At 47.4% G+C, this 142,457-nt stretch overlaps 1 protein-coding gene across 2 annotated transcripts; it reads left to right on the plus strand.

The window, feature by feature from the left end:
- Positions 1 to 5,909: 5,909 nt before the first annotated feature.
- Positions 5,910 to 96,492, plus strand: Gipc2 (GIPC PDZ domain containing family member 2). Of its 2 annotated transcripts, XM_045138450.1 has the most exons (7): positions 6,077 to 6,176; positions 12,194 to 12,295; positions 52,244 to 52,429; positions 63,989 to 64,169; positions 82,845 to 82,951; positions 85,767 to 85,848; positions 95,749 to 96,492. In XM_045138450.1, the coding sequence occupies exons 2-7, from the start codon at positions 12,266 to 12,268 to the stop codon at positions 95,892 to 95,894; spliced, it is 732 nt and encodes a 243-aa protein (XP_044994385.1). In that variant the 5' UTR covers positions 6,077 to 6,176; positions 12,194 to 12,265; the 3' UTR covers positions 95,895 to 96,492. The 2 variants fall into 2 exon arrangements, with proteins under 2 accessions (XP_044994384.1, XP_044994385.1); XM_045138449.1 differs by lacking the exon at positions 12,194 to 12,295 and having other exon boundaries at positions 5,910 to 6,176.
- Positions 96,493 to 142,457: the final 45,965 nt, after the last annotated feature.

Consider the following 142,457-nt stretch of genomic DNA (forward strand, 5'->3'; position numbering starts at 1 on the left):
CTGGCCTTACATGGGGCAGGCTTTGCAAGCAAGCAGCTTTAAGTGCTGAGCCATCTCCTCAGCCTCTATATAGAACTTTCTAGTTTATCTTTGGAGTTTGGAACAGAAACAGCTCTGGTGTATGATTATGACATGGTTATACTCCTGACCACCACCTGCCCAACCCCTTTACTAAGCCATTACCAAATGCCCAATTCTGACTGGACCTTCTGCTTCTGGCTCTGACCACAGTCAATACAGTTGGTTACTTGAGATAATTGCAGCAAATGGGAATTTGATGCAGGCCTTGAAAAAAAAAAAATCTCGCTTTCTAGGCAAGGAAAAAAATAAGAGTTTAGAAATTAAAGGGTTTGAAAGAATGCAGAGCCAATCTCTCTACTCTATATATGTCAATACTTTTTTTTTTTTGCTGTTGTTGTTTACTTGTTTTGAGAAAGGGCAGTGCCATGTAACCCAGGCTCACATAGCCTAGGCTGACCGTGGTATGCAGCCCAGGGAGACCTCAAACTGCTCTTCTTCCTGCCTCCGCCTCCCCAGTGCCAGAACTGCAGATGCATGCCTCTATGTCTGGCTGTTTTGTTTGTTTGTTTGTTTATTTTGAGGTAGGGTCTTGTTCTAGCCCAGGCTGACTTGGAATTCACCTCTGCCTACCAAGTGCTGGGATTAAAGGCGTTCACTACTACCTGGCCTATGACTGGCTTTTTTGTTTTGACAAAGGCTTCACCCCGTAACCCAGGCTGGCCTTATGTGCTACGCCACCCTGCCCAACTATAGGGTTTTGTGTGTGTGTGTGTGTGTGTGTGTGTGTGCGCGCGCGCGTGTTTGGCACTGAGTCTTGAACCCAGGACTTTTCTCATGCTAGACAAGCACTTTCCTACCAGAAAGTAAGGTTCCTTAGCCCTTCCTATGCAAAACTTTTATCCTCTTCCTTTGGTATTTTATTTTATTATTTATTTGAGAGAGACAGAGAAATAGGCAGGGGGAAAAAGAGAGAGAGAGAAAGAGAGAGAGGGAGAGGGAGAGAGAGAGAGAGAGAGGGAGGGAGAAAGGATGAGTGCGTTAGGGCCTTTGGCTGCTGAAAATTCCAGATGCATGTAACCCCTTGTGCATCTGGCTTATGTGGGTCCTGAAGAATCAAACCTGGGTCCTTTGGTCTTGTAGGGAAGCGCCTTCACCGCTAAGCATCTCTAGCCCTCCTTTGGTATTTTATTGGCCATAACTCAAAACCGTTCTTAGCTGGATGTGGTAGCAAATGCCTGTAATTCCAGCATGTCAAAGGCTGAGGAAGAAGACCATAAACTGTAGCCAGCCTGGGCTATTTGGCAAGAATTTTATTTCAAAAAAGAAAAAAAAATCAAAACAAGCAAAGAAAAAGCTATTTTCTCCTTTAAAGTTTTTCTTAATTTTACTTCTGTGTTCCCACACAGATATTCACAATGTACCTGTCATCAGCTGTTCAGTGACTCACTCCTCCCACTTTTAATCAAAATTCTATGAGCTCTTTATTTAGTGCATTGTGAAGTTACCGGGCTTTAACTTGAAGGGGATACATCATTTATTTATATTTTCCTCTCTCTCTATCTTTTTCTTTCTTTTTGAAACACCATTTAACCCAGGCTGGGTTTGAACTCGAGATCATCCTGCCTCAGCCTTACAGTGTGCACCACCATGACTCGCTCTGTTCTTTTCTCATCAGTCCAAGACCAAACCATAACATATAAATCGTAGCCCCAAAGACAAATTCTAGCCGTGTGATCTGGTGGAGAATCTCAGATTTAAGAAAGTCATTCCAGATGAACCAGAATCTATTTACATTCCCTTTGTAAGTTACAGAAACACAAAACAAAAAATTTAAAGTTATCTTGAAGATTTCAGACTCCTCTCTCCTCCCCCAGTACATCTGTTAACCTTAAGTGGAAAAACATGGAATTTCAGGACTGAACTTATGTGAGCCATGGGACTGCAAAGCATGGGGGCTTGAGAGACGGCTCCGTGGTTAGGGCACTTGCCTGCAAAGCCTAACACCCTGACTTTGATTCCCTAGTACCCATGTCAAGCCAGATGCACAAAGGGGCACATGCATCTAGTTTGTTTGCAGTGGCTAGAGGCTCTTGCATGCCCATTCTCTCTCTGTCTCTCTACCTCTGTCTGTCTCTCTCTGCTGGAAAATAAATAAAATAAAAATATATTAAAAAAAACACTAAAAAATGCAAAGCTTGATACGATAGTAAAGGATGTCTGACCTGGCCACTGTGTAGGTGGTCGATCTGCCTTTCGCCAAGAGTAAAAGGAGAAAATGTATTCAGGAGGAAGGACGAGGTCAGCTCTGTGCAATCTCAATGTGGGTTTTCTTAGAACACTCCCTTCCTGCCCGACTGAGCTGGAGAGAGTGGTTTAGTCACCGGCAATATCTGTGGAAGTGCTGGAGTGGATGTAGGTATTCTACACTGAGAAGATGGCCAAGGAAAGTCTGGTGAACTCACACCCCCCCGGGAGGCAGCCGGTCAGCAAAGGCGGGGTGGCCTGAGAAGACAGGAGACACAAATCACGCAGATGAAAAGATCCAGGGGGCTGGGGGATGGCTCAGTGGTTGAAAGCGTTAGCTCGTGCCCGGCGTGGTGGTGCACGCCTTTACTCCCAGCCCTCGGGAGGCAGTGGTAGGAGGATCACTGCAAGTTCAAGGTCACTCTGAGACCACATAGTGAATTCCAGGTCAGCCTGGGCTAGAGTGAGACCCTACCTCGAAACCCCCCCCCCCAAGAAAAAGAAAAATGAAAAGAAATACTATGCTGACCATCTGTGGCCCCAAGTGCAGAACAAGAAGTCACTTGAAAGCTTAAAAATAAAGATCCTTGAGGAGTGGAAAGGTCAGATCAAGGGTCAAAGAAGGAGTTCTGCAGCGCTTGGAGAAGGGAGGGGCAAGAGCAAGAGGGAGGCCCACACCTCCCAGCAGGGGCTTCAGCCTTCTCTGAAGAATGAGGAAGTTTCTGGCAGGTGGTGGGAGAAGACTTGGGAGTGCTCAGATATCTGGGAAAGCAAGTTGACCAGGAAAAAGTGAAAAGGAATTCTTCGAAGGCTGCTGGCCTGGCTGACGTGCTTGAAGGTGGCACCACCCCACGATCACGTGACTTCCTTGCAGGTCTGCCCTGTCCCTGGCAAGACACTGGGAGAGCAGAGGAAGGTACACTTCTGCTTACCCACCTGTCCAAAGGCGCAGGCCATCGGGTCGCCAGCGCTGTAGTCGGACGGTGTGAGTGCCTGCTACGATGTTCTTTCAAAACATGATTTATTGAATTGTGTGTGTGTCAGGGGTCCAGGGTGGGGGAGCGTGTCTGCCATGGCACACGCGTGGAGGCCACCTTCTCTGAGACAGGGTCCAACTCCCAGACTGCCAACAAATGTCACACTCAGCTTCAGATCCCCTGGCTCTGCCTGCCTTATCGTAGGCGTCACCCATACCAGGGGCTACTTTGCAACTAGCTTTACATGGATGCTGGGGAACTGAAATCTGGCCACAGGCTTTGCAAACAAGCACATTTAACCACTGAGCCATCTCCCTAGCACCTGCAATAAATAAACAGACAAACAAACAAACACAAACAAAAATGAAACAAGACAACAGCACTAACTTGCAGCTTTTTGGTTTGTTTGTTTTTGGTTTTGTTTTTTTGAGGTAGGTTCTCACTCTATCTCAGGCTGACCTGGAATTCACTATATAGTCTCAGGGTGGCCTCGAATTTATGGCGATCTTCCTACCTTTGCTTCTGGAGTGCTAGGATTAAAGGCATGCGCCACCACGCCCAGCTTCCTACAATATTAAAAAAATATTTAATCAATTTATTTATTTGACAGATAAGCAGAGAGGAGGTGTGGGGGGAGTGAGAGAATGGCCCCCCAGGGCCTCTAGCTGCTGCAAATGGGCTCCAGATGCATGAGCCACCCTTTGCACCTGGCTTATTTGGGGCCTGGGAAATTGAACCTGAGTCCTTTTTTTTTCTCTTTGTTTATTTTACTTATTTGAGAGTGACAGGGAAAGATGCGGGGGGGGGGGGAGCGGGCATGCGGGGGCCTCTAGCCACTGCAAATGAAATCCAGACAGATGTGACACCTTGGGCATCTGGTTTATGTGGGTCCTGGGGAATCGAGCCTCGAACTGGGGTCCTTAGGCTTCACAGGCAAGTACTTAACTGCTAAGCCATCTCTCCAGCCCCGAACCTGAATCCTCTTGACTTTGCAGGCAAGTTCTTTAACAGGTATACCATCTCTCCAGGCCCTACAAAACTTTTTTTTACAAATTAAATTAAAAATATTTTATTTATAAGAGAGAGAGAGAGGGAGAGAGAGGGGGAGAATGTGGGCATGCCGGGGCCTTTAGCCATTGCAAAAGAGCTCCTGATACATGTACCACCATGTACATCTGACTTATGTGGGATCTGGGGAATGGAACCTGGGTCCTTTGACTTTGCAGGCAAGTGCCTTAACCACTAAGCCATCTCTTCAGCCCTAAATTAACTTTTTCAAGTGAGCATACAAGGCGATAGGTTTCATTAGAGCATTTTTGTACACATCATTGTACTTTGGTCTTATTTGTCTCCCTTCCTCACAGCTCTGCCTGTCCCTTTCCTCCCCCAACAAGACCCCTTCTGACATCATGTTACATGTATGTCATTAGTGTGTCTTCTTTCCCTCCTCCCTCAAGAAGTCGTCTTCCCTCTCACAGTCCCTATTCTATTTTATGTTGTTACACACACACACACACACATTTAAATGTAGGGCTGGAGAGACCGCTCAGCAGTTAAAAGTGTGTAGCTCATACATGAGAGAAAACATGCCATATTCCCCTTTCTGAGATGGCTTTTTAAAAAAATTTATTTATTTATTTTTAATTTTTTTTGTTCTTTATTTATTGGAGAGTGACAGAGAGAGAAAGAGAGAGAGAGAGAGTGAGAGAATGGGTGCGCCAGGGCTTCCAGCCACTGCAAATGAACTCTAGACGCCTACGCCCCCTTGTGCATCTGGCTAATGTGGGTCCTGAGGAATCGAGCCTCGAACCAGTGTCCTTTAAGCTTTACAGGCAAATGCTTAACCGCTAAGCCATCTTTCCAGCCCTCTGAGATGGCTTTTTTTTTTCTAGTTAAAAAAATTTTTTTTATTAACAACTTTCATGATTATAAAAAAGACCCCATGGTAATACCATCCCTTCCCCCACTTACCCCTTTGAATCTCCACTCTCCATCATACCCCTCCCCATCTCAGTCTCTCTTTTACTTTTGATGTCTTGATCTTTTCCTCCTCTTATGATGGTCTTATGCAGGTAGTGTCCGGCACTGTGAGGCCATGGATATCCAGGCCTTTTTGTGTCTGAGACGGCTTTTTAAAAAACTTAATATGTTGATCTCCAGTTGCACCCACTTTCCCACAAATGTCATTCTCTCTCTTAGACACGACCTCACTCTGTAGCCCAGGCTGGCCTCGACTTCGCAGCAATGCCCCTGCCTCAGCCTGCGTTCGAGCTGGGGTTCCCGGAGAGAGCTGGATGCTGGGGAGGGGTGATGGTCTGGAGGGCGGCGGGCCCCGCGAGCCCGTCGTGCCGCGCCTGCAGCATCCCGAGGCCTCGGTGCCACCACGTCCGCCGAGCGGGAGGAGGCGCCGGCCGCTGCGCCCCGCTTCCCTCGCGTCCCCGTGCACCGGAGGAAGGCGGGCGGCGGGCGGCGTCTGCGGGGCGCAGGTGCCCGGTCCTCCGCCCGGAGGCGGGGGAAGCGCCCGTCCATTGGGCCAGCGGCGGGCGACGGTCACCTGCGGGGCCCGGGGCGCGGCGCGGCGCGGGCGGGGCGGGGCGGGCCGGCGGCGCAAAGTCCGGGGCGCGGCGGGGCCGGGCGGCAGCAGGCGCCGGCGCTGCCCGCGGCAGGATGCCCCTGGGGCTGCGCGCGCGGAGGAAGGCCCGGGGCGCGGAGGCCGCGCGGCTGGTGCCCGGCGAGGCGGGCGAGGGCGGCGGCGCGCTCCCCGCGGGCCCGGCGCCCGCCCCGGCCCCGGCCCCGGCCGCGGCGCCCGCGCGCAGGCTGGTGTTCCACGCGCAGCTGGCGCACGGCAGCGCCACGGGCCGCGTGCAGGAGTTCGCGAGCATCCGCGAGCTGTACGCCCAGATCGCGCGCGTGTTCGAGATCCCGCCGACCGAGGTAAGGGCCCGAGCACCCCGGGGTCGGGGGCGGCCGAGGGCACCGTGCGCGGGCCCCGCCCGTGGGGCACCTTCCCGGGCGGACTCGCCGCCGCGCCCCGCCGGCACTTCGCGCCCCGCTTCCCCGCTTCCCGCAGGCGTGGGAGACTCGCGCTGGCCATGTGACCGGAGGTAGGTTGCCTTCCAAGAGATCCCAAACCGAGGCCCACCCTGACCCCACAACAGCCTCTGAAACCCTTGGGTCATGTCTTTAACTTTCTGTCTTTTAACTTTCTTCCTCCCTTTCTATTATTATTATTATTATTTTGAGGTAGGGTCTCACTCTGGTCCAGGCTGACCTGGAATTCACTATGTAGCCTCACGGTGGCCTCGAACTCACGGCGATCCTCCTACCTCTGCCTCCCAGTGCTGGGATTAAAGGCGTATTCCACCATGCCCGGCTCCCCTCTCTCTATTCTTATAGTTTTATTTGTTTATTTATTTGTAAAGAAAGAGAGAGCGCGGGGGAGAGGGGGAGAGAGAGAAAGAATAAAAATAGGCCCTCGGGTCTATTGCTGCTGCTTTGTGCATCTAGCTTTAAGCAGATGCTGGGGAATTGAACCGGTCATCAGGCTTTGCAGGCAAGTGCCTGTAGCCGCTGAGCCATCTCTCTTTCTTTGTTTTTTTGAGATAGGGTCTTGCTCTACCCCAGGCTGACCTGGAATTCACTGTGTAGTCTCAGGGTGGCCTGGAACTCACACAGATCCTCCTACCTCCACTTCCCGAGTGCACCACCGTGCCTGGATCTCTCTCTGTCTCTCTTGAGGCAGGGTCTCACTCTATACCAGGCTGACCTGGTCTTTTCCCTTCCTTCCTACCTACCTTCCTTCCCTCCCTCCCTCCCTCCCTCCCTCCCTCCCTCCCTCCTTTCTTCCCTCTCCCCTTTTTTATAGGAACACCAGAAATTCTCCACTGCTTGGAATTAAGAAAATATTTTTATTTATTTATTTATTTGACAGAGGGACAGAGAGAGAAAGAGAGAGAGAGAATGAGTGTGCTAGGGCCTCCAGCCACTGCAAACAAACTCCGGATATATTTGTCCCCTTGGGCATCTGGCTAATATGGGTCCTGAGGAATCAAACCTAGGTCCTTTGGCTTTGCAGGCAAATGCCTTAACTGCTAAGCCAGCTCTCCAGCCCCTTCCCTCCCTTTTTTTGTGGCCGGGTTTCACTCTAGCCCAGGCTAATCTGAACTCACTCAGGATGGCCTCAAACTCACTGTGATTCTCCTACCTTCCTCTCCAGAGTGTTGGGACTAAAAAGACATGTGATGCCTTGCCAACCAACTTGGTGTGGTATTTCCACGAAGTTTAAAAGCGTCTACAAAGTTTGTTGGGTTGTTCTTGCAAAGAGAGAACCATCACTAACTCCGTGTGGCTGCTTAGCGCAGAGTTCATGGTGGTCCCAGGGTTGCTCTGCGCACATCGCCTTGAAAAGGGCTGGAGGTGTTCCGTGAGATCCTGTGGGGCCTGGCACTCGGCTTAGATCAGGCCCGATCTTGGAAATTGTCGTTTATGGGGACTTTTGTGGCCGTTTGATGCTAACCCAAGAGAGCAAACTGCACAGGCAGGTGTGACAGGTCACTAAGGAAACACTGTCCGCACTTCTAGGAAAAACCCAGGGTTTTGTTGCCTAGGGCTTTCGGGAGTGCAGAATGGCCTTTGGTGGACAAGAGTGGTCTGCAGACATCTGGTTTTTAATTAGTTTTTTTTTTTTTTTTAAAGTAGTTATTTATCAGGTGTGTTAAAGTGAGGTTGAGGTCAAGGCAAAATGCCAAGAAGAAAGGAGAGTTTGAAGCTCCTCTTGTGACTCTTTTGTAGTTGACATAGGATGGTCATCGCAGCGCTTTAGGGTTGAGAAGGACTTGTCACCTGTAAAAGACCCACCTTCCCTGGGTGAGGTAGACGTGCTTAGTAGATGAAGCTGCGTGTGGAGGCCGAGCGCCATTTATCCCGCCTCTGTGCGGTCTGGAACAAGTTTGACTTCTTGTTGTACCGCCTGGACGGAGCCTGTGCATAAACCCAGCAGATTATACGCGATAGGCTCACTGCTTAAACTGTAATCAGAACGATTAATAGCTATCACTTAATCAAATGGCTGAGGTTGGAAGGGATCTGGCCTTGACGAAGGTCAGGAAGCTTACCAGAAAAAAGCAAGGTTGTGATTTAAAGTTGGATCTTCTGTGTTCTAAGCTAGCTAGCTCATTAGCATATTTATCTGACAACTTTCAATGTATGTTTTCCAAGGTAGGGTTTCATGCTAGTTCAGGCTGACCTGGAATTCGCTATGTAGTTTCAGGGTGGCCTTGAACTCGTGGCGATCCTCCTACCTCTGCCTCCCCAGTGCTGGGATTAAAGGTGTGCACCACCACACCTGGCTCAAGGACTCGTTTTTAGTGTCTTTTTATTAATAGCTTTCACCATTGTTTAGTGTATGACATCATTCTCAGCTAAAGACACATGATTTCATTCAATCTACCTAATCCCCAAGAAGTATGATCATGTCCTGTCTGTGTTTCCTAGAATCAGGAAATCAAGACTCTTGAGATTCAGAATTAATCAGGGTAGATGGCAGAACCTGCCTTTAAACCCAGTTTTTTTTCTGACTCCAAATTCCATGAAGCTATATTACTTTCCATTTTTTCCAGTAATAGCTCGATAACCACATTCCATGTTTTAAGTTTCCACTGCAATAATTTTCAAGGTAAAATTCCAAGGTAATGAAAATAAAGTGTTTTTTTTTTTTTTGGCATGTGTATGTGTCTGTGTACGTGTGTGTGTGTGTGTGTGTCTGTGTGTCTGTGTGTCTGTGTGTATGGAGGCCAGGGGACAAATTCACATGTCACCCTCAGGTGTGCTGTTCACTGCTGTCCTTTTAAATTTCTTTCCTTTGTTTTCTCTTCTTTTTTTTAAGGTAGGGTCTTGCTGTAGCCCAGGCTGACCTGGCATTCACTCTGTAGTTCCGGGCTGGCCTCAAACTCATATTGATCCTCCTAGCTCTGCCCTCCACCCCCCGCCGCCCAGTTCTGGGTTTAAAGGCATGTGCCACCATGCCTGGCTATAAAATTTATTTTTGTAGCCAGGCGTGGTGGCGCATGCCTTTGATCCCAGCACTTGGGAGACAGAGGTAGGAGGATCTCTGTGAGTTCAAGGTCACCCTGAGATGACATGGTGAAGACCAGGTCAGCCTGGGCTAGAGTGAGACCTTACCTGGAAAAACCAAAATAAATAAATAAATAAGTTTTCTAGATCCTATATCTATAAATCTGTATACATACGCATGTATATGCAGATAGCCAACATTAATGCGTGTTTTCTGTCTGGATGGAAAAGGTTAAGCATGCGCAGGAGGAAGTACTGGTCATGGTTGTTTAGTGTCAATTCTCTCAGTGGTCAGCTTTGAAACGGAAGCCACCTGATGAACTCAGGTGCGTAGCACGTGCTGCTTCTGTCTGTGCCTGCGGCGCCCTGCAGCGTGAGGAATAAGCTTGAAAAGAACCAGACCCGCGCTAGAAAGCCAGGCATGATGGCAGACACCTGAAACCCAGCCCTGGACAGCCTGAGGCAAGAGGATCATGAATTTGAGGCCAGTCTGGATGAAAGAAAAATTCCTTCCCAAGAGGACTGAGTAAATCATTAACTCCTTTTCTCTAGACAAGTGGCTGTAAGGACAGAACACTGTATCAAGATCTATACATGCTTCTATTTTATTTTTATTGACTTGAGAGAAAGGGGAGAGCAGAGAGAGAAAGAATGGGCACGCTGGGACCTCTGGCCACTGCAGAGGAACTCCAGATGCATGCACCACCTTGTGCATCTGGCTTACTTGGGTACTGGGGAATCGAACCTGGGTCCTTAGATTTTATAGACGAACACCTTACCTGCTAAGTCATCTCTCCATCCTGAGATCTATACACTCTTTAGTGTGGAAAAAGAAAAAAAAAAAAAGACTTTGATGTTAGATGAGGCAGATTCAGGCCAGCTTCACAAGGCTCAGGACGTGCCCTCATACTTGTGCTAGGCACAAGGTAGGTGCACCAGTCCAGCCTCACTGGGTTTCTTTCCTTTTATAGTTGTACTAAGCACGGCGCTCAGAAGTTGAGCAACTTGATCACAATCAGTAGACTCATAGGCGTAGAGGCAGGATTGGATTTTGGGTTTTCTGGTTGAAGCTGGGAGAATCTTAGCAGTTGAATTCAGATACTAAATACAAATCCGGAAAAAAATTAATATATTTAAAAAAATATTTTATTTTTATTTATTTATTTATATTTGACAGAGAAAAGGGGTGGGGGGGGGAGAGAGAGAGAGAGAATGAGAATGGGTGCACCAGGGCTTCCAGTCACTGAAAATGAACTCCAGATGCATGTGTCCCCTTGTGTATCTGGCTAACATTGGTCCTGGGGAATAGAACCTGGGTCCTTTTGGCTTTGCAGGCAAACGCCTTAACTGCTAAGCCATCCCTCCAGTCCTAGAAAACATTTTAAAATACATTTATATTTATATTTATTTATTTGAGAGAAAGGTGGAGGGAGAATGGGCATACCAGGACCTCTAGCCACTGCAAATAAACTCCATATGCATGCACCACCTGCGCATCTGGCTTACGTGGGTACCGGGGAATCAAACCTGGGTTTTTAGGCTTCATAGGCAAGCGCCTTAACTGCTAAGCTATCTCTATAGCCCCAAATCTGGAAAAACCTTGTAACCAAATAGTTCTTTCAACTCAGACACACACACACAAAAATGATCGCTTCTAAACGGTGCTGCTGTTATCCTTAGCCATCAGGGAACTGCCGATCTAACCATTTACTGAGTGTCCATCTCACCTGTGCTGGTTTGAATGGGAATGTATGCCCCCCCCCCCATATGTCCTCCCCCAGCCTGAGGTATTTTTAAAAAATATTTTATTTTTACTTATTTATTTGAGAGAGGAAGAGAGAGAGAGAGAGAGGGAGAGAATGGGTGTGCCAGAGCTTCCAGCCACTGCAAATGAATGCCAGATGCATGTGCTACCTTGTGTAGCTGGCTTACGTGGGTCCTGGGGAATCGAACCAAGGTCCTTTGGCTTGGCAGGCAGGCACCTTAACCTCTAAGCCCCGCCTGAGGCATTTTTGATTAAGCTTGTGGCTTAAGTCTGCAGGCAGCCTGCTGGAGGAGATGTCACTGGGGCGGATCTTCTAGTCTAGTCCTCGGCTGTGTGAAGAGCTGGCTGGGCTCAGGATGTTCCTGTTTGCTGGCCGTGTGGTGGTGGCTGTCTGCTGTGGATCTGTGGAACTGAGCCAGCTCCTTCCACCACTGATGGTTCCCCCGACTTCTGTAAGCCTGAAATAAACCCTTTCCTCCCATAAGCTACTTCCGGTGGGTTGTCCCAGCAATGAGAAAGTAACTGAGTATCACTCTATCCAGAAAAGCTGCCATTAAGAAAACAAACACCCATGTGGTAGAGGTGGCTCTGCATCTAGATGCACTGGCTTGCAGAGCTTGCCCGCTTGGGCTGGCCCAAGTTCAGTTCTGCAGTACCCACGGAAAGCCAGGTGCTCAAAGTAGCACATGTGTCTTCAGTTTGTTTGCAGCAGCAAGAGGCCCTGGTGTTCATTCATAATTCCCTCTCTTTGCAAGTAATAAATAAAATAAAATAAAAATAAAAATAAAATAAATAAAAAAATAAAAACAGGCATGGAGGCTCACACTGTTAATCCCAGCACTCGGAAGGCAGAGGTAGGAGGATCGCCATGAGTTTGAGGCCACCCTCAGACTACATAGTGAATTCCTGGTCAGCCTGAGCTAGAGACCCTACCTTGAACCTCCCCCCCCCCAAAAAAAAATAAGGAAAAGAAAAGAAAAAGGAAACAAATGCTAACTGATGGCCTGTGTGTGGGGGGGGTAGGGGTTGGGGAGCCTTGTGCACTGCTGCTGAGAAGTAAATTCATGTAGGTGCTATGGAAATTAGTATGAAGGGTTCTTGTTTTTTTATTCAGCTATACTATCTACCTCAGGAACCACAGAGCTGCCTGCATTACACACGTTCCTTGTTGCACAATGGCCAAGCTATGGAGTCAGTTCTAGATGTCCATCAGCAGGTGAGTGGATAGAGAAAGTGTGGTATATGTGTACAATGGAAGGCTAGGGAGACAGCTCTGCAGGTCACGTGGTTGTCTTGCAACCACAGAGACCTCAGTTTGACTACCAGAACCCACATAAGAAAGCTGGACCCCAGAGCTGAGGAGATGGAGACAGGAGGATCCCTGGACTTTGCTGGCCAGCTAGTCCAGTTTACTTGATGAGTTCCACACCAATGAGAGACTGTACCTCAAAAAGAGGTAGGGCTGGGGAGATGGCTCAGTGGTTAAAGGCACTTGCTTGCAAAGCCTGATGGCCCAGGTTTGATTCCCTAGTACACACGTAAAGCCAGGTGCACAGAGTGGCTTATGCATCTGGAGTTCGTTTACAGTGGCAAGAGGACCTGGTGTGCCCATTCTTTGTCTCTGCCTCTCCTCATAAATAAATAAAAATTAAGAAAAGAGGCAGACGGTATTCCCGTGATAACATCTAAGGCTGTCCTCTGGCCTCCACACGTACGCGCACACATGTGCACCTGCACAATACTTGTGTATACGCACCACATGCAACAAATAAAATAACATCATGATGGGGTTGGAGAGGTGGCTTAGCGGTAATGGCGCTTGCCTGCAAAGCTAAAGGACCAAGGTTTGATTCCCCAGGACCCACATAGATGGTGCATGTGACTGGAGTTCATTTGCAGTGGTTAGAGGCCCTGGTGTTCCCATTCTGTCTCTCTGCCTCTGTCTCTGTCTCTCAAATAAGTAAATAAATAAAATTTAAAAATTAAAAAAATATCATGATGAAGTTTTATTCATGAAAATGAATAAAGGATGAAGTAGGACTGGCGAGATGGCTCAGAAGTTAAAAGCATTTGCTTACAAAGCCTGATGGCTCAGGTTTTTTAAAAAAGATTTTATTTATTTGACAGAAAAAGAGAGCAAGCGAGTGAGCAAGCTAGCGAGCAAGAGACAGAATGGGCACGTCAGGGCCTCTAGCCACTGCAAATGAACTCCAGATGCATGTGCCACCTTGTGCATTTGGCTAATGTGGGTCCTGGGGAATTGAAGCTGGGTCCTTAGGCTTTGCAGGTAAATGCCTTAACTACTAAACCATCCCTCCAGCCCTGACTCATGTTTAATTCCCCAGCATCCATGTACAGCCAGATGCACGAAGTGGCACATGCATCTGGAATTCATTTGCAATAGTAAGAGGTCATAATAATCTGAAGTTTATTTGCAGTGGCTAGAGGCCCTGGTGTTCCCATTCTAACCCTCTCTCTCTCTTTCCCTCCTTCCCCCTGTCTCAAATAAATAAAAATAAATCAGAAAAAAAGAGTAATGCTAAAAAATGAAATAAAAAATGAAATTACAGCTGGGTGTGGTGGTGCACGCCCTTAATCCTAGCACTGGGGAGGCAGAGGTAGGAGGATCGCTGTGAGTTCAAGGCCACCCTGAGACTACATAGTGAACTCCAGGTCAGCCTGCACTAGAGTGAGACCCTACCTTAAAAACAAAACAAAACCAAAAAACAAATGTTATATGATGGAAAATTGATGGAATTTGAGAATATCATATTAAGTGAAGCAGATTCAGAAAGACAAATTGCACATTTTTTCTCCTATGTGCATTCTAGGTTATATATGTATGTGTATTATCTGCATCGATATCGTCTATATCTATATATGTTATGAAAGTAAAGACATGAGTATCTGGGAACAGAAAGGGGACTTGCGGGAGGGGACGCCGAGGACAGAGGGAGATACTGGGGTGAAGATGATCCCAGCACGTGATACGAGTGAAGATGTCTTCACGACCCCATCCCCTGCACAGCGAACACAGCCCAGCAAGAAAAGAAGCCATAGATGGCTGTGGGTTTCCGCGTCGCCTAGTCCCTGAAGGAAGAGGCCAACGCAGCCCGTGAATCACTGCTGATTTGTTTGTTACTAATATTGGTGGCTGCAGACTGTTGTGATTCGCAAGCACTGAAACAGATGGGCAGTTACGCAGAAATCCCTTACAGCCATTGACGCCTTCTCCCCAAACAGCTAAACGAGCAATTCAGGAACAAGAAAAAGAAAAGTAAATTTTCTCATCTAAAACAAAAACAACAGCAAAAAAGCCCAGTTAGGGCTGGAGGGATGGCTTAGCGGTTAAGGCGCTTGCCTGCAAAGCCAAAGGAGCCAGGTTCCATTCTCCAGGACCCACGTTAGCCAGATAGATGCACAAGGTGGCACATGCATCTGGAGTTCGTTTGCAGTGGCCGGAGGCCCGGGCTCGCCTATTCTCTTTTTCTCTCTCTTCTTTTTACTGTCAAATAAATAAAATAAAAAATATTTTTTAAAAAGCCCACTTAACTTGTAACAGAAATGGAGGGACACTTTTTCAGAAAGTTTCATACATTTTTTTGTTTGTTTTTTCAAGGCAGTTTCTGTCTCTAGCCCAGGCTAATCTGGAATTTACTATGTAGTCTCAGGCTGGCCTTGAACTCTTGGAGATCTTCCTACCTCTGCGTCTGGAGTGGTGGGATTAAAGGCATGCGCCACTATGCTCAGCCAATTTTTATGAAATATTCAGGTTACATAAAAGTTGAGTCATGATTTATGACTAGTTCTTGAGCTCTTTGAATCTTTGATTGCAGTAACTCTTGAGCGTGTGTCATGATGTGCTTTCTTTTTCCTTTTGCTTGTGTGTATGTGTAAATGTAAATGTGTGTGTGTGTGTGTGTGTGTGTGTGTGTGTGTACTATCGTATGTGCCCTTGGGAGAATTTGCTTATATACTATGAAATGTTTGGGGGATGGAACCCAAGTCTAAATAGGGAATAAAATTCAGTTATATGTACTTTATACACATAGTCTAAAGATAATTTTGCATTTGTGTGTGTGTAGGGGGGGGGCGGAGGGATTGCAAATGCATGTGTGTTTGTGTGCATATGGAGGCCAGAGGTCAACATTAGGTGTTTTCCTCCATTGCTCTCTACCTTATTTTTTTAAATTTTTATATTTTGGTTTTTCGAGGTAGGGTCTCACTTTGGCTCAGGCTGACCTGGAATTCACTATGTAGTCTCAGGGTGGCCTCGAACTCTCGGTGATCCTACTACCTCTGCCTCCCGAGTGCTGGGATTAAAGGTGTGCACCACCACACCTGGCTCTATCTTATTTATTTATTTATTTTTTTTGAGATTAAGGTTTTACCAGGCGTGGTGGTGCATGCCTTTAATGCCAGTACTTGGAAGTGGAGAGAGGTAGGAGGGTGGCCATGAGTTCAAGGCCACCCTGAGACTACATAGTGATTTCTAGATCAGCCTGGGCTAGAGTGAAAGCTCAAAAACCCAAAGGAGAGAGGGAGAGACATTAAGGTCTTTCACTGAACCCCTGAACCTGAAGCTCATAGATTCTCCTAGACCAGCTATCCAGTAAGCCCTAGGGATCCGCTGTCTCTGCCTCGTCGGGGCGGGGTAACGAGTGCGCGCTGCGATGCCTGGGTTTTGTAAGTCTGGGGATCTGGCCTTGGGTCTTTGTGCTTGAAGGACAAGCATGCCCAGGTTTTCATTGCAGCCCATCACATGAAGTCAGACGATAATCAAAACGTTTCAGATTTTACAACATTTTGGATTAGGGCTGCTCAGCTCCCATCAGTTTGTGTTAGAGACTGCATAGATCTTTGAATGAACAAATGAACCACTAAATGGTTCATTCTATCTGTTGACACATTGAGTGGATGTGTAAAACAATGTAAATGGGAAGCAGAAATAACAAGAACTGTGATTTTCCCCCCCTTTTTAGTGTCTTATTATTGTTTATTTATTTGAGAGGGAGAGAGAGAAAGAGGCAGTCAGAGAGAGAATTGAGAATGTCAGGGCCTCCAGCTGCTGCAAACTCCAGACTCATGTGCCACCTTGTGTACCTGGTTTACGTGGGTTCTGGGGAGTTGAACCTGGGTCCTTTGGCTTTGTAAGCAAGTGCCTTATCTGCTAAACCGTCTCTCCAGCCTGATTTTTTCTTTTGAGATGGGATTTCACTGTGTTGCCCAGGATGGCTTTAAACTCCTGGGCTTAAGCATTTTTGCTCTCAAATAGCTGGAACTGTGCATATGCTAGTGTGCATGGCAAAAATTAGATTTTTTTTGGTTTTTTGAGGTAGGGTCTCACTGTGGCCTAGGCTGACCTGGAATTTGCTAAGTAGTTTCGGGGTGGCTTTGAACTCACGATGATCCTCCTACCTCTGTCTCCTGAGTGCTGGGATTAAAGGCGTGTGCCACCACACTGGGCAAAAATTAGATTTTTAAAAGTTATTCTCTACTCCCAAGTGTTTTTTTTTTTTCCCTAACAGACAAATCAACCAGAGTTCTTTCTCATCTCTTGTGCTGCCCACTCTCTCTTCTTTATAGCCAAACTCCTCCAAAGCTTCTGTCTCCAGTAAAATGCAGTTACTATCTCATTCTTTTTTTTAAATTTATTTTTGTTTATTTTTATTTATTTGAGAGTGACTGACAGAAAAAGAGGCAGATACAGAGAGAGAGAGAGAATGGGCATGCCAGGGCCTCCAGCCACTGCAAACGAACTCCAGACGCGTGTGCCCCCTTGTGCATCTGGCTAACGTGGGTCCTGGGGAATCGAGCCTTGAACGGGGGTCCTTAGGCTTCACAGGCAAACGCTTAACCACTAAGCCATCTCTCCAGCCCATTATCTCATTCTTAACCTGAAACCCTCCAAGGCTTCCCATCTCACTTGGAACAAAACCCAAAATCCTACAATGGGGTGTGGGGTCTGGTTACCTATCCAGCGTCACTGTTCCTTCTGCCCCAGCCAGTTTGGTTATTCCTGGAGTGCCAGAGCCCTCAGGGCTTTTTTTTTTTTTTTTGGAGGCAGGTTCTCACTCTGGCCCAGGCTGACCTGGGATTCACTATGTAGTCTCAGGGTGTCCTCGAACTCATGGCGATCCTCCTCCCTCTGCCTCCCAAGTGCTGGGATTAAAGGTGTGCACCACCACGCCCAGTTTTTGATGTTTTCAGACATGGTCTTATGTAGTCCAGGCTGCCCTTGAACTCATGACAATTCTTTTATCAATTTTTAATTTTTGATTATTGATAACTTTCATATTATAGACAATAAACCATGATAATTCTTCCCCCTCACTTTCCTGACAACTCTTCAGCTTTCTGAGGGTGGACCATCACACCTGGCTTGAGGTTTTTGTTTTCCTTTTGGACAGTGTTTTATGTATTTCATCTGGGTTTGAACTTGCTGAGGATAATGTTGAACTTCTGTTCCTCCTGCCTCTACTTCAGTATTGGAATTATGGGCATGTTCTAATACTAGAATATACTAGTTATATGCCTGGTTTGTGCAGTGCTGAGGGCTAAATCCGGGTCTTTGTGTATGCTAGGTTTGCATTCTAACTACTGAGCTAATGCTCAGCCCCTAGATTGAGTTTTTTATTTTTAAAAATATATGGCTCAGCAGTTAAAAAGTCTTCTGGTTTGGGTTCAATTCCCCAGTACCCACATTAAAGCAGATGCACAAAGTGGTGCATGCATCTGGAGTTCGTTGTTAGAGTCCTAATATGCCCATGTTCTCTCTCTGTTTGTAAATAAATACATAAACATAAATAAATAAATAACATTGAGTAAAAGAATCCTCACAAGTTTAGTACTTACAAGACTGTATCCTCAGCATAAAGCTTTAGTATTGATTACCAATACTGGTGTTTTATGTAAACAAGAACATTTTTATATTGTATGGGAGGAGTAGACTTCCCTTGAAGGGACAGAGTGAGGGAGGAACATTATATCTTTAATCTCAGTGCTAGGGAGGAAGAGGTGGGAGGATCGCCATGAGTTTGAGGCCTGCCTGAGACTACAGAGTGAGTTCCAGGTCAGCCTGGGCTACAGTGAGACCCTACTTCACAAAAACCAAAAACTATAAAATAAGACAAAAAACATAAAAAAATGTATGTTTAAGGTATATGACACAATGTTTAATGTGCTTATATGGTGAGATCATTATGACAGTCACGCTAATTAACATACCCGCTTCAAAAATTATGAAGTGTGAGCCAGGTGTGATGGCGCACACCTTTATTCCCAGCACTCGGGAGGTAGAGGTAGGAGGATCGCCATGAGTTCGAGGCCAGCCTGAGACTCCGTAGTGAATTCCAGGTCAGCCTGGGTTAGAGTGAGACCCTACCTCAAAACAACAACAACAAAGAACTATGGAGTCTGAAGCCCAGTTTGCGAGCATAGTTGTGGCCTCCCTGACAGGAAGCAGGCTGGGAGTGGCCACGTAAGGCTTCCGAAAGCCATTTTCCCTTCTCATCCTGCTGGGCCAGCGCTGAGCTCCTGTGGAAATCAGGACTGTGAATTTCTGTGGCATTTCTGGAGAACGTAAGATGTTCACCATCTCCCGGTAATGCTGATATCTGGCCAATGGAACTGATGTCTTTCTAGCTCACAGATGAGGACTCCAGGAAAAATGCAGGAAATTGGGGTTCACCTCTTCCATAGAGAACCCTCACCTGTAATAATGGAAACTAGAAACCCACACACACAAAAAAATGAGGGGATTGGGAATATGGTATGAATGTTACTACTGAATTCTGAGGACAATGAAGAAAGCCCAAGGAAATGGAGTGAAAAGATCTCGAAGAAAGCCAGGCGTGGTGGTGCGTGTCTTTCTTTATCCCAGCACTTAGGAGGCTGAGGTAGGGGCTCACCTACCTTAGTTCGAAGTCAGCCTGAGACTAATTCCAGGTCAGCCTGGGCTAGAGCGAGATCCTACCTTGGAAAACAAAAATAAATAAATAAAATTAAATTAAAAATAATTGTGGCTGGAGAGCATGCTTAGTGGTTAAGGTGCTTGTCTGCAAAGCCAAAGACCCAGGCTCAATATCCCAGGACCCACGCAAGCCAGATGCACAAGGTGGCACATGCATCTGGAGTTCATTCGTTTGCAGCAGCTGAAGGCCCTGGCACACCAATTCTCTCTCCTTTCTCTCCCTCTCCCCCTCTCTCGTCTGCTTCCCTCTCTCAAATAAATAAAATAAAATAAAAAGATTAAAAATGTTTTTTAAAAAAGAGTTCCTCCTGATATTTCAAGGCATATACTTAGAAAAATGATAACATGTTTTTCAAACGGTTGTTTTGTTCTGTGATTGAAAGGTTCTGCGTCTGGGATATTGACTGACTGTGTTGCTGGGGCCGGACCCAGGGCCTCATGCATGCAGAGCAAACACTCTAGCAACCCAGCTGTATTCCTGGCTCTATGATAATCATCATTATTATTTTATTTTTAGATTTTTTATTTTAGAGGGAGTGTGAGAGAGAAACAGAGGGGGAGAGAGAGAACTGGCATGCCAGGGCCTCAGTCACTGTAATCAAACTCCAGGCGCTTGTGCCACCTGCCGGGCATGTGCGACCTTGCACTTGCCTCACCTTCGTGCATCTGGCTTACGTGGGATCTGGAGAGTCAAACATGCCTCTTTGCAGGCAAGCGCCTTAGCTGCTAAGCTGTCTCTCTAGCCCTCTACGATCATCATTAATGTTCTAGTTAGTGAAGACGTATCTTTGGCTCAACCCAAAGAGCTCTGCTGGAAGTTTCCATTTCATTCCTGTCCCTCCTGCTCTTTTGGCTCTTCTGTAAACTTCACCCTCCAGCCTTTTTTCACTTTTCTCTGGTTTCTTCTGCTATAACGTGGGGCAGGCTGAGCAGACCAGTGGTTCCCAGGGCCACTTGCATCTCAGAATTGCCTGGCTGACTTTTGAAAAAGTCCAGGCTTCTGAGATCTTCCCCTACATATTGGACCACAGCCCGAGACTACCCTGCTTCCCTGAGGGTCTGAAGAAGCCGGCTTGCCATCCACTGGTAGATATGTTTGGGCTCCACTGGTCCGTTCTGACTTGAGTATTCCTCTGGCTCATGTACACTCAGTGACAACTTTTGCATTTCATCTTGAAATTCTGGAGGATTAACAATGGTTATGGTGACGGTGCTTTAAGTGGGTGGGTCATTAAAGTCCTTGGTATGGCTGGGGCCTCTGTGTCATATAATGTCATTTAGATGAGATGTGCTGGACCAAGGAACGGAAGTGCTGGTAGGACTTCCTGTCAGAGGCAAATAACAAAATAGTCCATGCATATAATTCATCAAGGTACAGTGATATAACTTATAAATGAAAAGGGCTTTAGGCTTGAGGTTATTTTTTCTGTTCCTCTGACGTCAGGCATTGTGCCTGGAACTGTGGCATGATGGTGTCACTCAAGGCCTTTCCAAGCCTATTGGCCTTGGTAGGAGAGCTGCGGTCACTTCCTGTGCCCGTCCCGAGCTTAGCCAGCCTCATCTCTGCGCTTCTCCAGCACTTGCAGCCTGCCTGCCTGCTCCTCCTGTGCACCCACCTCTTGGCCCTCAGTTAATAGGGCATCCACAAGGTGTGGCCAGTGAGGGAAAGTGATCTCTCGATTTTTATTTTTATTTATTTATTTATTTATTTTTGGTTTTTCAAGGTAGGGTCTCACTCTAGCTCAGGTTGACCAGCAATTCATTGCATAGTCTCAGAGTAGCATTAAACTTATAGTGGTCCTCCTACCTCTGCCTCCCAAGACCTGGGATTAAAGGCGTGTGCCACCACGCCTGGCTATCTCTCGAGTTTTTTTTTTTTTTTTTAAATAGTGGCATTGGAGAGGTGACTCAGTGGTTAAGGTACTTGTCTGAAAAGCTTAACCACCTGGGTTTGATTCCCCAGTACCCACATAAAGCCAGAGGTGCCAAGTGGTACACGCATCTGGAGTTCATTTGCAGCAGCTGGAGGCCTTGGCAATGCATCCTCTTTCTTTCTCTCCTTCCCTCCCTCCCTCTTTGCAAATAAGTAAACAAAATGTTAAAAAAATAAAAAAACTATGTATGTATGTATGTATGTATGTATGTATGTATGTGTGTGTGTGTGTCTTCATGCATGTACACATAGGCATGTATGCGCCATGGTGTACATACAGAGGTCAGAGTTGACCCTCTATTTCTGTTTTGCTTGAGACAGGGTCTCTCTTGTTTGCCACTAGGAAGGTCAGCAAGCTTCGGAACTCTCCTGCTCTGTCTCCCATTGCTGTAGACATGTTGGGATTACAGACATGTGTGCCACTTTTCTTTATTTTTTTAAATTTATTTATTTGAGAGAGAGAGAGACAGAGAAAGAGGCAGAGAGAAAGAGAGAATGGGCGCACCAGGGCCTCCAACTACTACAAATGAACTCCAGACTCATGAGCCCCCTTGTGCATCTGGCTTACGTGGGTCCTGGGGAATCGAACCAGGGTCCTTAGGCTTTACAGGCAAATGCCTTATCTGCTAAGCCATTTCCCCAGCCCACCACTTTTCTTTTTGTGAGTGTTGGGGATCTGAACTTGTTGGTAGGCTTGTGGAACGGGTACCTTTAACGACCTAGCCATCTCCCCGGCCCCCAGATCTCTCTCTTTCCGTGCCTCACGTGCTCACTGCCAGCAGAAATCCCTCACTACAAAACGGAAGTTTAGGGTGGAGCTGCATAGTGAATGGCGTTATTTCAATTGAAAAAGTCATGTATGTAGGGATATGGCCCGGAGGTAGAGCCCATGTCTAGCTAGCATGAGCCAGGCCCTAGGTTCCAGGCTCGGCACCATCAAGACAAAGAGAGCAGCAAACAGAGCAGGCTGTGTGTGACGTGGTACACGAAGTGTCACACGGAGCCACTGCTCTGCAGCCCCTCCCCAATATCGCTATGGCCACTTTGTTGATGGCTCTTCCTCAAAATCCACTATGATTTTATGTGTATCATATAAGTGTGAGGATCTCTCTCTCCCCATACTTTATTTTTATTTATTTTAATATTTTATTTATTTATGAGAAAGAGAGAATGGGCGTGCCAGGGCTTCCAGCCACTGCAAACAAACTCCAGATGCATGTGCCACCCTGTGCATCTGGCTAACGTGGATCCTGGGGAGTCGAACCGAGGTCCTTTGGCTTTGCAGGCGAGCACCTTAATTGCTAAGCCATCTCTCAGCCCCCATACTTTATTTTATTTTATTTTTTTTTTGGTTTTTCGAGGTAGGGTCTCACTCTGGTCCAGGCTGACCTGGAATTAACTCTAGTCTCAGGGTGGCCTTGAACTCACGGCGATCCTACTACCTCTGCCTCCCGAGTGCTGGGATTAAAGGCATGCGCCACCATGCCCGGCCCCCCATACTTTATTTTAAAAATATTTTTTACTTATTTGAGAGAGAGTGAGAGAGAGAGAGAGAGAGGCACATAGAGAAAGAGAACTCCAGACACTTGTGCCGCCTTGTGCATCTGGCTTTATGGAGGTACTGGGGAACTGAACATAGGTCCTTAGGCTTTTCAGGCAAGCATAATTGTTCAGCCATCTCTCTAGCCCCCACCTCATACTTTTTAAAAAATGTCTGGTGGGGGCTAGTGAGATAGATGGCTTAGCGGTTAAGGCGTTTGCCTGCAAAGCCAAAGGACCCAGGTTCAATTCCCTAGGACCTCAGTAAGCCAGATGCACAAAGTTGCACATGCATCTGGAGTTCGTTTGCAGTGGCTGGAGGCCTTGGCACATCCATTCTCTCTGTCTATCTGTCTGTCTGTCTGTCTCTCTCAAAATAAATAAAAGATAAAAGTCTGCTAGGAGTGCCGTACGTCGTTCTGTATGGTTGGTAGAAGGCATGAGGATGTAAGAGACACCGCGCCCTGGCAGTGACAAGTTGCCGGCAGCCTTCCACTGTCCAAGGGCTAACAGTGTCCTCTGTGCGAGGCGAGCTGCTGGCATGCCTTCCATGGCGAGGAGCCGGATCCCAATCACTCCTAAGAGCGCTGTGTCTCCCCAGAGGCGTTCCTGCGCTCTCCCCAAGAGAGCAGGACAAACCAGTGTCGCGGGCAGTGACCGCAGGTACTGCTTGGAATTAGTCAGATCGGGGTCTGGCTAGCGGGTTCTTTGTAGACGGGAAGGAAGTGAAGGTGGGTGGCTTCTGCGGCCCTGGGTACGAGAAACGGCCGTGGGCGGTGTCCCGCAGCTCCCGCCTGCGGCCTGGGTGCTGTGCCGGGCAGGGCCAGGGCGGACACCAGGGGAGTCTCGTGGTTTCTCTGGATACCCGAAAGGGACTTGGAGCTTGTCAGTGACAGGAAGTTTGCTTTTCAGAAATACACCTGACCCTCCATTAGTGGCTAAGCGGGTTAAGAACTCCAGCATTAGAAAGCGTGTCTGTGGCCGCGGTGGCACAGTGGCGTGCGTTGCTGCCTTCCTCTTCGTCATGAGTCTCAAGATCCTCCTGGACATAACGCACAGTGCGTGTAGGGTGAATGGTCCAGCTTTAAAAAATTTTTATTTGATGAATAATACCCAGGATTCACGTCTCAGTGTGTAAAAGTCACAGGTTCCTAACTTACAGTTAGAATGGCCTTGGAGGGAGACACGTGGTGATGTGGTCAAGATGGTCATTCTGTGTCCACTCTTTTATTATTATTATTTTTTGTTTATTATTTATTTGAGAGTAACAGACACAGAGAGAAAGGGATATATGTGTGTGTGTGTGTATATATATATATATATATATATATATATGGAGAGAGAGAGAGAGAGAGGGAGGGAGGGAGGGAGGGAGGGAGAGAGGGGGAGAGAGAGAAAGAATGGGCGCACCAGGGCCTCCAGCCACTGCAAACGAACTCCAGACGCGTGCGCACCCTTGTGCATCTGGCTAACGTGGGTCCTGGGGAATGGAGCCTCGAACCTGGGTCCTTAGGCTTCACAGGCAAGCGCTCGACTGCCAGGCCATCTCTCCAGCCCGTGTCCACTCGTAAAGTGATTTCCACATCCGCACATGGCCTTCCCGTGGTGTCGGTGTTAACAGTGTGTCTTCTCCGTCCAGGGCCAGACCGGGGCTGAAGCTTCTCTCACTGAACACTAGCAGTGCGTCCTGGGTGTTAGGATAACAAAGGGTGGTTCTAATCCTTGTTCCTTCCTTTGTCCTTCTTGATTCTTCCTTTTAGACTAGAAGTCGCTCTTTGTCATTCATTCGGTGTGTGTGTGCGCATGGTCACGTGTGTGAGTGCGGGGTGTGCGAGGGGTCAGAGGTCAGCTTTCCATCGGTCCTCTCCTCTGCCTTCCTTGAGGCCCAGTCTCTCACTCACCACTCCTTCTGTTTGGAGCTTCTGGGAGACTCTCTTATTTCTGCCTCGCTTCCCCACTGGGGGTGCACGGGGATTACAAAAGCCCGCCACCGCTGTGGCTTTTACCCGGGGTCTGGGGATCCGAACTCAGGCACTCACATTTGCACACAAGCGCTTTGTCACCTGAGCCATCTCCCCGGCCCCCTTCTGAATTCTTTGTATACCCATCCCCCTTCCTTGCTTGATTCTTTGTTATTGCTGTTTTTGAGGTAGGGTCTCAATCTAGCCCAGGCTGGCCTGGAACTCACTCTATAGCCCCAGGATGGCCCTAGATTCACAGGGGTCCTCTTACCTCAGCTTCCTGAGTGTTGGGACAAAAGGCATGAGCCACCATACCCAATGTCTGTAGCTTGATGTTTGAATTTTCTGTTTGTATAAGTATGGTGGTGGTGGTGGGGGGAATAGATATTGAGAATTAGAGAGAAGATAATTACCATTGAATACCCAACTGTACCTCTTAGCCTATGCTGTGATAATTCTTATCACAATCCCCAGAAATGGCCGTGACCTATAGTTAAGACAACTGAAAGTCAAAGTACAAGGAAATTATGTAAGTCACATGGTCCAGGGCAATGTCTCCAACCCTAGGTGTCTCTAAATCGAAAGCCCATTCCCTCCCTTCCCCCTTTTCTTCCTTCCTTCCTCCCTCCTTCCCTCGCTTTTCTTCCCACCCCTTCCTTTCAAAGGATAAAGGGAGAATTTAAGCACTACCTTTCCTCAACATCTGAATTATAGGGTTTTCCTCTATCACAATATTTCTGAAGTGGGAATGTTTTCATGTGTATAAATTTGTCTCTGGAGGGCTGGAGAGATCACTCAGTCGTTGAGGCACTTTCCTGCAAAGCCCAAGGACCTGAGTTGAATTCCCCAGTAACCTTGTGGAGCCATGTACACAGGGTGGTACACGTGTCTGGAGTGCGTTTGCAGTAGCCACAAGCCCTGGCACAGCCATTCACTCTCTCTGTATCTGCCTCTTTCTCTCATTCTCTCTCAAATAAATAAATAAAATACTTAACTTTTTTTTTAAGTGTCCCTGGAGACTAGTTGGAAAGGAATGGTGGTCACTGAAAGGGGCGTGGGCGAGAGGGGACAAAGGAAGGTATCAAAGTGCATTGGTCAGTTTAACAGGAAATGTAGCATAAGTGGGAGACTTATCGTCAATTTATAATCCAGACCCAGACACTTCAGAGAATGACGGGGCAGCGTTTGTAATTCCTCTGGGACAAGAGTTAAAGTGGGATGGGGAGTTGTCCTGACCGTAGCCAAGTGCCCTGCCAGCCCAGGAGAGGGATGACGGGCAGGAAGCGTGTAGAGAGAAGCAGCAGCCTCGAGGCTGCCCTCTGGCCAGGGGGGAAAGGGCACAGTGTTAGTGCCCAGCTGGGAGCCCGGGGCCTGTACTCCTCCTGCTCTGGCCTGGTGGCACATTCCTGGGGGTTGATCACGGAGCCCCACGGTAGACTGCCAGCTTCTTCTGGAGGCCTCCTGACCCTTCTCCATCTTCTGTCAGGTGACCCACCCGCGCCAGTACCAGGAGCCTCCAAGGCCGAGCGGCGGTCACGTTGGCACCCGGAGGGTGGAAAAAGCTGAGGGGGGGGGGGCTGGGGAGCAGGGTGGGAGGTAGGGGACCAGTCCTTCACCCCGTCTGTCACAGTTCAACGTCTGCTAGCTCCTTTTCACCGTTTGCCATTCCTTGTTGCTAGGCCCTCAGTGCCTGGGGCAAAAGAAAAGGGTCAAAACTGAACCCCAGAGGCATCCTCACAGCGCGCAGGAAGGAGACTGCCTCTGTGTGTAGTTCCGCCACCTCTATTCATTGGTGCTTTTTCTTTAACTTATTTAAAAAAAATTTATTTTTATTTTTATTTTTTAAGGTGGGGTCTCACTCTAGCCCAGGATGACCTGGAATTCACTATGGAGTCTCAGGGCGGCCTCGAACTCACAGCGATTCTCCTACCTCTGCCGCTTGAGTGCTGGGATTAAAGGTGTGTGCCACCACGCCCGGCTAAAATATTTTATTTATTTATTTATTAGAGAGAGAGAGAGGGGAAGAGGCAGAGAGAAAGACAGAATGGGCATGCCAGGGCCTCTAGCCACTGCAAAGTCCAGACGCATGTGCCCCCTTGTGCTTCTGGCTTACATGGGTCCTGGGGAATTGAACCTGGGTCCTTAGGCTTTGCAGGTAAACACCTTAGCCACTAAGCCTTTTCCCCAGCCCTAACTTATTTTTTAAATGCATTTATTTATTTGTAAGGAAAGAGAGAAAGAGGAGAGTGAAGGAGAGAGAGACAGAGAGGAAAAAAGAAGTATAGGTATGCCAGGGTCTCCTGCTGCAGCAAATGAACTCCTGATGCATGTACCATTCTGGGCATCTGGCTTTAACATGGGTACTGGGAAATTGACCCCAGGGCAACCCAAGCCAGCAGGCTTTGCAAACAACTGTCTTTAACTGCTGACCACCTCCCCAGCCCTTCTTTTAGTTCTTTCTTTTCTTTTTTTTTTTTTTCTCGAGGTAGGGTCTCACTTTAGCTCAGGCTGACCTGGAATTCATTATGTACTGTCAGGGTGGCTTCTAACTCATGGTGATCCTCCTACCTCTGCCTCCTGAGTGCTGGGATTAAAGGTGTGCACCACTGGGCCCAGCTAGCTCTTTATTTTTTATTCATTTAAGATTATTTATTTATTTATGAGACAGAGAGAGAGAGAGAGAGAAAGAGAGAGAGAGAGAGAGAGAGAGAGAGAGAGAGAGAGAGAGAGAAAGAAAATGGGCACATCAGGGCCTCCAGCCACTGCAAACAAACTCCAGACATGCCACCATGTGTATCTGGCTTACATGGGACCTGGAGAATCAAACCTGGGTCTTTAGGCTTTGCAGGCATGCACCTTAACTGCTAAGCCATCTCTCCAGCCCAGTATTTTTTTATTTTTATTTAGTTATTTGAAAGAGAGAGAAGGAGAGAAAAAGAGGCAGATAAAGAATGGGCACATCAGGCCCTCCAGCCACTGCAAATGAACCCCAGACACATGTGCCCCCTTGTGCATCTGGCTTACGTGGGTCTTGGGGTGTTGAACCTGGGTCCTTTGGCTTTGCAGGCAAGCGCCTTAGCTGCTTAGCCATCTCTCCAGCCCCCTTCTTTTACTTCTTAATAAAAAAATTTAAGTTCCTGAAGTGGTTTCCACCCTCTTCCCCCTTTTGTCACCCTCATCAAAGAAACCCAATAGTGCTTTTTTTTTAAGGTTGGGTCTTCCTCTAGCCCAGGCTGACCTGGAATTCACTATGTAGTCTCAGGCTGGCCTTGAACTCACACTGATCCTCCTACCTCTGTCTCCTGAGTCCTGGGATTAAAGGCGCGCTCCACCACGTCTGGCCAGTAGCACATTCTTGTAATGTCTTCCAGGTGTCTTGGCCTAGAACGAGTGTCATCCTCTTGTCCCTCTCTGTCTCATGATTGCTCTGATGCTCCCCTACCCAGGTCTCAGCTTTCTGTCAGGATTTCTGTTCTCGAGAACAAAAAGGGATAGACCGTCTTTTTTCTCATCACTCATCTTGACATCTGAGTGGTGGCCATGCCTGCTTTCCAGTTTCCCCTGATTCATTTGGATATTTTTCAAATGACATTTCACTCTCAGGGGTGTAGGTTAGCCTCCTGGGCTAATAGGAGCACTGTGTTAGAGGAGCCTTTGGCCCGGCAGATTTGACCACGTTAAGGATGCACGTGGAGTTGAATGACCAGCTTTTACAGAGTGCATTTGTATTTTTCTCGATACAACTGGGGAGCTTGGCTCACAGATGTCTCCATGAATAGTCATAAATATAACTTACAGTGTTTCACAGGCCATCCCCCGGTTTCAGAACGTAAGCTGTGTGCCGATCCAGCCTCCTTGCTTGACTGTTTATTTTTATTTTTTTATTTTAACCTTTTTAATTGGTAACTTCCATAATCATAGACAATAAACCATGATAATACCCTCCCCTCCCCCACTTTCTCCTTCCAAATTGACTGTTTTTTTTATTCCCTTCCCGACCTTGTGCCAAGTTGGAGGCTTGAATGAAGATAATTGGTTCAGAAAGCTGGAAACTTTGAGACAAGGGGAGTAGCAGTGATTTATGATGTGTTTAAAACTGGCCTGTGGGCTGTAGAGATGGCTTAGCTGTTAAACGCTTGCCCGTGAAGCCTAAGGACCCCGGTTCGAGGCTTGCTTCCCCAGGACCCACGTTAGCCAGATACGCAAAGGGGCCCACACATCTGGAGTTCATTTGCAGTGAGTAGAGGCCCTGGCATGCCCATTCTCTCTCTTTCTCTCTCTATCTGCCTCTTTCTCTCTCTGTCACTCTCAAATAAATAAATAAAACTGAATAAAAATAAAAAAAAAACTGGCCTGTAACCTTGCAGCATTATTAGACAAGAATAAGCTCAGCAGTCTCCTCCAACTGTTGTGGGAAAGGGTGATTATATATATATCTTCATACACAAATGGTTTATCTTTCTTCTTGGTTTAGTGTCTGGGTCGTGTCCACACAGGCAACACTAAATCCTGTGTCCTTTAACCTGTGATCAAGAGTTGCTTTGTGATTTTGATTCTCTTGGATAGATAGTTGCCTTGAACAGATTTCATAGCAAGATAAATGAAAAAATAAAAATAGGTTCCTTTGGTTATTCTGGGAAGTCATTTGGCAGATTAAAAATATGAATTTGACTTTAATTTTTTTTTTAATTTTTGTTTGGATTTTCCAGGTAGGTTCTCGCTCTAGCCCTGGCTGACCTGGTTGGTATTCACTATGCAGTCTCAGGGTGGCCTTGAACTCATGGAGATCCTCCTACCTCTGTCTTCCGAGTGCTGGGATTAAAGGCGTGTGCCACCACGCCCGGCTTTGACTTTCATTTTTTTAAATAGAATTCTTTTGTCATACTATTTTAGTGTTGGCAACACTGGGGGAAAGTAGTTGTACTGGAGAAGAGATTACAAAGGGTGATTCACTTGTTATTTAAGGGTTACTGCTGCTGACCTGGGGCAGCTGATTTAGACGTGAATCATTTATAGAAAGTTCTACCCAGTTCGAGGCAGGGCTTTGTACAACATCCTCATGAAGTTCCAAATAAAGCTCACACTATCATATTTCCAAGTATCTGTCTTGTTGCCAATTTCATATCTTTCCCAAGCTGTGAACTGTTTTCCTGTGACCATAGCTATGAGAGCATTGGACATACAATGATGTATTGCTTAAAACCAATCTTAGAAGTTTAATGCATGTTTTATATTGGAAAAATAATAAGCATGAGATTTTTAAATGAGTTTGTGATAGAAAGAAAAGAGTTTAGTCAGTTATTTTTAGTGAAAATATCTTTTCAATAAAATAATCATGACTTGTTATTTTATTTTATTTATTTATTTTTTTTTTTTTTTGAGGTATGGTCTCACTCTGGCCCAGGCTGACCTGGAATTCACTATGTAGTCTCAGGGTGGCCTCGAACTCATGGTGATCCTCCTACCTCTGCTTCCCAAGTGCTGGGATTAAAGGCATGAGCCACCACGACAGCGGGCGACTGTTGTTATTTTGATATTTGCTAAAATATGTAATGTGTGAGACTTTTAGAGTCCATTTAGAAATAGCTCCTTTTTACAAGGTGTTGTGTTATACTTCTTTTAGCTTATGGGTAGCTTATTAAATAAGCAAACAAACTATATTTGGCTTTATATACAGTATAAAAACACATAGTCTCTGCCTCCTAGAAGTTTGTAATTTAGTATTGAGTTCATGTTAGCATCGAGCCGTAGTATCCTGGGCGGGAATGTGAGTACTTCTTGTGATTTATTTATTTATTTTGATTTTTTGAGGTAGGGTCTCACTCTAGCTCAGGCTGACCTGGAATTCACTATGTAGTCTCATGGTGGCCTTGAACTCACAGCAGTCCTCCTACCTCTGCCTCCCCAGTGCTGGGATTAAAGGCATGTGTCACCACGCCTGGCCCTTCTTGTGATTGTCGTTAAGATCAGTGGGGAAACTGAGACAGGTGGGTGGGTCATATGTTCAAACACAACCTCAGCTACATAGTGGGATCCTGTCAAAAAACAAAAGAGGGGGATGAAGACTTAGTGGTTAAAGTGCTTATAAGGATCCAGGTTTAATTCCCTAGTGCCCATGTAAGACAGATGTACATGGTGGTGCATGTGTCTGAACTTTGTCTGCAGTGGCTAGAGGCCCTGATGCACCCATATTCTCTCTTTCTCACTTTCTCTCTTTCTGTGTAATAAATGAATAAAAGTTCAAAAAAAATATTAAAAGAATAAAAATCAAAACAGAGGGCTGGAGCCGGGTGTGGTGGCACATGCCTTTAATCCCAGCACTTGGGAGGCCGAGGTAGGTGGATCACCATGGGTTCGAGGCCACCCTAAGATTACATAGTGAATTTCAGGTCAGCCCAGGCTAGAAGAGACCCTATCTCAAAACAAACAAACAAACAAACAAACAAACAAACAAACAAACAAACAAACAAACAATCAGACAGACAGACAAACAAATGGGCTGGAGAGATGGCTTAGCTTTTAAGGCGTTTGCCTGCAAAGCCTAATGACCCAGGTTCAGTTCCCCAGAACCCATGTAAGTCAGATGCACATGGTGGTACATGTGTCTGGAATTTGCTTATAAAAAAGAAAAATACCAGAGTCCGGGAAGGTGACTCAATGGTTAAAGACACTTGCTTACAAAGCCTGCTGGCCTGGGCTCAATTCCTAGTACCCATGTAAAGTAAGACCTCAAAAGCAGTGCATGTATCTAGCATTCATTTGCAGGGGCAAGCAACCCTCGTGTGACCCCAATGCATGTGCAAGTTATTTACACACACACACACACACACACACACACGTATACATAATATAAAACATTCTTCTATGTGACCTTGCTATGTGACCTCAGACAAAACACTTGGGGCCTGAGCTGTTCATTCATCCATCCATCCATCCATTCATTCATTCATTCATTCATTCATTCATTCATCCATCCATCCGTTTCACATGTGTGTTTGTATGGGCGCACCAGCATCTCTTGCCACTGCATGTGAGCCAGTTTTGCATCTGGCTTTACATGGATGTTGGGGTCTTGAACTCCTGGCCTTGAACCACTAAGCCATCTCCCCAGCCCCTGAACTGACTTTCTTATTCACGAAGGTGATATTACTTTCTGTCTCTTTTTGACTTTATTTTTATTTATTTGAGAGAGAGAAAGAGAGAGAGAGAGGCAGAGCAAGGGAGAGAGAGAATGGATACACCAGGGCCTCCAGCTATTGCAAATGAACTCCGGACGCATGTACCCCTTGTGCATCTGGCTTACGTGGGTCATGGGGAATTGAACTGAAGTCCTTTGGCTTTGCAGGCAAATGCCTTAACCCTAAGCCATCTCTCCAGCCCACGAAGGTGATATTTCTTATCTACCTTCACACCTTATTCGCCTTTACACCTGCCTCAGAGAGATTAGTTGAGCATCAGTCAGGAAGTGGCCATTTCCTTAGCAGTCCCTGTGTGGGTGTGAGATAGATACCAGAGGATGATTACAAGGAAGAGATCAGAGTTGGAGTCCCAGTGGAACCAAATCCTACTTATGTCACCCTAAACAAGCTAGATTTTTCTTTCCAAGACATTATTATTTAAGTCATAAGGAAATGGGCAACACTGGGGTTTTAAGTCAGTGGTGTTCTTATTTTCCCAGGACCCTGCACAAAACAAGCAAACAAACAAAACTCATAGGTGAGTATCTGAAATAATTGACATTAGGAATTTTTTGAGTTCCAGTTTTGTTTCTTTTTGGGTTTTGAAATATTTGCATGTTCATAATGAAATGAGTGGTGTCTGCACCCAAGTCTTACCATGAAGTTTATTTATGTTTCCCATATAGTTATACACATAGTCTGAAGGTAACTTTATATAATACTGTTAATAATTTTGGGCATAAAACAAAGTTTGAGGTATACAATATTGCAATTTTGACATCATGTTGAAGCAGAAAACATTTCAGACTTTGGGATATTTTGAATTTGGGTTTTCAAATTACAGTTGCCCCACCTATAACCTATCTTCACCTAGTGTGAAGTGAGGTGGTGTGTAAGTAGTTGGACCTGGTGTGAGATGAGGGGGTGTGTAAGTAGTTGGACCTGGTGTGAGGTGAGGGGGTGTGTAAGTAGTTGGACCTGGTGTGAGGTGAGGTGGTGTGTAAGTAGTTGGACCTGGTGTGAGGTGAGGTGGTGTGTAAGTAGTTGGACCTGGTGTGAGGTGAGGGGGTGTGTAAGTAGTTGGACCTGGTGTGAGGTGAGGGTGTGTGTAAGTAGTTGGACCTGGTGTGAGGCGAGGTGGTGTGTAAGTAGTTGGACCTGGTGTGAGGTGAGGTGGTGTGTAAGTAGTTGGACCTGGTGTGAGGTGAGGTGGTGTGTAAGTAGTTGGACCTGGTGTGAGGTGAGGTGGTGTGTAAGTAGTTGGACCTGGTGTGAGGTGAGGGGGTGTGTAAGTAGTTGGACCTGGTGTGAGGTGAGGTGGTGTGTAAGTAGTTGGACCTGGTGTGAGGTGAGGTGCTGTGTAAGTAGTTGGCCCTGGTGTGAGGTGAGGTGGTGTGTAAGCAGTTGGACCTGGTGTGAGGCGAGGTGGTGTGTAAGCAGTTGGACCTGGTGTGAGGCGAGGTGGTGTGTAAGCAGTTGGACCTGGTGTGAGGCGAGGTGGTGTGTAAGCAGTTGGACCTGGTGTGAGGCGAGGTGGTGTGTAAGCAGTTGGACCTGGTGTGAGGCGAGGTGGTGTGTAAGCAGTTGGACCTGGTGTGAGGTGAGGTGCTGTGTAAGTAGTTGGCCCTGGTGTGAGGTGAGGTGGTGTGTAAGCAGTTGGACCTGGTGTGAGGCGAGGTGGTGTGTAAGCAGTTGGACCTGGTGTGAGGCGAGGTGGTGTGTAAGCAGTTGGACCTGGTGTGAGGCGAAGTGGTGTGTAAGCAGTTGGACCTGGTGTGAGGTGAGGTAGTGTGTAAGTAGTTGGCCCTGGTGTGAGGCGAGGTGGTGTGTAAGCAGTTGGACCTGGTGTGAGGTGAGGGGGTGTGTAAGTAGTTGGACCTGGTGTGAGGTGAGGTGCTGTGTAAGTAGTTGGCCCTGGTGTGAGGTGAGGTGGTGTGTAAGTAGTTGGACCTGGTGTGAGGCGAGGGGGTGTGTAAGTAGTTGGACCTGGTGTGAGGCGAGGTGGTGTGTAAGTAGTTGGCCCTGGTGTGAGGTGAGGTGGTGTGTAAGCAGTTGGACCTGGTGTGAGGCGAGTTGGTGTGTAAGTAGTTGGACCTGGTGTGAGGTGAGGTGGTGTGTAAGTAGTTGGACCTGGTGTGAGGCGAGGTGGTGTGTAAGTAGTTGGACCTGGTGTGAGGCGAGGGGGTGTGTAAGTAGTTGGACCTGGTTTGAGGCGAGGTGGTGTGTAAGTAGTTGGACCTGGTGTGAGGCGAGGGGGTGTGTAAGTAGTTGGACCTGGTGTGAGGTGAGGTGGTGTGTAAGCAGTTGGACCTGGTGTGAGGTGAGGTGGTGTGTAAGTAGTTGGACCTGGTGTGAGGTGAGGTGGTGTGTAAGTAGTTGGCCCTGGTGTGAGGTGAGGTGGTGTGTAAGTAGTTGGACCTGGTGTGAAGTGAGGTGGTGTGTAAGTAGTTGGACCTGGTGTGAGGTGAGGTGCTGTGTAAGTAGTTGGCCCTGAGTGAGGCGAGGTGGTGTGTAAGCAGTTGGACCTGGTGTGAGGTGAGGGGGTGTGTAAGCAGTTGGACCTGGTGTGAGGTGAGGGGGTGTGTAAGTAGTTGGACCTGGTGTGAGGTGAGGTGGTGTGTAAGCAGTTGGACCTGGTGTGAGGTGAGGTGGTGTGTAAGCAGTTGGACCTGGTGTGAGGTGAGGTGGTGTGTAAGCAGTTGGACCTGGTGTGAGGTGAGGGGGTGTGTAAGCAGTTGGACCTGGTGTGAGGTGAGGGGGTGTGTAAGTAGTTGGACCTGGTGTGAGGTGAGGTGCTGTGTAAGTAGTTGGCCCTGGTGTGAGGTGAGGTGGTGTGTAAGTAGTTGGCCCAGGTGTGAGGTGAGGTGGTGTGTAAGCAGTTGGACCTGGTGTGAGGTGAGGTGGTGTGTAAGTAGTTGGCCCTGGTGTGAGGTGAGGTGGTGTGTAAGCAGTTGGACCTGGTGTGAGGCGAGGTGGTGTGTAAGTAGTTGGACCTGGTGTGAGGCGAGGTGGTGTGTAAGTAGTTGGACCTGGTGTGAGGCGAGGGGGTGTGTAAGTAGTTGGACCTGGTGTGAGGTGAGGTGGTGTGTAAGTAGTTGGACCTGGTGTGAGGTGAGGGGGTGTGTAAGTAGTTGGACCTGGTGTGAGGTGAGGTGGTGTGTAAGTAGTTGGACCTGGTGTGAGGCGAGGTGGTGTGTAAGTAGTTGGACCTGGTGTGAGGCGAGGGGGTGTGTAAGTAGTTGGACCTGGTGTGAGGTGAGGGGGTGTGTAAGTAGTTGGACCTGGTGTGAGGTGAGGTGGTGTGTAAGTAGTTGGCCCTGGTGTGAGGTGAGGTGGTGTGTAAGTAGTTGGACCTGGTGTGAGGCGAGGGGGTGTGTAAGTAGTTGGACCTGGTGTGAGGTGAGGTGGTGTGTAAGCAGTTGGACCTGGTGTGAGGTGAGGGGGTGTGTAAGTAGTTGGACCTGGTGTGAGGTGAGGGGGTGTGTAAGTAGTTGGACCTGGTGTGAGGTGAGGTGGTGTGTAAGTAGTTGGACCTGGTGTGAGGTGAGGTGCTGTGTAAGCAGTTGGCCCTGGTGTGAGGCGAGGTGGTGTGTAAGCAGTTGGACCTGGTGTGAGGCGAGGTGGTGTGTAAGCAGTTGGACCTGGTGTGAGGCGAGGTGGTGTGTAAGCAGTTGGACCTGGTGTGAGGCGAGGTGGTGTGTAAGCAGTTGGACCTGGTGTGAGGCGAGGTGGTGTGTAAGCAGTTGGACCTGGTGTGAGGCGAGGTGGTGTGTAAGCAGTTGGACCTGGTGTGAGGTGAGGTGCTGTGTAAGTAGTTGGCCCTGGTGTGAGGTGAGGTGGTGTGTAAGCAGTTGGACCTGGTGTGAGGCGAGGTGGTGTGTAAGCAGTTGGACCTGGTGTGAGGCGAGGTGGTGTGTAAGCAGTTGGACCTGGTGTGAGGCGAAGTGGTGTGTAAGCAGTTGGACCTGGTGTGAGGTGAGGTAGTGTGTAAGTAGTTGGCCCTGGTGTGAGGCGAGGTGGTGTGTAAGCAGTTGGACCTGGTGTGAGGTGAGGGGGTGTGTAAGTAGTTGGACCTGGTGTGAGGTGAGGTGGTGTGTAAGTAGTTGGCCCTGGTGTGAGGTGAGGTGGTGTGTAAGTAGTTGGACCTGGTGTGAGGCGAGGGGGTGTGTAAGTAGTTGGACCTGGTGTGAGGCGAGGTGGTGTGTAAGTAGTTGGCCCTGGTGTGAGGTGAGGTGGTGTGTAAGCAGTTGGACCTGGTGTGAGGCGAGGTGGTGTGTAAGTAGTTGGACCTGGTGTGAGGTGAGGTGGTGTGTAAGTAGTTGGACCTGGTGTGAGGCGAGGTGGTGTGTAAGTAGTTGGACCTGGTGTGAGGCGAGGGGGTGTGTAAGTAGTTGGACCTGGTTTGAGGCGAGGTGGTGTGTAAGTAGTTGGACCTGGTGTGAGGCGAGGGGGTGTGTAAGTAGTTGGACCTGGTGTGAGGTGAGGTGCTGTGTAAGTAGTTGGACCTGGTGTGAGGTGAGGTGGTGTGTAAGTAGTTGGACCTGGTGTGAGGTGAGGGGGTGTGTAAGCAGTTGGACCTGGTGTGAGGTGAGGTGGTGTGTAAGCAGTTGGACCTGGTGTGAGGTGAGGGGGTGTGTAAGTAGTTGGCCCTGGTGTGAGGTGAGGTGGTGTGTAAGCAGTTGGACCTGGTGTGAGGCGAGGTGGTGTGTAAGCAGTTGGACCTGGTGTGAGGTGAGGTGCTGTGTAAGTAGTTGGCCCTGGTGTGAGGTGAGGGGGTGTGTAAGTAGTTGGACCTGGTGTGAGGTGAGGTGGTGTGTAAGTAGTTGGCCCTGGTGTGAGGTGAGGTGGTGTGTAAGTAGTTGGACCTGGTGTGAGGCGAGGGGGTGTGTAAGTAGTTGGACCTGGTGTGAGGTGAGGTGGTGTGTAAGCAGTTGGACCTGGTGTGAGGTGAGGGGGTGTGTAAGTAGTTGGACCTGGTGTGAGGTGAGGGGGTGTGTAAGTAGTTGGACCTGGTGTGAGGTGAGGTGGTGTGTAAGTAGTTGGACCTGGTGTGAGGTGAGGTGGTGTGTAAGCAGTTGGCCCTGGTGTGAGGTGAGGTGGTGTGTAAGCAGTTGGACCTGGTGTGAGGCGAGGTGGTGTGTAAGCAGTTGGACCTGGTGTGAGGCGAGGTGGTGTGTAAGCAGTTGGACCTGGTGTGAGGCGAGGTGGTGTGTAAGCAGTTGGACCTGGTGTGAGGCGAGGTGGTGTGTAAGCAGTTGGACCTGGTGTGAGGCGAGGTGGTGTGTAAGCAGTTGGACCTGGTGTGAGGTGAGGTGCTGTGTAAGTAGTTGGCCCTGGTGTGAGGTGAGGTGGTGTGTAAGCAGTTGGACCTGGTGTGAGGCGAGGTGGTGTGTAAGCAGTTGGACCTGGTGTGAGGCGAGGTGGTGTGTAAGCAGTTGGACCTGGTGTGAGGCGAAGTGGTGTGTAAGCAGTTGGACCTGGTGTGAGGTGAGGTGGTGTGTAAGTAGTTGGCCCTGGTGTGAGGCGAGGTGGTGTGTAAGCAGTTGGACCTGGTGTGAGGTGAGGGGGTGTGTAAGTAGTTGGACCTGGTGTGAGGTGAGGTGGTGTGTAAGTAGTTGGCCCTGGTGTGAGGTGAGGTGGTGTGTAAGTAGTTGGACCTGGTGTGAGGCGAGGGGTGTGTAAGTAGTTGGACCTGGTGTGAGGCGAGGTGGTGTGTAAGTAGTTGGCCCTGGTGTGAGGTGAGGTGGTGTGTAAGCAGTTGGACCTGGTGTGAGGCGAGGTGGTGTGTAAGTAGTTGGACCTGGTGTGAGGCGAGGGGGTGTGTAAGTAGTTGGACCTGGTTTGAGGCGAGGTGGTGTGTAAGTAGTTGGACCTGGTGTGAGGCGAGGGGGTGTGTAAGTAGTTGGACCTGGTGTGAGGTGAGGTGCTGTGTAAGTAGTTGGACCTGGTGTGAGGTGAGGTGGTGTGTAAGTAGTTGGACCTGGTGTGAGGTGAGGGGGTGTGTAAGTAGTTGGACCTGGTGTGAGGTGAGGGGGTGTGTAAGTAGTTGGACCTGGTGTGAGGTGAGGTGGTGTGTAAGCACTTGGACCTGGTGTGAGGCGAGGGGGTGTGTAAGTAGTTGGACCTGGTGTGAGGCGAGGGGGTGTGTAAGTAGTTGGACCTGGTTTGAGGCGAGGTGGTGTGTAAGTAGTTGGACCTGGTGTGAGGCGAGGGGGTGTGTAAGTAGTTGGACCTGGTGTGAGGCGAGGTGGTGTGTAAGCAGTTGGACCTGGTGTGAGGTGAGGTGGTGTGTAAGTAGTTGGACCTGGTTTGAGGCGAGGTGGTGTGTAAGTAGTTGGACCTGGTGTGAGGCGAGGGGGTGTGTAAGTAGTTGGACCTGGTGTGAGGTGAGGTGGTGTGTAAGCAGTTGGACCTGGTGTGAGGTGAGGTGGTGTGTAAGTAGTTGGACCTGGTGTGAGGTGAGGTGGTGTGTAAGTAGTTGGCCCTGGTGTGAGGTGAGGTGGTGTGTAAGTAGTTGGACCTGGTGTGAGGTGAGGTGGTGTGTAAGTAGTTGGACCTGGTGTGAGGTGAGGTGCTGTGTAAGTAGTTGGCCCTGAGTGAGGCGAGGTGGTGTGTAAGCAGTTGGACCTGGTGTGAGGTGAGGGGGTGTGTAAGCAGTTGGACCTGGTGTGAGGTGAGGGGGTGTGTAAGTAGTTGGACCTGGTGTGAGGTGAGGTGGTGTGTAAGCAGTTGGACCTGGTGTGAGGTGAGGTGGTGTGTAAGCAGTTGGACCTGGTGTGAGGTGAGGTGGTGTGTAAGCAGTTGGACCTGGTGTGAGGTGAGGGGGTGTGTAAGCAGTTGGACCTGGTGTGAGGTGAGGGGGTGTGTAAGTAGTTGGACCTGGTGTGAGGTGAGGTGCTGTGTAAGTAGTTGGCCCTGGTGTGAGGTGAGGTGGTGTGTAAGTAGTTGGCCCAGGTGTGAGGTGAGGTGGTGTGTAAGCAGTTGGACCTGGTGTGAGGTGAGGTGGTGTGTAAGTAGTTGGCCCTGGTGTGAGGTGAGGTGGTGTGTAAGCAGTTGGACCTGGTGTGAGGCGAGGTGGTGTGTAAGTAGTTGGACCTGGTGTGAGGCGAGGTGGTGTGTAAGTAGTTGGACCTGGTGTGAGGCGAGGGGGTGTGTAAGTAGTTGGACCTGGTGTGAGGTGAGGTGGTGTGTAAGTAGTTGGACCTGGTGTGAGGTGAGGGGGTGTGTAAGTAGTTGGACCTGGTGTGAGGTGAGGTGGTGTGTAAGTAGTTGGACCTGGTGTGAGGCGAGGTGGTGTGTAAGTAGTTGGACCTGGTGTGAGGCGAGGGGGTGTGTAAGTAGTTGGACCTGGTGTGAGGTGAGGGGGTGTGTAAGTAGTTGGACCTGGTGTGAGGTGAGGTGGTGTGTAAGTAGTTGGCCCTGGTGTGAGGTGAGGTGGTGTGTAAGTAGTTGGACCTGGTGTGAGGCGAGGGGGTGTGTAAGTAGTTGGACCTGGTGTGAGGTGAGGTGGTGTGTAAGCAGTTGGACCTGGTGTGAGGTGAGGGGGTGTGTAAGTAGTTGGACCTGGTGTGAGGTGAGGGGGTGTGTAAGTAGTTGGACCTGGTGTGAGGTGAGGTGGTGTGTAAGTAGTTGGACCTGGTGTGAGGTGAGGTGCTGTGTAAGCAGTTGGCCCTGGTGTGAGGCGAGGTGGTGTGTAAGCAGTTGGACCTGGTGTGAGGCGAGGTGGTGTGTAAGCAGTTGGACCTGGTGTGAGGCGAGGTGGTGTGTAAGCAGTTGGACCTGGTGTGAGGCGAGGTGGTGTGTAAGCAGTTGGACCTGGTGTGAGGCGAGGTGGTGTGTAAGCAGTTGGACCTGGTGTGAGGCGAGGTGGTGTGTAAGCAGTTGGACCTGGTGTGAGGTGAGGTGCTGTGTAAGTAGTTGGCCCTGGTGTGAGGTGAGGTGGTGTGTAAGCAGTTGGACCTGGTGTGAGGCGAGGTGGTGTGTAAGCAGTTGGACCTGGTGTGAGGCGAGGTGGTGTGTAAGCAGTTGGACCTGGTGTGAGGCGAAGTGGTGTGTAAGCAGTTGGACCTGGTGTGAGGTGAGGTAGTGTGTAAGTACTTGGCCCTGGTGTGAGGCGAGGTGGTGTGTAAGCAGTTGGACCTGGTGTGAGGTGAGGGGGTGTGTAAGTAGTTGGACCTGGTGTGAGGTGAGGTGGTGTGTAAGTAGTTGGCCCTGGTGTGAGGTGAGGTGGTGTGTAAGTAGTTGGACCTGGTGTGAGGCGAGGGGGTGTGTAAGTAGTTGGACCTGGTGTGAGGCGAGGTGGTGTGTAAGTAGTTGGCCCTGGTGTGAGGTGAGGTGGTGTGTAAGCAGTTGGACCTGGTGTGAGGCGAGGTGGTGTGTAAGTAGTTGGACCTGGTGTGAGGTGAGGTGGTGTGTAAGTAGTTGGACCTGGTGTGAGGCGAGGTGGTGTGTAAGTAGTTGGACCTGGTGTGAGGCGAGGGGGTGTGTAAGTAGTTGGACCTGGTTTGAGGCGAGGTGGTGTGTAAGTAGTTGGACCTGGTGTGAGGCGAGGGGGTGTGTAAGTAGTTGGACCTGGTGTGAGGTGAGGTGCTGTGTAAGTAGTTGGACCTGGTGTGAGGTGAGGTGGTGTGTAAGTAGTTGGACCTGGTGTGAGGTGAGGGGGTGTGTAAGTAGTTGGACCTGGTGTGAGGTGAGGTGGTGTGTAAGCAGTTGGACCTGGTGTGAGGTGAGGGGGTGTGTAAGTAGTTGGCCCTGGTGTGAGGTGAGGTGGTGTGTAAGCAGTTGGACCTGGTGTGAGGCGAGGTGGTGTGTAAGCAGTTGGACCTGGTGTGAGGTGAGGTGCTGTGTAAGTAGTTGGCCCTGGTGTGAGGTGAGGGGGTGTGTAAGTAGTTGGACCTGGTGTGAGGTGAGGTGGTGTGTAAGTAGTTGGCCCTGGTGTGAGGTGAGGTGGTGTGTAAGTAGTTGGACCTGGTGTGAGGCGAGGGGGTGTGTAAGTAGTTGGACCTGGTGTGAGGTGAGGTGGTGTGTAAGCAGTTGGACCTGGTGTGAGGTGAGGGGGTGTGTAAGTAGTTGGACCTGGTGTGAGGTGAGGGGGTGTGTAAGTAGTTGGACCTGGTGTGAGGTGAGGTGGTGTGTAAGTAGTTGGACCTGGTGTGAGGTGAGGTGCTGTGTAAGCAGTTGGCCCTGGTGTGAGGTGAGGTGGTGTGTAAGCAGTTGGACCTGGTGTGAGGCGAGGTGGTGTGTAAGCAGTTGGACCTGGTGTGAGGCGAGGTGGTGTGTAAGCAGTTGGACCTGGTGTGAGGCGAGGTGGTGTGTAAGCAGTTGGACCTGGTGTGAGGCGAGGTGGTGTGTAAGCAGTTGGACCTGGTGTGAGGCGAGGTGGTGTGTAAGCAGTTGGACCTGGTGTGAGGTGAGGTGCTGTGTAAGTAGTTGGCCCTGGTGTGAGGTGAGGTGGTGTGTAAGCAGTTGGACCTGGTGTGAGGCGAGGTGGTGTGTAAGCAGTTGGACCTGGTGTGAGGCGAGGTGGTGTGTAAGCAGTTGGACCTGGTGTGAGGCGAAGTGGTGTGTAAGCAGTTGGACCTGGTGTGAGGTGAGGTAGTGTGTAAGTAGTTGGCCCTGGTGTGAGGCGAGGTGGTGTGTAAGCAGTTGGACCTGGTGTGAGGTGAGGGGGTGTGTAAGTAGTTGGACCTGGTGTGAGGTGAGGTGGTGTGTAAGTAGTTGGCCCTGGTGTGAGGTGAGGTGGTGTGTAAGTAGTTGGACCTGGTGTGAGGCGAGGGGTGTGTAAGTAGTTGGACCTGGTGTGAGGCGAGGTGGTGTGTAAGTAGTTGGCCCTGGTGTGAGGTGAGGTGGTGTGTAAGCAGTTGGACCTGGTGTGAGGCGAGGTGGTGTGTAAGTAGTTGGACCTGGTGTGAGGCGAGGGGGTGTGTAAGTAGTTGGACCTGGTTTGAGGCGAGGTGGTGTGTAAGTAGTTGGACCTGGTGTGAGGCGAGGGGGTGTGTAAGTAGTTGGACCTGGTGTGAGGTGAGGTGCTGTGTAAGTAGTTGGACCTGGTGTGAGGTGAGGTGGTGTGTAAGCACTTGGACCTGGTGTGAGGCGAGGGGGTGTGTAAGTAGTTGGACCTGGTGTGAGGCGAGGGGGTGTGTAAGTAGTTGGACCTGGTTTGAGGCGAGGTGGTGTGTAAGTAGTTGGACCTGGTGTGAGGCGAGGGGGTGTGTAAGTAGTTGGACCTGGTGTGAGGCGAGGTGGTGTGTAAGCAGTTGGACCTGGTGTGAGGTGAGGTGGTGTGTAAGTAGTTGGACCTGGTGTGAGGTGAGGTGGTGTGTAAGTAGTTGGACCTGGTGTGAGGTGAGGGGGTGTGTAAGTAGTTGGACCTGGTGTGAGGTGAGGTGGTGTGTAAGCAGTTGGACCTGGTGTGAGGTGAGGTGGTGTGTAAGTAGTTGGACCTGGTGTGAGGTGAGGTGGTGTGTAAGTAGTTGGCCCTGGTGTGTGGTGAGGTGGTGTGTAAGTAGTTGGACCTGGTGTGAAGTGAGGTGGTGTGTAAGTAGTTGGACCTGGTGTGAGGTGAGGTGCTGTGTAAGTAGTTGGCCCTGAGTGAGGCGAGGTGGTGTGTAAGCAGTTGGACCTGGTGTGAGGTGAGGGGGTGTGTAAGCAGTTGGACCTGGTGTGAGGTGAGGGGGTGTGTAAGTAGTTGGCCCTGGTGTGAGGTGAGGTGGTGTGTAAGCAGTTGGACCTGGTGTGAGGTGAGGTGGTGTGTAAGTAGTTGGACCTGGTGTGAGGTGAGGTGCTGTGTAAGTAGTTGGCCCTGGTGTGAGGTGAGGTGGTGTGTAAGTAGTTGGCCCAGGTGTGAGGTGAGGTGGTGTGTAAGCAGTTGGACCTGGTGTGAGGTGAGGTGGTGTGTAAGTAGTTGGCCCTGGTGTGAGGTGAGGTGGTGTGTAAGCAGTTGGACCTGGTGTGAGGCGAGGTGGTGTGTAAGTAGTTGGACCTGGTGTGAGGTGAGGTGGTGTGTAAGTAGTTGGACCTGGTGTGAAGTGAGGTGGTGTGTAAGTAGTTGGACCTGGTGTGAGGTGAGGTGCTGTGTAAGTAGTTGGCCCTGGTGTGAGGCGAGGTGGTGTGTAAGCAGTTGGACCTGGTGTGAGGTGAGGGGGTGTGTAAGTAGTTGGCCCTGGTGTGAGGTGAGGTGGTGTGTAAGTAGTTGGACCTGGTGTGAGGTGAGGGGGTGTGTAAGCAGTTGGACCTGGTGTGAGGTGAGGTGGTGTGTAAGTAGTTGGCCCTGGTGTGAGGTGAGGTGGTGTGTAAGCAGTTGGACCTGGTGTGACGCGAGGTGGTGTGTAAGCAGTTGGACCTGGTGTGAGGTGAGGTGGTGTGTAAGTAGTTGGACCTGGTGTGAGGCGAGGTGGTGTGTAAGCAGTTGGACCTGGTGTGAGGCGAGGTGGTGTGTAAGCAGTTGGACCTGGTGTGAGGTGAGGTGGTGTGTAAGTGGTTGGTCCTGGTGTGAGGTGAGGTGGTGTGTAAGTACTTGGACCTGGTGTGAGGTGAGGTGGTGTGTAAGTAGTTGGACCTGGTGTGAGGTGAGGGGGTGTGTAAGCAGTTGGACCTGGTGTGAGGCGAGGTGGTGTGTAAGTAGTTGGCCCTGGTGTGAGGTGAGGTGGTGTGTAAGCAGTTGGACCTGGTGTGACGCGAGGTGGTGTGTAAGCAGTTGGACCTGGTGTGAGGTGAGGTGGTGTGTAAGCAGTTGGACCTGGTGTGAGGTGAGGTGGTGTGTAAGCAGTTGGACCTGGTGTGAGGTGAGGTGGTGTGTAAGCAGTTGGACCTGGTGTGAGGTGAGGTGGTGTGTAAGCAGTTGGACCTGGTGTGAGGTGAGGTGGTGTGTAAGCAGTTGGACCTGGTGTGAGGCGAGGTGGTGTGTAAGCAGTTGGACCTGGTGTGAGGTGAGGGGGTGTGTAAGTAGTTGGACCTGGTGTGAGGTGAGGTGGTGTGTAAGTGGTTGGTCCTGGTGTGAGGTGAGGGGGTGTGTAAGTACTTGGACCTGGTGTGAGGTGAGGGGGTGTGGAAGTAGTTGGACCTGGTGTGAAGTGAGGTGGTGTGTAAGTACTTGGACCTGGTGTGAAGTGAGGTGGTGTGTAAGTAGTTGGTACCCTTCAGTCATCATTGTTCCTATGACCTTTGCCCTGATTTTCTTTTACTCTTGAAGATCCCCGTGTCCAGGCATTTTGCTTTCTCGGTGTTTTTCCTAATGTTTGCCATTTAAGCCAACATTTCGCAGTCTAGGTACTTGAAATCGCACATTCTCATTAACTTCCCTGTAAGTTCAACAGGCCCCTCCTTCCTGTTGATTGTTGATTTGTCTTCCCACCCCATCACTTTATCTCTTTTCCTGTCTCTGTATTTTCCAGCTCTACACTTTCAGTTATCCCTAAACATTTTTTTTGTTTGTTTGTTTTGGTTTTCTGAGGTAGGGTCTTACCCTAGTTCAGGCTGACCTGGCATTCACTATGTAGTCTCAGGGTGGCTTTGAACTCCCGAGTGCTGGTATTAAAGGCGTGCGCTACCACACCTGGCTAACACACACTTCTTTTTAGGGTTTCACTTTAGGTCAGGCTGACCTGGAATTCTCTACGTAGTCTCAGGGTGGCCTTGAACTCATGGTAATCCTCCTACCTCTGCCTCCCAAGTGCTGGGATTAAAGGCGTGCGCCATCACGCCTGGCTCTACACATACTTCAGGAGGACCCAGGAGAATCCTAAAGCTTGTTGGGCCAGCTGGTCTGTCGTAACCAGTGGCAAAACAGTCCTATCTCAGATTAAAGTGGCAAGAGAAGACCAGCCACCTGAGGTTGCCATCTGACCTCCACACATTTGCTGTGGCATGTGGGGACACACACACACACACACACACACACACACACACACACACACACACGGTTACCCTGTCTTTATTTGAGAGAGAGAGAGAGGGAGACAGATTATATAAATAGATAAATATAAATATATATATACATACAGAGAGAGAGGGAGAGCGAGCAAGAGAGCGAGTGCGCGAGAGTGAGCACTCCAGGGCCTTTGCTACTGTAAACAAACTCCAGACTTGTGCGTCCCCTTGTGCCCTTGTGCGTCTCGTTTATGGGTCCTAGAGAATCAAACCTGGGGCCTTTGGCTTCATGGGCAAATGCCTTAACCACTAAGCCATCTCTGCAGTCCTTGAAGAGAAGAGTTTTTTTTTAAGAAAGGTTCACACCATGTAGCAAAGGCTGGTTTTGAACTTGTGATCCACTGTCCCAGCCTCTGCTGTGCTGGGATCGCAGGCATGTGCCACCATGCTGGACTGTGTTCAGTGATAAAGTTCTGTCCCACTACCTTGGTTAGGGTGCTCCCCTCTGTTTAAGTGGGCAGTCTTTTTCTCCCCAGTAATTATTTTGGCTTGAGTTTCAATTTTTAGATTTTCCACCTCTTTGACTTTGTTAATCCCTGCTGTTTTAAGGGATGTTACCTAAATGGAGGTAAAAACAAACAAACAAACAAACAAAAAAACTTGTGAGGCATCAACAAGAACCACCTGGGTAAAACCTACCACCAAGGAAACAGAACCCAGGTGACTTTCTACTGTGTATTGAAGGGTAAAGTCTCCCACAAAGGTCTATTAGTATGAAGTTTTCCTTCTTTATTTTCTGTAATGATTGTCTGATATTTCTGTGATGCTGCTTGAGATAAATTGTTCGAAAACAAAGTAAAAGTAAGGCTGTTGGGAAGCACGGGATGCAGGGAGTAGTCATATAAACACTTGGTAGTATGACTACTTTAGGTGGCTTTAAGAGTTAACCATTTTAGTGCCTAATCCTGACAGTCATATCCACGGATAATGCAATAGCAGTTGCAGATGCCATCATTTTCTTTTTAGCTGTCTTTGGACAGTGTGGAATCTTTAGCTAGTCCAGTTCCTGTTTAAGGAAAACATCAAACAAAAGAGAGTTGGACACGGACTTCCTGGAGGTTTTCTTTTTTTTTTTTCTTTTGGTTTTCCAAGGTGGAGTTTCACTCTAGCCCCTGCTGGACTGGAACTCACTTTGTCGTCTCAGGGTGGCCTCGAACTCATGGATGATCCTCCTACCTCTGCCTCCCAAGTGCTGGGCTTAAAGGCATGTGCTACCATGCCCAACAAGGAATTTTAAAAATAATTTTGATGGGCTGGAGAGATAGCTTAGCGGTTAAGGCACTTGCCTGCAAAGCCAAAGGACCCAGGTTTGATTCCCCAGGACCCATGTAAGCCAGATGCACAAGGGGGCATACATATCTGGAGTTTGTTTGCAGTGGCTGAAAGCCCTGGCACACCCATTATCTCTCTCTCTGCCTATTTCTATCTCTCTCTCAAATAAATAATATAAATAAATAAAATAATTTTGATGTGTTTTTGGAGAGATAAGTCCATCTGTTTATGGGCTACAATACCTTTTGAGGCATTAGTGACAAATCATTTATTTGGTGCTATTCACAAAGTACTTTGTAGATTCTATAATGGTGCCTCCAGAGAAAATGTAGTATTAATTTATGTTGATAGCTCGATGCAGTGGTTCAGACTTTTATTGCCCTAGCCATATGAGTTTCACTGATGAATGATATAACTTTGTGATAAGAATTTGAAACCACCCAGGAGAGCAACAATTAAAACAGAAATGCACAGTAAGAAAGCTGTTCACGAATCATCTTTCAGCTCAAAGAACAGAAAAAAATAAGTTTAAAAGGGAAAATGAAAACTACCCTGGTTAGCATCCTAAGAAAGGAGCAAAAGCTAAGATCATCTCCAAAAGTTAGGCCATGTAAGAAACTCAAAGCGGGGCATGGTGGCGCCTGCTGTAACCCCAACACTCAGGAGGCAGAGGTGGGAGATTGCGGTTGAGTTTCAGGCCATCCTGAGACTATGTAGTGAATTCCAGGTCAGCTTGGGCTAGAGTGAAACACACACACACATAAATTAAAAAGAAAAAGAAATAAAAAAAATAACTAACATGCCAGGCGCAGGGGCACACGCCTTTAATCCTAGCACTCGGGAGGCAGAGGTAGGAGGATTGCTGTGAGTTGGAGGCCACCCTGAGACTACATAGTGAATTCCAGGTCAGCCTGGAGTAGATAAAACCCTACATTGAAAAAGCAAAAAATAAAGAAGGGCTGGAGAGGGATGGAGAGATTGCTTAGTGGTTAAGTGCTTGCCTGTGAAGCCTAAGGACCCTGGTTCGAGGCTCGGTTCCCCAGGTCCCACGTTAGCCAGATGCACAAGGGGGCGCACGCGTCTGGAGTTCATTTGCAGAGGCTGGAAGCCCTGGCATGCCCATTCTCTCTCTCTTCCCCTATCTGTCTTTCTCTCTGTGTCTGTCGCTCTCAAATAAAAAAAATTAAAAAAAAAAAAAAAGGGCTGGAGAGATGGCTTAGTGGTTAAGGCATTTGCCTTCACCCAGGTTTGACTCTCCAGGAACCACGGTAGCCAGATGCACAAGGTGGCACTTGCGTCTGGAGTTCATTTGCAGTGGCTGGAGGCCCTGGCGCGCCCATTCTGCATCCTCCTACCTCTGCCTCTGGTGTGCTGGGATTAAAGGCATGTGCCAATACGCCCAGCTATAAAGTTCTTTTGTATGTTGTCTCTCATTGAATTTGGTAACAATTTTTTTCGTGTAGAGTATATGTGTGTGTGCTTTGGCATGGGTGTAGTGTGTGCATGTATTTGTGCATGTATGTGAGTGTGCGCAGATGCCTGTGCACATGTGTGCGGAGAACGCAGGGTCTTCCTCGTTTTGTTCAACTGCCTGTTCCTTGATGTGGAGTCTCTCATTCAACGCAGAGCTGCTGCTTGTTGCTGTTACGTTGAGGACAGCGAGCCCAGCATTCCTCTGGTCTCTCCGACCTGCCCCTTCAGAGCTGCCGTAAGAGATGATATGGCCGTGCCCAGCTGTGTCCGCGGGTGCTGGGGAATTGAACTCAGACAGTTGAGGTCCTCATGCTTGCGCAGCAAGTGGCCTTAGCTGCTGAGCCACCTCCCTCGCCCAAATTTGGGAGCATTTCTATGAGGTAGTCAATGTTGTACGGATGCTGTGATTTATATGAGTGTCCAGGAGGCCAAATGACCTGACTACAACCGCTGAGCCTAGAGGATACTGACTTGATTCAACCCATGCTCTAACCTCTGAGACTGTTCCCTTCCCTTCCCTTTTCTTTTTCCTTTTCCTCTCTCCTCCCCTTTCCTTCCTTTATTTCAGACAAGGTCTTGCTGTGTAGTCCAGGCTGGACATGAACTCGTGAACCTCTTGCCTCAGTCTCTTGGGTGTATGCCTGGCTTGTCTTTTCTTTTAATCTTCCTTCTACATAGTGACCATTACAAGGACAAGATACCCCTTATCTAGAGATCCACTTGTTTTGCTGACATAAGGGGGAGGGACTGACTATCATTTTTTCTTAGCCGAGTGTGTTAATCAGTATTTGTTGCTGTGACAAAATATCCTGAGCAAATCAATTTTAACGAGGAAGGATTTCACAGTTTTCAGTCCAGTCATCAGGGTACAGGGGCATGGAAGCGCAGAGTGGCTTTTGCCCCATGGCCGCCGAGGCGGGGAGGTGGGAGAGAGGGGAGAGAGAGAAGACAAAGGATGTGGAGAAGGGGCTGGGGCCGAGCTGGGGCCTCCTGGTCATTCTCAGGGGAGCCCAGGCGTGCAGGCCCCAGTGCCTACTTCCTACCTCTGCCAGTAATGCTTTCAAAGTGGGAGCTCCTCAGTGGGTTACCCCCTGTGGAGGTTAGAGGCCTCATGACCTAGTCACTTCCCAATTGGTAACCAAACCTTTAACATGAGAGCCTTTGGAAGACATTCCAGACTCAAACCATACGAGAAGGGGTTGAATGAAGCCAAGATAAGGACGTCATGACACCCGAGTATATTAAAGAGAACACGATTCACCACACACTTCATAATTATTTTCAAAAAAGGAATTGTTCTTAAGAACACAATCCTGGGCTGGAGAGATGGCTTAGCAGTTAAAGCCCATGCCTGCAAAACCTAAGGACCCAGGTTCGATTCTGTAGGTTCCACGTAAGCCAGATGAACATGGCACATGCGTCCGGAGTTCCTTTCTAGTGGCTAGAAGCCCTGGCATGCCCATTCTCACTCTCTCTGTCTCTAATAACTAAGTAAAAATAATATTAAAAAAGAACATAATCCTTTTAAATTTATTTATTTATTTATTTGCAGAGAGAGAGAGAGGGGGGGGGGAGAGAGAGAGAGAGAAAGAAGAGAGACAGACAAAGAGAATGGACACACTAGGGCCTCCAGCCACAGCAAACGAATTCCAGATGCATGTGTCATCTTGTATATCTGTCTTTACATGGGCACTGGGGAATTGAATTCAGATCATTAGGCTTTGCAGGTGAGTGCCTAAACTGCTAAGCCATCTCTCCAACCCCATATTTTTTTTAAAAAAGGATAAAAAAGACATAGAAAAAAAAAGACTTGTAAATCTAAAGATCTCTGGGGCTTGCTGACTAGCTAGTCCATCTGAATTGGTGAGTTCCAGATTCAGTGAGAGACCCTGGAGAGCAGTTGAGAAAGAGACCCAATGTCACTCACTGGTCTTCACATGAATGTTCACCCACATACATAGAAACCTGCACCACACACACACACACACACACACACACACACACACACACCTGAAATAAAATGAAAAAAATGAATACTCATGTAATTCATGGATTCTTCTCCCCCTGAGGTAGGGTCTCGTAGTCCAGGCTGACCTGGACTCTGTAGTCCTAGACTGGCCTCAAACTCACAGCAATCCTTCTACCTCTGTCTCCCAAGTGCTGGGACTGAAGGCGTACCACCACCACGCCTGGTTTCACAGTTCACTTTGAAACACAGCTGATAGATTTTTTTTTTTTTAATTGGAGAGAAGTTTTCAAAAATGAAGCGATTGTGGCCTCATGAGTTTTAATGTGTCACTGTCGGCTCAGTGTTGTCTGCCTGTGCCTCAGTGGACGCCTGCCACTGTGAGAGTCACTTCTACTGTTGGGACTATGCTATCCACCTGTGTATGCCAGCGCCCAGCACCGAGCTTGGCAAATAGCAAGTATACGGTGGGGATTTTATGAGAAGGTGGATGGGCAAGGACTTTGCAGGCTCCAAGACAGCATCACTTTCTTATTTTTTATTATTAATTTATTTTGGTTTTTCAAGGTAGGGTCTCACTCTAGCCCAGGCTCACCTGTAATTCACTATGTAGTCTCAGGGTGGCCTTGAACTCATGGTGATCCTCCTACCTCTGCCTCCCGAGTGCTGGGATTAAAGGAGTGTGCCACCACGCCTGGCTTTTTAAAAAAATTTCTTTATTCTTTTAGTTCAAAATACAATATCTGTATTGGAGAGATTGTTCAGTGGTTAAAGAGCTTGCCTGCAAAGTCTGACTAAGGATCCAAGTTTGATTTCTTCAGTATCCACGTAAAGCCATATGTACAAGGTGGCATATACATCTGGAGTTCATTTGCAGTGGCTGGAGCCCCTGGTGTGCCCATTCTTTCTATTTGCCCCTATCTCTTAAATAAATAAAGTAATTTAAAAAAAAAGAGCTGGGTGTGGTGGCACTTGCCTTTAAAAAAAATACAGTATCTGGTGTGCAGAGATGGCTCAGCAGTTAAGGCACTTGCCTACAAAGCCTAACAACCTGGGTTCGATTCCCCAGTACTCATGTAAAGCCTGGTCCACAAAATGACACATGCGTCTGGAGTTCCTTTGCAGTGGCTGGAGGCCTGGGCACACCCATTCTCTCTCATTCTGTCTGTCTCTTTCTGCTTGAAGATAAATAAATAAAAACTAAAAAAAAAATTTAAGAAAATAGAGTACCTATGCGGCTGTTTGGATTCCTAGAACTTTCTCACACTTAGAGATAAATGTGTGGCTGTCATGCATTGATACTGCGGCACAAGTGACAGGCTCTTGTTCTCTGAGAAGATGTCTCTGTATCCCTGGAGCCTTAGTTACTGCAGCTACGACTCGACTCTCCATCTCCTGGTGGTCATCCCATTCCTGCAGGATTTCAGCCCAGCCTCCCATGGGCTGTGTTCTGGGGAGGATACAGCTGGCCCCATTCCTTCTAGAAAAAGAACAAAAAAAGATGCCTCGCCTGCCAACTTCTGGCTGCTTGGAAGGGAGGGTTGTTCTGCCGGGGAGGAAGCACGATGCAAGGGTTATCGAGCGGAAATCTAATCTTTGCTCTGCACTGAGGCCTGGGGTCAGAATGAAGGGAAGGATGCGGCCTCAGTCGCTGTGAGATTTTCTTCTCTGGGCTTTCTTTCTATCGGGGGTACTATCATGGTATTTTAGTTCCTGCGTCCTGGTTAGCTGTTGTTTTAATGTTGGTATAGTAGGTATGCTATATGATTGGCAGATTAACTGCAAACAAAACAACAATAGGGCTGGAGAGATAGCTTAGTGGTTAAGGCACTTGCCTGCAAAGCCAAAGGACCCAGGTTCAATTCCTCAGGACCCACGCAAGCCAGATATACAAGGTAGCACATGCATCTGGTGTTCATTTGCAGTGGCTGGATGCCCTGGCGTGCCCTCTTCCTCTCTCTATCTGTTTCTCCCTCTCTCAAATAAATAAATAAAAATAAAATATTAAAAAAATAGATAAATAAAATAACCCAAAAGAAAGCTATGGTTATTCTGTTTGCTTCCCATGATTTTGAGAAAGGAAGTCAGGAGATTTGTTTCCTGTGAATATTCTCTTTCCCCTTGGCCTGCTCATAGTGATTTTTGTCATTGAACTGATTATGCCATTGATTTTACAATTAGCCATAGAGTCATTCTTGGCTGAACTGACTTTGCACCTCCAGGGAATAATGTGTTTTTTACATTAGAGGATATTTGCAACCTAATGACCACAAAGCTGACTGTGGCAGGAACAGTCAAATTAAAGGCTCCAAAGACCAGAGTGAGAACAGGCCAGGGGAGACATTCATTTCTCTGCACAGGCATTCATTACTTGGTACCCGATGGCCCATTCCTGCCTTCCTCACCAGCTCGGGGATTTTGCCTGAACTTGCTGACCACTTTGAACCTTTAATTGTATAGCAAGGAGATCTTTAATTTATCAAGTTCTTCTAATTTAGGCACATTTTGACATCACCCAAAAGGCTCTCTGTGAAGTAATAATTGTACCCTGTGTCTCAGCTCTGTGGGGATTTAGGGCTCCAGGATCTGGCGGGAATTAGTGACAGTGGGATGCAGGGAGAGGGACGAGAAAGGACTGAGCTGAGGCCTGAACTCAAGGCCGTGGCTTTGACAAGTACTGGCTTTGTGACTTTAAGCCGATTACTAACTTGTTCAGCTCAGTTTCCTGTTTATGACCTGAGGCTAATGACACCCTTTGTCCGCTAACATGAGGCTTGAGACAGAGGCCTATAGGAGGGACTCAGTACACGCTATCTACTATGACTCTGAAAATGTGCCTCAGATTTCACCCAGCCAACAAACTCCAAACGTAATTTATGATGTGACTTCTACATCAGGATTCCTTCCTAATGGACACTGACCTAAAAATCTTTCTCTTTGCAGATCTTATTTTGTACTCTAAACACACCCAAAATCGACATGGGAAAACTCCTAGGTGGGCAGCTGGGCCTTGAGGATTTCATATTTGCCCACGTGAAAGGAATCAGAAAGGAAGTGAACGTCTACAAGTCCGAGGATGCGCTTGGGCTCACCATCACAGACAACGGGGTTGGCTATGCTTTCATCAAGGTAGCCTACAAGACGGGCGCCATGGGCCGCGGGTGGAAAGGGCTGGGTGGGGGTGGTGGGTTAAGGAGATGGGAGAGGGTTAGCCAGAACTAAAGACACCTGGAAAAAGCAGGAGGGAAAACGAAATAAAAGAGGTGACCTGAATGAAGGTAGTCTGCCAGGTCAGAGAGTTAGAAATGGTCTTCAGAGTGAGTGCCAGCTCCGCTGGAGTGCATGAATTAGTAATGTTCCACTTTCATTAAAAAGGGGACGGGGCTGGAGAGATGGCTTAGCAGTTAAGCACCTGCCTGTGAAGCCTGAGGATCCCAGTTCAAGGCTCGATTCCCCAGAACCCACATTAGCCAGATGCACAAGGGGGCACATGCATCTGGAGTTCCTTTGCAGTGGCTGGAGGCCCTGGTGTGCCCATTCTGTCTGTCTCTCTCTGCCTCTTTCTCTGTCACTCTCAAATAAATAAATAAAAATAAACAAAAATTAAAAAAAAAAAGTAGTTGTAGAGCCTGGAGGGATGGCTTAAGCAGTTTAAGATATTTGTCTACAAAACCAAATGACCCAGGTGCGATTCCCTAGGACCCATGTTAGACAGATGCACAAGGGGGTGCACTCGTCTGGAGTTTGTTTGCAGTGGCTGGCGTGCTCATTCTCTCTCTCTCCCCCTCTTTTTCTGTAAAAAAAAAAGTTGTACAGGGCTGGTGAGATGGCTCAGTGGCTTTGCTTGCAAGGGGCTTGCTTGCAAAGCCTTATGACCTGGGATCAACTCCCCGTACACAGAAAGCCAGATGCACAGTGGTGCCTGCCTCTGGAGTTTGCAGGGACAAGAGGCCCTGGTGCACCCGTGTGCGCGCACATACACACTCACACTCTGCATCTGTCTCTTTCTCTCAAGTAAATAAAAAAAAAAGCTACAAAATGTTGTAGGACACCATTTGTGTGTGTGTAGTGTGCACACACCTGTGTATGTGAGCTCCTGGTGAACCGTGCGGTGTAGTGTGCACACACCTGTGTATGTGAGCTCCTGGTGAACCGTGCGGTGTAGTGTGCACACACCTGTGTATGTGAGCTCCTGGTGAACCGTGGGGTGTAGTGTGCACACACCTGTGTATGTGAGCTCCTGGTGAACCGTGGGGTGTAGTGTGCACACACCTGTGTATGTGAGCTCCTGGTGAACAGTGGGGTGTAGTGTGCTCACACCTGTGTATGTGAGCTCCTGGTGAACCGTGCGGTATAGTGTGCACACACCTGTGTATGTGAGCTCCTGGTGAACAGTGCGGTATAGTGTGCACACACCTGTGTATGTGAGCTCCTGGTGAACAGTGCGGTGTAGTGTGCACACACCTGTGTATGTGAGCTCCTGGTGAACCGTGCGGAGGCCACAGACTACCACGCTTTCCTTCTTCACTTGTTCTCCGCCTTATTTTGTGTTTATTCATTTATTTATTTTTTGTTATTTTGGTTTTCCTAGGTAGGGTCTCACTCTAGCCCAGGCTGACCTGGATTTCACTATGGATCTCTGGGTGGCCTTGAACTCATGGTGATCCTCCTACCTCTGCCTCCCGAGTGCTGGCTTTAAAGGCGTGCGCCACCAGACCTGGCCCTTGTTCTCCACTTTATTTGTAAGGAGACAAGGTCTCTCGCTTGCCTGGAGCCTGCTCATGGGCTTGTTTAGTTGGCAGCTTGCCCCAGGAACCCTCTGCCTCCCATCTCCTGAGCGCTGGGATTACAAGCAGGCATTTACGTACACCTGGCATTTATGTGGGAGCTGGGGATCCAAACTCCGGTTCCTGTGCTTGGCCCCTTTCCCACGGAGCCGTCTTCCTAGTACTGAAAACACCATCTTTTTGTCTGCCATTTCCTTGAATTTGTTTTGCTTTGCTTTAAACTTCCTGTAGAATTTAGAACTTTCCGGAAAGGAAAGCCTGGCCCCGGGGCCTCTTCCTTACCCATGTGGCTCTGGCCACCAAGGCACTCGGGCAGATTTCCCGTTAGGTTACCCTTCACTGCATCAACTCTGGTATTTCTTTAAAAATGCCTTCAGAATTATCTGAACAGTATATCGCCCCCTTTACTTAAATTCAAGGAGAGAAACAGAGCTGCCAGGACGAGAGGAAAAGTTTGAAATGGTGTTGAGGCAGGGAGATAGGGCCAGCCATGCAGAGTCACGTTAAGTCAAGGTCCCGGCCACCGGGAAGCTGCTCCGGCCGCCCAGAGGCACAGGTGCCTTCAGCCAACAAAGACGGTGAACCACCTGCCCAGCCGTGAGGGAGGCACCCCTCCCGAGACGCTCCCCTCCTGTGGGGTGAAGAAAGCCCTTAGAGCTTTGAAAAATAACTCTAAAGTAACTAGCACAGCTGCCTCTTGCTGTCTAGGAGTTGGGCTGGCTCTAGAAGCCCCTGTGTGTGCTAACATCTGTACAAATTCAAGTCTTTTTTTAAAAAAAATTGTTTTTATTATTTATTTGAGACCGACACATACAGAGAGAAAGAGGTAGAGAAAGAGAGAGAGAGAATGGGCACACCAGGGTCTCTGGCCATTGTAAATGAACTCCAGATGCATGCGCCCCCTTGTGCATCTGGCTAATGAGGGTCCTTAGGGTTCACAGGCAAGCGCTTAACCGCTGTCTCTCCAGCCTAAATTCAAGTCTTTTATAACATAGTTTAGTATTTGCATGTCACATACACACATCCTCCTGTATACTCAAATCGTCTCTAGATTACTTATTCTACCTATATAACCAAGGGCCTTTCCCCACTGAGCCATCTCCCCCAGACCTGTAATACTTACATAAATAGCTACTGCACTGCATTGCTTAAGGCCATAGAAAAATGTCCACACATATTCAGTACAGATACAACTTGCAATTTTTTTTGTTTTGTTTTGTTCTTTTGAGGTAGGTTCTCACTCTAGCCCAGGCTGACCTGGAATTCACTACATAGTCTCAGGGTGGCCTTGAACTCATTGCGATCCTCCTACCTCTGCCTCCCAAGTGCTGAGATTAAAGGCGTGCACCACCATGCTTGGTTTTTTGCTGGTCAGTTTTTTTTCTGAGGACAGTGTCTTGTTGTATTGACCAGGCTCTCTATGAACTACTGGACTGAATCATCATCCTGCCTCAGGGTTGACTATAGTTGTAATAATAATAGCCAACTTGGGCTGGAGGGATGGCTTAGTGGTTAAGACATTTGCCTGCAAAGCCAAAGGACCCAGGTTCGATTTCCCAGGACCCAAGTTAGCCAGATGCACAAGGTGGCACATGTGTATGGATTTTGTTTGCAGTGGCTGGAGGCCCTGGCACGCTCATCTCGCTGCCTGTCTGTTTCTCTCTCTCTGAGTCTCTTAAATAAATTAATAAAACTAAAAAACAAAACAAAAACAAAACGACTAACTTATATTGAATGCTTACCAAATACCAGGCATTTTGCATGCATTTTTGTGTGTGTATGTTTCTGAGGTGGGGTCTCACCGTAGCCCAGGCTGACCTGGAACTCACTGTGGAGTCCTGTGCCAGTCTTGAACTCACAGCGGTCCTCCACCTCTGCCTCCCAACTGCTTGGTATAAAGGTGTGCGCCACCATGCCTGGCTTGCATGCAGTTTCCACTTAATCTTCACAACAGTTCCACTTTATTGGTATTATGTCCTTTAAAAAATATGCATTTGGGGGGCTGGAGAGATGGCTTAGTGGTTAAGCGCTTGCCTGTGAAGCCTAAGGACCCCGGTTCGAGGCTCGATTCTCCAGGACCCATGTTAGCAGATGCACAAGGGGGTGCACGTGTCTGGAGTTCGTCTGCAGTGGCTGGAAGCCCTGGTGCACCCATTCTGTCTCTCTATCTGCCTCTTTCTGTCTCTGTCACTCTCAAATAAATAAAAATGAACAAAAAATATATGCATTTGGGGATGGAGTGATGGCTCAGTGGCTAAGGCACTTGCCTACAAAGTCTAACGACATGAGTTTGATTCCCCAGTAGCCGGGTAAAGCCAGATGTACAGTGGCACAAGCACTGGGAGTTCATTTTCAGCGGCCAGAGGCCCTGGTGCGCCCGCTCCCTATCTCTCTGCCTCTTCTCTCTCTACCTGTCTCTGCTTGCAAATAAATAAAAGTATTTAAAAAATCTGTATTTGTAGCTGGGTGTGGTGGTGCACGCCTTTAATCCCAGCATTTGGGAGGTAGAGGTAGGGGAATCACTGTGGGTTTGAGGTCACCCTGAGACTACTTAGTGAATTCTAGGTCAGCCTGGGCTAGGGCAAGACCCTACCTCAAAAAGCAAAAAACAAAAAACAAAAAAGAAACAATAAAAAGTGTGTGTGTGTGTGTGTGTGTGCGTGTGTGTGTGTGTGTGTGTGTGTGTGTGTGAGAGAGAGAGAGAGAGAGAGAGAGAGAGAGAGAGAGCGCAAGGCTGCACAAGTGGAGGCCAGAGGATGATTTTGGCTGAGCCCCTGCCTCTCACCTCGTCTTGAGGTGGGGTTTCTCATTGTCACTGCTTCATTTGTGAGGGCGTGGGAATGGCTCCTGTCTTCACCTCCCTTCTCAGGTTTTGGTGTGCTGGCATTAGAGACGCTTGCCACAGTCTCTGGCTTTTTTTTGTGTTGGGTCTGGGGATCTGAGCTCAGGTACTCAGAGTTAGTTGGATGGTAAGCACTTTACTCAGCAAGCCATTTCTCCAGCCCCTATGTCCTTCAGAAAAAAAAAAAAAATTAAATGTATTTACTTGCAAGCAGAGAGAGGTAGAGAGAAGAGAGACAGACACAGAGAGAGAATGGGCACACCAGGTCCTCCAGCCTCTGTAAGTGAACTCCAGATGCACGTGCCATCCTGTGCATCTGGCTCTGTGTAGGCACTGGAGAATGGACTTGGGTCATTGGGCTTTGCAGGCAAGCACCTAGCCCTAACCCATTTATATACATTTAAAGATGCCCTGCTGGGCGTGGTGGCACATGCCTTTAGTCCCAACTCTGGAGGCTGAGGTAGGAGGATCTCTGTGAGTTTGAGGCCTGAGCTACAGAGTGGGTTTCAGTTCAGCCAGGGCTAGAGTGGGACTCTGCTTCCCCCCAGAAAAATAACATGCCCCCCAAATCAATAAAGTAAAATGTAGCTTTCGGCCGGAGCTGCCATCTTCCCGTAATTTGCCAAAATGAGAAACACAAAGGGGACAAGGGAGGCAGCGGCGCGTGTTCTCCAGGCTCTTAGAAAACACGGACTGTTCCATGGCCGCGTGTGGAATCTACAGGACGGGTGGTATTGTCGACACCAAGGGACTGGGTACTGTCCCAAAGGGAATGCCTCCTAAAGGTCACCACGGGAAGACCGGAAGAGGTTATAGGGTCGCTCAGCATGCTGTCGGCCTTGTGGACAAGCAAGTCAAGGGCAAGACTCTTCCAGGAGAATGAATGTGAGTCCCGAGCATGACAAGCACTCTAAGAGCCGGGACGGCTTCCCGAGACGGGCGGCGGAGGAGAACGACCAGAAGAAGGAGGTCGGAGAAGGAACCTGGGCGCCGAAGCCACTGGAGCCTGTTCCTTGTGGGTTCATGGCTTAATAGATGTCGTAAATAAATCAGACCTAGATTGTAAAAATGCTTGTCTTCATTAAAGTATGGTGTCCTCACTCACTCAAAACAAACAAACAAACAAACAAACAAAAAAAGTAGAGCTTTTTTTTTGTTTTTGTTTTTGTTTTTCGAGGTAGGGTCTCATTCTGGTCCAGGCTGACCTGGAATTCGCTATGCAGTCTCAGGTTGGCCTCAAACTCATGGTGATCCTCCTACCTCTGCCTCCTGAGTGCTGGGATTAAAGATGTGTGCCACCACCCCCGGCTTGTAGAGCCTTTTGAATGAATGTCCCCTTACTTACAACTGTGTACCTACCACCCACATCAGTGGAGGTTACATTTCTACCTTTGCAAAGGCTTTTTTAAAAAAAATTGTTTGCGTATTTATTTGAGAGGTGGTGGGGAGGGAAAGATTGTGCACGACAGGGCCTCCAGCCACTGCAGACAAACTCCAGACACATGCGCCACCATGTGTACCTGGCTTACATGGGTCTTGAGTCCTTGCCCTCTTCGGGGCCAATGTTACGCAGGTGGTCGAGGAGGGCTGCAACCTGAAAGAACGGGCGGGAAAGAAGAAGGAGACCAAGCGGAGGTTTTGTCAAGGTCTCGTTTAATGTTGGATTTTTTAGCTCTTTTATAATCAACCAGCACGTAGAGGGGTCAAGCAGGGGGCACAAGGAGATAGGGCCACCTGGCCGTAATCTTTCTGGAACATCTTGGAATGGAACGTCTTGTGACATTTTTCCGGAGCTGTTGTTTGCCCTCGGGGAGGGGCCATATGAGGGCTGTTAGTTCTTCTTTTGTCCTAGGGCGGTCAGGTCATGGTCTCTGACAGGTCCTTAGGTTTTGCAGGCAAGTGCCTTAACCACTAAGCCATCTCTCCAGCCCCTCAAAGGCTTTTTTGTGTCCCTCCCAGTTGATGCCCGTCCCCCAAAGAGACCGCTGTTCTCCACTGACAGCACCTCTCCTTGACGCTTATCTGCTCATGCTTCCTGTACTTGGCCGCGCTGCTTCTCCAGCAGACGGTCCGTGCCACCCGTCCCCGGCATGCAGCCCTGGCACCCCTCCTCTGCTGTGTGGAAGTGGGCTTCACACTAACCAGCGTGTCTTGTGCCAACGCTGACTTCCCCATGCCCTGTGATCATTAAATAGGCCTCGACAAGTTACCTTCAGTGGGGAGGGTGCTCCAACCCACTTGATAGAGTGGCTGTTTTTAGCTCTGCAAAAGACAGGACTGCCGTGAAGGTTGAGTGGGTGACCAGACGGAAAGCCGCGAGCTGGGGACGTCACGTGGGCTGACCCCGGGACACCCAGGACACGGGTTCCACGCTACAGCACAGCACCCTCCGATGCCCCGTAGAAGGAGTGGGGAGTTTCGCAAACACACGTGCATGCCTTAGATGCCAGCCTCGGACGTTTCTACGTTTGTTAATGCCGTGCCCAGCATGTGCCTGCCATTGGCCCCATGGAGAGAGAGGGGCTGGCAGAAGTGAGAGCACAGAGCCAAGACTCAGTTCATTTTATAATTTTGATTTTAATTTATTTATCTATTTTTAGCTTTTGATTTTCTTTTTTTTTTTTTGAGGCAGGGTCTTACTCTAGCCCAGAATGACCTGGAACTCCTTTAGTAGTCTCAGGTTGTCTCCCAGCTCACAGCGGTTCTTCTACCTCAGTCTCCCGAGTGCTGGGATTAAAGGTGTGCACCTCCATACCTGGCTTCACAGTTCATTTTAAAACACTGTCAATAAAATCTTTTTTTTTTTTTTTTTTTGTGGTAGTGTCTCCCTCTAGCCCAGGCTAACCTGGAACTCACTCTCTAGTATCAGGGTGGCCGCGAACTCACAGCAATCCTCCTCTGCCTCCCAAGTGCTGGGATTAAAGGAGTGTGCCACCATGCCCAGCATTTTTTTACTTTATTTTTATTTTTTAAAAATCATTTTTTGGGGGCTGCAGAGATGGCTTAGCGGTTAAGCGCTTGCCTGTGAAGCCTAAGGACCCAGTTCGAGGCTCGGTTCCCCAGGTCCCACGTTAGCCAGATGCACAAGGGGGCGCACGTGTCTGGAGTTCGTTTGCAGAGGCTGGAAGCCCTGGTGCGCCCATTCTCTCTCTCCCTCTATCTGTCTTTCTCTCTGTGTCTGTCGTTCTCAAATAAATAAAGAAATAAATAATTAAAAAAATTTTTTTGGTTTATTTTTATTTATTTGAGAGCGACAGAGAGAGAGAGAGAGAGAGAGAGAGAGAGAGAGAGAGAGAGCGCGAGTGCGCGCACGCCAGGGTCTCCAGCCACTGCAAATGAACTCCAGACGTGTGCGCTCCCTTGTGCATCTGGCTAACGTGGGTTCTGGGGAATCGAGCCTTGAACCGGGGTCCTTAGGGTTTACAGGCGAGTGCTTAACCACTAAGCCATCTCTCCAGCCCATTTTTTTACTTTTATTTTTGAGTGAGAGACAGGCGGGGAGAGAGAGAGAGAGAGAGAGAGAGAGAGGGGGAATATGGGTGTGCCAGGGCGTTTCAGCCTGGGCATGAGCTCCAGCCGTGTGCTTCCTTGTAGCACGTGTGCCGCGTGGCGTGCTCGCGTTATTGTTTCTGGCTACGTGGGCACCTGGAGATTTGAACATGCGTTCTTAGACTTCACAGGCAAGCGCCTTAACTGCTAAGCCATCTCTCTTCCTGTCCCCCTTTTTTGAGGTAGGTTCTCATTCTAACTCAAGTTGACTTGGAAGTCACTCTGTGCTACCAGGCTGGCCTCAAACTCTTTGGTGATTATCCTACCTCAAGCAAGTGGTTTCTCTACTGACCATCTCCTCAGATTCTGGGAAATATTATTCATTTTTATTCAATTATTGTATAATTATCAAAGAATTAGATTTCAGAAGCTGGTCTCCACTGCCCCCTTATTTTTATTACTCATGAACTAAAGAATCAGGGTCCTCATGTGTTCCCTTCTTGTTGCTGGGATAAAACACCCGACCAAAACCAGTTTGATTGGATGAAGGGATTTATTTTGGTTTACAGTCTTGAGAGGAAACTTCATGATGGTAGGGGACAGCGTGGTGTGAGCTGAGGCTGGATGTCACCTCTGCCACAGCAGGTGGGAATCAGCACCAGGAGAGTGAGCCAAGCTCTGGCGAGAGGTATTAAGAGTTGGGCTCTTAATACCCCTAAGCCTGCCCCCAACAGCACACCTCCTTCAGCAAGGTTGTACCCTCAAATTGCCATCAGTTGGGAACCAAGCATTTAAAATACATGAGTCTGGGCTGGAGAGATGGTTTAGTGGTTAAGGCGTTTGCCTGCAAAGCCAAAGGATTCCGGTTTGATTCTCCAGGACTCACGTAAGCTGGATGCACAAGGGGGGCGCATATGTCTGGAGTTCGTTTGCGATGACTGGAGGCCCTGGCATGCCCATTCTCTTTCTCCTTCACTCTCTGGCTCTCTCTCTCTCAAATAAATAAATAAAAAATATTTTTTAAAAAATACATGAATCTGAGCTGGGTGTGGTGGTGCACGCTTTTAATCCCAGCAGTTGGGAGGCAGAGGTAGGAGGATTGTCGTGAGTTCGAGGCCACCCTGAGACTACATAGTGAATTCCAGGTCAGCCTGGGCTAGAGCGAGACCCTACCTCGTACAACAAAGCAAAAATAAATAAATAAAAATAAAAACAAACAAACAACAGACGTGAGTCTATGGCAGACACCTGGTTCAGAAGCCACCAGCTTCTCTGCTCTGTCTCAGGCTGCTTCTGCCGAGTTTCACCCTGATGTTTTCCTCTTCATCCCCGCCCCTTCTCTGCTGCCTAGATGTGCTTTCACTATTCTCCTGGCTGCCTGGAGTTTCTTCCTGCGGTGAACCCTCACTTCTGGTCGCTGCCTTTCCTGCTTTGGTGAAACCCCACTTCTGGTAGCTGCCTTTCCTGCTTCGGTGTGACCCCACTTCTGGTAGCTGCCTTTCCTGCTTCGGTGTGACCCCACTTCTGGTAGCTGCCTTTCCTGCTTCGGTGTGACCCTTACAGCTTTGCCCAGGCAGGAGGGACAGTAGCTGCTTGTATCTCTGACCTGTAATTCACTGGTAAGTATCACACGTAGCTTTGAACTCTTTTACCTGATTAATTTTGTATACTTTTTATTTTACACAAATTCTAACAAATGTTAAAAGTGAAAAATAAGCAGTGGGACACTGGAATTCTTGTGGTATAACCGGCAAAGAAAGATACACATGATTGCAAGCAGGCACCCCCTCCCCCCACCAGGTCCATCTTTTACAGCTCTCTTCTGATGCGGGAATGTAGAGAAGCTGAGGACCTGGATCGGTTTCTGTAACGCTTGGACGTAATAATCAGTCGCCCGATGACTCAGATGACGTTACACTTTCTCCTGGCAAGGGTGGGGACCTTACGTGTGCCTAACCTGTCATTCGTATGAGGATCTCTGACTCCTGAGCTAGACTCCAAACTCCATTTTGCTTTCTTTCTCATGTCGGGGAAGAACTCATGTCTTTGCAGGGCTTGTGACCCTAGAAGTGTTTTCTGGAGTTCCCGTCTTTACAATCCTTTCAGAACTCTTGGTGCTCTCTCAGGGATTTCATTTATTTACTTATTTATTTATTTTTGTGTTTTGGTAGGTTCTTACTCTAGTCCAAGCTGACCTGGAATTCACTTAGTAGTCTCAGGCTGGCCTTGAACACACAGCAGTCCTCCTACCTCTGCCTCCTTAGTGCTGGGATTAAAGGTGTGTGCCACCATGCCCGGCTCTATCTTTAACTGAGCATTAAATGAGCACATCTAGCTCTTGGGAGGCAGAGGCAGGAGGATCACCATGAGTTCAAGGCCACCCTGAAACTACCGAGTGAATTCCAGGTCAGCCTGGGCTAGAGGGAGACCCTACCTTGAAACCCTCCTGCCCCCCAAGAGTAATAATATTATTGGGCTAGAGAGATGGCTTAGCAGTTAAGGGACTTGACTGTGAGGCCTAAGGACCCAGGTTCACCTTCTCAGAACCCATTAAGCCAAATGCACAAGGTGGCACATGTGTCTGGAGTTTGTTTTCAGTGGCTAAGGCCCTGATGTGCCAATTCTCTCTCTTATTAAAAAAATAAAAAAAAAAATACTGCTGGGTGTGGTGGCACACGCCTTTAATCCCAGTACTTGGGAGGCAGAGGTAGGAGGATTTCTGTGAGTTTGAGGCCACTCTGAGACTACCTAGTAAATTCCAGGTTATCCTAGGCTAAAATCAGACCTTACCTCAAAATATAACCAAAAAACAACCCCCCCCAAAAAAACCCAACCAACTATGAAGGATGGAGGGAGGAAGGGGGAGGGGGAGAGAGAGAGAGAGAGAGAGAGAGAGAGAGAGAGAGAGAAGAGCACACCTGGGCCTCCTGCCACTGCAAACAAACTCCAGACACATGTCACTTTGTGAGTGTGGTTTTATGGGGGTGTTGGGGAATTGAACTCAGGCCATCAAGCTTTGCAAGCAAGTACTTTTAATTGCCAAGCCACCTCTCCAACTTCACAATTCCCTTTTTAAAGAAATATTTCATTTATTTATTTATTTTGGGAGAGATAGAGACAGACAGAAAGGGAGAGAGAGAATGGGTGCACCAGGGCCTCCTAGCCTTTGCAAACAAACTCCAGATGTAGGTGCCATCTTATGCATCTGGATTACGTGGGTGCTGGGGAATTGAACCTGGGTCTGTAGGCTTTGCAGACAAGCACCTTAACCGCTAAGCTATCTCTCCAGCTCCACAATTCCCTTTAAAAATATTTTTATTTATTTATTGGAGGGGGAAGGAGGAAAGAAGAGTGTACGGGAGCATCACGCCACTTGCTGCTGCAGAGGCACTCCAGATCCATGGGCCATTTTGTGCACCCAGGCTTACATAAGCACTAGGCAGCTGAAGTCAGCTTGGCTGGCTTTGCAAACAAGCACCTCGAACAACTGAGCCATCTCCCCAGCCCACAATTCCCTTCCTCCCTATAATTCTCTCTTATATTCTCCTTATTTATTTATTTTTCTTTCAGCGAATTAAAGATGGTAGCACTATCGACTCAGTTAAAACCATCTGTGTGGGAGATCATATCGAGTCCATAAACGGAGAAAACATTGTTGGGTGGCGTCACTATGAAGTTGCTAAGAGGCTTAAGGAATTGAAAAAAGAAGAAGTCTTTACCTTGAAGTTAGTAGAACCAAAGAAGGCATTTGGTAAGTTGACTCTCTTTCTCTCTCCCTCTCTGTCTGTGTGTGTGTGAAAGAGAGAGAGAAGTTGGGAGAGGGAGGGAGAGAGAGAGAGAGAGAGAGAGAATATGGTGGGGACAGGAGAAATGTGTCCCTTCTTTGCTTTCTACGGGGGAGGAGTTCTGTCCCGTGGGGTGTGCCGATAGCACGCACCTTGCCTCGCGCGTGGGTTAACATATGGGTGACTCCCTCGGTGTGATGTCTGACTCGGCTGCTTTTAGCCACCGCAGCTGTGTTGCAACTGCTGTTCAAACCTCGGGGCAGCGCAGGGATGGGAGCCTGTGCCAGCTTCTCTCTCCACCCGCTCGCCACTGTTAAATACCCTGGCAGGAACCATCCCAGGCTTGGCGTTACCCATCCATGACCCCGCCCATCTAGCTCCTTGCTTATACCCAGAACCCAAACACCTCTCCTAGATTGTCTCTAGCCTGCTTTCTCAAGACAGTTCATTAAAATGGCAGGAGAGGGCTGGAGACATGGCTTGGCGGTTAGGCACTTGCCTGTGAAGCCTAAGGACCCCGGTTCGAGGCTCGATTCTCCAGGACCCACGTTAGCCAGATGCACAAGGGGGCGCACGTGTCTGGAGTTCATTTGCAGTGGCTGGAAGACTCTGTTGTTCTCAAATAAATAAATAAAAATAAACAAAAAAAATCTTTAAAACAGCAGGAGAATGTATTTTCTGGGGAGTTACATTCTTGCTCCCCACCAGGAAATGACAGAATCTGTGGAATTATGAACGTGCCCGGGCTCCCATGGGATTCTGTGCCATTTAATGGAAATACCGTGTAGGCTGCACTGCACGTGGGAGACAGAATTCCGTAGAAGGTGTTGAGAGAAGGATGTTTGTGTCAGCGTGGCTGTTGGAGGGAACATGCTGGGAGCCACCAGGCTTCTGCTTGGAGCCCTAGCGTCCCCCAGAAAGGTGAGCAGCACCCAGACTTCTCTTCAGCAGCTCCTTTCCATGGGGTTCCCCAGGTAGCATGGTGTTTAAACTGATAGGGGTGGATGTTTCTGATAAGTGTACTTACTTGATTTGGACTCTATCAAAGGTGTTCTCCTTTTTATCCCCTAAAATATTTTATTTATTTATTTGGGGGAAGAGAGAAAGAGAAAGAGAGAGAGAGAGTGAGTATGAATATGAATGGGCATACCAGGGTCTCTTGCCCCTGCAAACAGACTCCAGAGGCACGCATCACTTTGTGCATCTGGCTTTACGTGGATCCTAGGGAATTGACCCTGGACTGGCAGGCTTTGCAAGTGAGTCCCTTTAACCACTGAGCCATCTCCGCAGCCCTAGCAGGAGGGTTTTATTTTCATCTATGTGCATTTGCCTTTTGTGGGTGGACGCTTACTGTGGTTTCTAGCTGGGGGTTTCTCTCTTAGATGTAAGCCTGGTTGTTCTGCCCATCTTCTGGCCATGGATCTTTGAGCTTTTTTTTTTTTTTTTTTTTGCTTCTGGACTAAAGGCAGTTTATTCCTCATTCTCTGGCTCAATCCCAGCACTAAGCTCTTTGCCAGGGAGGGAGGCACTTGGGGGATCAGACTTCCCCCAATTCTCTTGGTCCCAATCTTATCGTCTGCTTTATTTCCTTTCTTCCCATGTTTCTTAGCGGTATCATTGGCTTAAGGCCAATAATTTGAACTTCTTTTCTTTTTTCTCTTCCTTTTCTCCTCTGCCTTTTTTCTTTTAATACTTAGTTCTTGGCATGTGTGTGAGCACAAGGGCGCCATGGCTTGTGTGGCGGCTGAGGAAACCTCGGGCGTCAGTTCTCACCTTCCACCTTGTTTTAAGGCAGGGCTTTTCTCTCTCTTTTTCTTTCTTTCTTTCTCTCTCTCTTTCTTTTTTGGTGTTTCGAGGTAGGGTCTTGCTCTAGCCCAGGCTGCCCTGGAATTCACTATGTATTCTTAGGGTGGCCTTGGACTCACAATGATCCTCCTACCTCTGCCTTGTGAGTGCTGGGACTAAGGGCGAGCGCCACCATGCCCGACTATGGTTTTTTATTTATGTTACATATGCCAGGCTGGTTAGCCCTCAGGCTTCCAGACAGTCTCCTGTCTCTGCCACCCATCTGACCATAGGAGTTCTGGTTTCAGACACAGGTGCCACTGGAACTGACTGTGTGTGGATTTTGGGGCTCTGAACTCTGGTCCTTACGCATAGCATGCACTTTTAGCACTGAGCCATCTTTCTAGCCTCACCTATTTTTTTTTTTTTAAAGCAAGATCTCCTTTAGCCCAGGATGACATCAGACTCTCTGTGTAGAATCCAAGAATGACCTCGAGTTTGTAATCCTCCTGTCCCCAGCCCTTGAGTGCTAGGGTTACCAGCATGTACGCCATGCCCAGTTTATGCAGGGCTGGGGACTGAACACATGACCTTGTAAATGCAAGGCCAATGTCCTAGTAACTGAGCCTCACCCAGCCCCAGAGAATGTAGTTGTTACAAATATATGTCCGTGTCTGATATGTGTGAGTGCCTGCGTGAGTGTGTGCGTGTGTATCTACAGCTTGCACTGAATACCACTGTGCCTACTTTTCACTCTGAGTCACAGCCCAAGCGCCGCACTTGAAGGCTTTGGGTTGAGGACTGCCCGTTGGAACTGCGCAGCGAGCGGGGAAGGTTCCCGTTCCTCGCGTGGTGTCGCCCGTCGGCTGCGGACTGATTCCGTTCTTCCTTCTCCAGCCCTGAGCGGGCCGCTGCCTCCCCGGCCACCTCCAGTCTGGGAGGACCGTCCCTAGGGGGCTGCTTGCAGGCTCCTCTCCTTCCCCTGCCGCCCGCCCGCGTGAAGGAAGCGCCTCGCGCCAATGAGGTCGAGCCTGCAGCTTGCCCTGCAGAGCCACATCGTGGCCGACTGTGCAAATCCGCTCACTGCGACTCTTAGGATCGGACCAGCTCAACTGGTTCCTCTCCCAGGAGGACTTTACGCTGTACAAAAGCAACTCTCGGGTCCGTGAAGCTTTGATTCTGTTTTGCGTAAATGAGTCTTGACTTCATTTATCTTGGGGAATCTGTCCTTTTGTGACTCTGGCCCTTGACGAAAGGAGGATTGTGGAAGGAGACCTGATACATGTGGTCTTTTCAGAATCAGAGAGAGGGCATGAAAAAGCTTGTCTCCTAAGACACTTGTTTGGAGGCGAGGCTCTCCTCCTGGAGGCTTCGTTGCTGCGCTGTGTGTCCGTCAGGGTAGGATGGGAGGTGAGCGCGGGCGGTGTGGGTCATCGGAGCCGGCGATGTGGGGCCTCAGCCGCCAGACGGGCTCAGCTCACGTGCTCACTTCAGAGCCGTGCCTTTGGACCTTAGAAACACGGTGGTTCTTAAGTGTCACCTGATTTCTTAGATATTTCAAATATGAAGAACAATCGCCACTGTAAGGTTGAAGCCAGCTTAATTTATATAGTGAGTACCAGGCCAGCCAGGGCTGCATGGCAAGACCCTGTCAGACTCTCTTTCCCTTCCTCTCTCCCTCTGTCCCTCCATCCCTCTTTTTCCTTTCCTTTCTTCCCTTCCCTTCCCTTCCCTTCCCTTCCCTTCCCTTCCCTTCCCTTCCCTTCCCTTCCCTTCCCTTCCCTTCCCTTCCCTTCCCTTCCCTTCCCTTCCCTCCCCTCCCCTCCCTCCCCTCCCCTCCCCTCCCCTCCCCTCCCCTCCCCTCCCCTCCCCTCCCCTCCCCTCCCCTCCCCTCCCCTCCCCTCCCCTCCCCTCCCCTCCCCTCCCCTCCCCTCCCCTCCCCTCCCCTCCCCTCCCCTCCCCTCCCCTCCCCTCCCCTCCCCTCCCCTCCCCTCCCCTATTTTCTTTCTTTCTTGACGGTGTCTTGCTATGTAGTCCTGGCTGGTCTGGCATTCACTGTTTAGACCATGGTAACTTTGAAGTAGCAGTGTAATCATTTATTTTTAAAATTGTATTTATTTGAGAGAGAGAAAGAATGGCCACGCCAGGGCCTCCTGGCATTGCAAATGAACTCCAGACGTGTGTGCTCCCTTGTGCATCTGGCTTATGTGGGTCCTGGAGAGTTGAACCAGGATCCTTTGGCTGTGCAGGCAAACGCGTTAATCGTTAAGCCATCTCTCCAGCCTCATTTTTTTCTTTTTTTCTTTTTTTGCTTTTTCGAGGTAGGGTCTCACTCTGGTCCAGGCTGACCTGGAACTAACTATGTAGTCTCAGGGTGGCCTCGAACTCATGGTGATCCTCCTACCTCTGCCTCCCGAGTGCTGGGATTAAAGGCATGTGCACCACCACGCCCGGCCAGCCTCATTTTTTAAAATTCATGTTATATCTATTAAAAAAAGTTTCCACCAACAAATGCTTTGAGTACCTTCTAGTGTATTCTGAATTCTACAGTGTATGCTGGAAGTATGGAGCAGATTGTAAGGGATGAAATGCAGTAGTCAAGTATGTCAGTTCTGGCAGAGTGCAAACAAAAATGATAATAGAGGTTACAGCGTTAGTCTGTTGTAATGATTAAATGCATAACGAAATTGTAGAACAACATTTGTAACAGAGCAAGTCTTCAGTAACAGTTATCTATTATCACAGGTTGAGTGTCCATGATCCAAAATTTGAAACTTTTGAGCTCTGGGCCTCACTATAAATGGAAACCTGACCTCTGGTGATGGGAAACAGTTAAAATGGAGGTTGTAAAAGTGTTGCATAAATGGGGCTGGGTGTGGTGGTGCACACTCATTTTTTTTTTAAATTTATTTGAGAGAGTGAGAAATAGGCAGGGGGAGGGAGGGAGGGAGGGACGGAGAGGGAGAGAGAGAGAGGGAGAGGGAGAGAATGAGTGTGCCAGGGCCTCCAGCCACTGTTAACGAACTTCAGATGCATGCACCCCCTTGTGCATCTGGCTTATGTGGGTACTGGGGACTCAAACCTGGGTGCTTTGGCTTTGCAGGCAAGCGCCTTAACCACTAAGCCATTTCTCCAGCCCCAGTGGTGCACTTCTTTAATCCCAGCACTTGGGGAGGCTGAGGTAGGAGAATCGCTGTTAGTTCAAGGCCACCCTGAGACTACATAGTAAAGTCCAGGTCAGCCTGGACTAGAGCAAGACCCTATCTTGAAAAACCAAACAAAACAACAAAGGAGAGAGAGTTGCATAAATGACCTTCAGGCTGCATAAATAGGATGTATGTGAAACATACATGGATTTCACCTGCTAACTTGGCTACCATCCCCAAGATACCTTATCACATATATGCAGATGTTCCCAAGTGGAAAAAATCCTGAAGTCTGAAATACATCTGGTCCCAAGCATTTCAGATGAGGAATATTCAAACTGTACTATGATGAAAATGTAGTCTTTTACTTATTTTTATATTTATTTATTTATTTTTCAAGGTAGGGTCTCCTTGTAGCCCAGGCTTACCTGAAACCCACTGTATGGCCCCAGGCTGGCCTCAGACTTAAAGCGAGCCTCCTATCTAGGCATCCTGAGTGCTGGGATTCATTCAAGGTGTGCACCACGTGCTAGGTTCAGTGTTTCCTTGAAGGAGTAACATCAGCCAGGGAGAAGGCTCTGTGAAGCAGGAGAAATGGCCGTGTGGTGATGAGTGGAGCTGTCAGGAGTGACTGCTGTTAGATCGTCTCCAACACGCAGTGGACAGTTGTCAGGACACAGCAGTGGCTTCCATTCAGGCTCGTGAGTGCTTGTGACCTTGGTGTATGCAGGATGCGCAGTGTGCGTGCGTGGCATGTGGATAGTGTATACATGTGTGAATACGGATGTGCACGCCCATGTGTATGTGTGTAGGCTAGAGGAGAGCCCCGAGTGTCCTTCCCTATCCCTCTTTCGTGTTATTTCCTCGGGACGGAGTCTCACCCTGGAGCTGCTATTTTTGGTCAGACGGGCTGACCAGTGAGCCCCACAGGACTGGGGTTAGGCCGTATGTAACCACACGCAGCTTTTTACACAGGTGCTGGGGATGTGCTCTTACCTGCTGAGCAGTCTCCCCAGCTCCTGTGAGCACTTTCTCCCAGATTGGCACTTCAACCAGCTAAGTGATGGGCCTGTTAAGTGCGTTATAAGTAGGCGATCATTTAACCCCAACAGCCGCTCTGAGTTAGAAGTCCGGCCCAGGGCTCTGGTGCGAAGAACGTTAGACTTCCTGGCCATCCAGCAGCGTCGGAGCCAGCTCTCTGACAGCTGCCACACTTGGTGCCTGTGAGTGTTTACTGTCTCTAGGGAGCGTACCTTTGCCCAAGCATCAGGTGGTTCTGTTAGCAACGACAGGCCCCATTGACAGAGTGATTGGTAGAAGCAGTTCAGCAGAGGATTAAAGAGTAAGGTCGCTGAGTCTTCCCTGCTTCTCGTGGACTGTGTGATCTCGAGCGCTGCTTAGCCCAGCTTTCCCTTTCCCCATCCGCCCTGTCTTGTGAGGGCGAAAAGAGTTCATATATGTGCCGTGCTTAGCGTACTGCTGGACACTGTGTCAAATAAACCATAAGTCGTCACTGGGAGGACTGGAACCAGTGTGGCCTGATTTAATCTTCATGCCATTCTAGTGAGGGTTTTCCAGATAAGTAAACTGAAGCCCTGGTTGGTTAAATCACCAAGTCACGTGAGGCAGCCTGGAAGCTCAGAGAGAGTCCCCGAGTGTTGTTGGCTGCAAAGCTCGAGTTCTTTTTATTTTAAAATTAAATTTTCTTTATTTGCAATTTTTTTTTTCCTTTTATTTATAAGAAGAGGGAGAGAAGCCCGGCATAGTGGTGTGCACCTTTATTCCCAGCACTTGGGAGGCAGAGGTAGGAGAATCATCGTGAGTTCAAGGCCAACCTGAGACTATATTGAATTCCAGGTCAGCCTGGGCTAGAGTGAGACCCTACCTCGAAAAGCCAAAAATAAAAAAATAAAAAAAAAAAAAAAGAAGGGAGGGAGAGATAGAGAGAGAGAGAAAGAGAAAGAGAGAAAGAAAAGGGGTAAATGCACCAGGGCCTCTTGCCACTGCAAACAAACTCCAGATGCATGCGCCACTTTGTGTGTCTGGCCTTTCTTGGGTACTGGCCATTGAACCTGAGCTGTCATGCTTTGTAAGCAAGTGCCTTTACCCACTGGGTCACCTCTCCAGCCCCATAGTTTGAGCTCTTAACGTGATGTGCTACAATCTTTTCAGGCAGTGATATGCACAAGGTGCCGTTCACTGGAGAGCTCTCAGGCCTGGAAAGCGAGGGAGCCGGGAGAAGTCAAGCCTGGGAGGCAGGTAGCTGCAGCAGGCCCTTGCCAGTGGGACCAGGTACTTCCCATTGCAGTGACAGGATGCTTGATAGAACCGCACAGGATATGAGGGTCGTACGAGTGAAGCCCTTGCACTATGAGGTGAGAAGCCTCCCTTACCCTGGTCTGGGCCTGAAAGTTTTAGGATAGCACTCGTGATGGGCTGAGCACAACATCAGCCCTGGGATCCTGGGAGGGAGGAAAAGACTTCCAGACAAAACCAGGACACACTAGATTTCTCACCAAACCTATAGCTGAGATGGGCAGGGGAGTGTGGCAAGAACAGATCCAAGTTGACTGTTTTGTTCTTGGTATTCCTTGTTTTTTAATTTAATTTACTTTTTTATTTTTTGAGGAAGGGTCTCGCCCTAGACTAGACTGACCTGGAATTCACTATGTAGTCTTAGGGTGGCCTTGAATTCATGGCAGTTCTCCTACCTCTGCCTCCTGAGTGCTGGGATTAAAGGCGTTCACCATTATGCCCACTGTACTTTTGATATTTCTTATATACAGAATCGTGTACTTTATTTATGTCTATTTTTTTTTTTTATTTTTTGAGGTAGGGTCACGCTCTAGCCCAGGCTGACCTGGAATTCACTATGTGGTCTCAAGGTGGCTTGAATTCATGGCAATCCTCCTACCTCTGCCTCCCAAGGGCTGGGATTAAAGCATGCGCCATGACACCTGGCTTGACTTTATTTTTTAATACAGATTTTTGGTATGTGCATGTAGTATGTGTGGTGTGGTGTAAGCACATGTGTGTGCAGATGCCCGTTCCTGCGCACATGCATGTGAAGGCCAGAGAAGCACATGCAGCCTCCTCTGATCTTCTGTGTCTGTCCTTGACTTGCACTCTATCCCTGAACTTGGGGTTAGTGTTTTTCCATCACGCTGGCTGATCAGCAGTCCCCTACAGCAGTTCTCCTGTCTCTGTCTGCCTCAGCCCTGGAGTTACAGCGCGTGCGACCACATCCAGCTTTTACCTGGGTTCTGGGGTCATGGACAGGTCCTTGCGCCTGCACGGCAAGTGTTCCTACCCACTGTGCCATGTTGCCAGCCCTGGGGTCAAATGTGGAATCCACTGCAGGATTATACATGTAAATAAAGGTCGGTATAAATAGGCCTCTGAGAAGGGAAGTGTGTCAGGAGTGTGGACCACGGGAGAAGGAAGCATGTGAGGGGCGTGGACGCGGGAGAAGAGAATGAAGCGTGTGAGGGGCGTGGACGCGGGAGAAGAGAATGAAGCGTGTGAGGGGCGTGGACGCGGGAGAAGGATCCCCTGGGGGAACTGGACTTGCTCTTGGCAGAATGGAGGGAGGTGATTCGAGGAAGGAGTTTTCGGGATGGAGCTCGTTCAGACCAGTGAAGAGACTGGCTCAGCGTTACTGGCTGCTTCGGGTCATGCTAAGAACAGGCAGGAGCACGAGCTTGCGTTAGAGGCTGACAGGCGCCGCCAGACATCGGACCTGAAGGACCCCAGGGGTCAAACAGACTTGGGAATCAAGTCTAGAAGACGAATGTGGCTGCATTTGGCTAGCGGATGGTGCAGCCACAGTCAGATGTTTGTACAGCAGAGGAGATAATCGCTGGGACTCTGAGCTGCAGTGGGGACTCGAAGGAAGAAAAAGCCGCAGTAACACTGCGAGGAAGAAATGCTTAGGAGGTTGGGACTGCCAGATGTAGGCCAGAGAAGCTTTGGAAGTATAACTCCCAGGATTTCTGTCCTAGGAGCTTCAAAAAAGAGTAATGTTAGCCAGGCGTGGTGGCGTTCACCTTTAATCCCAGCATTCGGGAGGCGGAGTTCCGTGTTGCCTCCATGCTTGTGCAAGCAACCCTAACCAAACTCAGCGAGTCACATCCAGACACACTCACAGGCAGATCGAGGGAGAAGGACAAGCTGGGAAGAAGGAGCACATTGGGAAGGGGTCACATTTAAAAAAAATTAGTTTATTTTTATTAGAGACGGGGGTGGGGGGTGGGGAATGGGCACACCAGGGCCTCTAGCCCCTGCAAAGGAACTCCAGATTCATGTGCCACCATGTGCATCTGGTTCACCTGGGACCTGCAGCATCGAACCTGGGTCCTTAGGCTTCACGGGCAAGTGCCTTCACCGTTAAGCCATCTCTCCATCCCCAAAATACATTTTATACATTTATAAAGATTGTCATATATTTTTTTTTGAGGCAGGGTCTCACTCTAGCTCAGGCTGACCTGTCACTCACCCTGTAGCTACAGGATGGCTTCAGACTCACTGTGATCCTCCTACCTCAGCCTCTCCAGTGCTGGGATTAAAGGTGTGTGCCAGCATGCCCTACACACTGTCCACAAACAAAACAAAACAAAACAAAACAAAAACAAAACAAAAAATCCCAAACCAGCATGCAGTTCTTAACAGTAGCCCTTTGAGAGTCTATTTGAAAATGAGGGGTTGAGAACTACCGATCCGGCAAATCTGTTCACCGTTTTGGAGCTTTGGAGAAATGGGTCTTAAAATTGTGTTTCTGTAAGAAATCATTCAAACTCTAAAACGTTATCAAGTAATCAAAACAAATCTAAAAATACATATCTAACAAACACATTTTACGTCACATTTTGACGTAAAATGCGTGAGCCCCCCTGCTTGCCGCCTCGGCCCAAGAGAACCGTCCTTCATGCCCCCGTGCTTTGATCAGGTGTCCGGGGGAAGGAGGTTGCAGATGACTCATCCCCAGGAAGCGTGGAGGAGAGTGAGCGGAGAGCCATGCAGCTGGGAGGGACTCCGACATTCTCCACTCCTTGCTTTTGAAGCCCTGAACTTTGCCCAGCGTGGCCCAGACTGTTTTCCTCTCCCTTCTCCGCCTCCCCTTGGCTAATGTGTTTCTGTCTGCCCTTGGTGGCTGGATCTCTGCCTAGACATCTCTTTCCAGGGAGTCTCAGAACCTGAGGGTGCAGCCTGGGCGCGCCTCGGACCTTGGATATCTGTGGGTCACGTGGTAAAGAACACGGACATTGGAGCACCTGAGCTAACACCCCAGTTCCTGTTTACCACTTGCGTGAAGTCCAGGGCACGGAGGGCTTGTCCGTGACCCTGAAGAGCACCACGTGGCCTCGTGGTTGTGGAGAGCCGCGCCCCTCTCCCCGTGGATTCACGCGGCGGCGCAGGAGCTCTGCTGCGCGCAATGTGGCGGGTGTCCAGCAGTACCCAAGAGTAAGCTCCGCTCTGGGAACCCCGAGAAAGTGAGCATTCCCGTGTTCGCTGTGAAAGGCTCCCGCCAAGTCCACGTGCTGCGCAGTCCTGCCTAAGCGGCCCGCTGGCCATCCCTTAATGCATGCGTGGTGTTGTGTCACTCGGGACGGAAATGACGCGCGGGTGGCTGGGTCTGGCGAGGTAGCGGAGTTCGCCCTGTGCAGTGGCCCGGGGAGGGGCTCGTGTCTCCTTTTCCAGTCACTTGCCTACATGGTGCCTTAAAACCGTCGTCAAGGGGGCTGAGACCACCGAGTCCTGGGAGTGCCCTTTATTCTCTGGCTCCGCAAAGACCCTACGCCTTCCCTGTAAGTTCCACCACCAGTGGGATGGACGCTGAAGGGCCTCCACTGTGGACTGGCCTGCTCAAACCCATCCCCTCCGACTGCTCTAAGTCAGAGGAGACATCGTACATACAAAATTAAAATTGAGTAGGAAGTAGAACTTTGCCCCTAGTATTTGAAGTGAACATTTGATGAGGGACCTTTGCATGACTCTCACTATGGAGAGAAAATGTGAGCAACTGTGTTCAGCAGGGGATGGAAGAGCAGGGTCCCAGGGCCACTCTGCTGAGGTGAGCCCGCCGGGTCTGAGTGGCACTCTGTGTGCCACACTCTACTGTTATCCTGTGCACGGACGGGAGCTTTTCTCCTCTCCGTGTGGGTAGAGGAGCTGAGTGTCAGCTCAGCTGTTCTGATTTGAAAGTCCATGCTCTTAACTGCAACCTTATGGTGTAATAGTGCAGATTAATCCCTTCATAGGAAAAAGCATTAGCTCCCAGCATGCAGTTCCGAGTGTTATTCACAAGCCTCATGAAGTCACATTGAAAACCAAACCTGAAGGTGGAGGTGATCAGAGCTCAGGAGTGAGGTCCTCACGGGAGGTTCGAATAGGCCAGATCTGCCACCGCTGTGGCTCACGCCTCTAATCTTAGTACTCAGAAGGCTGAGGTAGGAGGATTGCTATGAGTTGGAGGTCATTCTGGGGTATATGGTGAATTCCAGGCTAGCCTAGGCTACCAAGTGAGACCCGATCTCAAAAATACAGTAAGGCCAGGGGTAGTGGCACACGCCTTTAATCCCAGCCCTTGGGAGGCAGAGGTAGGAGGATCACTGTGCGCTTGAGGCCAGTCTGGGACTAGAGTGAGTCCCTGTCTTGAAAATAAAACAAACAAAAAGTATTTTTCCTAATCTCTTAGGACCATCTTATCCACACCTATTTTTTTTTCCTTCCCAACTCTTACCGGAGTCTTTTCAAAGCAGTCAATCTAGTTTTCATAGCAGTTATGACTCATGTCTCATGCATGTCACCAGCTGCTGCACTTTTACATTAATTCACAGGATTACAATAAAAGATACAACACACACACACACACACACACAAAGTTTGGAGAGAAACTTCTTGGTGACAAGCAGTTCAACCGCAGACGTCTCCCCAGGTACCCACGCACTTGCAGGGTGGAGTGATGGGTGAGTGAACCCACAGGGTGGAGCTGGTCACCATTATTCCAGCCTGAACCGCACCCTGCCCACTGAGCCGGGAGAGAGGTCTGACGTGCACCCACTCATGCCCAGTGACCGATTTAGGGCTTGACCTGGTTGCTCAGACACGCTGAGGCTGGTCCTACCCCTAAATTAGGTGACTGTGAACATTCAGCATCTTCAGAACATTCCCCAGACATGAAATCGGCCACCTCAACCCCTGCAGGCTGAGGACGAAGCGGGATTCGTCCAGCCCTGCCTTCCTGCAGGAACAAGCTGGCTTTTGCACCCCTGGGAGGAGAAAATCTAGCTTTGCTTTGGCGCCACCGAGCGGTGGGCGCCGCACGCCACGCTGGAGCCGAGGAGGGCTCGTGGGAGGCGAGACGGCGAAAGGAAGTGATTCTCCGCGAAGCCGGCGGAGGCGGCGCGGGACTCGGGCAGCCCGGGGCTCCGACCGCGGGCTTTCTCAGTTCTCCAGACTTGCGGGATGAACAGTCCCGGGAGCCTCGGCGCCCGGGGTGTGGGTAATAGATGTGGGCGTGGGGGAGGGATCCACGGGGAGTGTCTGTGTTTTCTGAACCATTCATTCTGTTGTGAAACTAAAGCAGTTCTTAAAAAACAAATGCATCCTTTCTTTGAAAATTTGTATCGACAGCCTCCGCACAGGTACACAGCATACCATGATCGGAATCGCTCCCGCGCCCTCCTGTGTCCCCTCTGTTACGTCTCTCCACTGAATCGTTTCTCCTTTCCAGCCAGTACCCTCTATCCATTTGTTTATAGTTATATTTATTATTTTATTTTTTTGTGCTAAGATCTCACTCTAGCCCAGGCTGACCTGGAATTCATTTTCAGGCTGGCCTCAAACTCACAGTGATCCTCCTACTTCTGCTTCCTGAGTGTCATGAATAAAGAGGCGCGTGTGCCACCACGCCCAGCTTCCCTTGTACTTTGATGTCATCATTTTCCACCCCCTTCTATTACGCAGGGCTTCTACTGGTAGCATCAGCCACTGTAAGTCATGAGCGCCACTGTCACTTTGTGTCTGGATAACAGTGTGTCAGAACACTCCGTCTTCCTTTGCCTCCCAAGTCCTTCCTCCATGGCCCAGAGCCTTCGAGGGTGTGGCAGAGATGTCTCAGTGCTAAACACTCCACTGTCACTTCTCAGCACTTTGCTGAGTTTTAAAAAATATTTTTATTTATTTATTTATTTGTTTGAGAGAGAGAAATAAGCAGAGAGAGAGAGAGAGAGAGAGAGAGAGAGAAAGAGAGAGAGAAAGAGAGAGAAAGAAAGAAAGAAAGAAAAAATAGGCACGCCAGGGCCTCCAGCCACTGCAAACAAACTCCAGATGCGTGTGCCCCTTATGCATCTGGCTTACGTGGGTACTGGGGAATTGAACAGGGTTCCTTTGGCTTTGCAGGTAAGCGCCGGAACCGCTAAGCCATCTCTCCAGCTCATTTCTTTGGTAGGAAAACAAGTGTTTTAATTCAGCTTCCAGTTCCAGAGAGTGGAGTTCGTCATTTTGGGAGGACACGGCAGGCCGGAATGGGGGTCTTTGTCACACTGCCACCTTAGCAGGGAGGTCGAGAAACAATAGCATATGGGGCCTAGGTGCCACAGTGCACGGCCCACCCTTAGTGACAACCTTTCCCCAGCAATAGGCCATTCCCTAAAGGTTCTACAGCCTTCTGGCACCTCCTCAGGTGATCATATGTTCAAACACAAAAGCCTATGGAGGACATTTTGCATTCAAACCACCACAGTAACTAAGTGACTAATGGGATAATGACATATACATCATGGGTACACTTTGCTGAGGGTTATTTTATTTTATTTTTTTGTTTTTTTTTTTTGAGGTAGGGTTTCATTTTAGTCCAGGCTGGCCTGGAATTCACTATGTAGTCTCAGGGTGGCCTCGAACTCATGGCGATTCTCCTACCTCTTTCCCCCCAAGTGCTGGCATTAAAGGCGTGCGCCACCTCGCCCGGCTCCCACGTTGCTAAGTTTTGAGTCACCTCAGTGGTTGCCATCGTCTCAGAAGAGAAGGTTCTCAAGCCAGAAGTGCGAGTAGCATTAATGTATGGGCATGGGCATAACTACTTAGAGGGTACTTTGGTGGGCATACTACATTCATTTAGCCAAACAGCCATAGTAGTTTCCCGCTATGGCTTATGACCTCCTCAGCCATTGGCTTTTGGCTGGGTTTTCAGTGCCGGTGAATTCCCACCTGTGGAGCCTCACATGCCCTCTCCTTCTAGAGACTGGAATCAAGGGGAAGAGTGAGGCAAGGTGGAGGCATTACCCAGGGAGGCCAGGTGAGTTCTGAGGAGCAAAAACCAGACCTTGGAGAAACTCCGCAGACTGGGGGCGGTCCTTAGTTTTGTAAATATAAGAAACTCTTGTTGTCCAGTGAACTCAGTTCACTTTCCCAGGGAAATATGTGCACAAAACTACAGAAGACCTTGGTTGATAAATCAGACCAATGTTAGAGGAACAGTTTGGTTTTGCACCTTGTAGGAAAATTTTTGGGGAAGATGAGTTATGCTGAGTGAATTAGGCTGTGAAGTTGCAGTGGGAGGCTGTGCATGGTGAAATGTCAGTGGTGTGTGTGTGTGCATGAGAGCGTACTTTACCAGCCAGCCCGGTACACGTGAGCGTGCCCTTTACCAGCCAGCCCAGTACACGTGAGAGTGTGTTTACCAGCCAGCCCGGTACACATGAGAGTGCGCTTCACCAGCCAGCCCGGTACGCGTGAGAGTGCGCTTCACCAGCCAGCCCGGTACGCGTGAGAGTGCGCTTCACCAGCCAGCCCGGTACGCGTGAGAGTGCGCTTCACCAGCCAGCCCGGTACACGTGAGAGTGCGCTTCACCAGCAGCCCGGCACGCGTGAGAGTGCGCTTTACAAGCCAGCCCGGTACACGTGAGAGTGCACTTTACAAGCCAGCCTGGTACACGTGAGAGTGCACTTTACAAGCCAGCCCGGTACACGTGAGAGTGCGCGTTACCAGCGAGCCCAGTCTATCTTTATCACATTAGGGGTTTCCGTGACCTTGGGCTGGGTGTCCTCACAGACTGCTGGACAGTGCTGACGACAGACTGACTTATTCATGGGCCCCGTGTTTGGAAGTCTGGGCTGAGCAGCGGTGACTCCTTTCTCTCCTGGGCACACGGAGTAATTGGCAAGGCCAGTGCTGTTGGCCTGTGTGTGTGGTTTCAGCCTTCTGAGAATTTGTTTGGTCATCGTGACTGGCATTCATGCCTAAATTCAGCACCATTTGTAGGTTTTTTTTCCCCCTTAAATTAAATTGGTCTTCATTGTATGATGATTTTTTATACTTCTATTCTCAGAAGAATGCTTATATTTTATGTTTTGGTGATTCTGTTCACAAATTCAGCTTAAAGTTTATGTGCAAAATTCTTAATTATTATTGTTTGTTTAATTATTTTTAACATTTATTCATTTATAGCCGGGCATGGTGGCACACGCCTTTAATCCCAGCACTCGGGAGGCTGAGTTAGGAGGATCACCATGAGTTCGAGGCCACCCTGAGACTACATAGTGATTTCCAGGTCAGCCTGGACTAGAGCGAAACTCTACCTCATAAAACCAAAAAGAAAAAAAACAAAAAAAAAAAACCAAAAAAAACCAAAAAAATAAAATTTCTTCATTTATTTATTTTGAGAGAGAAGAGAAGAGAATGGGTGTACCAGGGCCTTCAGCCACTGCAAACAAAACTCCAGATGCGTGCGCCCCCTTGTGGGCATGTGCAACATTGTGCGCTTGTGTCACTGTGCATCTGGCTTATGTGGGACTTGGAGATTCAAACATGAGTTCTTACTTATTGCAGGCAAATGCCTGAACTGCTAAGCCATCTCTCCAGCCCATATTGTCTTTTAAATCATTTATTTATTTACTTATGAGGAGAGTGTATGAGAGAGAGAATGGATGCACTAGTGCCTCTTGCTTTGGCTATGGCAAACAAACTCCAGATACATGCACCACTTAGTGCTTCTGCTTTATGTGCAAACTGGGGACTCAGACCAGACCCAGGCTGTCAGGCTTAGCAAGCAAGCAACTGCCTTTAACTTTTGAGTCATCTCTCCAGCCCCATGGTCTTTAATTCCATTGGCATTTACTCCCAGCAGAAAAACAGTACTTGGCTGGAGACGGGAATTCATCTAGGTTCTTACTGAGAGAGAATGCATTATATATTATATATACTACTACTCAGCTTTGACGCTGAACAGCTGCCCTGTAATTCCTCACTGTCCTGTGAGCCCCACTGTCCCCTCCCTCCTCATCGCCCCAAAATGCAGTCGGCCACACAGAGACTCCTCAGCTAAGGAGATCTGGGCATAGTTGCAGATGTTATAATTTGGTAGCCTGGACTTAGCTGAAATCTGATTTCTTTTATTTTATTTTTCCCACTGTTATTTGTAATTGCCTAAACTGTAAAATCAGGGAACTCTTATGAGCCTTTTTTTTTTGTATGAATATGTTTGTATGAGTATCTAGTTTCTTTGACTCACAGTAAACTTGGCCAAGTAGAGCCCATGTTGCCTCAGGGCATATGTTACTTGCAAAGTCCAGATGGGGTACCCCCTTCCAATTACCAATCTCCTCCCTAGCCCTTCCCTCACTTAGGTTACTGTTTGAGATTATTGCATTATGACATTGGTGCATTGCAAAAAGGTGTGGTGGCTCACACCTGTAACCCTAGCACTCCGGAGGCAGAGGTAGGTGGACTGCTGTGAATTCAAGGCCAACCTGAGACTACATAGTAAATTCCAGGTCAGCCTGGGCTAGAGAGAGACTGTAACTCGAAATAAATAAATAAAATAAATGGACAAACAAAACAAAGCACACGCGAAACAAACATCATGAAAGGAGCAGCTTTGTAGGGACTCGAACCTGCTGACCTTGGCAGTTCCTCCTTTGGAGCTGCCTCACCCTTTCCTCCCTTAGGACCCAGCCCCCAGCGGGTCACCTGCAGAGTAACCCTGCCTCTCAGTATGTCGTCCAGGAAGTCATCCCCGTGCGTCTCAGATACTGGGCTCAGTGTTGCTAAGCGAAGCATAAAGACTGGGAGAGCGCAGTACTTGTACTTATTTATCTGTTTATGAGGGGGGAGAGAATGTGTGTGTGTGTATGGGCATGCCAGGGTCTCTTGCCATCGCAAATGAACTCTAGATGCCTGTGCCACTTCGTGCATCTATTTATTTTATTTGTTTTTGTTTTTCGGTGTAGGGCTTTGCTCTAGCCCAGGTTCAACTAGAATTCACTATGTAATCTCAGGGCTGAGCTCATGGAGACCCTCCTACCTCTGCCTCCCGAGTGCTGGGATTGAAGGCGTGCACCACGACACCCGGCGTTTGTTTTACTTTTGAGACAGGATCTCATTCTAGTCCAGGCTGACCTGGATCTTACTTTGCAGCTCATGTCAGGCCTTTCCTTTCAGCCTCCTGAGTGCTGGGATTAATGACATGAGCAGTCACACCTGGATTTTTTTTTAAAAATTTTATGACAATTTTCGTGTAGATAATCCTATATTACTTTCTTTTGTTCTCCTTCCCACTGAATCCCTTCTTTCCAATTAGTCTTTCTACTTTGACGTCACTTGTTTCTGGCCCACTCCATTGTCCGTGACAGCAAGGTGATGGCCCAGTGCTACGCGGGTGACTACAGCTGCTGTGAGGTCATGTGTGCGGCAGGCACCTGGTGTCTGGGGTCAGTGCTCCCAAGCACTCCTCCCCGGTCTTTGGCTCTAACCTTTCTTTCCATCACTTCTTCTTCACTGGTCCCTGAGCCTTGGAAGGGGCTGTAAAGAGCTCTCTCTCTTTTTAAATCATTCATTTATTTAGACAGAGAGAAATAGGCAGAGAGAAACACACACACACACACACACACACACACACACACACACACACAGAAAGAGAGCATTAAAAAGAGAGAGAGAGAGAGAGAGAGAGAGAGAGAGAGAGAGAGAGAGAGAACGCATGGGTGTGCCAGGGCCTCTAGCTACTGCAAATGAATTCCACATGCATGCACCACTTTGTGCATCTGGCATCTCATGGGTACTGGGGAATCGAACCCAGACCATCACCACCAGGTTTTGTAAGCAAGTACCTTTAGCTGCCAGCCCTATTTATTTATTGAGACAGGGTCTTGGCATTTATGTAGCCGAGCCAAGGCAGGCCTTAGAACTCATGGCAGGTCCCCTACCAGGGCCCTCCAAGTGCTGGGATCACAGGTGTGAGCCGCCATGCCTGGCTAGACCTGGTGTTGAGTCTCAGCTCTGCTTTGTTCTGAGTTTAACCCCTTACTTGTAAAATGAGGCTGATAACAAATCCCATGGGTTAATACAAGCATAATATTTGGTATGTAAAGCATCAGGAGAGATTAGTACTCAAATAGAGGGCTTCTTCCACAGATTACTCTTATAATAAAGCGAACTGTTTAATTTTTCTTTCTTGCAGCTTCCAGCCTCTCCTGTCTGCACATTCTTTCTTTCTTCTTGTAGATCCAGCTCTCTCACAGAAACTGCTGTCTGAGAACAGTGGAAGACAGGTGAATTTATTTTGTTTTAGGAAATTGTGTAAAAGGGATATCTTCTTTTCAGACCTCTGTCATAATTACATGTCTCTTTGTGATGGAAACTACATTAGCTTTCACAACAATCTGTTGGAATTATTTCTCAATTTATACCTTTCCCCACTTGTATGTTTGTAGAAATAGGACCAAGGTCCAAAGCTGGAAAGTCATCAACAGAGAAGATCGGTACTTCAAGAGGGACACTCCGTTTGAGGGCAAAGGGTCCTGCTACGGTGGAAGAAGTGGTATGTTGTGTAAATCCTCCGATGCCATTCCGCTTGGCAGTGTACAGGCATGTGTGTTTATTAGAGGCAGAAATGAGACGAAAAGCATCAAGTTAAGTAAAATGTCCCTTATTTAGATCAGAGCAAATACTTTTGATTCATCACCCGCCCAAGCAACATGAGAACCCTTGAGGGTATTTAAGAAGATACTGAAGTGAAGTCTGAGAGGAGCGATTGTGCTCTCTGGAAGTTATCACCTCCTGCAGGGACTTTGTCACCTAAAAATATTTATTTTTCATTATTTTATTTGTTTTGAGAGAGAGGGAGAGGGAAAGCAGGAGAGAGCGAGCGAGTGTGGATGGGCGCTCCGGGGCCGCCGTGAGGGACTCCAGATGCCGCCACCACCTTGTGGCGCATGCGCAACATTGCTTGTGTCGCTGCATCTGGCTACGCGGGACGTGGAGATTCGAACAGGAGTTCTTAGGCTTTACAAGCTCTCTGGTAGAAAAAGTCTCAGAGCCAGGGGTATGCTACTAATGAACGATTCAGGGCTGGAGGGATGGCTTAGTGGTTAAGGCACTTGCCTGCAAAGCCAAAGGACCCCGATTCCATTCCTCAGGATTCATGTAAGCCAGATCTACATGGTGGAACATGCATCTGGGGTTTGTTTGCAGTGGCTGGAGACCCTGGCACACCCATTCTCCCTCTCTCTCAAATAAATGAACAAATAAAAGTTTCACTTCATGAAGCCTAATAGTCTCAGGTAAAATATTTTGTAGCCTTCCTGGCTATTTTTGCTTTAAATTATTTGTTTTTGTTTATTTATTTGAGAGCCACAGACAGCGAGAGAAAGAGGCAGATAGATAGAGAGAGAGTGGGCATGTCCCCGTAACCTTTATCCACAGCACCCGGGCCGTGCAGGGCTCAGCAACCATAGTGAGCGAAGGAGGAGGTCGGTGGTGGAACGTGGCTGTTTTCCGAATTTGTGACAGGTTATCAGAGATGACTGTTCTGATCCTTAAGTCCTTCAGTACTGGAAACTAGACTGATAGTCATTTGTATGAATTTAATATTAGCATCAACTAGCTTTCTCTTTTCCTCGTGAGCTAATTTTAATTGTCCTATTTAATTAAACAGGCTCTGCAAAATGGGGTGGATTTGTAGATCTTTGTCTTGGGATCACTCTTTCCTGCCTCCAGAGCAGATTGTAAGCTAGGCTTTTTCATCCCTGTGCCTTGTATGTAGCAGGTGCTTAACAAACATGTGTCCATTGTGTTAACTGTTAAGAGGATGACATTTCTCCCAAGGGACACAAAAAGCACACTTCTTTTTTTTTTTTTTTTTTAAAGACTTTGAGAGACTTTATTATATTAAGAGAAGGAAAGAGGAGGAAGTACAGAGAGCCCCTGGCGTGCGGGAGGTGAGGGGTAAAGGCCCTGTGGGAGTTGAGCTTTCCCTCCATCTCGGCCCAGCCAGGCTATGAAGAGAGAGGCTTCCAGAGCAGGGACCTGGGGGATTGGCAGGAGGAGCAACCAACAAGAGCTACACTTCTTCCCCTTCCCCTGCTCCTCCTTGCCCTGCTCCTCCTTCCCCTGCTCCTCCTTCCCTTCCTCCTCCTCTTTCCCCTTCTTCCCTCGTCCTCCTTTCCCTCCTCTTCCTCCTTCCCCTCCTCCTCCTCCTTCCCCTCCTCCTCTTTCCCCTCCTCTTCCTCCTTCCCTCCTCCTTCCTCTCCTCCTCCTTCCCCTCCTCTTCCTCCTTCCCTCCTCCTTCCTCTCCTCCTCCTTCCCCTCCTCTTCCTCCTTCCCTCCTCCTTCCTCTCCTCCTCCTCCTTCCCCTCCTCTTCCTCCTTCCCTCCTCCTTCCTCTCCTCCTCCTCCTTCCCCTCCTCTTCCTCCTCTCCCTCCTCCTTCCTCTCCTCCTCCTCCTTCCCCTCCGCTTCCTCCTCTCCCTCCTCCTCCTCTTCATTAGAGAGGGAGAGAGAGAAATTGAATGAGTGAGCCAGGCCTCTTGCTGCTGCAAACAAACTCCAAACGCATGCTCCACTTGGTGCTTTTGGCTTTACGTGTGTATGAGGGAATTAAACATGGACCATCAGGCTTTGAAAACAAGTCGTCTCTCCAGCCTGAAAGCACACTTAAGTCCTTTTCTTCCGAAGACTTCCCTGACATTTATAGATATAAGATTTGTACCTCTGCCCCTCTTATGTCCTGTAAAACAGTGACATCGTCATTTGTATTGGCATCGTTCACACCATCTAGATAGTCAGCTTCTTGGGAACTGTGCTTTTGGCTTTTCTTTTTGTGCATCCTTAATGTTTCATGCTGATACTATAAATAAGGCATTAGTGTAGTGAGTTCTACTTACCTTCAGAGCACAGTCTAGATACAAACGCACTAAAATTAGCCAAAGGACAGCGTGGTGGTCTGGATCCGATCTTGCTCCTCCGCTGGCGGCAGTTGGGGAGGTGGGGCCCTGCTGGAGGCGGTGTGTTGTTGGGGGTGGGCCTCGAGCCTCATTAGCCCCTAGCTTGCTAGTTTCAGTCAGCTCTCTCTCCTGCTGCTGTTGCCCATCTGCTGTGGCAGAGGTGATGCCCAGCCTCTGCTCATGCCATCCTTTCCCTGGTCATTGTGGAGCTTCCCCTTGAGATTATGGGCCAAAACAAACCCTTTCCTCCCACGAGCTGCTTTTGGCTGGGAGCTTTGTGCCAGCAATGAGATGGTAACTACAAAGACAGTACTGCGAATTGGCTCCCTGTCAGATTTCCCCCACGTATGCCCTGACAATCAAGAGAGTTCATTCTAGAAATATGATCTTGTTTCTCTCTCTTTTTTGTAAAGCCCTCAGAAGCCAAAGCCAAGGCAATCGAAAAGGTTGATGACCTTCTTGAACTGTACATGGGAATTCGAGATATTGACCTAGGTAAGATTCCAACGTTCAGAGGAATCTGGTATCGCTTGATTAGATGACACTTAATGCTTACTTATGTCTTTTTTACATGTAGAGCCAATTATATGTAGATTCAAAGTAAAAGGAATTTGTGGGGTGATGAGAAGAATAAGTGTGAAAATAGTTAAGGGTATTGACAAAAAGACTGACCTTTACTACTCGTGATGTGTGAGTAGCCAGTCAACTTTCAGAATGTCTCTTGAGGGCTGGAGAGATGACTCAGTGGTTAAGGCACTTGCCTGCAAAGCCTAACAACCTGGATTGGATTCCCCAGTACCCACTTAAAGTCAGATGCATAGGGTAGCACATGCATCTGGAGTTAGTTTGCAGCGAGAGGCCCCGGTGCACCCATTCTCTCCTCTCTCTTTCTCTTGCACACAAAAACAATGTCTAGTTCCACATCTAGCCACTGAGTGATAGTGCCTCCCTTATCCTGTTTTTTTGAATTTAAACACATATATAAAATAAATATATAAAGGATGCATAGGCAAGGTTTTCTTATCTGACATGTCATATTTACAATGGTTGTGTTGTATATCATGATACTACAGTTGTGTGCTATTTAACAAGGTTCCTGAACTATGGTAAAAGGACTTAACTCATGACTGACTACAGTTGGATTCCTGAGTATTTTTCAAGTACCATTGGATGTCAAGGTCCTGATCTATTATTTGCAAATGTTGAAAATCAAAACCAAGCCAAACACTAAATGTCAGCCGTGAGGACCCAGCTCCACACTGTCCCCCCTCGAGACATTTCCTCCGGGTTCAGGGGCCTCAGCTCAGGCTAAAGCCAGGAGGAGCATCTTCAGTGTGCTAGAGAATTTCAGGTGCTGGTGTGGTGGTGCACGCCTTTAATCCCAGCACTCGGGAAGCAAAGGTAGGAGGATCACTGTGAGTTTAAGGCTACCCTGAGACTAAATAGTGAATTCCAGGTCAGCCTGGGTCAGAGAGAGACCCTACTTTGAAAAACAAAAAACAAAACAAAACAAAACAAAACAAGAATTTCAGAAGAGGGGTAGGAAGCAGAATTGAAGATTTTGTCAAACATATTCTGGGGCGAGAGAAATGGCTCAGCGGCTAAGGCACCTGCCCAGACAGCCTGATAAACCGAGCTCCATCCCCCAGTGCCCACATACAGCCAGACGCATAAAGGTGCCCACGGCCGGAGCTGGTCTGCAGTGGCTGGAGGCTTGCCCCCGGGGCGCACGCTCTTCGCCTCTGCCCGGCGGGGCGGCGCTCGCCTTTAACCCCAGCACTCGGGAGGCTGAGTAAGAGGATGGCTGTGAGACCCTACCTTGAAAAACCACAAAGAAAAAAAGAAAAAAAAAAATCTGCATGAGAGTTAAGAGAAAGAAAGGAGCCCGGAAGGAAAGAAAGACACATCCTTTGGAATGTCTTCCCAAGGGAGAGTAGCAGAAAGAAAGACGTACGTCAGTGTGGGTACTGGGTCCTCAAGGCTACAAGTCTTAGCAATAGCGATATGTGCTGTTTAGTTGCTGCGCGAACATCTTGCGTGTTGGTCACACTCCCTTCAGGCTATATTCTCATGACCCTCCCTGCGCCTGGGGGACCTCCTCAGTGGGGTTATCAGTGTTCACTGTGGGGCCACGAATGCACCAGTCAGTGTCTGCGGGAGTGCGGGATACTCCTTCCCACTCTGGGTCTCTTACATTGTCTTTAAAGATTATTTATTTTATTAGAAAGAGAGGATTGGCATGCCAGGGACTCAACTACTGCAGTCGAACTCCAGATGCTCGCACCACCAGTGGGCATATGTGACCTTGAGCTTGCCTCACTTTCGTGTGTCTGGCTGTCGTTGGGTTTGGAGAGTGGAATGTGGGTTCTTAGGCTTGGCAGGCAAGCGCCTAAGCGCTAAGCCATCGCTCCAGTGCTGCATGCTGGACTTTGAGCTCAGATTTAGGACTAGGAGAGCCTCAGTCTTCAAAGGTGGGAATTTAGGAAAGTCTTCAACTTTATAACTTAGTTTTGGGTTTGCATCTGGTAGTTATTTGTGTATAAGTTGGAAATAGTTTTGCCCTTTAGGTATTAAAAGATACACATGTGTAGGGTAGAGTGTTGAACAACAGTGCCAATGATTATAAAAGAATTTAAAGCAACAGGTCTTTAAAAATGAATTTTCTCTTAACACTCAGGAATTTACAGCACTTAAAACCCTCAAAAGACCCAGTCGTGGTGGCACATACCTTTAATCCCAGCACTAAGGAGGCAGAGGTAGGAGGATTGCTGAGTTCGAGGCCGGCCTAAGACTACATAGTGAATTCTAGGTCAGCCTGGGATAGAGCAAGACCCTACCTCAAAAAATCCCCCCAACCCTTAAAAATTCTTCATAAGTGGGGCTGTAGAGATGGCTTAGCAGTTAAGGCATTTGCCTGCAAAGCCTAAGGACCAAGGTTCAATTCTTCAGGTCTCACGTGAGCCAGATACACATGGTGGTGCTTGCATCTGGAATTCATTTGCAGTGGCTAGAGGCCCTGGTATGCCCATTCTCACTCACTCTGTATTTCTCTCTCCCTCTGTCTGTCTCTAAAAAATAAATAAAAAAAGATAAAAATGTCTTTGAAAGAAATTCTTCATAAGGGAGATGGCTCAGCAGTTAGCAGTTAAAGGCACTTGCTTGCAAAGCCTGCCAACCTGAGTTTGATTCCCCAACACTCACATAAAGCCACATGCACAAAGCAGTGCTTACATCTGGAGTTTGTTTGCAGTGACAGGAGTCCCTAGCTCTTTCTCTCTCTCTCTCATACACAAGTAAGTGGATAAAAATGAAAAAGAAGGGCTGGAGAGCTGGCTTAGCGGTTAAGGCACTTGCCTGCAAAGCCAAAGGATCTCAGTACGATTCCCCAAGACCCATGTAAGCCGGATACGCAAGGTGGTGCATGCATCTGGAGTTTGTAGTGGCTAGAAGCCCTGGAATGCCCATTCTCTCTTTTTCTCTCCCCCTATCTGTCTCAAATAAAAATAAATTAAAAAATTAAAAAGGAATTCCTTATAAATTCACCAGCAGTTCCTGTGTTAGTTTAAAACGATTTGCACACGCATGTGTGTGTAAGCACGAGCACGTGTGCGTGCCAGAGCCTTTTGCTGCTGCGAATGAATGTCAGGTGCATCCAGCTTCTGTGAGTGGCTGGGGAACGCAGCTCCGGCCAGCAGGCTGTGCAAGCGAGCGACTGTCGTGAGCCGTCTTCTTACTCACTCTGTCAGTTTCATTCATGAGCTCCAGCAAAGGGCTCTGATTGTCACAGCGTCACCATCATTGCGTGTCACAATGCCGTCAGTCACTCAGGGAGGCAGTGTCAGGAAAGTAGTTGAAGAATGTCAGCCACTGTTAAATTAGGTATTTCTGTTATTCAGATACAATTAGCACGAATATAATTCACAGCTGTGAGACTTGTTTTAACAGACAAATGAACATATTTACATTAATGTATTCCTGGCTTTCAGAAATGTTATTTCTTAATACAAATTACATTGGCATTGCATTATTTTGGAGTTTCTAAATGCTCAAAACTAACATGGTAATGAAATAACAAAATCAACAGTGGAGCTGGAATGTGGCTCAGTGGTCAGCGCTCACCTCCCACGTGCAAGCTCTGGGTTTGTTCTTCAGCGCCACAAGAGCAAATTACCACAACCCCCCAAAACTCCCTCAGACAACAACCCCCACAACAAAGCACCATCCTCCAAAAAGGGTTAAGGGGGCTGGAGAGATGGCTTAACTGTTAAGGAACTTGCCTGCCAAGCCTAAGGATCCAGGTTTGAGTCCCCAGTGCCCATGTAAGCCAGATACGCAGGGCGGTGTGCTTGTGGGTGGAGTTCGTTTGCAGGGCTGGAGGCGCTGTGCGCCCATTCTCTCCCCTGCCTCTTTTCCTCTCTCTCTTCAATAAACAAATTAACAAATAAAACATAATCCTCCCAAAAGCTTTTTAAAAAAGATTAGTATATGTGTGCTATCTGAAAACTGAGGGCCTGGGAAGATGGCCAGTAGTTAAAGGCACTTGCTTTCAAAGCCTGACATTTCCGTCCCCAAACCAACCCTGCAAGCTATTCGCAAAAAGTGGTGGAAGTGCCTGGTGCTCCTTTGCTGTGGCAAGGGGCCCTGGTACACCCTTATACATGTACACGCACACAAATAAACCAATATTAAAAAAGAAAATTAGGCTGGAGAGATGGCTTAGCGGTTAAGGCATTTGCCTACAAAGCCAAAGAACCCAGTTCAATTCCCTAGAACCCATGTAAGCCAGATGCATAAGGTGGTGCATGCGTCTGGAGTCATTTGCAGTGGCTGGATGCGCTGGAGTACCCATTCTCTTTCTCTGCTTCTCTCTGCCCCACACCCTCTCTCTTTCTCTCAAATAAATAAATAAATAAATAAATAAATAAATAAATAAATAAAATAAAGAAAATTGCTGGGTGTAGTGGCACACACTATAGAATGAGTTCCAGGTTAGCCTGGAATGAGATTCTACTTTGAAAAAAAAATTGAAAATAAATCAAATGACTTTTTGCCCTTTTTTGGGGTGGGGTGGGGCTGGCAAATAAAACAAGGGCCTTGCATATGCTAGGCAAATACTGTACCACTGAGTCTCCAGTGAGCTTTTGTTTTGTTTTATTGAGACAGGATCTCACGTAGCCTAGGCTGATCTCTAACTCACAATGTAGGCTGGGGATCGAACCCAGGCCTTTGTGTGTGGTAGGCAAGCACTCTGCCCACTGAGCTCCACCCCGGCCCTCAAGTGGACTTTTTTGGAAGCACCTCTGAAGATGAAAGTGCTTGATTTGTTTGTAAAGCTGAGTTGTGACTTTTCAATCAAGCATGCCAACATGGGTCACCGTAAGACGTTATCCATGGAAAAAAGAAAAGGTTCTGGAAGATGGTGAATCATACAGAGTCTCTGTGCATCGACCCGACCTCACGGGAAGTTGTGTCTGATGGGAACCCTGCAAGTGGTGCCCAGAACTACAGTATTTTCTGATATCAATTTAGAATTTTTTAAAAAAAACATTTATTTATTTAGAGAGAATGGACACACCAGGGTCTCTAGCCACTGCAAACAAACTCCAGATGCATGCGCCACCTTGTTTATCTGGTTTTTCGTGGGAACTGGGGAATCAAACCTGTGTCCTTTGGCCTTGCAGGCCAGTGCCTTAACCACCAAGCCATCTTCCAGCCCCCAATTTAGGATTTTGGAGCTCATCTTTGTAATTTCAGAATTTTAGAATTTGTCACTTATTAAAACATCTAGGGACTGGAGAGATGGTTCAGGTGTTAAAAGGCACTTGCTTGCAAAACCTGAAAGCCTGATGGCCTGGGTTCGGTTCCCTAGCTCCCATGTAAAGCCAGATGCGCAATGCAGCACACGCACCAGGAGTTCATTTGCAGTCGTGGGAGGCCCTGGGGCGCCATACTCACTCTCTGTCTGCCTGTTCCCCCCCCCGTCTGTCTCTCTCTCAAATAAGTAAATAAAAATATTAAAAAAATCTAGAAATGGGGGCTGGAGGGATGGCTTAGCAGTTAAGGCACTTACCTGCAAAGCCAAAGGACCCAGGTTCAATTCCCCAGGACCCACGTTAGCCAGATGCACAAGGGGGCACATACGTCTGGAGTTTGTTTGCAGTGGCTGGAGGCCCTGGTGCACCCATTCTCTGTTCCCCACCTTCTCTCTCTCTCTCTCCCTCCCTCTTCCTCTGTCAAATAAATAAATAAAAGAAAAATATCTTTAAAAAGTCTAGAAATGTGTGGGAAATTCAAATGGTAGTTTCTAATTTTTTTTCCTACCAATCCTTTTTCCGGTCTTTAAAATGGTGTGTGACGATGTTTGAAAAGTATGATCATATTTCTTTCTTGGGTCACTTGCTTTTGTTCAGTGAATATGAGATAGTCACCACTATAAAAAGAGTCATTCTTCGAAGAGAAAGCCACTGAAGTTTGGAATAGCGTGTCACTAAAAAGTGTACCTTAGAGCTCTAGAGTGACTCACCTGCCTAGCATGTGAGACAGACAGACAGACACACGCACTCTCTACATTCTTCCTCATATTCTAGTACTTTGATATCAAGTGTTTTTTAATATTTATTTATTTAATCTTTATTAACATTTTCCATGATTATAAAAAATATCCCATGGTAATACCCTCCCCCCCTACTTTCCACTTTTTATATCAAGTGTTTAAGTCATGGTATTTATTTTATTTTATTTTTTTTGTTTTTTGAGGTAGGGTCTCACTCTAGCTCAGGCTGACCTGGAATTCACTATGCAGTCTCAGGGTGGCTTCGAACTCACGGTGATCCTCCTACCTCTGCCTCCCAAGTGCTGGGATTAAAGGCGTGCGCCACCACGCCCGGCAAGTCATGGTATTTTTTATATCTAAAAGTTCTGTTTAAATATTCAAACACTTAACGGAAGCTATGCTCTGGTGTAATCTGTGGAGGTGTGTGAAGCGATTCTCATAATGGCCACTAGAGGTCAGCACTTACCTGCCTTTGAAACTGCTCTGCGGGAGGAACTTAGAAACATTTGGAGATGTGACTAGAGAAACCCCGATACAGTAGAGGTTGGTTTTCTGTTGTGTGGGAGCTCAGAAGACCTCGTCAGGGTCAGTCACAGCCATGAGCCCTCTTCTGTGACAGTGCCTTTCTCACCTTGATGGAATGTACTCTGTTTTTTTAAAAAATGTTTTATTTATTAATTTGAGAGAGACACAGAGAGAGGGAAAGAGAGAGAGAGAGAGAGAGACAGACAGAGACAGAGAGACAGAGAGAGAGAATGGGTGTAGCAAATCCTATAGCCACTGCTCATGAACTCCAGATGCACATGTCACCTTGTGCATCTGGCTTATGTGGGTCCTGGGGAATTGAATCTGGGTCCTTAGGCTTCATAGGAAGCACCTTAACCGCTACGCCATCTCTGTAGCCCAGACTGTACCCCTGAAAGTATGAGCCAGAGTCACCTCTTCCTGAGGTCACTTCTGGTCAGGTACTTTGCCACAGCAGTGAGAAAGGTAGCTAACTCGCCTCTCTGCTCACCACTTGCTCCCTGCAGATAGCCTCAATATTCACAGCCTTCTGCAGTTGTGCCACCAGCTGGGGACCGGGTTCCCAACACATGATTTTTTTTTAATGGGGGGGGGGGGGGAGAAAGAGAGAGAAAATGGGCACGCCAGGGCCTCTAGTCACTGCAAATGAACACCAGATGCATGCGACCCCTGTGCATCTGGCTTATGTGGGTCCTGGGGAATTGAACCTGGGTCCTTTGTCTTTGCAGGCAAGCACCTTAACTGCTAAGCCATCTCTCCAGCCCTCAAAGCTAGCTTTTTAAAGGCAGTTTTAGTCAGAGATTAAGGTCCAAAGAGAGAACCAGGAGATACCACCCCATATGCCATCTCACCCGGACACAGTGAAACTCTTGGCAGAAATGGAAGTCATATCTGATTGAGATATCTACTGCTGCCCAGTATAGCGCTGCCTAGACAGATGGCCCTGGGTGGGCTGGCCCGGGGATCGCCCTCAAGCTAGCCCATGATTTTGTGTGTGTGCGCGCGTGCATGGGGGGGGGGCTCTACTCGAACCATGGCTGACCTTCAAAGCATTACCCAAGGGTGCACACTTTGCAGCCTTTGTGCACAGTGATGGCGCCGGAGCTGCATGGTGCCAGCATCCTGGGTGCTTTGTGTGCTCGTTTACATATGAAAAGTGTCTACAGAAGGGTTTGGAGATTTTGGACATCCCTCTCTTTTGTGGCCAGAGGCTTTGGTGGAGGAGAGAGCCTTGAAGGGGAGAAAGGATTTTGGTGGTGGAGCTGGTGGCTGGGGGGAGTAGGCGACCCTTCTTCCAGGAAGCAAGTAGGAAGCCCAGGGTGGCACGCCAAGCAGTGAGGTTGGTGGAGGCGTGGCACCTTGGTGGTCAGGGAGAGTCACTTGGGAGGTGAAGGCGCTTTGCTTGGGCATGGATTACCACATCAGAGTATGGGTTCCTAAGGTTAGCATGGGTTACAAAGGAATAGTTTATTACCATTTTGCAGTGCTGGGATTGAGCCAAAGGCCATGTGCTTGCTGGGCACCCATTCTACCACGGAAGTGCACCCGCCCCAGGCCCGGGACACACTTGTCTCGGGTAGAGTGGAGCTCCCTTGCCCTTTTGTCCCATTTCCTAGTAGGATCAGAGCTGTGATTTAAGAAAGAACCCAGTTTGCGCATATGGAATGAGACTTGGGGATGAAGGGATAACAAGGGATGGAATGGAAAAGGATGGATTAGAGCATTACAGAGACAAAGTAAGGGCAGGCAGGGTTGGTGTGAGGGGCAGGGCCTGGCAGGAGAGGAAGCTAACAGAGAGAATGGCCATGCCATGGAGGCCAGTGGCCGAACTGGGAAAGAGTAATCCACTCTGCTGAAGGGAAGAGAAGATGGCTCCTGGTTTGTGGACCTGCTGCAGAAGGGAAGAGAAGATGGCTTCTGGTTTGTGGTTTGTGGACTTCTGCAGGAGGAAAGAAGATGGCTCCTGGTGTGTGGACCTTCTGCAGAAGGGAAGAGAAGATGGCTCCTGATGTGTGGACCTTCTGCAGGAGGAAAGAAAAGATGGGTCTTGGTTTGTGGACCTGCTGTTCGAGATGCTAATGGAGCATGTGGGGAGAGTTGTCTGTTACTTGTCCCAGTTCCAGATCACACTCACGTTGCCTGTTTCTGGTATTTATTGGTGGCTGAGCAAAAACCGGGGGGTGGGGTGGGGGGAGACAGGGATCTCCCTGGAGAAACTCCCAAGGGAGCACGTGCTCCTGGAGATGCAGGTTCCAAGACATAGAAGACAGGGCTCAGGAGATGTTTGAGAAGACAGATGGAGGACTCCATGGTCACTTTCTTTCTTTTAAGTAGTTTACTATTTATTTCTGAGGGGGGGGGGAGGGAGGGAGGGGGAGGGAAAGAAAGAGAAAGATGGGCATGCTGGGACCCCTGCTGCTCCAGATAAACTCAGATGCATGCACCACTTTGTGCATCTGGCTCTAGGTGAGTACTGGGGAATTGAACCCAGGCCATTAGACTTTGCAAGCCATCTCTCCCGTTCACCATTTTTACTATGTATTCCAGCCAGAGAGGTGCTTTGGAAACGTGCGTGGAATACCTCTCTACCATACAACCCAGAGTGCTGTACATCAAGTTGGAACCCCTTTTTTATTTTACTTTGTGGAGGGAGGACTAGACTCTATCATCACTGGAGTGAGGGGCTGGCGGAGGGACAGAGAGAGCTAGTGACTGTGAAGATGAGGGGGCAGCATGTGCCAAATTTCTTGGTGAAGTTGGCCACACGGTTTTCTTTCAGGTTGTCTTTTTCCACCTATAAGAATGCTAGAGACTCTAAGCTGGGCATGGTGGCTCACACCTTTAGTCCCAGCACTTGGGAGGCAGAGGTAGGAGGATCACTGTGAGTTCGAGGTCACCCTGAGACTACATAGTGAATTCCAGGTCAGCCTGTGCTAGAGTGAGACTCTACCTCGAAAAACCAAAATAAATTATATATATATATATATGAAAGGAATACTAGAGATACGCAAGTGATGGGCTCTAAGGTAAGGACAGAGGTGTTGGGTTCAAATGTGATTGAGGGGACAGTTTATTGCAACGTGTCTTTGTTCCCTTGATAAATGACAGCTCATATCATATTGTGTTCACTTATACTAGAAACAGTCTTATATGCATGTTAGATGGTTGAAGCATATACCTTGGTGAGAGAGGGTTTTTTTTTTTTTTGCTTTAATTTGCACTGAAAACATAATCCATATATGTGCTACTTTTGGTAATTATTTCTCCTGTTGACATTTTTCTCAGTCCTCTGATGTTGTCCCAATTACCTTTGACAGCTACCACAATGTTCGAAGCGGGAAAGGACAAAAGAAATCCAGACGAATTTGCAGTGGCCCTTGATGAAACTCTTGGAGACTTTGCCTTTCCAGACGAGTTTGTCTTCGATGTTTGGGGAGCCATCGGTGATGCCAGACATGGCTGACGGTGTGGGGTGCACCGGCGGCTCTGCAGACACAAATCACCCATATTCTTTTCAAAGAAACCCTTCTAAGAGCTCTTACGTACCTTGATGGACTCTGATTTAGCTTTACATGTATGAAATACATTCTTTGAAACATAATTTTGATTTCTGTGTACTTTTTAAATGTAGTTGGCTTGTGTAGCATGCTCAAGATGGATGACCTAAAATATAATCAATTTTAATATTTGTTTAAATGCTTTTAAACTTAAGTTTTAAGAAGTATTTTCACACAGCTAGTTTTGTTGTATGCTAACCTTGATTCTTCATTTTCTTCATTAAATAGTTGATTACAATAGCTTTGTAGTTTTTTTCAAAATCTTTAATATAATGAAGATTAGGATTGGAGTTTGATTTACCTTGTATTATCTTTGTTTGTTACTCTAATGAGTAGGGTATGTTCAGAAAATGAAATGTGAATAATTCTCACCATGGGCCTACAATCATTTCTTTTTTATACTTTGGCCCTTTTTTTTTTTTTTATTGACGACTTCCATACTTACTGACAATAAACCATGATAATTTCCTCCACTCCCCCACTTTCCCCTTCAGAAATCCACTCGGTATCATATTCTCTGTCTCTCTGTTAGTCTGTATTTTATTTTGATGTCATCATCTTTTCCTCCTATTGTGAGGGGCTTGTGAAGGTAGTGCCAGGCACTGTGAGATCATAGATATGGAGACCAGTTTCTGTCTGGACATTGACATTGTAATTCCTTTGGCTCTTACATTCTTTCCGCCACCCCTTCCTCAGTGGACCCTGAGCCTTGGCGAGTGTGATAGAGATGTCTCAGTGCTGAGCACTTGAGCCTCTGTCACTTCTCCACACTGTGGTGACTTTGTATTTACCTTTTTAAATCTAATGAGTCAGGAAAGGGAGATTTCTTTTCGCCTGTTGTTTTCTATGACCTTGTTTTTCTTGTTTTTAAGAATAAAGAGTGATTGATGCTTGAGTTCGTGTGTCTTTGTCAGTGCTCTTAGAACCTGTGTCGGAACTCCGCTGTGCTGAGAGTGCGCGCGCGTGGAAAGGGGAAGTGGGAGGCAGGGTAGAGCCACCTGCGCCTCAGGTTTTCCTTTCTTCTTCATGTCTTAAAGTATTGTCTGTTTTTTTCACTCATAGCTGCTTTTATGCTACCCTTTAAAATTTTATGTTATTTTATTTGGTTTTTCAAGGTAGAGTCTTGCTCTAGCCCAGACTGACCTGGAATTCACTGTGTATTCTCAGGGTGGCCTTGAACTCACAGCAGTCCTCCTACCTCTGCCTCCCGAGTGCTGCGATTAAAGGCATGCGCCACCATGCCCAGCCTAAATAATTATAAAAATATGTATACATATACGTACACACATATATCTATATATCTATATCTATCTAACTATATGTATATATATATACATATACATATATACATATATATATATATATATATTTTTTTTTTTTTTTTGAGGTAGGGTCTCATCATAGCCCAGGCAGTTCAGTGTGTCGTCTCATGGTGGCCTTGAACTCGAGGTGATCCTCTTACTGCTCTCTCCTGCTGGGATTAAAGGTGACCACGCCCAGCATTATGTTGCCCTTTATAAACAGCGGGGAAAAGTTTTATATTCTTTGTGGCATTTTGCTTTTGAAACGTATTTACTTAGGAAATAACTATATTTGAGGAGATCTTTTTGGGGAGGGGAAGGGTTAAATAGCAATCTTTTTTTAGCTTCCTAAATTTTAGAGGAAATGCTACTAGAAGTTGATCCCTCTACCCCATGTGGAAATAAAGTAGGAAAGGAGAATTGAAAAGTGTATTAGTCTGTTATTTTAGAGTTCTGACACCCTTCCTTTAAACCTTACTTTATTGAGAAAATTGAGGGGAAGTGACAGTTTTGTCACTCTTATTTGACATTCCACTGATGAAAGAGACATGGAAATGAAGGGTTTCAACGCAGACCATTTAATAAGGCTGAGCCAGGCGCGACCGTACCCGCTTCTAAAGTGTTAGATGAAAATGCCAGGCGCTGCCACAGTCATCAGAAATAATAGCTGGGAATATGTTTTCTAGGAGACCAGTAGCGATGCCCTTTTTATACTGGGTTATTGCTGTTGTTTTCTGCCAAACTTATTTTTACTGCCATCCAGCCCTCTGTCACATAAGTTTCGTGTTACAAAACCTTTGCCTGCTTAACCTGAAACCCGTGAGATGCTGTTGGAGTCACTAGAAGTAGCTTATGGGATAGAGACCGTTTTATTGCCCGTGACTGTCATTTGAAAATGGAATCCAGCTCAGGCTGTGATTTGTGGCACTTGTGTAGTGAGTTTCTTTTGGAGGTTTTGAAAAAAAAACTATTAAACCTTAATATCACCTTTCTTAGAAAGACATAAAAAAGGTAAAAGAGCCACAGTTTTAATAATTTATTTATTTTGAGAGAGAGAGAGAGAGAGAGAGGCTTAGAGAGCAAGAGCCAGACAGACATGTAGAGAGAGATTGGGCCCACCAGGGCCTCTAGCCACTGCAAATGAACTCCAGACACATGTGCCACTTTGTGCATCTGGTTTAAGTGGGTCCTGGGGAATGGAACCTGGGTTCTTAGACATCACAGGCAAGTGCTTTAACCACTAAGCCATTTCTCCAGTCCCCAAAGTTTTAGAAACAGGAAATTTATTGGCTGACCCAGGAGGCCTATAGAAACATTGTAGTTAGAATGAAAACAAACAACCAAACATGAGATTTGAAATGATTGTTCTCATCGTTGTCATCACTATTGTTTTTCTTGGTGTGTGTATAGTATGTAGGGCGTGGTGTGTGCATGTGTATGTATGTGTGTGTGTATGCATGGCGCCCACGTGCCTGCCAGCAGAGGCCAGAGGAGAACCTCAGGTGTCCTCTGTGACTCACTCATGTGTTTCCCTGACACAGGCGTCTCACTGAGCATGGCGCTGCCTTTTCCGGCAGACTTGCTCACCAGCAAGTCCCAGTGATCCTCTGGTTTTTACCCTCCGCAGGACTGGGGTAAGGCGTGTATAGCCATGCCTAACTTTCTCTGTGGGCCATGAGCATCTCACTCAGGCCCCCTTTCTGGTCCTTGGGCTTGTGTGGCCAGCGCTCTTGGCCAGTGAGCCAGCTCTCCAGCCCCGTCACCACTGTTTCTCAGTCTTGCTGCATTTTCTCGCACTGGTCCTAGGCTCAGGCCATCCTTCTGCCTCAGCCTCCCGAGTAGGTGGAACCTCAGGAGCTTGCCACCGGGCCTGGGGACTCACTGTCTGTTACTGACCGGTATCACTTTTTCCTCATTGGGGTATGCGGGAAGACGGAAACCTGGTGCCATCTCTCTGTGATTTGTGGGATGTGAATGCCACGGTGATCTTTCTAGAACTTTGACATGTGAGATACTAATATCCACGGGCAGCTGTCACCATTGCCCGTGAGCATTCAAAGGCCACTGGCATTCCCAAGCGCGTCCGCTGGGCCCGGGTGCTGTGTGCGCTAACAGCATTTCCCTTGAGATGTTTTCCTCTCGCATCTACTGCGAAGTGGAGAGCAAGGGCAGTCCTGCGGGGCATCTTGCTTGCACACACTGAAGATATGTCTGCTTGTGAACTTTGAGTCTTTTTTCAACTCAAAGTGAAGAATTAATTTTAGCATTCATGTAAGCGTGGGATACTCCCATCATGAAACAACTCACTCTTTAAAAAAATTATTTTATATAAAACATAGCAGAAGTGTTACAGGAAATGGGTCACCTCACCTAATCCTTAGCAAACTCATGAGGTAGGGAATGTTCACTACTACTTTAAAGATAAAAAAAAAAGGTCGTGGGAAATTAAATCATTTGCTCAAGGGCACATACTTGTTTAATGCCAAAGACAGGATTTGAACTCAGCTTTGAGTTTAAACCCTGAACTCTCAGCAAAGCTAATTCTGTTAATCTTTTACCAGAATAACATAAAATGTACTAGTCACTCAACCGGGGAAAGTTGTGTAGGGACTGAAAGCTCAGAGGGCAAGGTTATAGATTCAATTAACTGTTCTCCTTCTGCGTTAAGGAACTAACTGGTTCCCTGGATATCAGGCCAAGAGGAAGTAGGTTTAAATGGCTAAGTGATTGATTTTAGAATAAGAAATCATATGTGGAATGATTCAGTGGTTCTTTATGTTAAGAAAACTGAAGTTAGCAATAATTAAGTCTGAAATTTTTACTTAACAGCGTAGTCATTGGAATTTGGCTTAAAAAAGCATTACGAAAACAGAGATCTAGATTCATTCTTGGAGAGTGGGAACCAGCCTTAGGGGTCTTCCAAAACTTCTCCTGGTTACACTGATTTCGTGGTTTAATTGATCTGACTTGGGTTCAGCGTATGTTGCTTTCTGGACTCATTGTTTACAACAGAAGACAGGTTGGGACAAATGCTGTGTTTGTTAGGTGTTTTTTTTTTATGGCATGGAGAAACGTTTTGAAAAAGTAGTTCGCCATCAACTTCCCTTGTGCTGCTGACTGTGTGAAAACGCTGTTGCCATTTGAGGTTTCATGGACCATGGAGTCTTATCATAACCACCGCAACACTAAGTTCTGAGGAATGAATCGGGAAATTATGTTACTTCAGAAGGCCCATTTCTGGGTAAAGCCTTTAATTTTTATGCCAAAAGGGTGAGTAGATAGAGATGACTATAAATTCCCTTAATATATTCCCCATTCCTGTTTGTTCTATACATGAAGTTGGCCAATTTCAACATATTAACTTGTCTGAGTTAATGAACAAGGAACACCCAAAATATTTTCTTTAACAGCCAAAGAAGACTATGCATAACTGTTGATTAAAAAAAAGAAGAGAATAATCACATTCCTTCCCAGAGGATCAAATATTCACTTGTAGCAGGAACGGGTTTATTGAATTCCCATCTAAGTGAGGTCCAGGGCCATTCTGAAGTAGAACGGTACAATAGAAACAGAGAGGGTGTTTAAGTGGTGGTCATCCTAAAGTTCTGTGGACTGTTTCTGACTCTGTTTTCTTGGTGAAGATTGCTAATCATCTTGGGTTACTCTCTTAAGAGGCGTTAACTGTGTTCTAGAAGGATTTGCCAAGGTGATCTAATCCTTCTTTCGTGGGTGAAAGCCATTTCGCTTCTCTCACCTGGCTGGCCCAGGGGACAAATACCTCAGCCCACTGAGCTATTTCTTCTTGTTCCTACCTTGTCTGACCAGTAGGTGGCACTGCCCGTCCCGACTGCTTCCTCAGGGCTAGCGTTTTCTGGTGAACTTGAACAGCAAGTCAGGTGCACATGGAGTGCATTCTGACTGTCTAGTCTGATTTCTGAGCTATCTGTGGTGCCACTAAGTAGAGCCCCCTTCAGAAAGTGTCTTCAGTAGCCAGGCGTGGTGGCTCACTAGCTGAATCCCAGCACTTGGGAGGCAGAGGTAGGAGGATCGCCACGAGTTCAAGTACACCCTGAGACAACAGAGTGAATTCCAGGTCAACCTGAACTAGATAGATACCCTATCTTGAAAAGTGTCCTCGGTGCCCAGCGTCGTTTCTGAACCTGCAGTTGTGTTTTGTGATCTCCCAAGGTGTTCAGGCTGCACGGCTAATTCTGCCCATGCTCACTCACCAAGGCAACTCAGAGGCCAAGAAACCACTAAGCGCTGAAGAGAAGCAGAAGTGATCACGGTGGGCTGGAGAGATGGCTTAGTGGCTAAGTGCTTGCCTGTGAAGCCTAAGGATCCTGGTTCAAGGCTCGATTCCCCAGCACCCACGTTAGCCAGATGCACAAGGGGGCACACGCATCTGGAGTTCGTTTGCAGTAGCTGGAAGCCCTGGCACGCCCATTCATTCTCTCTCTATCTCTATCTGCCTCTTAAGCGGGAAATGGCTTAGCGGTTAGAGCCTTTGACTCTGAAGCCAAAGGACCCCGGTTCGAACCGCCGGGACGTACGCAAGCCCAAGACACCAGGTGGCGCTCGTGTGTTCTAGCTGCCTCTTTCTCTCTGTCCCACTCAAATAAATAAATAAAAATAAACAATTAAAAAAAAAGAAGTGATTACGGTGAATAGCCTGTGAAGGTTATAGATGCCTTCATGCCACACATTAACAATTCAAAACACAATTTGTGACTTCCAAAGAAAACAGAAAATTATGAATTATTTGCTTGAATAAATAACATTGAAGTTCATAATCAATATTGTATAATTATTTCACATCTATAAATAATCCACAAAAAACTTTTGCCATCATTAAGGTCAAATCCTGATCAGAGGTTGATTCATGTATGACTGCTTAAATAGCTGTCAGTTGAACTAACTTTTTGTTACTTCTGATATTTTTCATATTTAGTAATTTACCTACACATTGAAGCTACAACATGGTGTATTTATCATAGGTTTATTTTTATGAATTGTATTTTTTATTAATTAATTTTCTATTAACAACATCTATGATGATGGATTAAACAATATCCCATAGTAATGTCCTCCCCCCCACTTTGAAACTCCATAACATAAACTTCATAACATCCCCTCCCCTTCTCCATCAGTCGCTCTTTTATTTTTTATGTCATGATCTTTTCCTCCTATTCTGATGGTCTTGTGTAGGTAGTGTCAGGCACTGTGAGGTCATGGATATCCAGGCCATTTTGTGTCTGGGGGGAGCACATTATAAGGAGTCTTCCTTTGGCTCTTACCTTCTTTCTGCCACCTCTTTTGCAATAGACCCTGAGCCTTGGAAGGTGTGATAGAGATATTGCAGTGCTGAGCACTCCTGTCACTTCTTTCCAGCACCATGATGCCTTCTGAGTCATCCCAAGGTCACTGCCATCTGAAAAGAGAAGGTTCTCTACCAAAAGTGAGAGTAGCATTATGAACATTAAGAGAAGTGCTTACTGTGCAGTTTGATGAGCATAGCATGTACATTTAGCCAGACAGCAACAGACGTTACAGCCCCAGGGCTCATAACTACCCGTTTTAGGTTTTCAGTATCGGCGATGTATTCCCTCCCATGGAGCAGGCTTCCAGTCCAATTGGAGGGCAGTTGGTTTCCACCATGACAGACGTGCCACTATTGCACCCGTTGGCTCATTTGGCCTGGCTGGCCAAATATAAGCCTTCCAGTGTCCACTGTTGAGTATCTTCACTGGTAATTTCTCTTTCTCCCATTGAACTGCATGCAGAATGGCTTCTTCCAGCTTTCTGTCAGCTGGTCTACATGGAAGAGGTTATCAGCTCAGTTCCAGAAGGATTTACCAGTGGCCTTGCAGCCCAAGCATGTGGAGTCTTCAGCAATAGGGTCTTACCATCTAGTCCTGGTGGGAAACCAAGGACCTCAGCAATGGCCTGTAATATTTTGGGGGAATCAGGGACCTCCCTGGCCAACAACTCACTGGAAGGTATCCCATCCCTGGCACTGAAAATTTTCTAGCAGCAATCTACAGCTCCTGAGTGTTCTATTGTCCAAAAAAGTAGGTTTTCATATGATTTATTTATATCCTCTTATATTTTGATTTGTATTTTTTAAAAAATATTTTATCAGGCTGGAAAGATTGCTTAGTGGTTAGGCACTTGCCTGTGAAGCCTGAGGGCCCTGGTTCGAGGCTGGATTCCCCAAGACCCATGTTAGCCAGATGCACAAGGGGGCACCTGTGTCTGGACTTCATTTGCAGTGGCTGGATGCCCTGGTGCGCCCATTCTCTCTCTCTAACTGCCTCTTTCTCTCTCTGTCAGTCACTCTCAAATAAATAAATAAAAAATTAAAAAATTATTTATTTGACAGAGAAAGAGGCAGGGAGAGGGAGAGAGAGAGAGAGAGAGAGAGAGAGAGAGAGAGAGAGAGAGAGGGAGGGAGGGAGGGAGAGAATGGGCACACCAGGGTTCTAACCGCTGCAAACAGACTTCAGATCCCAGGGCTCACCGGCGGAATCCTAGGTGAGATCTAGGTTCACTGAGAGACTCTGTCCCATCTACAATCTGGAGAGCCATAGAGGAAGACACCAGATGTCAACCTCTGGACTTTATTCACTTGTGCACACATGTGCACCCACACACTTACCACACAGGTATGCACATGCGACCCCTACCCAAGATTTAATTATGGAGAACATGATAGTTTCTGATTTTTAAAAAAATTATTTTATTTTTTTATTTGCAAGCACAGAGATATGGGGGTGGGAGGGAGAGGATGGGCTCACCAGGGCCTCCAGCCACTGTAAACAAACTCCAGACACATACGCACCTTGTGCATCTGGCTTACATGGGTACTGGGGAATCGAACCTGGGTCCGTAGGCTTTTCAGGCAAATGCCTTAACTACTAAGCCACATTCTAGTCTCCCCCCACCCTTTTTAAAATATTTTGATGTTTTATGTTTTGAGCAGTGAGAGAGGTTGAAGAGTCACTGAGCCCAGAATTCTTGGAAGGACTCAAAGGAAGGCCTAACACCATCTCCGCTCCGGGACATCACACTTGTGCTCTGTTTGCTGCAGGCTCGTGCCTGTCTCTCTCAAGGCAAACTCTGCTCAGAATTTGAGTTTTAAATGGGGACTGGAGCACTGGCTCAGTGGTAAAGATGTTTGCTTGCAAAGCTTGCTGGTTCAGTTCTATGGTACCCACATAAAGCCAGATGTGCAAAGTGAAGCATGCATCTGGGGTTCACGTGCAGTGGCAAAAGTGGCCATTCTCTCTCAAATAAATAACCAGAAATCATAAGAGGAAGTTGATGAATATAGTTATTGGATATATGTAAAAATATCAAGATACATCACCAGATGTTAATGCCTTAAGACAAATCATCTACACTGGAGGATTTTATTTTTGAAAACATGAAGTAAAATGAACTTCAATGACAATTGTTGAGTTTGGCGGCATGTGGAAGCTGCTGGCGCTCTCCTCTCTCTGCGTGTGTGCCACGTGGCACACAACTTGCCAGCTTTTAGTTGAGGTCTCAACGACTAGGCTAGAATCCTCTGGTGGTTTTTTTTTTTTTTTTTTTAATATATTTGAGAGGGATGGAGAGAAAGAGGCAGATAGAGAGAAAGAATGGGTGTGCCAGGGTCTCCAGCCACTGCAAACGAACTCCAGACACATGTGCTACCATGTGCATTTGGCTTATGTGGGTATTTTATTTTCCTTATTGGTGATTAAAATATTCCAATTTTCTTAATTTATTTTAAGAAAAAAAATTTGTTTTTACACACGTGTAGTTCATTTGAAAGAATTGCTTTAAGGTAGCTCCATCATTTCAGAGTCACTCATTGCAGAGGTTATAGATGCACAATATTAAGGACCTAATAGGCTGTTAACTGACTAGATAAGCAAGTGGCTTGTTTTGTATCACTCTTGCCCGTGCAAAAGCACTGTCTGGTTAATTACATATTTACTTTTAAATTGGATTTACGAGCAATCCTAGATGACAGCAGTACTTTTCCTTGTGTGCTCTAAGAATGGAATGGCGATTCTCTTTTCATTGTTTTAGCCATTGCTCCTTTTCTTTTAAAATATTTTCTTTATTTATTTGACAGAGAGAGAGAGAGAAGGAGAGAATGGGCGCACCAGGGCCTCCAACTACTGCAAACAAACTCCAGACACATGTACCCCCTTGTGAATCTGGCTTACATGCATTCTGGGGAATTGAACCAGAGTCCTTAGGCTTTGCAGGCAAATGCCTTAACCACTAAGCCATTTCTCCAGCCTGTCATTGCTTCTTAATTAGTATAAGTCCATGTGTGATGGTCTGTGTGCTGAGGCATTGGGTCATTCTCACAATAGATATTTTCACTTTGGTTTTAAAAGTTGAAGACAATTTTATTTGTTATTTATTTATTTTTCTTTTATTTATTAGAGACAGAGAGGAGTGGGGGGAGAGAGAATGGGCATGCCAGGGCTTCTAGGCACTGCAAACTACAGATGCATGTGCCACCATGTACATCTGGCTTATGTGGGGCCTGGAGAATTGAACCTGTGTCCTTAGGCTTCATAGGCAAGTGCCTTAACCACTAAGCCATCTGTCCAGCCCTTAAAAAAATTTTTTTTTATTCTTTTGCTTTTTGAGATAGGGTCTTGCTATGTAGCCCAGGCTGGCTTTGAATTTGTGGCAATCCTTCTGCCTCAGGTCCTGAGTGCTGTGTGTGCCTCGATGTGTTAAGTGCCATAAGCAGAACAGTTGGTGCCACTGTAAGCGTCTTGACTAGGCACTAGCAGCAATATGAATAAAGTATGCCTATGCTACTCAACATTCTACACAACAAAACTGGGCTTAGGGTTTAATTTTGGCAAGAAAATAGAGAATGTGTAACATAAACTAATTTGTTTTCTGATTTTTATTTTTTAGTATTTTCACACATTATATTTTGAGAGTATATACCCCACATTACCCTCCCTTATGACCCTCATGCTCACTGCACTTCTCATAACTAGAACTCTTCTTGTAGCTCAGGCTGCCCTCAAACTCATGATAATTCTTCCCATTCAGCCTCCCAAGTCCTGGGACTGTAAGCAAGAGCCACCACGCTCAGATGCAGTTTAGTGTGTGTGTGTGTGTGTGTGTGCGCGAGCGCGCGCGCCAAGCAGAAAGAGAAATGCTGGAGCTGTTACAGTTCCTGAAATCAAATTATTTTTACATGGAAACAAAGATCACATGGCACTGGCACAAAAACAGAGATGTGGACTTCTGGAATAAAATAAGAGAGCAGAGAGGTAAACGCAAGCAGTCCGTCTTCGGATGTGACCGTAGACCCTGGGTCAATACAGTGATGGAAGGATCATGAGACAAAGGATCCAGACAAGCTCTACCCAGAACCATCCTGACATAGCAAATGTGTGTCAGTTTTAAACTGATAACTGTGGGTAACTTATCAGCAATACAAAATACTACACGTTTGCCTGGAAAGGAGGCCAGAACCATCTCAAAGACCACAAAAAAGAAACATACTGAAGATACTAAGAAGATAATTCATCTTTTACCTTTTCAAGGTATGTTTTGCTTAATGGATACTAGATTTTTTATATAAAATTAAAATATATTTAATAAAATGTTGTATTTTAAAAGCCATTTTTATTTATTTGCAAGCAGAGAGAGAGGAGAGATAGAAAGAATGGGCATGCCAGGGCCTCTAGCTGTTGCAAACAAACTCCAGATGCATGCTCCACTTTGTGTATCTGGCTTTATGTGGGTACTGGGGAATCAAACCTGGGTTGTTAGGCTTTGCAGGCAAGTGCCTTACCCATTAGAAATCTCTCTAGTCCAAAACATTATAGTTTAATAAAGACATAGAAAAGTTGAAGGTAAAAGTAAAACCACACAATTTTACTACACAGATATAACTAAAATATTATTATTATATTGTTATTATTATTAATTTATTTGTGTGTGTGTGTGTGAGAGAGAGAGAGAATGGGCATGCTAGGGCCTCGAGCTGCTGCAAATAAACTCTAGATGCATGTGCCATCTTGTGCAACTGGCTTACATGGGTCCTGGGGAATAGAACATGGGTCCTTTGGCTTTGCAGGCAAGTGTCTTAATTTCTAAGCCATCCCTCCAGCCCTAAGATATTATTATTCATTTTATTTGAGAGAGCAAGAGAGGGGGGAGAGAGAGGGAGAGAGAGAGGAAATATGGGTGTGCCAGCGCCTTCAGCCATTGCCAACAAACTTGTGTATGTGGCTTATGTGGGTCTTGGGGAATCTAACCTGGGTCCTTTGGCTTTGCAGGCAAGCACCTTAACCATTAAGCCAAATCTTCAGCCCTGAAATATTATTTTGATGCAAATTTCTCTGATTTTTTCTTTGTTTCTCTCTCTCTTTTTCTTGCGAAATCAAGATTATGCTCGTCCTCCTCTTGCCTGGAAATGGGATGGCTGGCATCCACACCACTCCTGCCGTGCCTCCTTGACATGGTGGGCCGCACTCCCTGCAACTGTCAGCCAGAAATAGCTGTCATTTCCTGTCACAGCCAGCAAGTCACTCGTATAGACAAGCAGCTCTAAGGAGCGAGGCTGGCCTCAAGCTCGCCATTCTCCTGTCTTAGCCTCCTGAGTGCTGGGGTTACAATGTGGACCTCCATACCCTGCTGGGCTAGAACCCATTTTGGAATTCATGTTGAATCTACACAAAGCTGCCAGCAATTTAAAAAAATGTTGAATTCTGGGTTGATGGGATGGCTTAGCAGTTATGATGTTAGCCTGCAAAACTAAAGGACACAGGCTCAAGTCCCCAGGACCCATGTAAGCCAGATGCCCAATGTGACACATGCTTCTGGAGTTTGTTCACAGCGGCTGATGGCCTGGGTGTACTCATTCTCTCTTCCTCTTCCTCTGTAAAATAAGCATAAACATAAACATAAAAATAAAAATAAAAAAATTTAGGGGGCCGGGTGTGGTGGCGCACACCTTTAATCCCAGCACTCAGGAGGCAGAGGTAGAAGGATCGCTGTGAGTTCAAGGCCACCCTGAGACTACAGAGTTAATTCCAGGTCAGCCTGGACCAGAGTGAGATCCTACCTCAAAAAAACAAAAAAACAAAACAAAACAAAACAAAAAAAAATTTAGGGGCTGAAGAGATGGCTTAGTGGTTAAGGCATTTTCCTGAAAAGCCAAACGATCCTGGTTTGACTCTCCAGGACCCATGTAAGCAAGATGCACAAGGTAGCACATGCATCTGGAGTTCTTTGTAGTGGCTGGAGGCCCTGGTGCACCCATTCTCTCTCCCTCTCTCTCTGCCTCTTTTTCTCTCTCAAATAAACAAATAAAATATATTAAAAAAATTAAACCAGGTGTGGTGGCACATGCCTTTAATCCCAGCACTTGGGAGGCAGAGGTAGGAAGACAGCCGGGTGTTCAAGGCCACCCTGAGACTATGTTGCAGACAGGTTCGCATTGCAGGTAGAAATCACCCAAGAGTGGCTTGTGGGAAAAAAGGTTTATTTTGGCTTACAAGCTTGAGGGGGAAGCTCCACGATGGCAGGGAAAATGACAGCATGAGCAGAGGGTGGACATCACCCCCTGGCCAACATAAGGTGGACAATAACAACAGGAGAGTGTGCCAAGCACTGGCACAGGGAAACTGGCTTTAACACCCATAAGCCCATCCCCAACTATACACTCCCTCCAGGAGGCGTTAATTCCCAAATATCCATCAGCTGGTAATCTAGCATTCAGAACACCTAAGTTTATGGGGGACACCTGAATCAAACCACCACAGACTACATAGTGAATTCCAAGTCAGTCTGGGCTAGAGTGAGACCCTACCCTAGCCCAGACTGACCTGGAATTCACTATGTAGTCTCAGGGTGGCCTTGAACTCACGGCGATCCTCCTACTTCTGCCTCCCGAGTGCTGAGATTAAAGGCATGCACCACCTTGCCTGGCCATTAGAAAAATACAATTAAAAAGAATGTTGAATTCAGGGTTTCTTCATCATGTCCAATTACATTTTGTTTAACACACAAAATGACTTAACAAAATACAGACAGTCATGCTTCTTGTGTTGTGTACTGCCCTAGAGTCTAGTGGGTATGTTAATGCCTCGTTTGATGCCAGATTTCTCTGATTTTATGATTTCATTAGTAAGAGTGGTTTGAAAAATTACTAGGTGCCATCCAATCCAAGGGCTAATAGTTTTCATTTTCTCTCTGAACATATACCAATTTTAATGATGGCCTTTCTATATCTGCTTCCTAATGTGATTCTTTCACATAATTAACTATGATTATTCTTTCAGAAAGAATACTTGGGTCAGAAGGGTCTCAGGCCCTTTCTCCAAATGCAAAGGTTGGCACCCTATACTCTGGGCGAGCAGCTGTCTCTCTCTGAGGTTTCACCGGACGGTGTTCCACATGGATCGATTGTGAACTATTTGGGTTTCTTCCCAGGAAATGTACTATGTGAAGTAAAGAGGTTTTGGACTTCTATATATTTCCATATCTGTGTGAGAATTTTTGAGTCTGTGAAGGAGTGTCTGACCTCTGATTGCCTAGAATTCCCATAACACTCCAAATCAGAGTTAGCCTTGAATTTCCAATCAGAGCTAACATCAATCTCAGTATACATATGTCAGAAGAGATTTTTTTTTCCCCTGGACTTGGAGTGATGGCTCAGCAGTTAAAGGTGCTTGCTTGTAAAGTCTGACATCCTGGGTTTGATTCCTCACTACCCAGGTAAGCCAAAATCACAAAGTGGCACATGTATCTGGAGTTTATTTACAGCAGCAAGAGGCCCTGATGTGCCCATACTCTCTAATAAATAAATAAAAATATTAAAAAAAGATTTCCCTCAAACTCAATGACACACACACACACACACACAGAGAGACAGAGAGAGAGAGAGAGAGAGAGAGAGAGAGAGAGAGAGAGATATCAAAGTAGAAGAGGGGCTAGTTAGGAAGAAGGGGTTCAGTGGGCGTGAACGGGGGCAAGAGAAGGTAATGGGTGGGGTTTATCAAAATACATTATATACATATATATAAAATTGTGAATAAATAATAAAAATGATTTTCCAAGCTGAGAAACAAAGCCCAGCATTTGAACATAGTAGAAAGAAATGGCAGAAAAGGGAAATTTGAAATAAACAGTATTCCTCCCTAATTAACAGAGAAAAGTTATTCACTAGCTTTCTAGGAAAAAAAAAGCTGGATACATGTTGGATTTAGTGTGAGTTTTTAAATATCTAAGTTTTGATATGCTCTTTACCACAGGAAAGAATGTAAGAGTATTTCTTTTTTTAATATTTTTTATTGGCAACTTCCATAATTATAGAAAATAAACCATGGTAATTCCTTCCCCCTCTCACTTTACATCTTGAAAGTCCATTCTCCATCATATCCCCTCTCCCCTCAATCGGTCTCTCTTTTATTTTGACGTCACCATCTTTTCCTCCTATTATGATGGTCTTGTATAGGTAGTGTCAGGCATTCCGAGGTCATGGATATCCAGGCCATTTTGTGTCTGGAAGATTGCACTGTAAGGAGGTCTACCCTTTCTTTGGCTCTTACATTCTTTCTGCCACCTCTTCTGCAGTGGAACTTGGAAGGTGTGATAGAGATATTGCAGTGCTGAGCACTCCTCTGTCACTTCTCAGCACTGTGACGCCTTCTGAGTCATCTTAAGGTCAGCGCCATCTGAAAAGAGAAGCTTCTCTAACCAAAAGCGAGAGTAGCATTAACATATGGGCATGAACATTAAGAGAAGCGCTTCCTGGGCAGTTTGGTGGGCATAATATATACACTTAGGCTGACACCAGCAGATGTTACACACCTAGGTCTCACGACTTCCACCATCACAGGTTTTCAGTATCAGGCATGTATTCCCTTCCATAGGGTGGGCCTTTTTTTTTTTTTTTTTTTCCAAACCCTAGTGATTTTCTGATCTCTGTTCCTCACAGGACTGGGGTTACAGACTTGTGTGGCCATGAATGTACAAAAAGGCATGGTTGTGGGTAATTTTCCTGAAGGTCAGATATTCCCCATGTTTGCTCCCACGCAGACTACGGGCATCTTGCTGGATCGGGCCCTCCTTTTGTCTTCTCCTCAGGCCTGTCCAAGCCCCGGCTCCTCCCGTGACCCCCTGCACTGCGCATGTTCCCCCGAGACCCCCATCTCTTTCCTGCACTTGTGCCCGTCTTGACACGAGCCCTTCGAGCTCGCATGTGCCTCCAAGGAGCAGCGCTGTCCCCATCTCCTCTCCCAAGGCTGCTGCTCCGCTCTGCCAGACTTCCGCCACCTTTCTGAGGTTCCTTACTCACCAGCGAGGCACCTGTGTGCCCCCATCCCGCACCACGGGCGTGTCGTTGCACAACTCATGGATGTGTCTGGAGGTGGGCACAGGCTGAAGGGCTTCTTGGAGTACCCGTGGTAGCCACCTGGCCTCAAGACCCAGCTGACTGCTCCTCATTCCCACAAAAATTCAGTAAACCTTATAAGGCTAAACCTTAAATTAATAGATTTAATTGCCCTCATTTCTAGTTGCATTTGTCCCAGTTACCAAAAAAAGCTTAGCCCACTTTGAAAAAAGCTTGTGCTTATTTTTTATTTACCCTAAATGTGTCTTCACAGAAATGTCAAGTATCTATCTTCTTTATTATATTCCAGTTCTCAGCGAACAAATTTGATATATTTAATATTTTATAAACATTGATCTTTCTACTTTTGGCATTCATCATTCTATGCTGAACAATGCAGATTTGTCCAAGTTTGATCTCAGGGCCCCAGTGTGGGACATTGCAGATAGTCAATACTTCCTCCCGGCTCCCTGCCCTCCCGTCAATACCATCTGCTAATGGTTTTGATTTTGCAAGGTGGACAACTGCTCGTCTCCTCCTTGCTGGGTTATGCATGAGAGGACGCTGACATGATGTTTTAAAAGATAGTAAAGATTCTTTTTTTTCTTTTTTCTTTATTTATTAGAGACAGATAGAGGGAGGAGGAGGGAGGGAGAGAGAGACAGAGAGAATGGGTGTGTCAGGGTCTCTAGCCACTGCAAATGAACTCCAGAAGCATGTGCCACCATGTGCATGTGGCTTATGTAGGACCTAGAGAATCGAACCTGGGTCCTTAGGCTTTGCAGGCAAGTGCCTTAACCACTAAACCATCTCTCCAGCCCTAAAGATTCTTTTTTGTTTTGGGGTAGGGTTTCACTCTAGTTCAGGCTGACCTGGAATTCACTCTGTATTCCCAGGGTGGCCTTGAACTCACAGCGATCCTCCTACCTCTGCCTCCTGAGTGCTGGGATTAAAGGCGTGCGCCACCACGCCTGGCACTCGGGAAGCAGAGGTAGGAGGACTTCTGTGAGTTTGAGGCCAGCCTGGGAATACAGAGTGAATTCCAGGTCAGCCTGGGCTAGAGTGAGACCCTACTTTGAAAAACCAAAAACAAACAAAAAAATATCATTTTGCAATGAGGAAGACTTGGAGATTGTAATCTCTTCCAATCAATGGATAGTCTTAATTTTAGTGATATAGTTGGGCAGTATTTGAAATCAAGAATGCAGCACTATTTTTACTTTAAAAAGTTTTTAAAAAGATTTTACTTATTTATTAGAGACAGCGAGAGGCAGAGAGAGAGAGAGACTGAGAACGAGCATGCCAGAGCCTGCAGCCACAGCAAACAAACTCCAGGTGCATGCGCCACCATGTGCATCTGGCTTACGTGGGACCTGGAGAACCAAACCTGGGTCCTTTTGCTTTGTAGGTAAGCGTCTTAACCACTAAGCCATCTCTGCAGCCGTATTTTTACTTTTTTATGAGTACTGAATTTTCATACAAAATTGCCCTCCTTCCCCTCCCCTTCTTTCTCATCCTGCAAGAAAATGCCACACGTCACCCGGTCACTGAGCTTTGACCTCAGAGTGGGCAGTGGGGACTGCTGCTGTGTGGTGGGCCAGTGTCTGCAGGATTTGCATTTTCGGTTAAAATTATAACTTTCAGAAAACACTTCCTGAACATCTACCATGCACACACAAGGAACGATACTTGGCAGTAGGACTACAGAAAGGAGTAGAAACACTCCTGGTCCTACTGGGCGTGTGGCTTGGAGATCAGCTAAGCTCGAGTCGGAAATCACCTGTGAGGCAAAGCTGAGGACGGGAGAGCGCCCGGGAACCAGGCCGTTCTCACCCGGAATCTTACCAGACAGCGGCCAGCAATCGGGCAAGCAAAGCGCTTAAGGCAGGTGGTAAGGATTCTACATAGAGTCCTTGCCCTGGCTTAGTAAGCGTGGAGTTCCTCCGCGAACATCAGTGTCAGGTGCCGGGCTTTGACGCTGATGCTGACGGGAGCATCGAGGTGCAAAGATGAAGAATGAGACTGACCCGCTTCGGCATGCTTACATTTTCAAAGAACCAGAAGAGACGAAGAGCTCACTAGCAAAATGGGCAGGGGCATACCAAAGCAGTCACAAAAGGGGGGGAGTGAAAATGGCCAATAAGTAGATGGAACTTATATACATATCAGTACATGTATTTATACACACAGGTATATGCAATGTGAAAATTTATGCCCTTGTGTTTGTGTGTGATGCATGCATGCATGCATGCGTGTGCAGATGCATGCGCCCCGTGCACATGCCTGTGTGAAGCCACCAGAGGAGAGCATGGTGACCTCTCCGTCCGGCTTCCGTGTTGTTTCCTTGGGTGAGGTCTCTCACTGAACGCGGAGCTGCTGGTTTTCATCCAGACCCACCAGCAAGACCCAGCGACTCCCCTCTCTGTCCCCCACCCACATCAGCCCTGGCGTCACGTGTGGGTTTTCCGTGGACGCTGGGCATTGAGCTTAGGTGCACACGTTGGCTCAGAACGTGCTTTTACCTGCTGAGCCATCTCCCAGCCCCACAATATGAGAACATTTTGGCCTCAGTAGTAAAGAATTCCAAACCAGCCAGTTGTGGGGGCACATGCCTCTAGTAAATTGCTGAAAAGGCGGAGGATCAAGAATTCCAAACCAGAGCCGGGCTTGGTGGCGCATGCCTTTAATCCCAGCACTCGGGAGGCAGAGGTAGGAGGATCGCCATGAGTTCAAGGCCACCCTGAGACTACATAGTGAATTCCAGATTAGCCTGGGCTAGAGTGAGACCCTACCTCGAAAAACAAGTAAAACAACAACAAAAAATTCCAAACCAAAGCAACAATAAGATGGCTACCCCCACAATGCATGACCCACAACCCCCATGGGATAACTGGCATCTCCAACGAGTAGGGTCCCTTGGGGGGTCAGGGATGAGGGTAAGGAGGGTACTACACATGTGCTGTTCACACACTGAGTATGTACAATGCACATAACTAACAAAGACCAGCAACAAGAAGAAATCAAAAAAAGGAAAAAAAAAAAAAGAAATCGTTTGAGCCTATCATGATAGTTGTGAAGACATGCGTCTTTTCTTTCTTTTCCAAAAAAAAAAAAAAACCAAAAAACTGTATGTATGTGTAAGTGTGTATGTTTAATGGGCACGTGTGACATAAGGCGTGGGTCAGAGGACAACTTCAGGGTGACTGCGCCCCACCTCCTTTGAAACAGGGTCTCTTCAGCTGCCAAAGAACTGCCGCTGGGAAAAGCGGTCCGATTGGCTGAGCTGGGGGGACCCTCCCAGTGCCCCCTCTGATGTTGGGATCTCGCATGCGCGGCCCGCTTCGCATTGAGCTTCCTGGAGATACTTGGGAATTGAACCCAGGCTAGTTGGCTTAGCAAGCAGGTACTTTAATCAGTGGCCATTTTCCTAGTCCCAAGAAATGGGCACTTTTATCCATTGCTGTTGGGAGTGGAAATCTGGGTTTTGGCTTGGTGTTTCAAGGTAGGGTCTCAATCTAGTGCAGGCTGAGCTGGAATTCACTATGTGGTCTCAGGTTGGCCTGGAATTCACAGTGACCCTCCTACCCTAGCCTCCAAAGTTCTGGAATTAAAGGTGTCTATCACCATACCAGGTCAAATCCATGGCTTATCTGTAAATTAATATTGTCTGTGAAAAGATTTTAAAGTGCCTGAAGCTCTCACTCTGGAATAAAAAAGAAAATTTATTTATTTATTTATTTGAGACTGAGAGAAGTAGATAGAGAGAGAAAGAGGATGAGCATACCAGGGCCTCCAGCCACTGCTGAGGTACACAGATGCATGGGCCACCTTGTGCATATGGCTAATGTGGGTACTGGGGAATCGAATCTGAGTTCCATGGCTTTGTAGGCAAGGGCCTTATTGGCTAAGCCATCTTTCCAGCCCTAGAAATTTGTTTTAAGGAATTAATAGGACAGACACACAAAGGTGTGAATTTTCATTGCAGTCTTGTTTATAAGAGGGTACTGGCCTGGAATTCACTATGTAGTCTCAGGATGACCTTGAAGTCATAGTGATTCTCCTAGCTCTGCCTCTCTAGTGCTGGGATTAAAGGCATGTGCCACCCCCTTTTTTGAGCCATGGTCTCTCATTGGTCTAGAACTTGCCAAATTGGCCAGATCAGCTGGTGGTGAGCCCGAGGAATCCTCTTGTCTCCATCTCCTCAGCTCAGGCTTTGCAAGGACATGCTACCATGCCTAGCTTTTATTTTAATCAATTACTTAATTTATATTTGAGAGAGAGAGAGAGAGAAAGTATGAGCACGTCAAGGCTTCCTGCTACTGCAGATGAACTCCAGACACGTGTGCTACTTTGTTCATGTGACTTTATGTGGACACTGAGGAATTGAACCTGGGTTGGCAGGTAAGTAAGCACTCTTAACCACTGAGTCATCTTTCCAGCCCTAGCTTCCATGGTGAGCCTGACAATCAGTGCCAGGGTGAAGGAGACAGATGCTGAGGATACTCAACATCTACCCAAACAGAGGGCCAAAGGCCGCTAAGAGCTCATCACTGAAGTAGACTTAAAACACACCCACCATGACTCAGGGAATTTTGCAGAAGAGGGGACAGAAAGATTTTAAGAGCTACAAGTTGGGACATCATGCTTAAAGGCATTGCCTCCCCCCAATACCTGACTGCTGCTCTTGCAATGCATAACCCATAACCCCACGAGGAAAACCAGTAACCCCACAGAGGAGGGCCCCAAGTGGAATGGGGGCAGGGAGGAGGGAAAGGAAGGTACCAACACATGATGTATCCATACTAAGTATGTCTATAATAAAAAAATTATTTGAAAGTGAGAGAGAGGGAGTGAGAGAGAGAGAGAGAGACAGACAGAAAGAGAGAGAGAGAGAGAGAGAGAGAGAGAGAGAGAGAGAGAGAGAGAGAATGCACACATCAGGGCCACTAGCTACTGTAAATGAACTCCAGACACATGTGCCTCCTTGTGCATCTGACTTCCATGGGTCTTAGTGAATTGAGCCTGGGTCCTTAGGCTTTGCAGGCAAGCACCTTAACCACTAAGCCATCTCTGTAGCCCCGGCTTTCTTTTAAATGTGGGTTCTGGGAACTGAACTCATGTCCTCGAGCTTGAAGTGAAGGCACTTTACTGACTGAGTTTTTTTCCCTGGCCCCTCATCTATACTTTGTAAAATTTCTATAACTACTTTTGTTAGGAGTAAAGTAAAAAGGGGTTAAGTTCATTCCTGCCTCTGCACACATGGTATTTGTGGCTGCGGGCGGGGGTTCTGGTGGCTGGTGCAGGCTGCACTTGCTTATTCTTTTGTCTCCCAGCCAGTTTCCTTGATGGGTAGTGACTTTGTATAGAGGACTTGTTTGGTAAAGGACACAGGGACATCATGTGTTGGCATTTGTTTAACAGGTATTTTTGAGAGTTCTTACTAACTGCTTGATCCTGGTCTAGATGTTGGATAAATGATGAATGAATTAGCCAGGTCCATAGTGTCATGATGTCAGTTTGTGAAAGAGTTTAAAAAAATGCAGCCACGTGGGAATATATCCTTGTAAAGAATGGTCGATGCTCTAAAGGCAAAGAGAAGAATAAAGATAGAGAGAACAGCATAGGAGATTGGCTGCATCTTTTAAAAACTATTTATTTATTTATTTTTGGGTTTTTGAGGTAGGGTCTCACTCTAGCCTAGGCTGACCTGGAATTCACTGTGTAGTCTCAGGGTGGCCTTGAAGCCATGGCAATCCTCCTACCTCTGCCTCCCAAGTACTGGGATTAAAGGCATGTGCCTACATGCCAGGCTTAAAAATATTTTTTATGGGCTGGAGAGATGGCTTAGCAGTTAAGCGCTTGCCTGTGAAGCCTAAGGACCCCGGTTTGAGGCTCGGTTCCCCAGGTCCCACGTTAGCCAGATGCACAAGGGGGCGCACGCGTCTGGAGTTCGTTTGCAGAGGCTGGAAGCCCTGGTGTGCCCATTCTCTCTCTCCCCCTCTATCTGTCTTTCTCTCTGTGTCTGTTGCTCTCAAATAAATAAATAAATAAATAAAAAAAATTTAAAAATATTTTTTATTTTATTTATTTGAGAGGGGGGGGTGCAGATAGAAAGAGAGAAAGGGTGTGCCAGGACCTTTAGCCACTGCACATGAACTCCAGATGCATGCGTCACTTTGTGTCTCTGGCTTTATGTGGGTACTGGGGAATTGAACCTGGGCCCTTTGGCTTTGCTGACAAGGTCCTTAACTGATAAACCATTTCTCAAGCCCTGAAGATATATTTTTCATTCTTTTCAGACTGTGTGTTTTTGGTAGAGCACATTTGGAGGTCATTATAGCTTAGCTGAGCGCCTCAGTGGAGATGCACGGACCCTGGCTCAGCAGGAGCTCTGGGTGTGAAGTTCAGCTGCACGGTTCACTTACCTCTGTCATATCCAGTTTGTTATACCAACTTCACATCTTAGGGTTTCTTATCTGTGAAATGGAGACAGTAACCTCCTCCTCACTGAGTTGGGTGAAACGGGAGGGCATATATAAACACCGGGTGCCTGTCTCACTGGGGCTGAGCTGTGAGTGTTGTCATGTGGATCAGATGGCATTCATGAGACTGTCTTTTGGAGAGCACATATGGAATCACATGGTCTTGTGTGTTCCTTTACCATGCCCCTTTGTGTCTATGGATCCTTATTTATTTATCAGTTGGGTTAGAAGACAGGGCTGCTGGGTACCCAAGGTTGCTTGAGTAGCCACAGAATGTCGCATTGCCTTTATCACAAGGCCCAGGCAAGGCTTTAAGCAAAAGGTTCCAACCTTGGGAAAGAAAGTTTGGGCTGACGCTAAATTATAAAGAGTAACCCAGAGCTATAGACAGACAGGAAAATGCAAACAAAGAGGCCAGCAAGTGAGTAAACAAGTTAAATATTTTCCCAAAACTACTGACTAAGATATGTCCATGTGTCAGGCACTGGCCCACTGACCTGAGGCGCAGGCGCCGGGCTCATGGTGTGGACGCGGAGCCACCAGGGCAGGTCCACGGAGGGGCGGGCAGGGCTGTGAGCGCTCCAAAGAGGGAGGGGCATGATCGACTTGTGGGTGAGGATGAGAGACAGACACAGAGAGCGTGCCTGAGCCAGCAATGACATGGAAAGTTTGACAACCTGTTACAAACAAGAAGGAAGGTTGTGGGTCAAATGATGAAGAGTGACTTCTGACCCACTCTGTTTTTTAAAAAATACTTTATTTGTATTTGTGAGTGTGTGTGTGTGTGTGTGTGTGTGAGAGAGAGAGAGAGAGAGAGAGAGAGAGGGAGGGAGGGAGGGAGGGAGAATGGGCATGCCAGGGCTTCCAGCCACTGCAAATGAGCTCCAGACGCATGCGCTCCCTTGTGCATCTGGCTTACGTGGGTCCTGGGGAATTGAACTGGGGTCCTTAGGCTTCACATGCAAACGCCTTAACCGCTAAGCCATCTCTCCAGCCCCTGACCCACTTTTGTGTCTGGTCCTTAAGCCAAGGGTCAAGCTGGGGATTTATCAGTGGTACAATGCTTGCCTAGCAACTGTGAGGTACTGGGTTCAGTCTCCAGTGTCACAAGTGGGGGCACACACACACACACACACACACACACACACACACACAGCAAGAGCAGTGCACGCTGGTTGAGACAGCACCCATGCGGAGCTCCGTGGAGGCCACGCAGTACTTGAAGAGCAGAGACACTGCCGACTCCACCAGGACCGAGACCGCAGCCGACCTTCATGGGCTGAAGCGGACGTTCTTTTATTTATTTATTTATTTATTTATTTATTTGAGAGCGACAGACACAGAGAGAAAGACAGATGGAGGGAGAGAGAGAGAATGGGCGCGCCAGGGCTGAAGCGGACGTTCTTTCCGCGGGCTTGTCACAGAGATGCTTCCCACGTAACTTCTGCTGGAAGTGGCTGGGAGCTGGGTGAGCTCGGACTACAGTCGGAAAAAGTTCTACTGATTTTATGGGCTGGGAGAAATGACAGCAACTGACTTACTTTTTACTCTAGGGGTTCCAGTGGATTTGGATATTTTTGGAACTTGACTAAGTGTTTTTCTGAACAAGTGTAGTATGGTCGTGCCCCCTAGCTTGTACACGGGGTGGTGTGGGGGTCACATAGCCTATCTGTGGGTCACAGCTGGAGGTGAGTACTTACTTCGTTTGGGTTACTGTCATTCCGCCCAGCTGTTCATTAGAGGCCCTCTCAGGAGCAGCCTCCCTGTGAATGTCTGGGGAAAGATGCAGCTGAGAGAGTAATGACATTTGCCCCTCTCTCTTCCTGGCGGAGCCTCTTTTAGGTTCATTTCCTAGTAAAGATTCACTCAAGCCTGCACAGGAATATGCGCTTGTGTTTACATTGTAATTCTGGAATTTCTTCATCCCACATTTTTCTGCAGTGTCATTATTTTGGGAAAGTGAGAGTTCATATAGGAAATACTTGCCTATCTCTTTTGCTAATTATATTTATTCCTGCAGTCCCAAGAGTTCCTTATGTTTTGCAGACATAACCAAGATCTGGAAACGATTTACAATTTGCTAGATGAATTATTAAACTTCATAAATATAACTTAAAAGCCATCAGGGGATTTAAAAATAACTATTTATTTCACTCTCTTGCCTGACTTGTTGTCTTAAACCATGAAGTTTTGGGGTGACTTGCTAGGTGACAGATACTTGAAGCAGAGGATCAGATAGAGCCTGGTTCACCATGCATAGCTGGGTTCTTGTTAAAGTGCCTTATATGAGTGAGGCCTGATAGCAAGATAGGAACTATCTTTCATTATGCTTTTGGCATGTGCACGCATGTTCATGTGTGTGAGGGTAGGCACCTGTGCGTCATGGCGCATGGATGGAGGTCAGAGTACAACTTTTGGGTATTGGCTGTGGTTTGAGGCAGGGTCTCTCATTGTTCACTGCTCCATGTTTGTTCCCTTGTCTATGGTCTCTACCTCCCTTCTTTCCACCACCCCCCACTCACACACCCTGGGGTTACAGAGGACTGCTACAACTTTTTTTTTTATTTTAAGTTTTTACTTATTAATGTGCCAGCACAGAGGAGGAAAGGAAAAGAGAGAGAAAGGGAGAGAATATGGACACGCCAGGGCCTCTTGCAAGTGAACTCCAGGTGCATGCACCACTTTGTGTGTTTGGCTTTACATGGGTACTGGGGAATCACACCTGGGCCGCAGGCTTGGCAAGCAAGTTCCTTTAGCCACTGAACCCTTTCCCCAGTGGTTCTGTGTTTATAAGGTTCCACAGTTTGACACCAGTCCCCACGAGGAGTGTCTTAACTGCTAAGCCATCTCTCCAGCCCCAAACTTAGTCTTTTTTTCTAATAAATTTTTAGCCCTGTCACCCATCTTTCTTGCTCCCAGGGTTGCTGCTAATCTTGACTTGGGGAGAGGAACAAGTGCTGTTGTCTCAAATGGGGGGTATTTAGTGTAGGGGTGCTTGTTGCTGTCTCTGGTGAGAAGTATTTGTCTTGCTGAGGGCCGAGTGACCGGGTCCAGGCCGACGTGCGCAGAGCTCGCTATCTGCGTCCCTCCCGCTGCACCCTACAGGGCCCCGCTCCTGCATCCCCACTGCGTGTCGCGGTTTCTCCAGTTACGTTGCCCACAACGTCAAGCCTAGTGGCTTGAAAACATCACCCGTTTCTGTCAGACAGGAGTCTTGACCCTGTCCAGCTGAGTACCTCTTGGCGCCTCATTCTCTGAAATCGGGGGGTCAGCTAGCCTGTGTTCTCACTGCAGGCATTGTAGACGCATGTGCTTCAGCCAAAGGAAGAGGCAAACGAACTCCAGACGCGTGTGCCCCTTGTGCATCTGGCTAACGTGGGCCCTGGGGAATTGAGCCTGGAGCCGGGGTTCTTAGGCTTCACAGGCAAGCGCTTAACCACTAAGCCACCCCTCCAGCCCTCTATTTATGTTTTAAGCAAAGTCTTAACTTTTCTGGGAATAGCAGATGCCAGGGTTAAAGTGGTGGTGAGAGCTATAGGGGAAAGAAAGGGATCATGGGGCTGGAGAGATGGCTTAGTGTTTAAGTCACTTGCTGCAAAGCCAAAGGACCAAGGTTTGATTCCCTAGTACCCACATAAAGCCAGATGCACAAGGTGGCTCACATGTTTGGAGTTCGTTTGCAGTGGCTAGAGGCTCTTACAGGCCAGTTGTCTCTCTCTTATCTCTGTCTGTCTCTTTCTTTCTCTGTCTCAAGTCAATTAATCAACAGAACATAAAGGGCTCATGGGGTCTCTTACATCTCCCTAATGTGGTATGTTTGTGGGTTAAAACCTATAAACTATGTTTCCCTAGCAGACTGCATCTTCTGAAGCATCCTGTGAATTGGGCTCATTCATATTAATTTTTCATGCCTCATAGGTTAAAAAGCCTATAAACGTTTCTCCCTTTCTCAGCACAGGTGGGGACTCAAAAGAAGGGCAACTTGACATACTTCTGGAAGTTAGCAAGGAGTTAATTAAGTTTCCCTCTGCCCGGGGAAAGCTAAGCTTGGCAGTGTCGCAGAGACCACGAAGGCCCTGCACTTGCAAAATCTGTGAGTGTCACTGAAGTGAAATAATTGGAAGTCAGTGCAAACCGCAAAGCTCACTGTCTAGAGAGTGATGTCGGGTTGGAATCAAAATTGGCAAAAGCAAGTATTGGAAAAGCACTTGGTATTTCTCAGGGCACAAGGATGTGTCCAAACACGAGCCACGTTTCTCATCAGCATCGTTGTTGGGGTAACTTTATCCTCTGCTGCTGACCACTGGGCCTCCATCTGCAGCTTGATTGTCACATAAACAGTTTAGCAATGTGCGGCCTGACTGCAGCCCGCGGGAAGCCTCCGAGGCGGGCGCCGCAGCCGCGCTTGTCTGCCCTGTGCCTCCTCAGCGCCCCGTGGGACCGGCTCAGGTCGCTCATCCTCCACCCGAGCTTCCGGCCGCCGCCCTTCCCACTCTGCGGGCCGACTCTCCTCTCCAGGTTCTTTCTTCTCCTTTCTAGAAGTTCTGGTTTACCCCATGCAAAGTCTGTTTTCGTTTCCACGTAGCCTATTTTGCCCTCCTCCATCAGCCGTGACAACACGCTGATCGGCCTACTTTTGTGCAGGTGGGGCAGCTGCTGGGTGGTCATGAATGCAGTGGTCACTTGTGTCCAGAATTCCTACACACTCCTCCCCATTCGTTTGTCCATTCTTTCATTCTTTCTGCTGCCTCTTCCGCAGGGTGCACTACTAGAGGGGTCTCATTTAGCGACGCGCACGCAGCCGTTCATGGGCATGTCCATGGATGTGTGGGCATGGGCATGAATGTGTGGGCATGTGCATGAATGTGTGGGCATGTGCATGAATGTGTGGGCATGTGCATGAATGTGTGGGCATGGGCATGTGGAGGCCAGAGGGGACGTCGGGTGTCTTCCTGTACTCACTGATTCCCCACCTTGTTTGTTTTTATGAGACAGGCTCTCTCGTTGAATCTGGAATCCACAACCCCAGCTCCAGGAGTCTAGGTGGGCACTGGTGCACCCGGCTTTCACATGGGTGCTGGTGATCCACACCCAGGCCCTCGTGCTTGTGAGGCAAGCACTTCACTTACTGAGCCAATTGCTCAGCCACTCTTAGTTTTGATTTTTTACGCTACTTTAAAATACCCCTTGGAATTTTTCTTTGTATTACCTGGGTAGTATGACCTCTTTGTTGTAGAACAGACTTTTGTCTTTGTATATCCAACAGCCACAGTGAGCCATGGGGACGTGGTAACAGTTCATATACTTGCTGGTAATATGAACTCATCAATGAAACACTGTCTACTTACCTGTTTATTGCTCTCCTGACATAACCACTTTGATGGTAAGGACCCATCTGGTTCACTTTTGGATTCCTAGTATCATAACACATGGGCTTTTAGTAGGTTTCCAAGAAAGTTTACCAGATAAATGAATAATAACCAGGAGTTTCCTGATGGATCTCAGCAACCTGTAGAAGAACAGTAGGCTCTGATGCTTTAATTCCAGAATACAATATAGGAAGCAGAAATAGGTGAGGAAAGTTGCCTAGCTGGTCTTCTGACAATTGGCTGGGAACAGTTTTTTTTTTAATTTATTTATTTTTAGTTTTTTGAGGTAGGGTCTCACACTAGTCCAGGCTGACCTGGAATTCACTCTGTCGTCTCAGGGTGGCCTTGAACTCACGGCGATCCTCCTACCTCTGCCTCCTGAGTGCTGGGATTAAAAGCGTGTGCCACCACGCCATGCCAGAACAGTTTTAAAGAGGTTTAAAGAGGTCACAAAATCAAACACATTTCTGATTTGAAGCAGAGAGCAAATGAGTCCTTTCTTTTTCTTGGGATGAAATAGAAACTTTAAATGCTTTCTTAAAAATGGTTATAAAGTCCTTTCAACCTAGCTGATGCCTGAGGCAGGCACTGGCGTCACGTCAAGGAGCGGTACTGTTTGTGTTGTTGCTGACTTGGGAACGAGCTCAGAGCACATCTCATTTATTTGAGGGTGGGCCTTAGCTTACTTTGGTCACAAACCAGAAAAGAAATGATGCAGAAAGAGCCTGTCGCATTCCCAGAGATGTGCTCAGACTAGACAATAAGATGAGGTGATTATCCCTCCCTATCCCACCCATCTATGTTTCTCTCAAATTTCTACAAGGGTAAATAAACTCTGTTTCCTACTTCTAAACATTTTCTATGCATTTTAATTTTATTGCTAAGGTAATTTTTCTTGCCATGTTGAACTTTATAGAGTAAAATTTTCTGTTATCTCCACATTAATTGGGTGGCAATCAGCTTGAGTCCACATGTACCTTGTTTTGATTTTTCTCAATATAGGGTCTCAAATAAGTAATCTATCCAAGTTTGAATGGTATCTCAATATCTCTGAGGTAGTGTTAAGTGATGGGAAGATCATGGGCTTAAGAAACATATATATGTGTTCAACTGCTATCTTTGTTGCTATACAGTGTGAAGCCTAGAGTGTATTTCACAATATTTTATAATTTAAAAATAATTATAGTCATTGCCTGAGATTTAAACAAGTTCAAAGGCTTTTTGTAATAACTGGCAAGCACTTATTTCTCAAGCAAACTCTTCAATTAACAATGAAATTTAATGTTAACTCTAGTTACTTCTAAAGAGACTACTTAATGACCAGTTCTAGTATCAGTAAATCCAGGGATAATTGATAATTTGAATTAAGATTTTATAGTACTAAAGGTAATATGCTACTGATACAGCTTTATTACCTGTGTTTTGCCCAGTTCTCGGCGCCCCCAGTGACCACCAAGGAGAACCAAACACGTATACAAAGGCAAGGAGCTTTATTTCGGGCTTAAGCTCGGACTCTTGACTTCACCAACGCAGTGGATCCGTACAAGAGCCCTGAGCAGCAGGGGGCAGGTTTTTTATAGGGATTTGAACAAAGAAGTAGGGAGAAGTAGAATGGTTACATGATTGGTTGATTTCAGCAGTAACTGCACTTGTATTTTTCTGATAGGCTTAGGATACTGATGGGCAAAGCTGGTGGGCAGGGGGTAGGGGAATTCCACACAGATTAGGTCACCTTTATTGTGATTGGCTATGTGTGTTTGAATAACTTTAAACAAACTTATTTTAAGCAAACTTTATCTATGACCACAGGAACGTATGGTGCAGACAGTCTATTTCCCCTTATCAGGAAACTGACCTTGCTGGGAAGCAGAAACTTAGGCCTATTGATGATTCTGAGGCTTATTGTGGCTTCCTGAGGCCTTCACCTGCAAATTATATTTCTCTCTCTCTCTCTCTCTCTCTGTGTGTGTGCACATGCATTGCATGTGTGTGGAGGTCAGAGAACAAGCTTGGATGTCGGCCCTTGCATGCCACATTGTTTGAGGCAAGGTCTCTGGTTTACCCATGTGCTCGCCTGGTAGGAATAATTCTCCTGTTTTACCTGCCATATCACCATAGGAGGGCTGGAATTAGAGATGTCTGCTACAGTGTCTGGCTTTGTGTATGGGTTCTGGAGATCCAAACACAGGTAGTATTGCAGAGGAAGGGTTGGATGACTATGGGTGCTGCTCCCACTGCTGGCCCGAGGAGCTTCTCTGTGGACATGGTGGCAGACACTGAGGAGGCTCAAAACTCGCCCACGCAGAAAATAAGAATCTGCAGGAGCTCAGCCTGAAAGGATACTTCTAACACGCCCCCCAGGGCTCAGGCAGCATTGTGGGAGAGGGGAAGAAGTCATGTTGGGCTGAGGGTGCTTAGCAGTTATTGGGGCACTGTCCTTTGGACATGAGCCGCTAATGCATTGGTGACTCTGCAGTGGTTACTGGTACTTTCATAAGACCAGCATGCTTCGGAGCCCATTGGCATTTTGCCGACAGTGGAGGCTAAAAGTAATGAGACAACAGGATGGAGAGAGGACTACCTTACAAGAGGAAAGTCTCTGGGGTGGGGATGGAGGGAAGGGGACAAAAGAGGATGACGGGATGGGAACGTGGTCAGGTTACCATATGTTTATGCATTAAGTTCCCAATAAACATGGCAAAAGTAAACCTCTGGTGGCTTGGTCAAGTTGCTAGGTCTGTGTATTTGTTCTGCATAAAAGCAGAGAAAATGGGTCAGAGTGATGGCTTAGTGGTTAAGGTGCTTGCCTGACAAGCCTAAGTACTTAGGTTTGATTCCCCAGTACTCATGTAAGCCAGATGCACAAGGAGCATCTGGAGTTCGTGTGCAGTGGCTCTAGGCCCTGGTGTGCCCATTTCTTTTCTCTCTCTCCCTGCCTCCCTTAAGTACATAAATAAAATATTTAAAAAGCAGAGAAAAGCCCATTTTCAAAGTAAAATAGTGAAAACAGTGGGGCATTGAACTTGAGCTGTGTGTATTTCCCGGTTCCTTCTCATTCCCTACCGATGTTTGAAAGGACAGGATCTACTTGTAGGTTTTGAGTTTAGATCTTGGTTTGTAAATGCCTTGTTGGAACCTCTGGCAGGGGCCTCTGTCCACCCAGGCCCTGTCTTCAACACTTTCCTGCACATGCTGCCTGGAGGGAAGAGGGTGTTTCAATGAGTGGATGTTGCTTAAAGAAGATCTGTTACTGTCTACATCTGGACCCCAACCTTTTCCTCTTTTATTCCTTCATACAGAAAAGTCTGAGAGTTTTACATGATTAATTTCTATTTAAAGTAGTTCAGCCAGTCATGCTAAGAAGTCCACGGGCCACAAATATTGATACTTGTGGCTTTAGGATGTAGGGAACTAGTCCAGAGATAAAGTCAGTGAAAAAGTGGAGATGAAAAGAGGAACTTAGAAGTGTGCGTATTGTCAATTTTCTTTATTTTATTTATCTCCTTTGAAGGAGAGAGAGAGGGAAAAGACGAGCAAGGGCACACTGAGGCTTGTTGCCACTACAAATCAACTCTACGTACATGCGCTGCTTTGTCCATCTGGTTTTAGGCGGGTACTGGGGAATTGAACCTGGGCCAGCAGACTTTGCAAGTAAGTGCCTTTTACCTCTGAGCAGTCCCTACAGTCAGGCTGTTTTTCATTTGTACATGTTTTATTCCCTTTGGACAACGTCTTGTGGATCACAGTTGTGTCTGGTGGATGGCTTTTGATGTAAAGTGAAACACTTTCTCTAATAAGAAAACAGTGGTGACACAGGATTTGCTTTACTACGCATGAGATTTCCACAAAAGAAATAAACATTATGGGGCTGCATTCCTTTCTCCACTCGTTCTTCTTGAAAATACTTACTGACCCACAGCCCAATGCCCAGCACTAGGGTGGATAGTAGGAGAGAGATAGTGGGGAACAATACTGGCACAGTTTCTGTCCCCATGGAGCTCCCAGTCTACAGAACGCCAGGCGAGCAATGCCTGTGAAATAGGCTGATGTTTTCTGGGGCACCACAGATGTGTGGGAGTAGTCACAGGGGCGCTCAGCCTTTATGGAGTTTTTTTTTTCAAGTTTCATTTATATGTATGTGTGTGTGTGTGTGTGTGTGTGTGTGTGTGTGTGAGAGAGAGAGAGAGAGAGAGACAGAGAGAGAGAGAAAGAGAGAGAGAGAGAGAGAATGGGCGTGCCAGGGCCTCCAGCCACTGCAAAGGAACTCCAGACGCTTGTGCCCCCTTGTGCATCTGGCTAATATGGGTCATGGGGAATTGAATCAGGGTCCTTTGGCTTTGCAGGCAAGCGCCTTAGCCACTCAGCCATCCCTCCAGCCCCTTTGTGGAGTCTTTGTGGAGATCTCACATTTGCATCCCTCAGGTGACCCTTAGTGCCATCTGTGCAATCACAAGTGTGGGGGCCATTCCTCTCATTTAAACATGAGGAAGTTAGTCTCAGAAAGACCAGGAGACCCGTGTGCCCATGAGTGAAGACCTGGACTTGCGACCTCTCCCCTTCTCACGCACAGTGCAGCTCCTTACACAGCAGCTGGAGGGCTGGCGGCGTGAGGCTTACGGCTTTGGCACATCTACTTCCTTTCTTTGCAGTACCCTTATTCTGGCAGATAACTCCCATTGGCATCAATAAACTAATTCTTGGCATCTGCCAAAGGCCTGGGAGCTTGGCACTAAGTGCTCTTTAGCTCAGGCTGGTAACCTAGTGTTCCTGTGCAAGTCGGGAGGGACCAGGGCCCGTGCAGGCTGACACAGAAGTCGGGGGGCTCCACCACCGAGTCTTATTTGGATGAGCTATGACGGAGCCGTCTGCTCAGAAGTCTGCTTTCCTGTCTTGGAAAGCAGAAGCCAGGTTCTCCAAAGGGAAAGACACGAGACTGCCCAGCGCTCACACTGCCCGGGTGAGCGGAGCCGCAGGACACGGCTCCCTTCTGTTCCACACATCGACCCCGCTGCACGCTGTTTCCTGAGAATGCCCGAACACATTCCCTTCTTTCTTGTATGTTTTTGACCCTACTGGAAATTTCCAAATGGCACGAGAGCCTTCGGGGAAACAGTTCTGGCAAAATTGGGGTGGAGATTGTCGTTGCCTTGATACGTCATGCAGTAGAAAGATCATGGGTCTCTTGCTGTTGTGTCAGTATTTTCCTGAACTGGGGAGGCGGCTCCGCAGTTAAAGGCTGCTGCCTGTAGAGCCTGACAGCCCTGGTTTGATTCCCCACTACCCGTGTGAAGCCAGATACACAAAGTGGTGCATGGGTCTGGAGTTTGTTTGCAGGGGCAAGAGGCCCTGGTGTGCTCATTCTCTCTCTCCCCTTGTAAATAACTGTAAAATATTTATTTTTTTCTTGTTTCCAACACTTTGCAGTTGATCACTTAGGAGCAGGCTGTATTAATAATGCAGAATTAAGCAACATCTTAATTGCATGGGAATACAAGATTGATAGTCACAAGTATGTTTAATGAAATCTCGAAAGAAAGAAAGAAAGAAACCTTTGAGTTGACAGCAAAAGGAAAATCACTTCAGGTAACCTAAACGAGGCCAGGTGTGGTGGGGAACACCTGTGATTCCAGCGCTCTTGGAGGCAGGAAGATCAGGAGTTCAAAATCATCCTTGGTTATATAGCAAATGTGAGAGCAGCCTAGGTTACGTGAGTTCCGGTCTTAAAACGACAAAATAAAAATGGCTTAAACCTATAAGCCTGAAAGTTTGGAGTCCACATATTCTTTAAGGATAGGCATACCGCGTACTAGAACTCCACAGGCTCCCCAGAGTCTCCGGGCCCCCCTCCAATGGCAGCTTATTTTCAGGCCCGCTCATGGTTACTTAATCAGAGCCTTCTTCACTCAGCGGAGGAATTTCCTCCCTTCTCAGTGGTTGAATCGGGCCTGATGCCCATGTGCAAACAGGTGCCCCTCTCAGGGCACGGGACACACAATCAAGGTCCCTCTCTGGGGCCAGATGTGCTCTCCAGGCGGCACCAAGCCCAGCCTGATCCCATAGCCACAGACTTTGATAAGCGGCTGGCCAGTGCCCGCTGCCCGGCGAGGCGACTTCTGCAAGGTCAGCTCGGGTGCTTGCACGGGGCGGCTCTGAGCCACCGCTGCTGCTGGAGCCCGAGCCCCCGGCTCCTGGGCCAGCGCCCGGCCCTTCCCCGTGTTTCAGCAGGGCAGGCACAGGAGAGTGAAGCCCTCTGCCCCAGGGGACACGCCCAGGTCGTGCCACTGAAAAGAACATTATGCGGGAGTTCTTATTTCTGGGTTAACCCTCCTTCTGCTCTGCTGTCACTATTTAGTTAGGGCAAAAATCCGACCATATGATTTGTCATTTCGGTTGTTCTGTAAACGTAGACTTCACTCACAACACAGTACGTTTTCCAGGCTTGTAAGAAGAAAATAGCTGACAAAGAGTGAAAGATGGGAAAAAAGAGCAGTCTAATATCTCTTTGATTTTTTTTTTTTTTTTAAATTTTGAGAGGGAATGGTGGAGACAGAGTTTGAGAGAGAGGGAGAGAGAGGGAGAGAAAGAATGGGTGGGTCTTCAGCCGCCGCGAACAAGCTGGAGACGTGCGTGTCCCCTTGCAGTGCACGCGTGACGTCGTGTGCTCACGCTACTGCGTGCCAGAGCTCCCAGGCGTCAAGATGGGCACCTTAACTGCTAAGCCATCTCTTCAGCCCTCTTTAGTTTTTTAAAAAAATATATCATTTTTATTTATTTATTTGAGAGGGAAAGAGGGAGAGGAGAGAGAGTGAGCGAGTGCAGGAGAGAATGGGTGCACCAGGGCCCTTAGCCACTGGAAATGAACTCCAGACATGTGTGTCACCATCTGGGTCACGTGGGCACTGGGGAATTGAACCTGGGTCCTTAGCCTTTTCAGGCAAGCACCTTAACTGCTAAGCTATCTCTCCAGCCCAATATCTTTTTAATTTCAAGTCACAGACATTTCTAATCTACTTTTTTTTTTTGTTGTTGTTGTTTTTTTGAGGTAGGTTCTCACTCTAGCTCAGGCTGACCTGGAATTCACTGTGTAGTCTCAGGGTGGCCTTGAACTCATGGCGATCCTCCTACCTCTGCTTCCCAAGTGCTGGGATTAAAGGTGTGCACCACCAGGCCCTGTAGTACATTTTTTAAAGATTATTTGTTTGTGTGTGCGTGCTTCTACGTGTGCACTGGGGTGTGTGCCACAGTGCCCCCGTGGAGTTGGAGGACAACTCCGAGGTGTCTGCGTCCCACCTTCTTTGAAGCAGAGTCTCTTGCCACTGCAAACTAACTGCCAGGCTGTCAATAGTCAGAGTAGCTGGAGCCACTTCGGGTTCTCCCGGCCCCTCCTCCCATTGCCATGGCAGCTGGGATCACAAATGCATGCCCCACTTCACATCTGGCTTTATGTGGTGCTGGGGCATTGAACATGGGCAGGCTTTGCAAGCAAGTGTATTTAACTGCTGAGCCATCTCCCCAGCCACACTATACATTATTAACCCTATGTGAGAACAGCCAGCATGGGGCAGGTATGGGACCTGGCCTGCCTGCTAGCTTTCAAGTCAGCGCACAGGACTGTGAGGTATGTCATGTCTCATGTTTCTTTTTTTAAAATTTTATTTATTAGGACTGGAGAGATGGCTTAGCGGTTAAGCGCTTGCCTGTGAAGCCTAAGGACCCCGGTTCGAGGCTCGGTTCCCCAGGTCCCACGTTAGCCAGATGCACAAGGGGGTGCACGCGTCTGGAGTTCGTTTGCAGAGGCTGGAAGCCCTGGCGCGCCCATTCTCTCTCTCTCCCTCTATCTGTCTTTCTCTCTGTGTCTGTCGCTCTCAAATAAATTAAAAAAAAAATTAAAAAAAATTTTATTTATTATTTGAGAGAAACAGACAGAGAAAGAGGCAGAGAAAGAGAGAGAGAGAGATAAAATGGCCGCACCAGGCCTCCAGTCACTGCAAACAAACTCCAGATGCATGCGTCACCTTGTGCATCAGGCTTATGTGGGTACTAGGGAATCAAGCCTCTAACTGGGCTCCTTAGGCTTCACAGGCAAGAGCTTAACCGCTAAGCCATCTCTCCAACCCTGTCTCATGTTTCTTAGCGCCAGTAACTTGGCCCTGCTCCAGATGTGCACACCACACAGCTGAGAACCTGACCAGATCTTCACTGGCAGATGCCAGTGTTAATTGGTAGGGCAAGAGGAAGAGAGATTACCACAGACCTACTTGGAAAGCAAGCCTCAAAGAACTTCCCTTATTCATGCCAGCCCCATAGGAGTTCTTCCAAATGCCTTTACTTGAATGAAGGATAAAGGATCTTACTCACAGTGGATTGAGGGTGGTAAGTCAAACTTTGGAGACTAAGAATTCTCTAAAGTTAGCCAAAAGGTGAAGGACCAGGCCTGGGACCAATTCCCCAAGCCACCAGCTTAAATTAGATGACCTAACGCCATGGACCTAAAGAGGTAGGCATCTTATAATAAAACTTGTTGGTGAAGAAGTATCAGTCATTTACGATGAACTGACCTTGGCTGTAGATGAAGTTATCAGGACAGCGAGAAGTTGCTGAGACCTGGGATAGGAGATCGGTCCACAAAGAGCCACTTTTGCTGTTTTGGTTGGTGGTTTAAGAGGCGAAACGCACACTTGCTGAGGAATGTCTCGTATACAAGAAACAGAGAGGAATGAGTCTGTTTTGTTTTTCTCTTTCTTTGTTGATTTAGTTTGAAGCTTTTCACTTATTTCATTTATTTTTATTTTTTATTTTTTGGCTTTTAGAGGCAGAGTCTCACTCTAGCTTAGGTTGACCTGGAATTCACTATGGAGTCTCAGGGTGGCCTCAAACTCATGGCGATCCTCCTACCTCTGCCTCCCGAGTGCTGGGATTAAAGGCGTGCACCACCACCCGGCTATTTCATTTATTTTTAATTAAAAATTTTAAAATTCAGTAAAAAGTTGTATGGATACATCATATGTTAGTTTTAATTGAAAACTTTTTTTTGAGGTATGGTCTCCCTCTAGCCCAGGCTGATCTGGAATTCATTCTGTATTTTCAGGGTGGCCTCAAACTTACTGCGATCCTCTTACCTCTGCCTCCCTAATTTAAATTTTATTGGGAACTTTCATCTTTGAACATATTGCAAATTGGTTATTTCCCATTGGGTCTTCTTATATCTCTTCCCCCCCCCCACTCCCCTCAGGGCCCTCTTCAGTGGGTGGTCACTGAGGGGTCACGGGGCGCCGGTCACTTCCTGTGGGGAGGACAGCGCCGCACAGCCCACCTTCCACCCTATGGCCTTACCTTCACCCTCCTCCTTCCTAACATCCCCTGAGCCTCGAGGCTGGAGCTCTTTCTTAATTATTCTTTAGACTAGCATGCAAATTAGGGAGTTTCTGATGGCTTTCTCATGGCCATGTGTCCCTGGATTTTGTTCTCATTCACCCCTCCTCCCCTCCCCTCCCTGTGCCCACTGTCCTTTTGGACGGAGCCCTTTTGCTAGTCTCTGTGCAGGCTCCCTTGCTGAATTCCCTGCCCATTTCTCCCTCCCGCAGCTCTTTCTTCCGCTCACGATCTGCCTTCCAGTCCCCACCCACTCTCTCTCCTCCTTCCTGTTTTCCAACCTGTAACTACATTTCGGAAAGCTCAGCTCAGTTCAGTGCGCACGCACACACACACACACACACACACACACACACACACACACACACACGCACACATGCACACACTTTTTTTTTCCTTTTCTCTCCTTTCCCTCCATTCTCCAGCCTGTAACTACACTTGGGACAGATCAGCATTCTTCTCTCATCAAGACCACTGGTTCTGAGTGCTGCTCATTCTAATGAGAAGATCCAGAGAATTTTTTAAAATTTATTTGACAGAGAGAGAGAGAGAGAGAGAAAGATAGATAGAGAGAGAGAGAGAGAGAGAGAGAGAGAGAGAGAGACAGACAGAGACAGAGGAACAGAGAGAATGGGCATGCCAGGGCCTCCAGCCACTGCAAATGAACTCCAGACACATGCGCCTCCTTGTGCATTTGGCTTATGTGGGTCCTTGGGAATTGAACCAGGGTCCTTTGGCTTTGCAGGCAAATGCCTTAACCACTAAGCCATCTTCGCCGGCCCCAGAGAATGTTTTTGTCATAAGCAGAAGTACTTCATATTATCTGATAACTGGAGCTTCTTAAAATCACAGCCAGATGTAGGTTGCTGGGAAATTAAGCTGGAGCTCAGCTGGAAGCTGCCTTCCTGTTGATTAACTGCCATAGTTCTGGAACGTTCTGTTCAGCCTGCAGGGGAAGAAAAGTCATCCATTATCTTCACCAGGAGTGGATCCTGCAAATTACATGGCTAACCAGCCAGAGAAAATGTGCCCACTGCTGCAACAGTGGCATGGCTAGTATGGGAATAACAAACTACTCTCTGATTGGATTTCAGGCCCACAATCTAGGAGGGAATTCGTGGCTAGTTCTGAAAATGTAGTCAAAAGTTTCTAGCTGGGGAAGCTATTATTGCTGTTTTGCTATATACATATATTATACCCATCAAATTGCCCTCTAAATATTTATGTCTGTGCCTATATATTTAAGCTACTCTCATGTGGTTATAGAAATTTCTGTTTTCCAGATGGCAGTGACTTATTGTAGAAACTCAAAACTCATGGACAGGGCGTGGTGGTGCGTGCCTTTAATCCCAGCACTTGGGAGCCAGAGGTAGGAGGATCGTCGTGAGTTTGAGGCCACCCTGAGTCTACATAGTGAATTCCAGGTCAGCCTGGGCATCAGTGAAACCCTACCTCAAAAAACAAAAACAAAAACAAACAAACAAACAAAACCACTACAACAACAACAAAGCAATAACAACAGGAAACTCACCAAAGTCCTTTAAAGATGAAACCGTGGGTGTTCAGCACTGAGACATCTCTATCACAGTCTCCAAGGCTCAGGGACCATTGTAGAAGAGGTGGCAGAAAGAATGTAAGAGACACAGGAAGGGGAGGAGCGCTTTGAAATGCTGTTTTCCAGACATAACCTGGCTGTGACATGCCATACCTTATAGTGGCTGCTGCTACCTACATAAAACCTGCATAACAGGAGGGCAAAACAATTCATGACATCAAAACAAAGGCGGGGCTAATTGGAAAGACAGGGTTCTGTGGAGAAGGGACAAGTTAGGGTGGTGGGCAGGGATTATGATCAGGGTACATTGTGTCTATTTGTGGAGGTTTTCTTTATTTTTTATTGACAACTTCCATAATTGCGGACAATAACCCATGGTAATTTCCTCCCCCCACTTTCTCCTTTGAAACTCCACTCTCTATTGTATCCCCTCCCCCTCTCAGTCAGTCTCTCTTTTACTTTGATGTCATGATCTTTTCCTCCTCTTATGATGGTCTTGTGTAGGTAGTGTCAGGCACTGTGAGGTCATGGATATCCAGGCCATTTTGTGTCTGGAGGAACACGTTGTAAGGAGTCCTACCCTTCCTTTGGCTCTTACATTCTTTCTGCCGCTTCTTCTGCAATGGATGCTGAGCCTTGGACAATGTGATAGAGATATTGCAGTGCTGAGCACTCCTCTGTCACTTCTTCTCAGCACCATGGCGCCTTCTAAGTCATCCCAAGGTCACTGTCATCTGAAAAGAGAAGCTTCTTTGACCAAAAGTGAGAGTGGCATTACTATATGGGTATGAACATTAAGAGAAGTGCTTACTGGGCAGTTTGGTGAGCATAGTATCTGCATTTAGCCAGACACCAGCAGACATTATACCCCTAGGCCTCATGACTACCCCTGTTGTAGGTTTTCACTAGAGGGCAGTTGGTTTCCCCCATAAGAGACATACCACAATTGCACCCATTGGCTCATTTGGCCTGAGGTTTTCAATAAAAAGTAAAAATTTAAATAAAATCACAATCTGAAAAATGATGTTTCCTTGTAAAAGTAACCAAAATAATGCCCTGTTGAAAAGCAAAGAGTGTCACGCGTCTTCTTTTCCCAGGCAGGGGTGATTTGAAAGGAGCCCGCACCTTCTCTGACCAGCTGCCCAGTCTGGTGAACCACCTTTCTGCATTTCTGTCCGCCAAGGAAAGGAAACACAGCTCGCTCACTTTCCCTCGCACGCAGGCTTTCAAGTTCTGATTTCACTTCTTTTTGCCAAAGAAAGTAGGATGAGCCAGTAGGAGCTGGTCCACGTGGCTTGGAGATGCACAGTGGCCAGCAGCCACATGACAGTCTGTGGGGGGTGTGGACCCACGTGCCCCGTGTGGCCTCTGCTGCTCCTCCTGCTGTTGGCCGGATCTATCCACCAGGCAGAAACCTCACCTTCCAGCTCTTTGTAGTGGCCTCTGTCTCTGCTGAGCCAGGCTCCTTGGAAGGCAGCTGTACTGTGACTCTTTAAAAGACAAGGACACAGGGCCAGATGGCTCAGTGGGTACTTGCTGTGTAAGAAGTGAGAACCCGAGTTTGTGTCTCCCAAACCCATTTAATGCCAGCCATGTTGGCATGAGCCTATAATCCCAGCACTGGGGAGGTGGAAACAGGAGAATCCCTGGGGGTTGTTGGCTGTTAGTTGAGCCAAATTGTTTCAGTGAGAGTCCCTGTCTCAAAAATAAGATGGGGGGCTGGAGAGATGGCTTAATGGTTAAGGCGGTTGCCTGCAAAGCCAAAGGACCCAGGTTTGACTCCCCAGGACCTACATAAGCCACATGCACAAAGGGCGCACACCTCTGGAGTTCATTTGCAGTGGCTGGAGGCCCTGGCATACCCATTCTCAATCTCTCCCTCTCTCTCTCTCTCTACCTGCCTATTTCTGTATTTCTCTCTCTCTCTCAAATAAATAAATAAAAAATGAAATATTAAAAAAAATAAGGTGGGGAGCAATTGAGGAAGATTCCTGATATTGAGCTCAGGCCTGTACACACATGTGCCCACACACATACACATGTAACACACAAACACAGACACATGCACGCACACACACACACAACCCACCATGTAATTAGGGCTAGAGAGATGGATTAGTGGATAAGGTGTTTGCCTGTAAAGCCAAAGGACCTCAGTTTTATTCCCCTAGACCCACGTAAGCCGGATGCACAAGGTGGCGCATGCATCTGGAGTTTGTTTGCAGTGGTTGGAGGCCTTGTTGTACCCATTCTCTCTCTCTCTCTCTCTCTGCCTCTTTTTCTCTTGCTCTCTCAAATAAATAAATAAAATTAAAAAAACATATAATTATGTGAAAGGGATAAAAACGTGTTAAGATAATGGTATGAATAATATGTTTGTTTAGTCCTTACTATGGAAATCAGAGGTACAAAAATCAGGATTAAAGGAAGTGTTTGCTTTTCTGTCACCAAATATGTTTTTTTGTTTTTTTGGTTTTTGGAGGTAGGGTCTCACTCTGGTCCAGGCTGACCTGGAATTAACTCTGTAGTCTCAGGGTGGCCTTGAACTCATGGCAATCCTCCTACCTCTGCCTCCCGAGTGGTGGGATTAAAGGAGTGCGCCACCACACCCGGCTCCAAATATGTTTTTTAGATGGGAGAGAGACAAACTTGTGGCATGATAAATACCTGTGTGCTGGATGCATCCACAAGCTGCATTATTGAACTGAGCGCAGGTGGTTTCCAAGCGGTTTCTTGTCACTTTGGTCTTCAAATGGCCTTTCTCTTTTCCAGTGAGGGTTATCGGATTATCTCTACCATAGCCCTGAGTCTAAGCAAAAACCTCTGGCTGACTGTTGGGAGACTGGGTATCCTATAGCCTAAAATTCTATTTGAATATGACTCCTTGCTGTGGAAGGGTTATTGTTTTCTACCAGGCTGGAGAAAGAGAGAGAGGGAGAGAGAGAGAGGGAGAGAGAGAGAGAGAGAGAGAGAGAGAGAGAGAGAGAGAGAGAAGGTGTGTTCGATGCGGCTCATGTCCACGGAGCTGCAGCATCATCCTGTCCTCTACTCTGAAGCAGAAACCCAGTTACTGGGCCTTGCAGACTCATGTCTGTGACTGACATACACTAATACTGTGCTGTGGGAAGCGCTCAGTGTGGGGGATCTCAGCCTTCCCCCATTAAGATGTTCCCAACTTCCGTGCTTTGATTTTGAAAAGCCTGGCATAGAGTTTGCTAAATGACAAATCTTTAAAGGCCCTCCATGGCCTCTGAGGTTGGATATTGTAACTCAGCAGTGGTCGGCTTCTAATGAGGCCGTGGAGAACAGACGGGAATCCCCATCACATGAGGCCTCGCTGCATCGAGTTCACAAAATAGCCAAGAAATGCAAACAGCAGCAGCTGCTGAACATCTACTGTCACCTCTTCTGAGCCCTTTGATGGGTTTTGTTATCACCATCTGCAAAAAGAAGCTTCTCTGACCAGAAGTGGGAACAGTACTGGTCTATGAGAATATATATATATTGAGAGGCCAATTTGATGAACCAAACAACAATGGGAGCTTCCCTGAGAGGGCCTGTGAGCTTCCCAGTCATAGGCTTTTGACTAGGCTTTCAGTACCAGAAACGAACTCTCTCACATGGAATGGAGCAGTTGGTTACCCCATAATAGTCACACCACACCTGCACTAGTGGGCACAGCTTGCCTGGATGACCAGAGTGGATGTTATTCTTGAAGCCTTTAGACAGCAGTTCACTGTGGTCAACCCCTTGACTTTAGCCTTTTAGCTTATGCAGTGGGACTTTAGGCACGCCATCCTGGGCTTCTGACTCAGGACACCAGTTGTGGTGTTTTTTTTTTTTTAAATTTTTTTGTTTAATTTATTTATTTGAGAGCGACAGATGGAGAGAGAAAGAGGGAGAGAGAGAGAGAGAGAGAGAGACAATGAGAATGGGCGAGCCAGGGCCTCCAGCCACTGCAAACAAACTCCAGATGTGTGCGCCCCCTTGTGCATCTGGCTAACGTGGGTCCTGGGGAATTGAGCCTTGAACTGGGGCCCTTAGGCTTCACAGGCAAGCGCTTAACCGCTACGCCATCTCTCCAGTCCTCAGTGGTGGTGTTTTAAGCTAAGATGTTTGTACTACTTTGTTATTCAGAAATAGAGAAGAGCAATCCAGCCCCCTAGATCTTCACCAGTTTGTAGGAAGCAAGTTGGCTCACTATGTAAACTGTGTGGTGACTTTATTACAGATGACTAGTCAGGAAATTATGTTCCTTAAAAACCTCAGATTTTTATGGATATTTTCCTATGATTGCTTTATAGCCAAGATGAGCTTTTGGCTATAATATCAACTTAGTCAAATATCAAAAAGAAAAGTATTCTATCGTAGTGGTCTTTAGTTTTCAGACTATTAGCTTGATCATCAAGAGCTGTGCACTAGCCAGGTAGTGGGCAAACATCCGTGGCTCTGTGGGTTTGAAACCTGGCTCCGTCAGTTTTACCGGTGGAGCGCCGACACGCTGCTGAGCTTGTCTGCCTTGAGGCTGCCTGGGAGGCTTCCAGATGGGATGAACCGAGCTCCTCATCTTCTTCCCACTCCGCCCTTCATTTATCCTGACTCCTTATCTTCTATTTTAAGATATCGTTTTACAGAAAGACGTTAGAAATAAACAAAGGAGAGAGCACAAAGCCCTCTTGGATGTCATCACAGGTTTCTGTTGGGAAGTCACTGACCCTAGAAAGCTTGGTCTGGTACGCTAAGAAACATCAAAAAGAAATATTTCCTGCTCCGAGGAGGCTGACTTTCAAAAGAAGGGAAGATGGTGTTGTACTTAGCTCCTTGTTGTTGGGGTGAGCATCTAACCAGTTTATGGGGGGAACCAATTTATTTCAAGCTTACAGATCCAGGGGGAGTTCTGTCAGTGGCAGGGGCTGCTTCCGTACATCCAGGTAGAGATACTGACTGCAGCAAGCACGAACCCCAAAGTTCAAACTGCTGTGCTCTGGGCTGGAATTCAGATCTGCCCCCAGTGACACGTGTCCTGCAGCAGGCGGCATCTGCTGGCTAGGGGCTGGAGCTGCAAGCTCAGGTTTATATAATTTGTTTATTTATTTGGGGGGGAGATGGGTATACCAGGGCCTCCAGCCACTGCACCTCCAGATGCATGCACCACCATGTACAGCTGGCTTACGTGGGTTCTGGGGAATCAAACCTGGGTCCTTTGACTTTGTAGGAAAATACCTTAACTGCTAAGCCATCTCTCCAGTCCTGCTAACTCAGTTTTAATAAAACACCTGATTCTATGGGGGGGGGGCATACATTTTGAATTATCACATTAAAACTACCTCAGATGGGTTTATTTATACCTTATTCTGTCTTCTTTTGGGTGTTCTTCTGCTGCTGACAGGGTGTGGTCACTTCAGGAAGTGGGATTCCTCCAGTATTTTATAAGCTCAGTGAAGTAATCTTTCCACTGTGACTGATCCTTGTGAGGGAGAATGGGAATGGGAGGAGAAATGTGTATATTTTTAAGTTAGGAGCACACGAGTGACAGTCCTCATTGCTGTGGCATGTGGGAATGTTTCTGAAATAGGGTATATAAACACAGCATTCATGACTGTTTTGTAGAACGGAAAAATGAATTATTACATTGAGAAAGAGTTGTTCCTCTGCGTAGATACCATGGTTGGTATTGGTTATATAGAAGAGCCATATGCTTGAGGTAGGGGCTGTTCAAAGAACTCATGTGTGTGATTTTTTTTAATTGTTTCCCAAATCCCAGGATGAAAGATAGTCTTGTGTGGTTGAATTTGGCTGATGTTATGCTAAATTTTACAAACTTTATGCCAATTATCTTGTCCCCCCATAAAAACCTGTGGAATTCTAATGTGTCACTTGGGAATTGTGTTTGGATTCTCAATGCAGATGTGAGTTTGTGTCTTAATTTCCCATCAACACAGATGTTTGTTTCGGAAAGCTGATCCCTGTAGATGCCTCCCTGGACTTTCACTCAGGATTTTCAGAACAATGGCACACCCAGAAGCCATAGATTGTTACTAGAAAATTTTCAGTGCCATCAGGGAGGTCCCTGATGCCCCCAAAACATTACAGGCCATTGCCGAGGCTCTTGGTTTTCCACCAGGAATAGATGGTAAGACCCTATTGCTGAAAACTACACATATTTGAGCTACAAGGTCACTGAGAAGTCCTGCTGGAGCTGAGCTGAAAACCTCCTCTGTCTAAACCAGCAGTCAGGAAGCTGGAAAAAGTTATTCCGCATGTAGCTCCATGGGCAAGAGAGGAATCACCAGTGAAGATAAGTAACAGTGGACACTGCAAGACTTAAATTTGGCCAGTCAGGCCAAATGAGCCAACGGGTGCAATAATGGCATGTCTGTCATGGGGGAAACTAACCATTCTCTAATTGGACTGGAGGCCTGCTGCATGGGAGGGAATACATCCCTGATACTGAAAACTTTTGATGGGGGAAGTCATGAGCCGTAGGGGTGTAATGTCTGCTGTTGTCTGGCTAAATGCATATATTATGCTCACAAAACTGCCCTTTAAGCACTTCTTTTAATGTTCATACCCATGTATTAATGCTACTCTTCATTTTTGGTTGTAGAAGCTTCTCTTTTCAGATGCTGGTGACCTTGGGATGACTCAGAAGGCACCATGGAGCTGAGAAGTGACAGAGGAGTGCTCAGCGCTGAAACATCTCTATCACACCTTCCAAGGCTCAGGGTCCATTGAGGAAGAGGTGGCAGAAAGAATGTAAGAACCAAAGGAAGGGAAGGGCTCCTTACAATGCACTCTTCCAGACACAAAATGGCCTGGATATCCATGACTTCGCAGTGCCTGACACTACCTACACAAGATAATAGTAGGAAAAGATCATGACATCAAAATAAAAGAGACTGATTGAGAGGGGGAGGGGATATGATGGAGAGTGAAGTTGCAAAGGCAAAGTGAGGGGGAGGAAATTACCATAATTTATTTTCTATAATCACGGAAGCTGTCACGAATAATAAAGAATTTGACCCTCAAGGTAGATACTGCTCACACCCAGCAGAGTGTCTGGAAACTTTATGACTTGTGATACCTCCTAGCTTCTAAGATTAGGCAGGAGATGAAATCCCTGGAGGGAGAATGTTGTCCTCCTTTCAGCAGTTAAAAAATTATTTATTTATTTGAGAGAGAGAGAGAGAGAGACAGAAAGAGAGGGGGGGGGAAGAGAGAGAGAGAGAGAGAGAGAGAGAGAGAGAGAGAATGGGTGCACCAGGGCCTCCAGCCACTGCAAACGAACTTCAGACCAATGTGCCACCTAGTACATCTGGCTTACATGGGTCCTGGGGAATTGAACCTTAGTCCCTAGCCTTGGCAATCATCTTAACCACTAAGCCATCTCTTCAGCCCCATTTTATGATTTTTGAAGAAGCAGACCATGTGGTTTAATTGTTCAATGTGTGCCAAATGATATCTTGAGATTTTGGTGGATTTTGCCCGTTACCTAATGGTTGTGCTGATAACATTTCAGAGAATAGCTCCATCTGGCTCTGGAGTCTGTGTAGCTGACAGTGATTCCAAATACATCATTTAATTAAAGCTTAGCTTTTTAAAAAAATAAGTATTTCTAAAATTTTATTGATTTTTAAAAAATATTATTTATTTATTTGACAGAAAGAGAGAGAGAGAGAGAGAGAGAGAGAGAGAGAGAGGTGGGGGGAGGGAATGAATGGGTGCACCAGGGCCTCCAGCTGCTGCAAATGAACTCTAGATGTGTGCACCCCCTTGTGCATCTGGCTAACATGAGTCCTGGGGAATTGAACCTGGGTCCTTTGGCTTTGCAGACAAATGCCTTAACCACTAAGCCATTCCTTCAGCCCTTTATTGATTTTTTTTTTTTGTCTTGCTTGAGCAACATTGAGGTTTTGGACACCAATGGTGATTTTCAGTCAGTGGAATATGAGTCTTCATGGCTTGTAGGAATTCAGTAAGTTTAAAGGTAACTGGATGTGGAAGAGAGAGTGATGA

This window comes from Jaculus jaculus, chromosome 19, assembly GCF_020740685.1.
Source record: "Jaculus jaculus isolate mJacJac1 chromosome 19, mJacJac1.mat.Y.cur, whole genome shotgun sequence".
NCBI classification, from domain to species: Eukaryota; Metazoa; Chordata; class Mammalia; order Rodentia; family Dipodidae; genus Jaculus; species Jaculus jaculus.

What these genes read in the sequence shown, in the direction of transcription:
- Gipc2 (XM_045138449.1), top strand. Translation starts at nt 5,910, where the DNA reads ATGCCCCTGGGGCTGCGCGCGCGGAGGAAGGCCCGGGGCGCGGAGGCC. An exon ending in TCGAGATCCCGCCGACCGAG is followed by an intron (nt 6,177 to 52,243) that starts GTAAGGGCCCGA and finishes TTCTCTTTGCAG; the next exon opens with ATCTTATTTTGTACTCTAAA. An exon ending in AGAACCAAAGAAGGCATTTG is followed by an intron (nt 64,170 to 82,844) that starts GTAAGTTGACTC and finishes GTATGTTTGTAG; the next exon opens with AAATAGGACCAAGGTCCAAA.